At 39.4% G+C, this 144,179-nt stretch overlaps 1 protein-coding gene across 7 annotated transcripts; it reads right to left on the bottom strand.

Moving 5' to 3' along the window:
* Positions 1-31,983: 31,983 nt before the first annotated feature.
* Positions 31,984-102,511, bottom strand: ATP10B (ATPase phospholipid transporting 10B (putative)). 7 transcript variants are annotated; one of them, XM_058168605.1, is made up of 22 exons: positions 102,240-102,511; positions 99,661-99,855; positions 84,867-85,071; positions 82,001-82,086; positions 78,714-78,820; positions 72,899-73,030; positions 70,320-70,447; positions 66,344-66,596; positions 64,695-64,924; positions 61,230-61,409; positions 57,183-57,783; positions 55,997-56,100; positions 52,940-53,066; positions 51,371-51,555; positions 48,764-49,079; positions 47,306-47,382; positions 44,548-44,673; positions 40,738-40,938; positions 39,088-39,168; positions 38,813-38,917; positions 36,892-37,079; positions 31,984-34,300 (listed from the first exon to the last, which is right to left on the bottom strand). In XM_058168605.1, the coding sequence occupies exons 1-22, from the start codon at positions 102,509-102,511 to the stop codon at positions 33,886-33,888; spliced, it is 4,314 nt and encodes a 1,437-aa protein (XP_058024588.1). In that variant the 3' UTR covers positions 31,984-33,885. The 7 variants fall into 7 exon arrangements, 5 of the variants coding, with proteins under 5 accessions (XP_058024588.1, XP_058024587.1, XP_058024591.1 ...); XM_058168604.1 differs by lacking the exons at positions 99,661-99,855; positions 102,240-102,511 and adding an exon at positions 98,072-98,682; XM_058168608.1 differs by lacking the exons at positions 40,738-40,938; positions 99,661-99,855; positions 102,240-102,511 and adding an exon at positions 98,072-98,682.
* Between the last annotated feature and the right edge of the window lie 41,668 nt (positions 102,512-144,179).

Below are 144,179 nucleotides of genomic sequence, written 5' to 3'. Positions count from 1 at the left end.
ATGCACCAAGACAAATTCCTTGTGTGTCCAATCACACTGGGCCAATAAAAAAAAAATTCTATTAATGCAACTTTGTAACATTACTATGGATTTTGATCTACCAATGGAATCTGAATGTGAACATTTGTTGCAGAACTGGACTCAATTGACCTCTACACATCTAGTCCAAAATGGAACTTTCTAGAAGTTGCTAATAAAAGTGCATCCTACTTTATCCTGCCCTGTTCTTCCAATAAGTATTTGTATTGTGCAATTGATCCACCTCCATAGAGTTTTACAAGTATGATTATGATGTGAAATTCTGACTCAGGTTTCGCTATTAATTCTTTTTTTTTCTCCTTAATGAAGAATCTCCAACAATACAGTCTATTGTTTTTGCTTCAGTTGAGTTTATTTTGTTGCAAATACTGGTCAACACTGAGATACATTTCTTATGTTCTAAAGCAGAGGTTCCCAATCTTTTTCGGTTTGCGGCTCCCATAACACTTCGGATTTTTTCCGCGGCTCCCTTAATAGGTACATCCGATTTTTTTTTAATTTTAAGGATTTGGAAATCTACTTTTTAGATCGTTAAGGTTAGGTTAATTGAAAAATAAATTAAATACGAGCTTTAAATTCACAATTTATTGAACATCGTTTAATGATTTAAAATTATTAATGGGATGGATGGGCTGCACAACTTCTCAAATCTTGGAGTAAAATTGGAAATAGCGACTCTCATTTCTTGCCCGAGGTTAATTTTTGAGCGATATTTACTTTTTATTACCGCAACTGCCGAAAACCCAGCTTCGCACAAATAGGACGTTGCAAAAGGAATTAATATTCTTAGGGCTTTGCAACTATTATTCAAGTTTAATAAGAATTTGTCCATTTTAGGGTGATCAGAAAAATAGCTTTTGAAAAGTAACTTAACCACCATTAAGCAATGCCCTACTGGGGAATGACCACCTCCAAAACTTTTCGAAGCCGCGCCCTCATGAGTAAGCCGCCGTCTGCATGACAGTAAACGCAGGCAATAACAGAGGAGGGTCTGCCCGTCTGGATTTGCTGATGGACGCGCCATCTCCTTTGATGGGAGCGGCCTCTGCGGAACTTTCCCAGGCGTGGGGGTCTCTGCTTCGGTCTCGGAGTTTGGCCTCTCGCGATCCCCTTGTTCCCTCAGGTCTCCGCCTTGTGGAGGAGGTGGCTGTTCTCGCCTCCAGCCTGGCTCACCTGGGAGGAACCAACGGGGTGGTTTTGCTATTTTCTGCGCAGCCCCTCTTTCCCGATGCCGTCGAGCGTGGTGGCCGCGGCCGTGTTGGGCAGCGTGTCGGGTGGTCTGGGAGGCCAGTGGCGTCGCGGGCAGACTGGAGGGGAGGTGCGCCGTTGCTTCGTCAGGCGGCGGGTCTGGGCGGGTGCTGTGGTTCAGGCGGGCGGGCGGGGCCGGAGCTCGCGCTTCTCCTTTGGTCCGTCGTCGGCGTCTGCCATCTTCCTGCCTGCTGTGGCCTGCCCCGCTGTGCGTGCGCTGCGGGGTCCCTTGGCTTTTGGAGTTGTCCCGAGTTGCGGTGTGCGAGTCCCGGTCGCTGCGGCCGTGTCCGGCTTTGTGTGTCTGGGATCTCGCGGCACCGCGTGTGGAGCGGACGCTGCTTCTTCGCGGCGCCCTTGTGGCGGTGGCGCGGCTCCCTGGGGAGCCGCGGCTCACACTTTGGGAATCACTGTTCTAAAGCAATGTTTCCTAACCTTGGCAAGTTGAAGATATGTGGACTTTATCTCCCAGAATTCCCTGCCTAGCATGAAGTCATTTTGACTACTAGCACTAGGAACTGTCCAGCTGAGAATATTGCTGAAGCTCATGTTTCTACATGGAAAACTTTAGATATAAGAAATAAACTATAAATTTCATCTTTTATGTCTTCAGTATTGTAATATGGTAAGCTCAATCGCCACAGCATCTTTTGTCAGGTTGCTTGTTTGTTAGCCCAGCAATCTGTTTCCTTTGGATGATCATAGTAGCTCTTTGCTTCCCTCCTGGTACCTGCAAGTTGAAAAGCCATTGCTTCTAAATATGGAGATGCTAAGGGCTATTGGCTGTGTTCTTGATTCATCCCTTTGGTTGGAGCACAGTGTAACCTGCATAATACAATCTATTGCTTTTGCTGCCCTAGAAATATCCTGCTGCTTACATCAGAGAAAACTGAATTACATTGGTTGTGTTTCTAAAAGAGAATATATGTTGAATGATATTCGGCATTCTTTGCCTACTAGACTACTCTGTGAAAGGCAATCAAAATTATCTCTTGAAAGTGAAAGGCTAACATTAGAAGGTTTTTTTATTAGGTAAAAAGTCATGGACAACTAATTGGCGGCAATTAGCAAATTAGAAATTACAGTTGAAGTTACAACCCTGCACTAATGCAAATAGAACAATGGATTCAGAAATAATTCAACCCATCTTACAATGCAATTATGCATGTACATCAGTTCAATTTACCATCCTCAAGATTATAAGAGCTCATAATTATGATATAGCAATTGAATTCGCTTCTTAGTAGAAATATTCCACTTTCCTCTTCTAGCTTCTCCTTACAAGGTACCTACCGTTTCATGGCTAAACCAAGCAGCAGAGGTCCCCGTCTTCTTTGTTTCCAGTACAACAGCGAAAACTGTGGTTTATATGTCTTCCCTGTGCAAAAGTTCACAAATTAAAAGTGGCTATCTAGGTTATCCATTCTGTATATGCAAGATAAAAGCTCACAGTCCTTTAGAATTTAGATTTGAAATCTCATGGCAGATATGTATGCATGATTGCTTTTTTCACTGGAACCTTGGAAATAGGAGGGATAAATTACCTGTGTATCTTGCTTGCCATGCTTTTGGAAACTTGACTATAATTAAAAAAAGAACACTGTTTGATTTTAATAGGAGTTTAGGAGTTTAAGACTTAGGTATTCAGGTCAAGCACACATTCTATAGATTTCATTTCTCACTCTAAATGCTTCCCCCCCCAAAAAAATCTAATGCATTTGTTTGGGAAGAACCCTTACCACTATCAAAAGGTCACTGAAATCCACAGAGCAATTTTTTACAAAAAACTTAGAATTCTTATTTTTAGATTCTAAGAAGCACAGGATCACATTTATGTAGAATTACATTGGGTGAAGGCATTTCCTCAAAACATTCTATGATAACTGTGATATCCATGAAAGCTGGGACTTTATAGACTATTTTTAAAATCACTCTCTTGAAAACAAAACAAGTCCCATCAAATAGGCTTTTCTAAGGGAATACTTGGAACAGAAGTAGTTTTCAAAGACCAGTTGCATTTCAAAGTAGACCAGTTGCATTTGAAATGATCTGATCAAGTGGTTCTAATAATATCTGTTTCACGTGAGGTTGGGTCACAGCAGGAGGAATCCTGGGAGGTGCATTTATATAACTATTCTGCTCACAACAGAATACCTTATGCCACCAGACTTGAAATTTTGGGTTTAGACAACTTAGAACTATGCTGCCTTCAGTCTGACCTAAGCGTAGTACATAAAGTTATCCACTACAATGTCCTCCCTGTCAATGGCTACTTCAGCTTCAACCACAACAATACACGAGCACACAATAGATACAAACTTAAGGTAAACCGTACCAAACTTGATTGCAGGAAATATGACTTCAGCAACAGAGTGGTCAATGCTTGGAATGCACTACTTGACTCTGTAGTTTTCCCCCCCCATAACTTTAATCTTAGACTATCTACTGTTACCTCACCCCATTCCTAAGAAGTCTGTAAGGGACGTGCATAAGTGCACCAACATGCTTACTGTCCCTGTCCTAATGTCACCGTTTATTTGTATCCATTTCATGTATTAATAACCATGTTTATACCTATGTCTGTTATCTAATACATACTTGATAAAACAAATAAAATAAAAATAAAAATAAAATATTTGGACTCAGGAAAAAATGCCTAATATGATGTTCGTAAGGATTAGCACCATTACTCATACACAGAACATTGGGAATATATTTCCTGCCTATCCAAGATACCACATCCAAGATACCACAGAAGATATTCCCTACTTAAAGGAACATCTAGTACTAGAAGATGATGTTAGATTAGCACTCTGGTCATTACCAAGTTGGAAGGCTACAGGAAGTGATGGAATACCTACTGAAATATGGCAAGCAACAGAAAAAGAATCAATAAAGGTTTTAATGCCAGCAAATCTGGAAAAACAGCATAGTGGCCAACAGATTGAAGACAATGCAGAATACAGAACAATTGGAGTTGGAAGGGACCTTGGAAGTCTTCTAACCCAACTTCCTGCTCAAACAGGAGACCCTATGCCATATGCCTTCTTCTTTCCTCCTTCCCCCTCTCTCCGGTAATGGAGCCCCTACAACTTCTGGAGGCAAGCTGTCCCAAAGGTTAATTGTTCTTACTGTCAGAAAATGTCTCCTTAGTTCTACGTTGGATCTCTCCTTGATAAGTTTTCATCTGTTATGTCTTATCCTATCCTCAGGGTCTTTAAAGAATAGGTTGACTCTCTTCAATATTTGGAAGACCTACTTGTCACCGTATTAGTAAAGCGTATTAGTAAAGCAGCCACAAAATTTTCCAGACCTACAAAAAGAGTATGACTTAATAAGAAGCTGACGGAACATACAAAGATCCATGTCTATAGAACATTCTGAGCACACACTCTTGTACTGCAGTGAGTCTTGGACCCTTTACGTACAGCAGGAGAGAAAGTTGAACACCTTTCATATGTGTTGTCTCTGACGTATTCTTGGCATCACCTGGCATGACAAAGACAATAGCACAGTCTTGGAATGTGCTAGAATTTCTAGCATGTATACACTATTGAAAAACGATGTCTATGCTGGCTTGGGCATGTCGTGAGAATGGCTGATGGTTGGATTCCAAAAGATCTCCTGTATGGAGAATTAGTGCAGGGAAAGCGCCTCAGAGGGAGACTGCAGCTGTAATATAAGGATATCTGCAAGAGGGATCTAAAGGCTTTGGGAATGGACATTGACAACTGGGAAACCTTGACTCTGATCGTTCAGCTTGGAGGCTAAAGACGCAGCATGGCCTTCTCCAATTCGAAGAGACACTTGTTCGGCAGGCTGAGGCAAAGAGGCAGTCCTGGAACCAGCGAAATCTGGGGGCTGGGCAGGGGATAGAATGTATCTGCCCTCAGTCTGGAAGGGATTGCCACTCTCGAATTGGCCTTTTTAGTCACAGTAGATGTTGTTTTAGGACCTCTTTCCAGAGCACGATACCATAGTCTTTTGAGACTGAAGGATGCCAATGGACTTGTCACCCCTACTCCTTCTCTTAATGAAATTAGACATACCCAGTTCCTGCAATTGTTCACGGTATGTATTAGCCTTAAGCCCCTTAATCATCTTTGCTGCTTTTATCTCACCCTTTCAACATCTTTTTTGTATTTGTAGTGACCAATACTAAGGGCCCAATATTCCAAGTGTGGAATTACTAAGCAGTATAAGGTGGTACTAAAAACTCCACATGATCTTGATAGTATCCTTCAGTTGATGCAGTCTAGGATTGCATTGGTGTTTTTGGCAACTGCAGCATACTGCTGGTTCATATTTAAGTGGTTGTCCACTAGGACTTCTAGATCCTTTTCACAGTTACTCTACTGCTGTTGAGCCACATACCACCTACATTTCAATACCAAAAAAAGGAGGTTTGCAGACTGTGTAAATTATTGTAAATTATCCTTAATTTCACATGCTAGAAAAATAATTTTATATGGAAAAATGTCAGAGATGTCAGATGTTCAAGTTGGTTTTTAGATAAAGTTGAGGAACATGACACATGAGACATTGGATAATTCGAGAAGGCCAAAGAATACTAAAAAAAAAGTCAGTATGTGCTTCATTGATTATAGAAAAGCTTTTGATTGTATGGATCACACCAATCTTTGGAATATGCTCAAAAAATTTCAGAACATCCTTGCCCTCATAAGAAACTTATATACAGAATGGACAGAACATGACGAAACAGACAGGCTCAAGGTTGGCAAAGGAATGTGACAAGATCATATAATCTGCCCTTGTTCATTAAACTTATGTGCTGAATATACAATATATTAAGACAAGTTGGGCAGAAAGAAGTTGAGTGTGGTTTTAAAATTGGATGAAGAAATATCAGTAACCTGTGCTATGTGGATGACAACACCCTGATAGCCAAAAATGAAAATGACCTATAACTCTGAATAATAAAAATAAAAGAATACAGTGAAAAAAATGGGGCTACAATTAAAAATAAAGAAGACCAGACTAACAATAACAAGTACAACAACCAGCCTTAGACTTGGCAATGAAGATATCGAAGTGATAAATAGCTTCTGCCTTTTAGGATCAACCACTAACAGGAAAGGAACAAGCTATTAAGAAATATACTGCAAGCTAGCATTGGTAGAACAGCCATGATGGCCTTAGAAAAGATATTCAGATGCCAAAATGTGTCTACACCTACAAAGATCAGAATCATGCAAATATGATATTCCCTGTAACACTTTATGGAAATGGAAGTTGGACTTTGAAGAAGCAAGACAGGAAGAGGATTAATGATTTTGAACTTTGGGGTTGACTCCTGAGAATATTATGGCAAGCCAAGAAAACTAAAAAAATGGATCCTCAAACACATCAACCCAGAGTTACCACTTGAGGCCCAAATGACCAGGCTCAAATTATCCTATTCTGGATGCAGAAGACCTTGCTCTTTTCTAATGTTGGGAAAGGGAGAAGTAAAGAAAAGAAGAGAACAAACCACAACAAGGTGGATAGATCCAGTTACAGTGGCAATAAGTGCACCGTTAAAAGACCTGAAATGCCAGATTAAGGACAGATCATTATGGGGAAAAAAATACTTTCTGTATGGTCACTAACAGTCAACAATGAGTTGATGACACTTAAGATTAATTTTATTAAACAAAAAGGTTTGAGGAGATGTCTATAAAAGGTTATGACTCCTATTCTTACTAGAATAGCCGTTTGTCTAAAGGAAGAAGAGACTTTGCCATTATAAAGATGAAATGGTGAACAAATGTAATGCTTGAAAGAATATCCATTAATTAAAATTAATGAAGTCGATTCAAATTAAAAACATTGTTTTTGGTTAGTTGAGTCAAAAAGGGATGGGGACAACTAAGGATTAAAATTACATCATCAGAACATTTCAGAATAGTTCTTTAATCATTCTTATGGTGAAATGTGTCCCATTAGAAGCTGGAGGTTTTCCTTTCAAATAACTTTGTGTATAATTAGAGTGTCTGCATATTTATTCCATTACCTGGAGTGAACTGCTGGCTAATGCAGAGTGGCAACTAAATCATATTGGCGCATCTCAGTTAAAATATTATTTATGTATTTCTTTATGGATCACCTGAAGTTTCTTGTCCGTTGTCTGAGAGAGACATATGCACTGTACATTCCAAAAAAAGTAGAAGAACACGTATTCAGGAAAGAGTCATCCAGTGAAACTGGTAGTAGATTATGTAAATATAAAAGGGCATATTTCTCAAAATATAAAACTAATTTCTAGGAGTTGAGTGTGGTATTAACCACTGTTTTACAAAAGAAGACAAGAAATTAATGGAGAAATATTTGGAGTAAGTCAGAGGAACATAGAAGATCATTATGATATACAAGAATCAGTGGTGAGAGACTACATCAAGCGGTAGGAGATGAAAGGAAAATGAAACGAATAAAAGAAAGTGTCCTATTCATAAATTGGCAGACTGTACCATAGAGAAGAACTGAAACATCCCAAACAGATGCACTTAGAGCTAAATTGGTAATATGCAAATAATGCAATCGCACACTTTCCCCTACTTTATAGTCTGAAATGGCTATGTGAGAAATCAAATCAGAGTCACATTTCTTTTGCCAATTGCCACATAAACTTCAAGTTAAACTCTTAATTGCAAAGACAATGGGACTGTGTTTAGTGCCAGAAATCTAATGTCCCTCTTGGGCAGAGAGAAAAAGAAGTCTACTTGGAAATAGCAATTTTCTCTATTGCTTTTTACCTCAGTGTTGTCTTAATGCTTCATTTGTCTTATTCTTCAGTCTTAATACATGCAGAGCAAACATTGACACACTTTTAAATTTTTTATTAGGCAATTAATGTGTAATGAATGGGAAATTTATAATAATAAACATTAAATGTTAAGACAGCCTTAATGCTTTTTAGCTGCCACGAGAATTAACTTGCAACATTCTGTGTCCTTGAGTCTGGTCTTAAGCACATTTATTTGAACATAAGGGCGTACTCAGTCTTAGTATGCCTATATGGTGAAGATGGGTTTGGGGGCCAGTAATTACACCGGTCCCAAAACAAAAACAGAACTGACCATGTTCAGGTGCAGGACCAGATTTCTTTCCATAACGGAACCTAATTTGCTTGAAGGACATGGATTGTACGGTAGATAGAATCTGTACTGACACTCCAAAATTGCTAGCCCTGTTTTACCTCATGGGAAAGCTTCATGTTTGCTACAGGTTGCTGTTGCCATTCTTACCCTAGGCTTGAGACCAGCTATTGTGCACCTGTTCTAGGCACCTGAATAGAGTGCTGGTCAAAACAGAACAGCTCCCACTCTTCTTGTTATGGGTCCCTGGAGGTTAGATGAGGCTAGACTGTGCCTTAAAATGAAACCCTCAGAGACTCTGATGGCTTTCCCAGCACTTGCTGCTGGCTGCCCTTTGACAAGAAAGAAGTTTCTATTAAACCCTCTCCCTTCCTTCTGTCTCCCTCATCAACCTGGATAGATGGGCTGGAGGTGAGCCTCATCTCCCACCATTAGATGGAGGGGGGGAGGAGGGTATCTCAGAGTTTTTTCTGTGAGGCAAGAGAGCTCTAACTTATGCCCCTGCTTATTCCTTCCATGTTATGGCCATATAATTATACAATAGGATTATGACAAGGAAGCCAAGGGACTCTGCAGCCAGAAATTAAAATGTTCCTAGGTATCTGTGTTCTATAAGCAGTATTTATACAGTGGAGTGGGAAATCTCCATTATGTGATACTCTGTTTATTTGTTTTAATTTCCCTGTCTAATGGTGTTGAACATTTGTTTGGTGGTTACTTAAAAGCTTACAAGATGTTCCTTAGTGAAATGCTTCCTTGTGGTGGATACATTTCTTTGTATTAACTTCCTGTTTTCATTTGCCCTTTCAACATACAACCACACTGAAGAATTGGGTGCATTTTAGGACATGGTTTCAATTTAGGTTAGACAAGGCTGTAGGCGACTTGACCTTTTCTACAATATGTACAAAACCCAGTGATTGCTCTAAACAGACTTCCAAGAATTGCTCCACTTCCATTATCCATGATCTTCATCTCCAATTCCAACCAGCATGACAAAAGGTGAAAGATGCTATGAATTGGATCTGTTGGCTGATGTGGGAAAGGACCTTAAAGTTACGAAAATTCAAAAGCCATGATATGCTGTAATCTAGTGTTAGATTCTGAATGTTGTTCAAAATTGACTGAATGTTTGGTAAGTTGAACAAAACAATAACTTCCCTTCCTCTATCTTTGCTTTTTTTCAATGTTCCTGAGTTGGGAGGAGAGGCGAATTGCATCCCCAATACTGTATTCCCATTTCCCTCTTCCCAGGTCCTGCCGATCATCTTGTGACAAATGTATTACAACAATGTGTATTTTTAACAAGGGTATAAAATCATTGGACATATTGGGCAGAAATTTCTGGCCCTGAGGTATAGTGCTATGAGACGTTTCACCCTTTAAAGCCTTGGGTTTCATGGAGCTGCTAAAATTATTATTATTTATTAGATTTCTATACCGCCCTTCTCCCGAAGGACTCAGCTGCCTAAAACCAGTTGTTAATGGATTTGTGTCACCTGAAGGGAGAAGGGAGAATTTTTGTTCTTTCTTTTGGATGGGTTAAGAAAGGGAGTGTTAGTGAGTTGCAATTAAGTTGGAGGGACTGGAGGCTAAAACATATGAAGAACGGTTGCAGATTGGGTTTGTCTAATCTAGTGAAAAGAAGGACCGGGGTGACATGGTAGCAGTGTTTTAATATTTGAAGGGCTGCCACAAAGAAGAGTGGGTCAACTTATTTTCTAAAGCACCAGAAGGCAAAACAAGAAGCAATGGATGGAAACTAACCAAGGAGAGAAGCAATATATAAATAAGGAGAAATTTCCTAGCAATGAGAACAATCAACCAGTGCAATGGCTTGTCTTCAGGGGTTGTGGGTGCTCCATCACTGGAGACTTATAAGAAGAAACTGGATATCCATTTGTTTGAAATGGTATAGGGTCTCCTGCTTGAGCAGGGGGTTGGACTAAAAGATCTCCAAGGTACCTTCCAACTACGATGATGATGATCTCATGCTAATGTAATATTCTTTTTTATTTCTAAAAAATAAAATTTTTATTTATTTTGAACATATAATTTTCATGCTGGCTGGCTGCACACAGTCAATGAGATGCTGCTTAAATGTGACTTGTTTGGTAAACCAAATAGGAACCATAATGAGATGATCTAATTCTACTTTGTTGTAAAGCTACATTGGCAGAATCTTGCAAGTCTGCAAGTACAATCCTCACCTCCTTATCTTCTTTACAGTGTGAGAAGCTAGGAAGGATCTTGTATCACCTTATATCCAGTTGTAGGCTCTGCTATCTCATATTTAACCATCCCTTCGTGGCATCCCTTGGCCAAGTCTCTCAAGGTTTTTCTTACATACAATTACATCCAACCATTTTATTTGGCAGGGCATGCTTGACAGTTTAATATTCTGTGTGAACCGAACCAGTAGAACATAATTTGCACAGGAGAACTATTTGCACAGTTTTGATTTCTGCAGAATCCTTACTAAAGAGCACCTGTCGCTATATTTGTCAATCATTAGGAAGTGACTGTGCAAAAAAATACAAAAAAAGGTTAATGATCTTTTGATTATGTCTTGTCATAGTCTTGAGAGACCAATAGATGGCCCTCTTGGACTATACATGTTAGCAACAGTGGCTGCACAATACTGAATTATCCTGCTTTCCTTGTTATTTTCCTAATAATAGAGTGAAAACATATACAGAGAAAATTAGCCAAGGGGAAAAAGAAGAGTCCTCTTGGTGGAATTGTGGGCTTAATTTATTCCTGAGCACAGTGTACCTGAGGAATGATAAGAAACAACTTTGATTTCCTTCTAAATAAATAAATAAAAATTATGTAACCTAATCTCTTTGGTTCTTGGCTTAGGTTTATCCAGCTGCCATTTAACTATTGCTGTAGTCATAGAACATAGAGTCATGGGAGCAAATAAAAGCTATTTTGATTGATATATATTCCTCAAGGACAAGATGAAATATAAAAAGCAAGCTTGCAATAGCTGCTCACCTGTGCTTTGAGCTTTCCTTTTTCTACTCATTCCAACTGTGCAATGGAAACAAAATACAAGCCAATGATGGAAATTGTTTCTTCTTTCACTTAGTCCCTCCCTCCATGCTTCATGCAGGTCCCTGTGTACTTGAACAATGTGGAATTTAGATAGAAAAACAGTTTTGATGGTAAGGGGTAGAGAAAAATCCACAGGTTTTGGTAGGGCCTAAGAGCACACTTAAAAGACAGACTTCAATAAAAGGAATCCAGCTCCCCCACACCCCCCCAATGTGATCCCATTTAAAATATGACACAACTGGTGAAAAACAGTGCTTTTATAGTTCTATTCAGAATTATTAGGAAGGTGGGTTTAGCCTCCAACTAATTTCTGATTTGTTGCCTACACAATACAAATGGATTGTATTGTCCTACCACCCAAATTGGACAGGATAAATAATATGTTAGAAGACAGAAATGAAATGAAAAATGCTTTGATAAATTACTGGTGTGGGATGATTAAAAAAAAGCACAACAGATTTTAACAGAGATGAATGCTATGTTATTTAAGAGCACAGGTACTGGGTAGGTGGGGAGCTGGCTTAGAAATACTAAATGTGGAAAAAAACAACAACCCCTGGCATTGTGATTGAACATGGTCTGAATATAAGTTAGCAGTGTTATGGCTCTAAAAAAAAAAAGGCAAACACAATGTTGAGTTACAGAAGAACAAATGCTCTTTCCAAATTATTGGAAACAATATTTTGCATAGGTCAGACATCAACTCAGGACAGGTTGATTCCAGTCTGGATACCATGTTTTCAGGAAGATTCCCCAAAAAGTTGAATAAATGCAGAGAAAGATTAGGAGGATGATCAGAAATCTAGGAAGAAAAACTGGAAGGAACCGGGGGAAGTTGAGAAGAGAAAATTGAGCAGGATATGAATGCACTTTCCCCATACCTGAAAGGATGTCATGCAGAAGAAATGGAAACTTGTTATTTTTTTTTATCCCAGAATGTAGGGCAAAGAATAACGATCTCAAATTGCAGGAAAGCAGATGCCAGTTTAATGTGAGGAGAACTTCCTAATGGTAAATAATGTTTCAGTAGATGTGTTCAAGCAAAGGCTGACCAGCTATCTGTTGTGAATTCCTGCACTGATCAGAGACTTAGATTTGGTGACCTGAATGCCCCCTGTACTTTATGATCAGATAATAAAACAGCAATAAGCCAGGCTCTTTCTCATGGCTGAGTTAATATGCTGTTCTCAGTCCCTGAGCTGGCCGAAAAAGAATAAAGTGGCAAAGTGGCATAAACTGCTGTGCCAAATGTGGTTGCAGTGAGGGGTTCACTGATTTAAAATGGGGGTGTGGAGCATGACTGGGCCCCACCCCCTTTACATATTGTATAATGTGTGTGATGTATATTAAAAAAGGTGGAGCCTTGATTGACTGTCTGTGTCCACTATTTTAAAGCCAGTGATTGCTGAAAATCTGTAGAGAATCTCAGTCATCCAGGTCATGGTTGTCCCAAAGATGCCTTTTTAGGAGGCAACTGAACTTTCTTGTTTTTAAGACATTTCACTTCTCATCCAAGAAGCTTCTTCAGCTCTGACAGGAGAGTGGGGAATGGAAGGATTTGGGGAATGGAAGGATTTATAAATTTATAATAAATAAATTTATAAATCCTTCCATTCCCCACTATCCTCTTAGAGCGGAAAAAGCTCCTTGGATAAAAAGTGAAACATCTTCAAAACAAAAAACAAGGAAATCCAGTTGCCTCCTGAAAAAGCACCCTTGGGACCAGTGATTGCTGCTGCAGCTATCCTGATGCTGCCACCTTTTTCCTAGCCTGTTGTTATTATTTCTCTTTTACATGTCAAGCTAAGAAAGAATATTGCCATTTGCCATTTGCCTTTTGCCTTTTTCCTCCCAACAAACACCACTTGCAAAACCACCAGTGTTCATACTCCTTAACATGAGGTGAGTTTAGCAGAGACTTAGAATCATGAGTTCAGTCACCAACCCAGTTGCCTGATTATGAGATGGTGTTCTTTACTTTTTTCAAAAGCATGAAAGAAATGCTCAGAAGTAGCCTGGAAAGAGCTGGTCAGGCATTACGGAGTCAAATGTCTCAGCAGAAGCCAGCAATCTGATCTCTCCTACAGCCCAAGTCAGAAGGACCACACTTGGCCACCCCCAAGGATTGGAGGAAGGGGTGCCTTCAGCAGCCTAAAGTGGCCTGGTCAATAATACAAGGGTGTCCATGGAAGGGGCGATCATAAAACTGAAGCTGTGTCTCTTTTTATGTGTGTCTCATTACAACCAATGAAAAGGGCACCAGATCATATCAAATTGAATCCACAGCAGAAACTGTGCCAGGATAAAAGGAGAAACACTACATCTGAAGTAGTTAGGAATGACTGATCCATGTTACGAATGGTCTCGGAAAGACTTTCCAGGAAAAATTAAGTCAACATTTGCAGCTAGGGATAGGGAGCTGTTAAGTAGATTGTCTCTATTGACTCTATCAGGATAAAGAGAGGATGGGGGAACACCCAACAACTGTATGTTGTGCTCCACCAACTGTTTCTCATGAGGAGAAACCAGCCCAGGAATTTAAGGAATTTGCCATACAACAACAAAGTACAAACATATGAGCAACAAGCTTATCAAAGGACACTAAGTTAGCACTTCCCTTGCTGACCACTTTTGGAAATTACATATTAATTTGCTTTAAAGAAGTTAAATATCTTCAAATGACAGGGCTGGAAAGACTGGGTGAGTGCTTTCATTTCCTAACGTAAGAAAGTGAAGATGCATCTTTATAACTTTTAAGAATTTAAAATAAACAGCAAAAGCAAGATAAGGGTATAGAAAGTTTTAAACAGATTAAGGGTTCAGGAAATATTGGAATACTGGATTTTTGACGTTAAGACTTTGAAATTAATTTTAAAGAATAAATGCTTTTTTTTTTTGGAGAAAAACATTATTTTTGATATTGAATACATCAAAAACATATAATGGCATTCTTAAGTAGTTTTCAGGAACTGCACTGGGATTTTGCATCAGTAATGCCAGTTATGCTGTGTATTCTTGGGAACAGCCTGTTTACAGAAGAAGATATTACAGAAAAAAGTATGCAACAAAGTATATCTGAAAACAAGAATTTGAAGAAGATTTTGCTATTAGGCTTAAAAAAAACTGGATGAGGCTTTAAAAATTAACAAAATAAAAATGACAGTCTGAGAGAGCAATTGGATTTTTTTTTGTTGGACTTGAATTTGCTTATAGTTAAGAATTGATATATGGAATAGTTATTTGGATGGGATGTGGCGATAATTGAGGCGGTTCACTTTGATTTGCTGATAGGTGGAAAGGAAAAATGATGCTTAGTTGGTTTTATTAAGCTTTTCTCCATACAGTTGTTTTATGGGTTTTGATCTGATAATATTTAATTGTCTTTGTCTTCTTATTTAAAGTATGGGATATTCATAAGCTCATTCTCTTCAAAGGTTATACTGTACCTTTTCGTAATGTTAAATTATAGGTTTTATCCTCACCCTAGGATATTGGACCACTGTATGCCTTTTAAATGCAATTTGTTTATAGCTAAGAGTTGAGAATAGAATAGAATAGAATAGAATAGAATAGAATAGAATAGAATTTTATTGGCCAAGTGTGATTGGACACACAAGGAATTTGTCTTGGTGCATATGCTCTCAGTGTACATAAAAGAAAAGATACGTTCATCAAGGTGAAATGTTCAATTTTATATATGATAATTAAAGTTACCATTTTAAGGCTTTGCATGGACTTTTTGATGACACCTGAATTGAGAAGATATTACTTACTGGATTTGTTTATAGTTAAGAAATGAGTATAGTTAAGAGATGAAGAGTTTTACATCTGTTAATTAAGAGAGGGTGAAGAGATAATGCTTTTTCAGGAGGCAATTGGACTTTCTTGTTTTTTCTTTTGAAGACATTTCGCTTCTCATCCAAGAAGCTTCTTAAGCTCTGACAGGATAGTGGGAATGAAAGGATACAACTGGTAATCTGCATCTTTTTAGAAGGTTGTTGAAGCACTTGGAGGTTTATCTGTGTCCTCGGGGTCACCGGAGTAGTGTTCCTGGTTTCTGTAGTCTGCAATTTTTGGAAATCCATTCCTACTCCCACACCATTCGAAGGGTGTTCATCCCAAATTAAATAGCTAAACATCTGTAGAGTTTCTCAGTTATCCAGGTCATGGTTGAAGAAAGCACCTTTGGGACAATCTGACCTGGATGACTGAGAATTTCTACAGACAGATAGTGAAATTGTTTATACTTATTACGGGGATCATGGGAAGTTGCTTTCTTAGAGATTTTTACTTTTTCATTGTATCTGGTCTGGGAATGAGAAGAAGGCAATGGCATGAGAAATTGCAGGATAATACATACCATGGTTAAGGGCAAGTAACAAATTGCTCATGGTCTTTCTATGTTTCCAAAGAAGAGACACTATTCATTTTCTTTGGTGCTTGACAGTACTGTCAGCTCCTTTATAATATGAAAAAGTGTTTGTGACATCAGAATAAAAAGTATCTAATATGGAGCTGTCTTCTGTCCCCTTGATTAATATGCTTGTTAAAAAAATAGAAAGGTAGAAATTTATTAGCAAATTTTAGTTCTTTTTAAATGTTAGGATGTAAAGGTTCATCTCTCTTCTTTCCTTTACCTTCAATGCAGGGGTGAAATCTAAAAATTTTCTGGTTCTGTGGGCGTGGTTTAATTGGTGGGCGTGGCTTGGTGGTCAGATGACTGGGTGGGCATGGCCAATAACAATAAATAATAAAAATAATAAACAAAGTATAAAAAACAATAGGTATCAAAAACCAACTTTCACACTTTACACACACACAACACAACACAACACAACTGACTCACACACAATGTAGAAGCAGCTGCACTTCACACTTCACACTGCCACAAAAAGCTCAAAAACCAACTTTTACACTTTACACACACAACTCACACACACACACACACAAAAAATGCCACATACAGCTTTCTGAGATTTTGTATGTTTGTGTAGTTAGAGTGAAACACTACAGAAATACACCAAATCTCAGAAAGCTGCACAAATATTTTATTTTATTATTTTATTTTATTGTGGACTTCAAATCCCAGATTCCTCAGCCAGCAAAGCAGAAAGTCAAAGCAAGCTTTTTTTTTCTTCAGTAGCTGGAGAAAACATGCCATTGCCAGCCCAAAAGAGCAGTAATTATAGGTAAGTAAGGAGGGGGAATTGGCTGGGCATGGGTGGGGACTCTTGTAAGTGGGGGCTGTTAAAAAGTGAGTTTAAAAGCCTGTGAAGATCAGGAAACTCCTCTGGGATTGCCAGAGGAGGCTTTTAAAACCTGGTTTTTTTTCCCCCCTTCAGCTGAAGAGGGTTTTTTTAAAAAAAACTTTTAAAGAGTTTTGATGCTCTCTGCTCAGCCCCAGAAGGTTTTTTTTTTTACTTTTAAAGGCATGTTTCAGCTGAAGAAAAACTTTTAAAAGTAAAAAAAACCCCTCTGCTGATGGTGCGGCTCAGCAGAGGCGGGGGGGGGGCAGGGATTTTTGCTACCGGTCCTCCGAACCAGAAGCCGCCATCGCTATCTAATCGGGAGAGCCAGTGCGAACCGGGAGCATTTCACCCGTGCGGCACCAGCCCTGTGGAACGAGCTCCCTCCAGGATTACGACAACTACCCGACCTCCGGACCTTCAGACGGGAACTGAAGACTTTATTGTTTCAGCGTGCAGGACTAGCCTAAGATAAAAGGTTTTAGCATATTTTAATGGGGTTTTTATAGGTTTTTTATTTTTTAGTGATCAGGCCATGATATTATCTAGTTTTAATTGGGTTTTAATGTTTATTTATTGTACTGTTTTAATATGCCTGTGAACCGCCCTGAGTCCTACGGGAGATGGTGCGGTATATAAGTTCGATTAATAAAATAAATAAAATAAATTGTAATGCCAAACTAAAAGCAAAATCTTCCTCCAGCAAGTAGCTGGAATTCATATACATTTTGTTAAATTAAAACTTATTGAGTTAAATTATAATGAGTTGGTTTCCATAAACTTATTTTACATCCACAAGTGGTTGGATTCATATAACTTGTAAAAACAAAATAAATCATGACTTGTGATCTTTGACTTCACATATTGCTTTAATTCACAGTTTCCTTATTCATTGTTTATCAAATTAATGGCAAAGAAGTAGTATGTGGTTCAATGTTAGGAAATGCTACGTAATGCTATTCAACATGGTTTAAAATTCAATTTCCTTATTTTCAAGGAAGGGACAAAAATTAAATGAAAAGATGAATTATTTATTCACTTACGAAGTGTTACAGCTAGTTTGGACATGGGTGATCTTAGATATATATTTCATATCCCATTAATTTGAATACAGGATTAGTAGCATAGAGGGATTATGAATTATCATAAGGCACCCAACATTCCTATAAAGAATTATAGATTAAACACTGGGATTTGCAACACCAATAAACATGTGGAGGATATTAGAAAGCTGGTTTAAAGAAATGGTAGAGATGGCACAGGATATATAATGCAAGACATGAAGCCAAAGTCACATAGGAACTTTCTTGTGATCCGGTATTTATTCCCATTATTATGTTGGTTTAGCTAGCTAGAAGTTCTTTAGAGGACCTTTAGAGGACCTTTTTGTCAATTTACAACTCTTTTGACCTGAGTAGCTGGTTTATCATGAACTCCAAATGAAAGAAGATGTTTGTATATACTTCCTTAGATTGTTGTCTTTTGTTGCTTTTCTTTCTTTTGCATTTTGTATTTTTTATTTAAACAGAATTTAAACAATAATCATTTTGGAAAATACATTTGTCTTGTTTTGTTTACAGTATAGTTTTATGATTCTAAGAAATTAAGATTATTATAATGACACTGAAAGACAACCTTTCTTTGTATGCACACTTGCAAACACAGTATAGCTGTAGCAAAGTCAGGATCACTTTATGAAGAGACAGGCACCCATGGAGCAGGCTTATTTGCATAGTTCATTAGGGCGGGGAATGGTGCCCTTTATATTCTAAATGGTGAGTAATTTGCTGAAATAACTACTCAGATTCACAAGAAATTGGAAATAATTAGTTTAAGCAGCTTTTCTCTTAAAACATTTTTCACTGATATGGGAGAAACAATAAATTAACAATTTATAGAAATATATAGTTTGATTAATATATCCTTCCTATTCCCGGTGTCAGGTTCCAAATTGCATAGTTCTGAGTTATAGAAAGGAGGGAACAAAATTCTATTTGTCATACCAGTAAAAAGAGGGGAGTAGGAGAAAGCAGAAATGGTGAATTGTGGAAAGTGAAATGTGGAGAGGTAAAAAGAAAGAAGATGAAACAAAGCATTAGCAGTTAACATCAAACAAAAGCATTAAACAAAGTCGATCCTGATTAATTGGAAATCTAGACCATATGAAGGTTACTCCCAGCTTCTCAACTTTTAGAAGTGAGGCTAACCTCTTTAAGTAATGGTAGGCATACCATTATGTACTATGTATCTATTGCATTTATAATTCATATTTTCTTGGTAGTTTAAGGGCATATTGCCATAAGTGTCTATTGCTACAGCAACAACTGCATGAGATGGATGGGGCTAAAAGACCAACTGGGGCCGTGGTAGCTCAGGCTGTAAAGAAGCCTGTTATTAGAACACAGCAGCCTGCAATTACTGCAGGTTCAAGCCCGGCCCAAGGTTGACTCAGCCTTCCATCCTTTATAAGGTAGGTAAAATGAGGACCCAGATTGTTGGGGGGGCAATAAGTTGACTTTGTAAATATACAAATAGAATGAGACTATTGCCTTATACACTGTAAGCCGCCCTGAGTCTTCGGAGAAGGGTGGGATATAAATGTAAAAAACCCCCCAAAAACTGGCATTGCTGAGATGCGGTGGGATGGAACTCATGACTGAATGTAGTACTGGAAGATATAGTTTGTTCAAAATAAACAGACCCAGTAAAAGGGGAGGTGGGGTTGCATTATAGATGAAGAACAATTACGTCTGCAGGGAAATTCATCACACACCCCACCCCACCCCACCTGTAGTGGGTGTGGACTACAGACCACCTAACCAGATTAATGATAGAGATGAAATCTTCACGAATCAAATGGCTGAGGTACAGGGGTGAAATCCAGCAGGTTCTGACAGGTTCTGGAGAACCGGTAGCGGAAATTTTGAGTAATTCAAAGAACCAGCAAATACTGCCTTTGGCTGGCCCCAGAGTGGGGAGGGAAAGGGGATTTTGCAGTATCCTTTTCCTGCCCCTCCCACTCCCAATAAGCCATGCCCACCAAGCCACACAACGCCCACCAAGCCACACCCACAGAATCGGTAGTTAAAAAAAACTGGATTTCACCACTGTGAGGTATCCAGGAAAATCACCACTGTGGTAGCTACCCCAATATGAAATAGGAATCAAACTTTGCAGCAAGTGAGAGACCCAATATTTTTTTGGAGGTGCCTTGCAAACAGCTTCATTGTTCAAAGGTGGGGAAGGGATCTTGAAGATCAAACGTAATAAATTTAGCACTCATTAAGAAGAAATTCCATAGTCTACACATTCTGGCTGCTGGATTCCAAAAGAATCTCCCAGGAAGAAGCAGCAGCACATGTACTGAAAATAAAAACAATGGTTAATGCTGTATTCTGTGATGCCACATGAAATAAATAAATAAAAGAGAAAAGCAAGAAGCATTTCTTGCTTCCTGAAATCCTGAAGGGAAAACTTCTGTGAAATTGTGAAAAATGAAGTAATTAAGGCCCAAACACAAGCCAAAACAGAAAGAAAAGGAGGAGACAGTTGATGTTTGCATAAAGAGCACTCTGATCAATTGAGAAGTAAAAGCATAATTTTAAACAATGGAAAGAGGTGTATATAGCAGAAGAAATCCATATATCTTAAAGTTGCCAAGGTTGAAATACATGGCTCCAACTAACTGAATACCCCCCCTTTTTTTTGCAGCCTCCAATTGTTCAGCTGGAGGAAACACTGATGGCAGATGGTGACCTTTGCTTGTTATCAAAGTTTTGAGTTTGGCAGAAGTGAAAAATGAAGATAATTGCAGGTTAGCTTGAAAACAGGGATTTGAGTGGGACTTCCGGCTGATGTCGTGGTGGTATCGGATGTGAGGAGAGAATCTCTGCGCTCCCAAGCTAACTTGTCCCTGTTGAAGGGCTCCAAAAGGAGATAAAACCACCCTGTAGGGGTGGTGAAGAAAAGAGGAGCAGCAACTCTCCTGCTGGACTCAGGGCTTCTTCCGTCTCCCTTGACAAAGAGAAGAGGCAGCCATCATGGCTGCCACGAAATTGGGATAACCGAGGCAACTAAGAAACAGAGCGGTGCAGGTGGACAGTATCTGGAGCTGGATGAGAAGATTCCTTTTTATTTCTTTCCTTCTTCCTGGAAAGAAGATCCAGGAAAAGAGACTCCTACAACTATTTTTTAAAGCATTGAACTACCATAGAGAGAAAAATCCTAGACCCAAAAGAAAGGAACTAAGGGAAGAAAAGCTAAAGACCTTCTAAAACATAGAAAATTGGACTTTTAAATTGGGCAGGCATTTGGAAAGGCATTAAAAAATGCTGGTGTATCTACTTGAATTTACTTGAACAGTAGATTTTGCCTCCATAAACTGTAAAATTTGGATCGATTTAGTCTATAAGACCTGAAACAACACTGAAAACTAAGCTGAGGTAATCTACTGGTGAATGGAATATATCAGACCCCTACAAGCTTAGAAAAACTTTTTGATGAGAGAATAAATAACATTCAGCTGGAGGATTGTGGTGACACTTACTGTCCTATAATTAGTTACTTTATGATTACTAGAGACTCTAGTATGCAAATAAAGAAGACTGTTAAGTAAAGTAAAGTGACTTTTGACCTGTGGAAACTTCCTGGACTACTTAAATGGAATTGATTAATAATTCTGAGATGTAAAGGATTATGATTACTGAACTTTCTGAGTAGTAACATTGGACTGGAATATATTGCTTTTGGACTTGCGTAAGAGCAGGACTTATTAAATTAAGACAAGATGCTCCATCGGGGGAAAGGATTGAGATTTCAAGAGAAATGGCACTGATGTTTCAAAGCATTAGGGGTACTATGGAAAAGAATCACAGAGAGATAAAGTACCTAATGCAAGTCATATATTGGACAATACAAAATATGCTACAATTGACGATGATTGAAGATCAAAGAATCCAGGAAAGAGAGGAGATAGCAGAAAGAATGGAAGAAGAGACAGAATGGACAAACCAGCAAACAAAGCAAGAAGATGGGAAGAAGAACCCAAGTCTTGCACAATTATTGTTGATTTCATAATGATAACTTTGGCAGTCTGTTAATTGCATTCTGAAACAATAATAATAATAATAACAGAGTTGGAAGGGACCTTAGAGGTCTTCTAGTCCAACCCCCTTCCCAGGCAGGAAACCCTACACCATTTCAGACAAATGGCTATCCAACATTTTCTTAAAATTTTCCAGTGTTGGAGCATTACAACTTCTGCAGGCAAGTTGTTCCACTGATTAATTGTTCTAACTGTCAGGAAATTTCTCCTTAGTTCTAAGTTGCATCTCTCCTTGATTAGTTTCCACCCACTGCTTCTTGTTCTACCCTCAGGTGCTTTGGAGAATAGTTTGACTCCCTCTTCTTTGTGGCAACCTCTGAGATATTGGAACACTGCTATCATGTCTCCCCTAGTCCTTCTTTTCATTAAACTAGGCATACTGAGTTCTTGCAACCGTTCTTCATATGTTTTAGCCTCCAGTCCCCTAATCATCTTTGTTGCTCTTCTCTGCACTCTTTCTAGAGTCTCAACATCTTTTTTACGTCATGGCGACCAAAACTGAATGCAATATTCCAAGTGTGGCCTTACCAAGGCATTATAAAGTGGTATTAACACTTCACGTGATCTTGATTCTATTCCTCTGTTTATGCAGCCCAGAACTGTGTTGGCTTTTTTAGCAGCTGCTGCACACTGCTGGCTCATATCTAAATGGCTGTCCACTAGGACTCCAAGATCCCTCTCACAGTTACTACTATTGAGCAAGGTACTACATATCCAGTACCTGTGCATTTTGTTTTTTTGGCCTAAATGTAGAAACTTACTTTTTTCACTGTTGAATTTCATTTTGTTAGATAGTGCCCCATGTTCTTGTCTATAAGATCTTTCTGTATCTTGAGCCTATCTTCTGGAGTGTTGGCTATTCCTGCCAGCTTGGTGTCATCTGCAAATTTGATGAGTTCCGCATCTATCCCCTTATCCAAGTCATTGATGAAGATGTTGAAGATTACTGGGCCTAAAACAGAGCCTTGGGGTACTCCACTGCATACTTCCCTCCATGTGGATGTAGTTCCATTGAGGACTACATGTTGAGTGCGGTTGGTCAGCCAGTTACGAATCCATCTGGTGGTGGTGCTGTCTAACTCACATTTTTCTACTTTATCTAGTAATAGGTTATGTCTATTTTATCAAATGCTTTACTGAAGTCCAAGTAAATTATATCGACAGCATTCCTCTGGTCCACTAATTTTGTCACTTTGTCAAAGAATGCAATAAGATTAGTCTGGCATGATCTGTTTTTGACAAACCCATGTTGGCTTTTGGTTATTACTTTGTTTGCTTCTAGGTAATTCATTGCTTGATTATCTTTTCCAAAATCTTCCTTGGTATTGAGGTTAGGCTGATAGATCTGTAGTTTCCTGGATCTTTTTTTTTTCCCCTTTTTTGAAGATGGGAACTACATCAGCTCTTTTCCAGTCCTCTGGCAGTTCCCCTGTGCTCCAAGATCTTTGAAAGATATAGTTCAGTGGTTTTGAGATCACGTCTGCCAGTTCCTTCAAAACCCTGGGGTGTAATCCATCTGGTCCTGGTGATTTGAACTCGTCTAGGGTAGACAGATGTTCACTTACCATTCCCCCCCCTTTTTAACTTGTGTTCCTAATCTGTTTTTTGTGGTGCTGTTTTTGATAGGTTGGATTGTTTTTTTCCTTTTGTGTAAAGACAGATGCAAAAAATGAGTTAAGTAGATCTGCTTTCTCCCTGTTGCTTGTCATCTTCTTGCCACTTTCTCCCAGCAATGGGACAATTGTTTCCTTGACTTTTTTCTTGTTTTTAACATGTTGGAAGAAGCTTTTTTTGTTATTTTTTTACTTTTGTCGCTAGCTTTTGTTCATTGTGAGCCTTAGCTTTCCTCACTTCATCTTTACAGGTTCGGGCTATTTGCTGATATTCTGCCTTAGTTATTTGTCCCTCTTGTTCTATAGTTCTCAACTTACTATTCATTTAGTGATTGTTTGAAGTGATGACAGCTGTGAAAAAGTAACTTACAACTGGTCTTCACACAGTGAGGTCCATCACATAATCAAAATTCAGGTGCTTGACAACTGGCATATATTTAACAATAATTGTAGCATCCCAGGCTCCTTTGCAATCTCCCAGAGGGCTTCTGACAAGCAGTAAATGGGGGAAGCTGAATTTGCTTCATGACTGTGGCAAAAACAATTGTAAAATTGGGCACAATTCACTTAGTGTCCAAATTGCTTAATTATAGAAGTACTGGTCCTGATTGTGGTTGTAACTTGAAGCCTATCTGTATCTTTTATCTGCTTTAAATCAGTAATACAGTTTTAAAATTCATACACAGTGAAAGAAGTGTGTTAATGATTTAATTTCACTTCACATTTGGAGAACCTCTTCTTAGTCTTCAATCTTTCAGAGTAATAACAGAGATGAAAAAAGAGCATATGCTCTAACTCTTGGGGGAAATCTTCATGTACTCTCTTGATTCCCCTGATTTTTGTCATTAGTTAAATATATTCATATTAAATCTTGCCCACACCTTTTTTCAATCTTGTACTTTAGCATATAATTTTCCAAACAACATCAAACACAGAAATCAAATAGTATAAGTGCATGAGAAAACAAATGATTGAAATGCATATTTTTCTTCCCTCCGCCATTCCAGAACCTCTCAAAATAGATTCAGAGAATGAACTGAAAATAACAGAATTCTGTTCCTTTTTCATAAAAAACAAAAATAACTCCCCCCCCTTCCATTGCCAGTCTAAATTAGCAGTGTAGGAATCTGGGTAGAGGCATATTCTGACAAAGGAGAATATTTGTAGCTCAGAATTGAAATGAGGGCTCCTTGGTGATCTCTGAGCTTGGTTGTTTTCTTGCAGACATTTCATTACTCAAACTAGGTACTATCACCAATGCTTACCGTGTTTCCCCAAAAATAAGACCCTGTCTTATATTTTTTTGAACCCTGAAATAAGCACTTGGCCTTATTGCCGTGCACTCAAAAGCCCGATTGGGTTTATTATCAGGGGATGTCTTATTTTGGGGGAAACAGGGTTTTCATTTGTGAGTAACATAGACAAAAAAAAAAAGTGTGGTAAGCTTCGTAAGTTTTGTGTTTAAGAAAGAAGGAGAAGAAAAATCTGAAGCCATTCAGGGTTGGGAAGATATTTTGTATTCCCCCTAGAAAATAAAAACTATGTTTTCCGTGTTTTTAGATTTAGCAAGAAGAGGTTCAATTTTTTTTAAAGCAGCACCTTTTATGATACTAAATTTGGATTTTGTATATCACCAAGCGTATCCATGGTAACAGATAAATGCGAGAAATTAATTAAATAAATCATAATTTCACGTTTTTTGAATAACAGTTTATTCGAAGCCAGAAAAAATTGTATTCCACTGTAGTGCCCATAGCAAGGCTGTTTAAATATCGAGATCATTTGAAGTATCTGACTGATGCTTACTGACTACTTGCTTGGGCTTTAAATATTTATAAAACGTTATCACAAGCATGCAATATTGCAGGGAACCGAAGACAGGAAGATTCATAGTGGAGATCAGTAGCGATTTCATGCTTGTTGAAAATGCAGAGTTTGTAAACCTTACAACAGGCATAACAGAGCATTTCCTGAGGCTAATAGCTTTTAAAATAAATGTTTTGGTAAGAGAGTGCCCTATAGAGGAGCAGAGGAGCATCTCAACTTTAAATGAAACTTAGATCTATTTTAAACAGACAGAATATTTAGGCTTCTAGTGTAACAGATGCTGTAATCCATGACTTCAAAATAATCTCCTTTCATTTGACAAGTAATCTGTTTTTAGCCATTGCCTTCCTCAGTTTTGAAAACATCAATAAGTGATTGAAGGAAGAAATGTGTCATTCCTTTCTTTAGCTCAGGTGGTCATCAGGAACTTTGTTTAGAAATTGGTTATCTGAGATCAAGATGCCTGAAATATGAGAAAATTTAGTCTGGCATATGGTTTTGTGAACTGAGTTTTACCAATCAAATCCATGGAGTGTATCCTGGGATTTAAAAAAAAAAGAGAATCACTCTTGATTGGCTGGAGCAAGAATTATAAATAATGAATCTAAAAAGAAATGAAATGCAGAAGATATAAACATTCATGAATATTACTGGTTTGATAAAGATATTTTTGCTCGGGTAAAATGATTAAGACTATAGTGAATATTTTTTTTAATAAGGATTTTTTTTTCAATCTATGGATTATTTTATTTGGTTTCTGAAAACAGAGCCTGCCTTTGCTGGAAAATGACAGCATATATCTCTGGATATGTTGTTGATGGCATGATGGCATCTTGGGTTGGTTAGCGCCTTAAAGGAGTGGAAACTCATGAAAACATTTGTGAACATACTTAGGCAGTAACAATTCCAGAGTAAATTTTTGAACAGAAAATCTAACAGCAAATCCATTCTTTACTATATGACCTGTATTTATTGGCAACAAGAAAGAAACAGTTAATATGCAGAGGACAGAAAGAATTTCTATTCTGAATGCTAAGTAGCATGAGCTTTGGATCTTTGGGTGATATATGATATTGTCCAAAGGAGTGGAAAGATCATCAGAAGATAGGATATGGTTCAGGGGTGGGTTCCACTTACATTTACCACTGGTTTGCAACGGGAGCGCGGGCGCTTGCTTTGCTCGTGTGCATGCATGCACTTCTGTGCATGCACAGAAGCTTCTGCGCAGGCACAGATCACCCATGATGACATCAAGGCAGGTGGGCAGAGCCTCCCACCAGTTTTACTACCAGTTCTATAGAACCGGACTGAACCAGGAGCAACCCACCACTGATATGGCTCACAAAACTTTGCTGTGATATCAGCAATTGATTGTTAGTCTCCATTAGGGTATACCCATGGTCAATTTTGTGATACATTTTGAGTTAATAGTTTTAGTTACAGATGCCAGTTTCTAAATACAGAAGAGAACAATAGATCTGTGGTATTGCTAGTAGGAACCCAACTGTGTTCTTCCACATAATTTATTTAACCATTATCCCAGACAAATCTTCTGAGCAGTGAGTGTGGCATTACACATTCACTCTAGTTGGGTAAAAAACTCAGCATTTGGGCAATATAGAGTCCCTGTTTATTTATTTATTTATTTAATTTATTTATTTGTCAAGAACGTATTTGGTAATTTATATAATTATAAGCATGAATTGAATACATAAAATAGATACAAGAAGAGTAAATGTTAGGACAGGGACAGTAGGCGTGCTGGTGCTCTTATGCACGCCTCTTACAGACCTCTTAGGAATGGGGTGACGTCAACAGTAGACAGTCTAAGGTTAAAGTTTTGGGGGTTTTGGAATGAAACCAAAGAGTCAGGTAGTGTATTTATTGTGACTCCAGCCCCCGAACCTGGCCCCATGCCTGAAAGTGACTCAGAAAGTGAGGGGGAAGGGCCAGTAAGGCTTACCTTGGGAGCACCGATTCCTTTGGCTCGGCTCCAGGAGTCAGAACCAGACAGTCGGAGGACGTAATGAGGCCATCATCCCGATTCTTCCCTTCCCCAGGCTACGCCTTCAGACCCAGCTGATAATAATAATCAAGCTTGGCTTGACCCGCGCTTCAGAAGATTAGAGAGGCGACATCATCAAAAGGAAGGGTGGGGCCGGAGCCCCACCCCACAGGATATATAAGGAGCTTTGGGACTGCTCTCACTCCACAGGAAGCAAAAGTTTAGCTGAACTGTTTCAAAAAGAGCTGAAAGTCTTGCTACATGAGTCATTTGTTTGAACTTTGGCAGGCAGCTGCGATTTCTCTGCCAGGACTGATAAGAGCCATGAATCCACTGTCTGAAGGCCAGCTCGTGGGTCTGAAGTGGGGAAGGAGACAGAACAGTATTCCAGGCATTGACCACTCTGTTGCTGAAGTCATATTTTCTGTGGTTCACTTTAAGTTTGTATCTATTGTGTGTTCGTTTATTGTTGTGGTTGAAGCTGAAGTAGTCATTGACAGGTAGGACATTGTAGCAGATAATTTTATGAGCTACGCTTAGGTCATACCGAAGATGGTGTAGTTATAAGTTTTCTAGGCCCAGAATTTCAAGTCTGGTGGTATAAGGTGTTTTGTTGCAAGCAGAGGAGAGGAGGACTCTTCTTGTGAAATATTTCTGGACATGTTCGATTGTATTAATGTCTGATATACAGTGCGGGTTCCAGACAGGTGAGCTGTATTTGAGAATTGGTCTAGCAAATTTTTTGTATGCTCTGGTTAGTAGTGTGATATTACCGGAGAAGAAACTACGCAAGATTAGGTTTACAACTCTTAATGCCTTTCTGGGCATTAAGTGGGCTTAATGTAGACTTTGGCACTTAGATAATTTGATATGAGTATTCCAAGGTTCTTGACAGAGTGAGGGTCATCTACAAGGACAGCTTGTATTTTGTGTTCTGCTTCTTTTTGCCAATGTGTAAGATAGAGCATTTGTTGGTTGCCAATTGTTGGTTGAGATTTGGAGTTGCCAATTGTTTGACCATTCTGACACAAAGTTAAGTTCTTTTTGAAGGGTAGCAGCATTGTCAGTGGTGTTAAATATTTTGACATCATCAGCGAAGAGAACGCAGTTGTTTATAATATGATCGCAAAGGTCGTTTACATATAGTATGAAGAGTGTTGGTCCTTGAACCCTTGGGGGACACTGCTATTTACAGGTGCAGTATTTGATAGGGTGCTCCCTATTTTGACCACTTGTTGTCTATTTGACAGGAACGCAGCTATCCAATTATGTAGGGGTCCGGAGATGCCATAGGATTTTTGTTTTAGAAGTAATTTTTCATATACCACTGAATTAAAGGCTTTACAGAAGTCTTTGTAAATGGCATTTATTGCTTTGTCCAGGAAAGGCCCAGCATGCCTCAAGTCTTTGTACAGAGGAATATTGTTAAACAGTAATTACATCATTCGCCCTTTCTCTATTGGTACTAGAAATGAAAGTACTGTATAGTAATGGGAATAGAAGGTCATACAACTATTGAAGGCAAAAGTGGTTTCTTTGGAGCTGTGGGTGCAGGACCCCTTCGGTTCCCCTTAATTTCTTTTATAACAGGCCTCCAGTTTTTCAAATGAGCAAGCACAGAAACCTGGTTGCACAAGCCCCTGATAGTACTGTTGTAGAGGAGTAGCACTGAAGGAAGGGAAAACAAGGGGAGAAAGGATTGTTGCTATACCACTAAGGCTGCCATATCTGGGTTATTATATCCAGATGAGCAGCAAAGTTAAAAGAAAAAAGATAACAAAAAATAGAAGATAATATATGTTGAGGCTGGGTGTGACAAGGAATGACTGGGAGGGGAGGGGCCAGGTGAGGCACCCCTTGACGTGAGTGACATTGAGTTGGCCACACCTACCTAATCACATGACCATCAAGCCACACCCACTGTCACATGACCATCAAGCCATGCCCACAAAATAAGCCACGCCCACAGAACCGGTAGTAAAAATATTTAGAACTCACCCCTGCTCTGGGCCTGGCTTCTTGAGGAGTGGGTTGAACAGAGCTCTTTCAAAGCTTTGGGAACTGCCCTTTCCCCCCAAAAAAGCATTAACCAGCCAGGTGGGATACAGGGTCTAGTACTGTGATGGTGAACCTATTGCACGCATGTCACATGGAGTCATAACTTCAGGCACACGAGCCGCTGATTTTTGGCTGGCCCCGCCATGCCTCTCCTCCCAGGAATCTCCACGTGGCCCACTTTGGATGCCAGATAAGTAAAGGGCTTGCACGGAGGCTCTGGGAAGGCATGTTTGGCCTCCGGAGGGCTTCCGGGGGGGGGGGGGGGCTGGGGAGGCCATTTTTGCCGTCTGCAGCCTCCAGGAAAGCTTTTGGAGCCTGGGGAGGGTGAAAAATGGGCCTACCAGGCCCACGGGAAGTCAGGAAATAGGCTGTTTCTGGCCTCCGGGGAGCCTCCAGGGGGGTGGGGGAGGCCATTTTCGCCCTCCGGAGGCTTCAGGTAGGCCTGCTAGGCCCAAAATGGGGCACGGGAGAGGGGTCACACATGCATGTGCGGCAGGAGTGAAATCTAAAATTTTTCCCTACCGGTTCTGTGGGCGTGGCTTAATTGGTGGGCGTGGCTTGATGGTCAGATGATTGGGTGGGTGTGGCCAATAACAATAAATAATAAAAATAATAAACAAAGTATAAAAAACAATAAGAGGTATCAAAAACCAACTTTTACACTTTACATACGCACAACACAATACAACTGACTCACACAAAATGTAAAAGCAGCTGCACTTCACACTTCACACAGCCACAAAAAGCTCAAAAACCAACTTTCACACTTTACACACACACAACACAACACAACACAACTGACTCACACACACACACACATACACGCAAAATACCACATACAGCTTTCTGAGATTTTGTATGTTTGTGTAGTTAGAGTGAAACATTACAGAAACACACCAAATCTCAGAAAGTTGCACAAATATTTTATTTTATTATTTTATTTTATTTATATTTTTTAGTAACTTTAAGGTTTGTGGACTTCAATTCCCAGAGTTCCTCAGCCAGCAAAGCCAGACAGCATTAGTTGCTCAGTGATGAAATAGATTAGCTAAGCAACTGATTCTGTCTTGTGCTGAAAGTGAAATGGGGGCTTTCAGGCTGGGGAAAAAGCCATGCGTTTGATCAGTAATCAGGTAAGTGTCTTAGAATCTCTTAAAAGGAGGTTTTCTACATGTTTTCTACAGAAAACATGTTTTTTAAGGTTCTGTTGATGAGGAACTCAGGTGAGATGCCCAGAGGAGCCTTTAAAAATTTTTTTTAAAGTTTAAAGGCTCTGCCAATCTCAGCTGAGGGGCGGGATCCTCAAAGGCTTTTTTTTACTTTTAAAGGCATGTTTCGGCTGAAGAAAAACCTGGTTTAAAAAGTAAAAAAAAACTCTCTGCTGATGGTGTGGCTCAGCAGAGGCGGGGGGGGCGGGGCCAGGGATTTTTGTTACCGGTCCTCCAAACCAGCAGCCGCCATCGCTACTGGATCGCGCAAGCTGGTCCGAACTGGAAGCATTTCACCCCTGATGTGCGGGCTGGCCAGGGGCATTGAATTATGGATGTGGACACATGCACCCGTGACCACCCCCTGCACTCCCCACGCTTTTGGCACGTGATGGCAAATAGGTTAGCCATCACTGGTCTAGTACAAAACTGGCAGTACTAAGATAATAGAGAATTCCATTCACCTCGAGTTCTAAAGGCTCAAAAAGCATCCTGGGTACATTGCAAAACACCATCTCTGTCATATCAATAGATTTTGTCCATCTAGCATTCAATCTGGAGCAAATGCAAGCATTTCTAGCCATTAAATCCTTGGCCAAATTATTATAGTTACACTAATTAAATGTTCAGATCTGTCCATCCCTAGCAAGATCCAAGATCCAAGATCCAAGATCCAGCCAACAGTGGGGCTGGCTGACACTCCATACACGCAATAAAAAAGAAGTGAGGCTCCATTTTGAGCTCAGACCCATATCCAGGCATACTTGCTTCTCATGATCTGCCACTATTGCTCCAGCCATCACTTCATGTACTTCGTTTCCTGAACTACTTCAGAGAACCAAGGGCCTATACTGGATCAGTGGACAGGGAGCAGCTGCTTTGAGGCAGTCCAGGTTAATGCCCTGATCAGTCTGTATTTCAGAGGCTAACATAGTGCTCCCAATTTTTTTTTTTGAGGGGGGAAATTCCCAGAAACTATCTGAAAATCTTTTTTGGATCTATATTGAACTTGGGGTGAGCCAGCTGATCCTCTCTGCAAAGATTATTGGCTCCAACGAATCCTATCTAAGGAAGCTTTCTATCCATGACAAGATACTGATCAAAATCTACAGAACCAGATCTATAGTGTAAAAATTACAATATTGGAAGAGATCTGTAGTGAAGTGGATTGAGTCTGTAAGGTTTAAGACTGAAGGCCTCAGATATCTTTTCTTATAAACAGTCTGGAGCTTCACCCTGACGCCATCTTCTAATCTGCCTAGAGACTTGGTAGTTCCCATTGCCACCATGCATCTTTCAAGGTGGCACCTCCCCTGGCATGCTCCTTTCAACTTTTTGTGTGAGAAAAAAAAAAGGGTTCCCATATTTTGTAGCTTTTCTGGCAAATAAAAAGGTAAATAACTGCTGAAGTGTTGCCTGCTGGTTACATAATGCTGAGGTATATGAAAGATGTTTCAGCCCTTTCTTGGGAGACATACCAGAGATAAACAAAAAGCAAAGTTTATTTTAAAAAAATGATAATAACTGTAATTTCTTTTTAAATGTTAACATTTTGAAAGAGGTAAAGTCACAAATTCTCAAATTATTGGACAGCAATAACTTTAAAAGGGAATTACAGCAATGTATTACTATATTATAAACTCACCAGGCTCTGAGTTTTTACCAAGCTCAGAGAATTTTTCAGCAAGGGAAAAATTTGATCTTAACACAACTTGCTGAATTTGTGAACTTGGGCAGATATATAAATAATATTCGACTTAGACAGACACAGACAGAATAAATTAACAATCAATACAGTTTTTGCTTAAATGTTTTCTTTTTTGCTTAGGGGTATTCAGAATCCCAAAGTAAAGTGCTCTGTTTTTATCTGGACTTTCTCTAGCCTGGGAATTCCAACCTTTTATCAGAACTCTTGCAGCAGCTTTCTCCATTTTCCTATTATTATTATTTTAAAAAACAGGCTTTTTCTTAAGAAGGAGAAGAAGAGGCTGGGGCACATGTTTTTTCTTTATGTGACAGAAGTCATGCCTCTGGTACTGATCCTGCTTGAGATGACAGTATGAGTATTCCCAGTCTGAGAAGTCAGCTGTCATTCTTATGAATCCAGACAATAGGGTTGTTTGGAATATGTAACCTAACCTTTATTCAGTGTGGGGAATGAAAGCATGTCCTGCTTTGACACGTTTAGAGTAAGGATGTATCTCTTCTTCCCCTCCCCACATTGAAAAGCTCTTACTGTTAGGAATTCTTTTTCTTGTAACATTCAACCAAAATTGCCTTCTCACAGATTAAATTCATAATTCCAGGTGATAGAGAACAGGTCTGGACTTCCTTTGGTGCAATGATGGGTTGCTACAGGTTCGCCCTGGATCGGGGCAAACTGGTAGTGGCAGTGGGGGAGGCTCCGCGCAGAAGCGGTGCGCACGCACATAAGTGCATGCACGCCCATGAGCAAACCGGTAGCGACAGGTTTTGAAACCCGTCCCTGCTTGGTGTAACTTTCTTTTAGCTGTTCAAACAGTGCTATTATGTCCCTTTCAGTCTTCTCAAGGCTGAACCGGCTTGGTTCCTTCCTTCAGTCTCTCTTCATAAGATTTACCTTTCCTTGGTTCCTTCCTTCACAACTCTCTTCCTAGGAATTCTCTTTGCTTCCTAGACCCCTGATCGACAGTCCATCTACCTTCCTCAGCATCCCATTCAAAGAAGAGGTAAAGCTCTTAAAATATATATCTTGGATGAGAATTCCTCAGAAATCAACAAGCATTACTTCCAAATATGGAATAAGGTTGCTAGTTACCTAAAAGAACTAAACAACTGTTTGACCAATGAAGAACAACTTGGCATGTGCAGTCTTTCACATACACATATATGCAACATATATTACACATGTACATACAGTATATTTCAGATTTCTTTACAAACCCTTCCCTCAAAACAGTTTGGATTCCCACTTAAAATATCCAGATTAATGGCTTATTTCTTTATATCTTTAAACATGACCACTTTACTCTAAGATGTTGAAGTTTTAACTCGTATTCATCAGTAAGGCAGAAATGTAGCATGATTCTGAAATTTCATTGGTAAAAAGAAACAGCCCTTCCCCACAAATATTGTCTATTTTCAAGTCCCCACAAAGGAAATCTTGTGCAATTGTCCTCCAAGCTATTTGAACCCTTTCCCCCCCACAAGAAATATATAGCCATATGCATCCAAGATGTCTTGCACTGTACAGTCAAAACACAGTTTCTCGGTATAGTGATGAAGTTTTATTTTAGTCTTCCATCGGGACATTGCTGCTATGTAACAAAAAAGGAATTCTATTTTTCCTTCCATTGCCTTTATTCATGGAGAGTTTTTACTTTTCCCCTTTGAAAGCTGTGCCTTCTTCACAAAGTCACTGCACTCACGGACCTCCGATGGCTTCGCTCAGCAGAACTTTCACTGTTCTGGGGGATTTGGCCAGTAAATGGTTCCACAGCTGTAAGTTGTCCAGTCTCTTCCTGGATGCATCTTTTGGCATTGTCCTTGGCTTCCTCATTCAAAGTCTTTTCTTCAAGCATTTCTTTCTGCAGAGGCCCGAGGCCCTGAAGAACACTGGTCTCAGGAAGCCCAAGTGTTGCATGATCACAAATATTTCCACTGAGTTGACTAGGATCATTACTGTGGATTGCTGGGCCTTCTTTTATCAGCTTCCATTTCTGTATTTCCCAGTCCTGTTGTTCTTTTGGCAACTTCTCTAGTTGTTGTGCTTTCAGGATGCAAGATATCTTGAATGTCCCTTGCAAAGCCAATATAAGATATCTAGGGAAAGCAAAGAAAAACACAGTTATTTTTCCAATAATAAACTATCACTCTCACTCATTTTGTAGGTGGTAGATGGCATAATGTGAATTATGTTTTTAGTTAGTCATTCATATAAAGATTCCATTTACTACAGAGAACAGTTCCAAAATAGTACACATACAGTATGGATTCCAAAGGCACATTTTGCAAAGTACACACAAAGGTACAAAAAGGGAACAAAAGCTAGAACAAGGAAACTCATAATTTTATAAAAGTTAGTGTCACAAAAGATGGGTCAAAAAGGTAGTTTCCACCTGCCAAGGTGGTGCCATGGCTAAAGATGCATAGTAATTTGGTACTATCTGAACAAATAAGGCATAACTGACATCAGTTCAGACATACAAAGATAATTATTTTGGAAATACAATCCAGACTGTATAGAGCCGTGATGGTGAACCTATGACATGTGTGGCCAAAGTGGCACATGAAGCCATGTCGCCTGGCACGCACGGCCTTGACTGTTTCTGTTCTGGGTTCTAGCGCGCATGCAAGCATGATGATCAGCTGTCCTCCGTGCATGCAGCAATGCTGAAAACTGGTATGCGCATATGTGCCAGGCAGCTAATTGTTGGCTGTGCATGTGCGCCAGAACGCGGAAGATCAGCTTTTCCACATCACGATCCCCTCGCATGCACAGCAGTGCCAAAAACCAGCCTGCTCATGCATACCGGCCAGCTGATCATCAGCACACATACAGACTAGAACCTGGAAGTTCTTCTTTTCTGGAGTGCGGCCCCTCCGTGTGACCTTTTTGGCACGCGGTGCTGAAAAGGTTCTCCATCACTGGTATAGAGTATTTCAGCTTGCCTGTTCTTGGGCTAGGGTTTTGTTTGGTGGTTATGGACAGCTATAAACTGCCATTCAACTGTGTTAGGGCCAGCTGCTGTGTTTCAGGAAAAAAATGGTTTAGTAATGCCAATCTGTGGATCATAGCCCATGTTAAGTTTATTTCTCTATAGCTGCCTGAAATAAACAGATATCACGGTTTTCCCTTTCCAGCAATCTTAGTGTGGTTGAGAGTGCAGGGAAGGGTATGTTAAACTGTCACAGCTTCTACCAAGTCCTCCATCACTCTTTTGTCCTTTCTGCGCTTGATCAGCCCATCCTCACTTCTTTTTATGGCTCAACTCGAGAGATCTGTGACTTCTGAGGATTTTTTAAATCCCCATTTCTCCCTGCAAGATAGCAAACCACATGCAACTGATCCCAAAGAAGTGCAGAAGGTTCCTCCTGGTTTTGGCATGAAGAAGCTGCAGAAGAAGCAGTAATGGCAGCCTACATTCTATACAACATTAGTGGGAACAGCTGGAAGGTGACAAATGCAGGGACTCATGGGAAATGTTGCCGCAAGTGCAGTGACAGAATAGCAGTAAATCAGCAGCAATAGCAAGATGAGAAATTGTCAATTGCCCCAAATGTCTCCAAGAGTCATATGTACATGAGGCCTACTCTGTTTTTTTGAAACAGGGCAGCTTCATAAACATTTTGAAGTGGTCTTATTTCAAACACGACACATAGTATTATCCATACTTTCTTCTGAATTTGGATATCAGTGATCTGTTATGAAAAGAAGAGGAAACTTCTGCTCTTCTTACAGTTATATCAGGAAAGAAGAAGAAAAAGGTGAATAACTCTGAAATTTATCCAGGCTTGCTTGTGTTAATGTTGCTAAAAAGCAACATTTATAAATACATTTGGATGCATTCGTTCAAGCTTCCTTCTGTTATTGCAGCTACTCTCTGTGGCACCTCACTCTGAATATTAGTTTTACAATAAGCAAAAAACTTTCTCCTTTTACAGAAAATTCATAGGAATGCAATGCTATGGAAACAAGCTAAAATGTTCTGCCCTCAAATCAATGTGTGTTTTGTAGTAAGAGATTAAAGTGGGACGCATGAAGAATATGGCTTCCAGAGGGAATTCTTTTCATAACCCTTAGACCTTCAGTGTTAAGAGGGAGAAGCAGATAGTTGATCTTTGTGCTATTTCTAAGGATCATATGACAGCTGGAGAAGTCTGAGCTGTGACACGAGCTATAACATGGAAACATATTTTTTTCTTTGAAGTACTCAAGGGTCGCCTCTCAAAAGAGAGAGAGAAAAAGAAAGGCATCACACAACACAACAAAGCTTTTATGTCCTAGCAAGGCATGTCAACTCAATTTTCCCAAACTGTACAGAGAAAGTTGTACTGCATTAAAGGATGTGGGCTGTCAAGGGTTTTTAAGCTTCCTTTCCATAAAATGACAGCTATACCAAGGAACTGGCTCTTGGCTGGCAGGTTTTTGTGGAGAATGGGGAAAAAAAACCAGACTAGTAAGGGTCCATCTGCTGGGGCCTTTCTCTGGAAATCAGACTTTACATGGTACCGGTTGCCTTATCTGCAACATCCGATTAAGACCTTGCTTAAATAGCACCATACTGCAGAGATAAAGCTTTCTGTTTCCTGGGACAACATTTAATCAAATTTTGTAATCCTCGGACTGGTAATCTAGTTTTTGAGTGGTACCTCATACAAGAACAAGTAAGAAAAGAAAACATTGGTCAAACCTTGGGAGAAGTGCTACGACTGGTGTAATAATGATTGTGAAATAAAAGCTTGGCTCTGAAAATTCCATCTCCATAATCCAGTAGGGATTTGTGGGATGGTTACAAAGGACACAGGTTGCATTGTAGATGGATGAGAAAATGAAGTACAGCAAAATGCTCCCAATTATTGCAATCCCATGGAACAGGGTCTGTGAACAGAAGAAAAGAAAAGCAGTTAGAGAAATAAACCTTTTAGCTGTGATTCCTGTCTAGGAATGTGATGGTGATGCAGGAATGTGATGCAGAACATCAGGAGAATATAAAGAGCAAATGCCATAGTAACAATCTCATTCCGAGGCAGTGTAATTTCTATGCAAACAAAAGGCATCTGAATATAAAAATTGCAGCAATGATGAATCTGCATTGAAGAATGTCAAATTTTGGAATTAACTCTGATGCTTTTTGTCAGGTCTTTCCAAGACAAGTGCTGGCCTGGTGGGAAAGAGCAGTATCTTTTCTGCTGCATATAAGAAGTCATGCTTTTTAGTTGGCTTTGTGTGAATATCGGTTTCCAAGATATGGTGTCCATTTATTGCATTTTTGTAGGTCTGTACCTTTGAGTCAGTGTTACCTGGTTAGTCTCTGCAGTTTACTTGGAAAGAATTTTCAGAAATGGCTTTGCTAAAGCTGAGAGTGACAGGCCCAAGATCACTCAGCAGGCTTTGTGCCCAAGCTGGGACTAGAACTTTAACTCTCTTCCATTTTCAGCAAAAATATTATCTGCAGTCTTGTCTAACTGCAATGAGCAATACTATTTGTAATTGGTATGTAAATTTTTACTGAAATATATAAATATTTCTGATAGAAATGAGGGAAATGATACTTTTACGCAGAGAAATATTGAAAAGGTGTGAAGGTATATAAGTCTGGTCAAAAGCATGAACAATTAATTCAAGGTATAAATTAAATTGTGATTGCCTAGAATTATTTAATTTGGAACATAGAACATAGAATAATAGAGTTGGAAGGAATCAACCCCTGCTTGTGCAGGACACCCTATACCATTTCAGACAAATGGTTGTCCAATCTCTTTTGCAAGCCTCCAGTGATGGAGTACCCAAACTTCTGAAAGCAAGCTGTTCCATTGGCTGATTGCTCCTATCTTTAGGAAATTTATCCTTAGTTCTAGTTGCTTCTCTTCTTGATTCATTTCCATCTATTGTTTCTTGTCTTGCCTTTTGGTGTTTTGTAAAGTAGTTTGACCCTCTCATCTTTGTTAGACCCCTTCAAATATTAGAACACTGCTATCACATCTCCCTTAGTACTTCTATTCATTAGACGAGACATACCCAATTCCTTTAGCTGTTCTTTGTATGTTTTAGCTTTTAGCCATCTAATCATCTTTGTTGCTCTTCTCTGCAATATTTCCAGGATCCCAATATCTTTATTATATTGTGGTGACCAGAACTAGATGTGGTATCTTGAGTATGGTCTCTTACTAAGGCTTTATAAAGCGACAGTAGAACTTCATGTGATCTTGATTTTATCCCTCTATTAATGCAGCCTAGGATTGCATTGGTATTTTTTGGTGGATATTGCACAGTATTAGCTCATATTTAAGCGATTGTCCACTAGGACTCCAAGATAACTCACAGTTATACTGTTTCTGAATCTGTGTATTACACCATCTACAAATGTTGGCATTTCAGTACTTTTTCATTATTCAATAAATCCTTTGAAATCCAAGGTGGAAGGGACTCATACGCAGACACTCAAATGTAATATCAAAAAGCTCATGACTGTCACCTTAACAGCCAGGTCAGTTTCCATCCATCCATCCATCCATCCATCCATCCATCCATCCATCCATCCGCAAGCAAGCAAGCAAGCAAGCAAGCAACAAGCATGCAAACTGGGATAGTTATTGAAGCTATATACATACCCAGTTCTGAATTTCTAAAGCTTGATGAAAAAGAATAGTAAGAAGGGCACCAGTGTTAACTACTGTTCCAAAAGCGAAAATATCAGTATCAGAATCCTGGTATACCTGAAAAATTAGGTAAAAAAATATTGACCTATCAAAATACGAAACATAAATGTTGAGTTTTATGAACCAGCCTTCTCAAGTCTGATATGCTTCAAATATGAGCTTAATAGCAACAGGCTAGGAAAGGCTGGTTTACAGGAAGTTGAATAGTTTGAGATTTGAACACTTACTAGATAAGGGATGAAGAAGCAAATAAGACTCTGGTAGAAGGCATCCAAGATAGCAAGGCAAAACGTTAGAGGTTTGTAAATCTGTAGCAAACAGAACACAGAAGGAATAGAGAATTTTCAAAACACGTACATTTTCTTGATATATCACTTATAACTCAGTGGCCACTGGGGAAGCCACCAATCAGTGGTAAATGATAGGATTTGCATCAGTTTCATTCTCTGTCATTGCCTTCAAAACCAAAATCTGTGGAGACGTGTGGTAAGCCTGAAAACTTGAAAAAGTTTTATTTAAATTGTTACTGATAATCCTATTTATTCTTATGTCTTTATCCAAACAGCACTGGAGGGGGTACATAGAAGAAGAAGGTATGAAGCTTGGGTTATTCATGGACTTGTCTCTATCATAAGAAGTCCAAACAAGCCTCTGTGGGCAAGAATATATATCTCCAATGTAATTGTTTTTGGTTAAATTGTTGTATACCTTTTCCACAGAGCTCAAGGGGCTTCCATGGAGATCTCCCTGCCTTTTATCTCCAGATCAGCCACCTTGTAATACAGGATGGACCTATAAGGTAAGAATGGATGACTTCAAGTTGGGTCTCTCTGGATCTAGTTTGGGCCTACTCTCACACTTTAAACATCATAACACATTACAGTTTTGGTTACCATGATAGGTGTAACTTTTTCAAGGTAGAGATTAGCCATAGCTGTCCCAGCACTGAAATATTGTAATGTATTTTATCTGGAGACTGGACTTTTGTAACATGTTTCTGCTCTTGAGGGTGATTCATAAACCACACTTAGATTAGAATGAGGAACTGGGTTACTAGGGTCCTTTTCAATTAATGTTAGTATTATAGGGTCTGCATTGTCTGCCGTTTAGTTACCAAACTACGTTCCAGATTTCATTTTGATTGACAAGCACAAACCCAAGTCATATGAACAATCATTTTCCACAGATCTTTACTTGGTTTTTAGAGCCAGGGAAGAATGTCCTCATGACCATGCTGTAGCTTGCTGGCATTCTTCGTAAAGAATTGTGGCTTTTTTAGTGTGGGATAATATTCTCTGTGAACATATGTGGGTTCTTAATTTGGAGGTTTTTTTTGCTATCAGTTAAAAGACACAGATTTGCCCACGTCTCTCCTGGATTTCCCTATTTTAGTCATAACTACCCTAACAATTGTTGAACCAGCACCTTAACTTGTTAACACATTTTATTGTACTTATTGTATCAACCTGTATCTGTGGCTATTTTATGCTTTGGAAATTTTTGATCCAATGAGAATCAATGTATTTAATAGTGTAATGAGTTGCATTTCTTTTCTTAGTGCAAGATCGGACTTCGCATAATAGCTCGAATCGATGAAAAATGGTACAAGAAAGCACTGAACGCTCCTCTATAAAAATTATTTTCTTTAACATATTTTTTTTCATCCATTCACGGGAAAATGTTTTTAAAAGGTGCTTTTTAACCAATGGAATACAGTTGTTTAAGGAGGAAATTGCTGAGCTGAAAATTGACTATATTCCACAAATCATGGCTTAATGCAGTGGTTGAACCCAACCAACATCTACTTTAGAAAGGATATTTATCTTGCTATACTGTGAAACCTGTTATATTATTGGACATTCTTGAAAAAGTGTTACCTCTGAATTTTGTCCACTTTTATAAAGCGCAGGAATGTTCAATAGGGTTTCTGCAGAAATGTCTTTATCCAGAATTCCAGAAATTAATGGTGGTATAGATGTAAAAAACAAGTTGAAAAATATCATTTGCCAGTAGTCTATCATAGAAGCCCCAGAGAAAGCACAGAAGAACTGGTACCAGAAGAGAAGGTTGACATAGGTCTGGTGAGAACATATGAAAAAAATAAATATTTTAAATATCTGTAGAAACATCATCTAGCCTTTGCTATCCAAGGGTGTTTGGTCAGTCATAATACCTAGCCCCTGCAGAATATGATAAACCCTTAGACTCTGATTAAGGACTGCAGCATTAGTCCAAATCAGTAGTGCGTTTTTGAGCATGCGCAAAGTGTTTTTGATGAAGTCTGGGTGGGTGGGTGGAGCCTCCCACCACCATTACCCGAACTGGGGCGAACCAGTAGCAACCCACCACTGGTCCAAATAAACTCAATATGCTATTTGATTTTAATTAATTTTTTGATTAAGTTGAGAGATTGTATAAAGTTACATGTACAACTGAACTCTGTTTCTTTTTTAAAGCGTTGGGAGTGAGAAAGTTTAACTATTGGGATAAGGAGAGAAGCACATTTATATTTTTCTCTACCTGCTATTTACCCATGCTAATTTACTTTTTGTTGTGTTTCCTTTCTCAAGTTTTTAAATGTACCTGAGTTAGTTTTTGGAACCCATAATGTGATATGATTAGGAAAGCAGCAGACGGACAAAAGGATTGATAATTGTTTTCTTGGCTACTTCCCTACTTTTAAAATATTTCTTTTAAGGCTGCTTTTCATCTAAAAATAAATTTATCAAATTTAAGCTAAGGAGGCATGGTGGTGCAACGTTTAGAATAGAATATTGCAGGCCAACTCTACACAGTGCCGGCAGTTCGATTCTTACTGGCTCAAGGTTGACTCAGCCTTCCATCCTTCCGAGGTTGGTAAAATGAGAACCCAGATATTTGGGGGCAATATCCTGACATTTGTAAAATCACTCAGAGAGTGCAGTAAAGCATTACAGAGCAGTATATAAGTTTAATTGCTATTGCTAAGAGTAGCAACAGACCCACTGAAATAATCAGAACTTAATTATGACTAAAATATATCTACTTGTTTTTAGTAAAACTACTTTAAGCACAAATAAGTCTAAACTCAGTCCATTATTAGGTCTTAGTGACAAACATTTGAATGAAATATATAGTTAGCCTTGGGTGTATGTAAATGGATTGTAGTCATCTACTTGAAATTCACAGTCAGAGCTTGCTTTCATGAATATAAATAGCTTTTGTATTTCTTGCAGCTATGTGATTGTCACTCAGAATCAAATATCAACTTTGTATGCTGTAAAGGTAACATATTCATAAAATGTCACTTCTATTTATTTATTTTTTTACGAAAAAGTGAAATAGTAAAATTAAATAATTGGCAGAAAATTCCCTCGTATTCTACTATTTTCTAGCTGCTTTTATAGCAAACAATGTTATGGACCTTGATGGTAATGTCAGAAAAACAAAACCTAAACAACATTTGATATAATGAAATTCACCAGAAATAGGAAAAGTAGAAAAAGTTCAATCAAATAATGGGAGTTAAATGTCTACATACTGTATATGCAAGTGGATAAATAGGTACCACTTTGGTGGGAAGGACACAGCGTTCTGTGTGTCTTGGTGTATAAGTCACGCTTGCCAAACGACCAAATGAAGACCCTTCAGACAATGCTGGCTCCCTTGGCTAGGAAACGGATATGAGCACTGGCCCTCTAGAGTTGGATATGACTGGACAGGGAAAACCCTTACCTCTTTTATTTATAGCAATGTATGTAAGGGAATCCATCATTCTTTAGTAATGGGAATCATACGTTTTCCAGCATTAGACCTAATATTTAAACCCCCCACTCCTAAAAAAGGGTTATTAGTGACAAAGAAAAATTAAATACCATTTTAGAAAATCTCTATGGTTTTTGACAGTGGGATGGGATATTGGGAAATGAAATAATAGAGGAACAATTTATGATATTTATTAAGGTGATTCAACATAGGCATCCCAAAAGAGATTTGATTTTCCCTAAGTCCTTATAATATTGTAGTTTTGGACACCAATGCCCACAGTGGGAGTCAAAAGAGTCAAAATGGTACTTGTAGCAATGCAATGGAAGATTATTCCCCCCCTCCATCTCCATCTCCATTTCATCTATATCTAAAGCATCTATATGTATATCTATATTTATATTCCATCTATATCTAAATCTATATCTATATTTCATCTACATCTACATCTATATCTAATCTATCTGTATCTATATTTATATCCATATCATCCATATATCTATATCATCTATATCTATATTTCATTTATATCTATATATAATCTATATCTATATCTAATCTATATCTACCTATATCTAATCTCTCTCTCTCTCTCATCTATAATTTTGCATATAGAATACATTGTAATAGACATATAAAGGAACTCTTGCTTTTATTATGTTGCCATGATGTGGCAGCATTTTGTGTGATTATGCTACCATGTTGTATTTTTTTATGCCCTGCCCCCTTTGGAGATGCTACCATGTTTTCCTGAAAATAAGATCCTGTCTTATATTTTTTGAACCCTGAAATAAGCACTTGCCCTTATTTTCAGGGAGGTTTTATTTTGGAGTGAGTGGAGCAAGAATGGGCTCCTCTTGTTGTCTTACCTGATTTCCAGCTCTGTCTCCCTAACCTTAACCAGAGGAAATGGCAGGGACTGGCTGCGCATGTGTTTAAATATTTTCACTGAGGGCTTATTTTGGGGGGAGGGTTTATTTTAGTGCATGCGCTCAAAAGCCCGATTGGGCTTATTATCAGGGGACGTCTTATTTTTGGGAAAGCACAGTAGTGGCTCCAGGTCCCACGAGATGCATTTTAATTGCATGATTGAAATGTCTACCCAGAGAATATAGAAGCCCAATTGAATTTTCTACAATGTAGCTGAAGTTGACTAGTATGGTCATCTATTGGTAGCATAGGTTTCCCATCAAATTAGGTCAGCCTGTAGAGTCCAAGTCAAGACCAACTTCTACTTGGCATGATTACAATCAGCCATTTTATGTACAGCAGTAGAGCCACAATTCTGTTAAGGATTGTCTGGATAACATTTTTAAAAATAGGAAATTAGGTAATGAAACCTATTTTATAGAAGCTAAGTGAAAATAAATACACTTATGAATCAACCCATTTACCAAAAATATTTTTATGGAATGTTTATGGAACTTTATGGAATGTTTCCTTATATTTTTTTGGAACTTGTAAACTATTGACACAGGGACAAGGTGGCTCAGGGGCTAAGACAGCTGAGCTTGTTGATCGAAAGGTTGGCAGTTCGGCGGCTCGAATCCCTAGTGCTGCCGTGTAACGGGGTGAGCTTCCGTTACTAATCCCAGCTTCTGCCAACCTAGCAGTTTCAAAAGCACATAAAAATGCAAGTAGAAAAAATAGGGACCACCTTTGGTGGGAAGGTAACAGCGTTCCATGCACCTTTGGCGTTGAGTCATGCCGGCCACATAACCACGGAGACGTCTTCGGACAGCGCTGGCTCTTCGGCTTTGAAACGGAGATGAGCCCCCTAGAGTCAGCAACGACTAGCACATATGTGCAAGGGGAACCTTTACCTTTACTTTAAACTGTTGACACAGGGCTACAGTCAAATAACCTATAAACAATACTTGTCCCAATTGTTACAAGCAATAATGGATGTCATGCAGAATGAAATAAAAAATTAAAACACTTACCACATTTTTATAGAAAAAGTATAGCACCATCTTTCCCAAGCGAGAATAGCACCAGTGTCCATGGACTAGAAGTAACTTCTTGAGGTGTTTAAACTGAGATACTGAAAAATCACTGGCCATGACAGCCTGAAATGAAGAACATATATAAATTGACACAATTTATATATTCAAGTTTTATTGATCCAATATAAATCAGGACTGCAGGCAAAAGTCAAAATAATAAAAACCAAGAATGGGAAATATAATGTGTCTCTGATTTAATGTTAGACTATTCAATGGCAGCTTTTCCAAAGCTTTTATTCTTTCTTTCTTTATTTTTTTTATAAAAAAATTATTTTATAAACAAACAAACATTTAATACATCAGTCATCCTTCCGTGTAACATCTCGGTGTTTTCTTCATGGCTCCATCTTTTTGTTGTTTCTTCTTTCTTCATTTCAATTTAATCTATTTATATTTTTTCACAAGTACAATATTCTAAATATAACATTTTCTTACATAACTATCAATTCTTATATGTTAATATAATATAATATAACAACAGAGTTGGAAGGGACCTTGAAGGCCTTCTAGTCCAACCCCCTGCCCAGGCAGGAAACCCTACACCATCTCAGTCAGATGGCTATCCAACATTTTCTTAAAAATTTCCAGTGTTGGAGCATTCACAACTTCTGCAGGCAAGTCGTTCCACTTATTAATTGTTCTAACTGTCAGGAAATTTCTCCTTAGTTCTAAGGAGGAAAGAAGTTGCTTCTTTCCTTGATCAGTTTCCACCCATTGCTTCTTGTTCTACCCCTCAGGTGCTTTGGAGAACAGCCCGACTCCCTCTTCTTTGTGGCTCCCTCTTCTTTGTGGCAACCCCTGAGATATTGGAACACTGCTCTCATGTCTCCCCTAGTCCTTCTTTTCATTAAACTAGACATACCCAGTTCTTGCAACCTTTTTTTGCTTATCTATATCTTTTTTCTAACCAATGGTAAAACTGATCCCATATCTTAAAATATTCTGAATCCTCTCTTTCTTTGATCATCAAAGTTAATCTATTCATTTCTGCACAGTCTAAGATTTTTTTGTTAACTTCTCCTTCCAGGGGTATTTTCTCTGTTTTCCAGTTTTGTGCAAAAACAATTCTTGCTGTTGTTATTATGTGTATAATCAAATAAATATTTTCTTTACTGATTTTCTCTGGAAGGATTCCCAATAAGAACAAATCAATGTGTTGTTGGATCATTTCTTCTAACCATATCTTTATTTTATTCCAATAATTTTTAGCTTCTGGGCATGTCCACCACATATGATAATAAGACCCTGGTAACATTTCCAACATTTAACTGATTTATCTTTAAACATTTTTGTCAGTTTTTCAGAAGGCATATGCCATCTATAAAACATTTTATACTGACTTTCTTTATATTCAGTGGACATTGTTAATTTGTAGTTCCTCTCCCATAACTGTTGCCATTTATCTAGATCTATTGAGTATCTGGAATTTTTGGCCCATGCTATCATTGTTTCCTTTACTTGTTCATCTTCTAACTCAATACCCAGCAAAAAATTATAGATTTTTAAAATTAATTTATTCTCTGTTCCCGTGAGTAGCCTATCCAGCTCTGTCTAAAGAGAGTCTAAACAAAGCTTGTATTCTTTAGATGTGTTTAACTATTATTTCTGGAATTCCCAAAGAAGTGTCACCAAAGCTAACTGGGAATTCTGAAGTTACAAACTAATATAACTGGAAGATAAGTTACAAATGAATGTGCTAGAGTTTCATTATGAAACTGCATCTCTTTCCATTTCCAAACCCAGTGTGACAATTTAATTCACAAGAAACTGATCTTATGACAGTTAGACTTAGGCTAAGCAATTTTGGGTAGTTGGAGGCTTCACATCACTCTAAAATAACGAGGGAAAGAGGGTGGGAATATATCATTCATTTGGATGGAACTACAATTCTCCACTTCTCCTTAATTTTTGTGTGAAAGTTTGGGATCCTTTGTTTTTTAAAGCCATCTTGCTTATTTTAATGCAGTACTGTTTGTGCATGTTTCTCTTCTCCAAATGTCCAGCAGCAGAGGAACAGAGAGCAACAAACAAGCACTTGGAGAACCCCTTGTAGTGGTGGAGCCACAAATTGCCTATCCCACTCTAAAATAATAAGAACAACCTTGGATGAAACAACCCAAAGCATTGAATACTTCTTGAGGAGAACGTCCTCAAGTACTGCTTGTAATCCAGTAAAATTCCACATCACATGTAGTCCTGCACAGAGAAAATGGACTTAGTGGTAGAGGCTGGACAATCCAGCTATGTTTTTACTGGATTACAACAGAGTTGTGATTCAGCCTGAGTTCATAAGTGTCAACCAACAAGAAAGCCTATTCTTATGCTTCCAGTGATGCTTCTATCAAACAATTAACCCCCCCTTGGAAAGATGGAGGAGGGGGAGGAGAAAGAGTTTCTTATTGTTAATCAACCTTCCTTATTTTTTTCTGCTGCACAATGTGTTTGGTCAGAAGCATTATAGCCTTGAACATTTGCATGGGAGAAGTTCATATGCCTAAATAATAATCAAGGTAAGCATACAAATGATTTGGTTCATTATAAATGCAAATCATTTCATTCTGATCTTTCAAGGATATTGCTTACCTTGTTATAACAGAGAGCAGAAGATACTTATGCAGTCGCCTAAAAATTCTGAATATGTACCTTAGCAATTGCTGCCAAGGGCAAGAGGGTATTCTTCCATTATTATGCATACCTGCATACCTTCTTGTCCAGAAATGCCAATTCCAATATCAGCTGCCTGGAGCATACCTACATCATTTGCGCCATCACCTAGAAAAGAGTGAAATATATATTTGAGAGGAATATAGGACTGAGAAGTAGGCTGAACAGATGGTATGTAAGGCAAGGGAAATATTTGTTCAGCATATTTCTCATTCTGCAATATATGGTTTATGTCAGAGGTCATCTTTGTGTAATTAGATATAAAATGAAAATATATTTCTTCTTGTTTGCCTTGAAACTTGCAATTGCTTGAGCCTAAATTTGAGTTGTATGAACAAGAGAAATAAACTTCTTCCCATTCACTTTGTTCCAAGTCACTGTGGACTTTATTATAAATCATTGACAGTGAAAACAATTATTTCATTTTCCTTTATAAGTTTCCTCAGCAACTTTGCCTTTTTCTCAGCCGAAACATGCAATTTTTTAATGATATGTTATGTTTGACATATCAAAAACAGTACTAAGACCCCATTCTTATACTTGAACTTAGCCTGAAACCTAGGAAACAATCCAGATTCAATTTCCAAACTTGTCACATTACTTGAATGTGAAGTTGGAATTTTTTTCCATTCTACAATTGCTCATTTTGTGTCATATTATTTAATTTAATGTCTATTCACCAGTTTGGTAGGACCCTTTGGGCCGTACACAATCCATAAATAATTTGGACATAAAACCAAACATAGTACGGTAAGACAGTTTTGCTTCATTCCTTGACAATAGTAAACATCTAGTTTTCACATTTCAAGCTAAGTAGCAGCAGTTAATAATTGAATAGCTCATCTTTGTATATTCCCATCCACCATCTTAGATCACACTGCTACGAAATAGTAGATTTGGGAAGGATTCTTTATTTTATTTTATTTTTAAAATCAACCCTATTCATTCCAATGTTATCACTGAAATACTACTTATAGCCCACTGAAGATAGATAATAGTTAGCTTGGATAGATGGATGGTTAGGTGGATGGATGGATGACAGCCCATGTGGTTAAGTCATCAGACTAGAAAGAAGTTGTGAATTGTTGACCCTCCTGAGGTACAAAGCCAGCTGGGTGACCTTAGGCCTCAGCCCTAGGATGTGTGAACAGGTTCTTGGGAGAAATGTGCAAAGAATGCTGGGAGTGTTTGCCAAGAATATACATTCTCAGCAAGGTCATTCAAGAACATCCTAGAGCAACCAGACACCTATACTGAGCAGCAGCAATATAGGAAGATTGATCAGGTTAGTAACAATGACAAAGATAAAAGCATCATGTTATACTGTATAGGAGAAGGCGATAGTAAACTATTCCTATATTTTACCAAGACAACCAGATGGGTAGACAATGTGAAAAGATAGGCAAGGTTGGAGACAGAGTATTCTGGAGAAAATGTATCTATGTAGTTGTTAAGCCCTGACAGTGACTTGATGGCACATGATGCTTACCTACTGCAAGGGTCAACACTTTCAGCTGATTCCGTACAAGTTTGACCACCATGCTTTTCTGCAAGGGAGTGCATCGGCAGCACAAAACTGAGTGGCTGTATTTTGTAAGCTGAAGAAACTTATGCTCAAGTTTTCCTTGGAAAATAGTATTCAGAGCTCTTCCATCAACTACTAGTCCAATAATTGGATTTGGAAGTCCTGTGGCTGACCAAGAAAATGGCAGCTTAAAGCCAAAAATACTCCATATTTTTCTAGGAATTACTCGACCCTTCTGCACCTCTTCCAACATGATATCCAGCAGTGATTCACAAGTTTCCTATGGAAAAAATAGTTGAATAAGTTATGAAGCTACATGGTGCTGCAAACAAGAATTCTTCTGTTACTAAACAGTATATGCTAAGCTTTTAATTACTTATAATCATTCATTCCATTGGACTACCACATAAATTGAAGAACATAAGTGCTGACTTAGAGAAGTCATTCAACAAGTTACTTGATCAAATATTTAGTAACAATTCAAAATTGGAGAATGTGGTGTATTATCCAAGCTAATTTTAACCCACCTCATAATGTATAGGTAAATGTTGTACCTTGATGAATGTATCTTTTCTTTTATGTACGCTGAGAGCATATGCACCAGGACAAATTCCTTGTGTGTCCAATCACACTTGGCCAATAAAAATTCTATTCTATTCTATTCTATTCTATTCTATTCTATTCTATTCTATTCTATTCTATTCTATTCTATTCTATTGTTAATTTGTTCTTTGCTAATTCTTAGCTTGTATATTCATGTTTTACAATATAAATCATGACTTTTGGATTACAATTTACATCATCCATATGGGTGACCTGAGCTACAGATCTGAGTCCATGGATTGGTATGATTGGGATTATAAATAAAGATATCTAGAGGACACCAAGTTAAAAAACGATGCTATAGAATATTTGCTATCATTAGTATATATTCAGAAGAAATTGCAATGTGTTCACTGCTGATGCATTGAGATAAACCCTACTGCATAGATAGTACACGACTAAATGTACTGTTTTATTGCATATTGCAGATGAATTAAATAGCCTTTATCACTGGTAAATGAAATATTATCTGGCAAGTAGGTTTACCCCGTTTGTGATTTCAGAGAAGAATTACTTAGTTTAGTATTTCTAAATAAGAATCAATTTCCTTAAATAAGGAACAGATGGCAAGCCTATGATTAAGTATCAAGCAAAACCTCAACAGCATGTGGAGACAAGTCCTTTTGCAAACTGCCTAAGGCACATGATGATATTAAAATCTTAAAGTTTGTTGCTAGCATTCACAAGACCTCCCTGGGTTCTGAAGTGGGTCACATGGAATCCAATGGTACAGCACATAAGCAGGTATTGATTCATATAATGAGAATTCTCCGCACCTCTCCCCACCGCTTCCCACATCTTCAAAATCTACTATGAAGCTGGAACAGATTTTGAATACATATGGGATGGAAACTTTCTGGTGAGAACAAATGGGTTCTTTGACCCATGGGAATACACCATTGGATTCAGTTCTTTTTTCCCCTCCACAATTTAACCCTGTTCTGAAGAACGTTTGCATGAGAAATTATTTACCTATCATGGCATATTCTCCAAGGGTGGGCTTCAAAAATTTTAGCAAGGGTGTTGTGTCTCGTCCGATCTCACCACAGCCGGGGCCTTCTTATCTGCTTCCGAACACGGAGGAATGTCCTAGTATGCCTCCCGGCCCCAGCCCTGGCTCCATGCCCAGACAGGCTGAAGAGGAGGAAGTATCTCCAGCCCCCAGCTCTGGCTCCATGCCCAGGCAAACAGAGCAACTAGACCCCTCCCCCTCCTCCACAGCATGTGAGCCTGAGGGAGGTCAATTGCCAACAGCTGCAGACTGGAGTGACCCTCGCGTCAGAAGACTTGATAGACGGAGGCAACAGAAGGAAGGGAGGGGCAGGCCTGGATAAGTGCTGAGTCATAGAGCCACACCCCATGGCCTATATAAAGGACCTGCTTTCTGGCATTCTCTGAGTCAGGCAAAGTCTAAACATATCTTGCTGAAGTCACTTTCTGGTCTCCTGCCTGCCCTGAGGACTTTGCTAGGACTTTGGCAGAGCTGCAGAGGCACGCCTGATTCGGATTTCCCTGACCCGGCCGTCAGCGGAGGAGTGGGACACGACAAAGGGGTTCTCTGCCTGGTTGCTGGGTGGGTGTGGCCATGGCCTAGTCAGCCTCCTGCACCACGGTGGGGGGGAGTTTTTGCCCTCCCTGGGCTCTGGAGGCTTTTCTCGAGCCTCCAGGAGGGTGAAAATAGCCAGACTCCAGAGGCCCTCTGGAGGTTGGAAATGGACCCATTTCTGGCCTTCCTGAACTTCCAGTAGGCCTGTTTTTCACCCTTCCCAAGTTCTGCACTTATCTGCATCCAAAACGGGCCACGAGGGGACTCCTGGGAGGGGCGGGCCAGAGTGGGCGGGGCCAGCCAGAAATGGGATTTGGGGGTTCTCCGAACTGCACAAAATCTTAGCTAGAGGTTCTTCCAAACCCCTGCGAACCTTCAGCAGCCCACCCCTGATATTCTCCCTGCTGGCCATTAGGACCTACCTTACTTTCTGTATTAATGGTAAAGACAGTGTCTCTTTGGTCTAGAAGTTTGCAAGAATAGGCAATGTTGACCGCTGTTTCCTGCTTATCTCCGGTTAATACCCATGTTTGGATTCCAGCTTCTTTGAAGGCAGCAATGGTATCAGGCACTCCTTCTTGCAATCGGTCTTCAATCCCTGTTGCTCCTTATGAAAAGGAAATAATCAGCGTTATTGATTGCTGCCACAGAGAAGGCACACTTATGGGGGTCTAGATAAATGGCAGTATTTAATCGATGGAAACCAGAGCACGCCAGGCAGTTATGATGGGAGACAGGTAGTCCCTCAAGTAACCAGGCTCTATGCCCTTAATTAGGAATAATTAGGAAACAGTTGCTATATGATAAAGTGACCCATATCCCACATTTAACTTCTGTTATATTTCACAATAATTGCTCTGCAAAACAGTTGTGATCAAGAGATTCTTCTTTAGGACTTTAGAATATAAACCATCTTTTTTATTCCTACAATTGGCTTGTGCAAAATGGTTTGTATGCCAAGAGTTTGTTCTGTATGCACTATGGGGTTCGGATACATTCATTATACACATAACGTGCGCCACTGCTGGAGCAATGAGGCATAGGATTGCACAAGAACATTTATTTTAGCTTTTCATTATCTTCTGGATGATGAGCTTAAAAGGTCAAAACTTACACAAGAATAAAAGAGAAACTAATGGAAAGCTGACCTGTTTAACTGAAAAAAACATTTACTAAACAGTTATCTATTGTTTCAATACAAAACTTAGAAAATCATATTCCCTGGTTTGAGATGTTCCAGAATTAAAATAACTCAACTAAATTAACATTGAAAATAATTACTGAAAGAGTAATAACATCTTTCCTACTGGGATCAATATAACGTTATTGAAAATTTTAAGTATTATATATTGAATACAAACTATTGCATAAAACCTGGATAGCTAAGCTGTGACTGACAGTTTATAGGATTCCAGATTGGTGCAAAGAAGTCTTCATAGGACACAAGAATAGAACATAATGAAGCAAAATTGTCTACATCAGTGCTCAGAAGACATGACATATAAGACATATGTGCTGTAGTGTGCACCTGAATGATGTCATTTCATGCTTTGGGTTTCTGAGGTGCAACTGGCAGGTTACAGATTACAGATTAACAGAGTTGGAAGGGACCTTGTAGGTCATGTAGTCCAACTCCTGCCCAAGCAGGTGGTACATTGGCTATCCTTGACTCAGAACCAGGTAACACTAATTTCAAACCTGTACTGAGATACTGATTTCCATTTCCGTAGATAGGATGACAGAATGATCGCAAAGTCTATTTCATGCGTGGCCCAACTACTGAATATGACTATACTAATATTGGAGATTATGCTTTGCAAATGCATAGCATGGATAAATGGCAATAATCCTTTCTTTACAAATCATACAGGTAAGAATTGTTTTAAATAATGAGTCATTTCCAATTAATTTTAGGGCCAGATATAAGTAAGTTATTAGTAATCACAACTATCAGGTTAATTAGTCTAGAACGAATAAATACTTCAAGATACCTAATAAGGTGAGTTTACTTTCCAGATGTTGTGCTGCTTCCATCAAAAGTTCATCTCTGTTGTCAATAGCTATTTCTGCCTCATGATGAAAGTTGAGCCATTTTCGAAATTCCTCTTCACTTAAAATCTGTCATGGTATAAAGTCAACATGTAAGTGAAAATATTAAATGGCTGTCATTAGGCTGGTGGAGATTAACATCTCTAGTCTGATTCAGTCATTAGAACATTTGCCGTTACCAACTGCAGTTATAATACATTATCACTAACTATGATGGGTTATAAAAGTTAGGGTAGTGTTACTTCACAATTACAAATAGAGTCAGGTAGCAATTAATAGTATTTTGCCAACTGAGCACAAAGTATGCAAAATTACAAACAAACAGCCTGAAGCAATAGATTTGATGAAGTATTATGACCTAAAAATTGAGTTAATTTTGAAGAAAATACAGCTATGTTTTATTTTAATAAGAATTCTGGGAATACAAGGAAATTCTAGTGAAGGAAAATAAAGCATTTTCAGTAGGAGAAACTGTGATTTAAGAGATGAGCTATGGCTTGTGAATGCCAATATCTGAGCTGACAGAGAAGAATTTGAAGTTTTATTCTGTCCTCAGAGGCATTATACGAGATGACATCCAAGGATTCTCAGTGGATAAAGCATAGATGAAGTCCTGTACTGTGAATCATCATCAAAGCAAGCCTAAGAGTGTGCTGTCTGAAATAAAACCATGGACATGGTTACAAAGTCCATGAATGAGACTAGAAACGGAATTATTACAGCATTGATAATGGAATAGCATCCTTGATTGAGTCTAAGGGGCACCCAACTCATAAATGGCATCCAAGTTAGGTGATATAGTATAGGGTATTTTTCAAAGCTATTGTGAGCCGTGATGGCACTGTGCTTAAAAAGAATGCAGTACTGCAGGCTACATTTGCTGATTGCTGGCTACCAGCAGTTTGGCAGTTTGAATCTCACGGGCTCAAGGTTGACTCAGCCTTCCATCCTTCTGAGGTCAGTAAAATGAGGACCCAGATTGTTGGGGGTAATATGCTGATTCTGTAAACTGCTTAGAAAGAAAGAACTGAAAAGCACTGTGAAGAGTTATATAAGTCTAAGTGCTATTGCTATTATAATATATAAGTTATATTGCTATAATTATTGCTCATAATGTGACCTGTTTAATAACAAAGTCAGTCCTAAAGTGCAGGAGTTCTGCCTTTTGGTATTTATTTTCCACAGCAATGAGATAGTATCAGTTGAGCAAGAAAACCATAATATGTTCATCTGGAATAATAATAAAAAGTCTCATATCTTAATTACATTACTGCAAATGTTATCGACAGAGTTTGGTATCACTCTGGCAAATGATATGTACCAAAGATCAGACAGTGGAAATGCCTCTTTTTTTTTGCTGGAATGCTAAATGATTTTAATACTAGTGATACTAATATTACAGCATTTAATATTTATTATTAAGAGGTTCTTCCAGAGTTTCTTTCTGGTATAGGATGGGACTTGGAGAACTGGTGTATGGTGATACAGAACTATCTAGAAGATGTTATTGGAAGGTGATATTAGTTTTCCTCAGAATTTCATTTTCTCCATCACTCTATTTAAACTGCTCCTAAAATTTCTGGGAGGCTTATTCACATTCTTGACATCTGATGCTGCCAAATCCTGATGAGATGTAATTCTGTATGTCTTTTCCACCTAAATCCAAGAAGGCTATTTAATACCTACTACTGTCAATAACGGATTACATGAGGGAACAACAAATAGAAGCTTAATCCAAATAAATTGGAAATGTTCCTGTCTAAGACAGATTGGGGATCAGGGATTCCATCTGTGTTGGAAAGAACTGTGATTCTTTTTTACCCACATTTTGGCCGTGAGTGCATTTGCACAGCTACAGCTAGTGTGCCAACTGCACCTCTTCCTGGAGATGTTATATGATGATACATGTCTTCATTATATCATATAGGAGCAGCCATTAACTCAATCGCAACGAACTAACCTTTGAAAATGATTCAGAAACTTTGATTGGCATAAAATGCTGCAGGCAGGCAATTGACCTTCAGTTTTAGTGGGCACATCTCCCTTACTGCAAGAGCATTATTGATTTCCAAGCTGTTTCTGGCCACAGTTCAAAGTGCTAGTTATCCCCTATAAAGCTTTCCACAATGTGGGATCAGGCTGTTTAAAAGAAAAAAAGAAGTCTCCCATATGACCTTACTCAGGCTTTAAGATCGTCTGGGGAAATTCTCCTTTCAGTTCTGTTATTATCAGAAGGAAGAATGCAAAATATCTCTCTTCCAAAACTTCTGGCATACCCAGCATTGTCCCTTCTTTAACATCTTTTTTTTTTGCATTATTTTGCATTCCACCTTGTGCATACTGTAAAGAGGCAAGATGGATTTGTTAAAGGCAGGTGACTTTTGCCAATCAGCTGCTGCATGTCTTCAGGTCATGATGTTGGGCTTTCTGCTGTTTCTTTCTCCTATCAGGTAAGGGTTCCAAAATGAAAATATTTATTTTCCTAATATTTCAAGCTAGCACTCAGTGCTACTGACAACAACAACTTCCAAACACATTTCCCGTTTTTCCAAGACTGTAATTCACATATCATTTTCTCTGGAGCAATCCAGAAATGTTTATGCAGGCTTTGATGCTTCTTCTAAACTAAAGTGGGATAAAAACTGCAGGTTGTAATTTACACTATGATTAACTAGCTTAGCTGGAGTACCAAATGTTTCAACAAACAACAGAGAAGCTCTATTTGATTGCAAATGTTTCTGATATTCAGAAGTTAGTAATAGGAAGAACAGATGTCAAAAGACTGGATTAGAGTATTGCTTTCCTTTAGCTTCATTTTAAGATGATTCAGATGAGGGGGCAGTAAGAACCGTAAGAAATTAATCTAGGTAACAAAGCATTTGCCATCGGGGTTGGGGGTGGGGTGGGGGAAACTGGCTCAAAGTGCCAAAACAAGTCATTTACTGAAATGGTTGTCATTATTATTGCTATTATTACCATTAAAAAAAGAAAAGAAATACCTTCTTTGCTATGCAGAGAGTTCTCAGACCGTCACGTGCGTACCAATCTAAATGTTTTTGTGTTTGTGTTCTCACTCTTATCCTTTTTCCCATGGCCACACTAGCTGTGAAACACAAAGGAAATCTCACCACAGATTTAAGAAATGCTTAAGTACCCTCTTAAGTACCCTTCTGCAGCCAAAAATGAAGACATTTTTTGAGGCACAAAAAAAAATCCCTGTGGGCATTTTTCTTTCTTTCCTGTCAAGATTTAAACATTACCTACACGTGGTGCTTGATTCTGCTTTATACATGCACGGAGGCAAGTTGCTCCTTATTAATTACATCTAACCAGGGGTGGGCTTCAAAATTTTTAGCAAGGTGTTCTCTGCCTGGTTACTGGGTGGGCGTGGACATGGTGGGTGTGGCTTACTCAGCCTCCTGCACCATGGTGTGAGGGCGTTTTTGTCCTCCCTGGGCTCCAGAGGCTTTTCTCAAGCCTCCGGGTGGGGGAAAATAGCCTCCCCAGGCTCCAGAGGCCCTCGAACTTCCCCAGGCTCCAGAGGCCCATTTTTCACCTTCCCTTAGCCTCCACGGTGTCCTGCACTTACCTGCATTCAAAACGGGCTGCATGGGGACTCCTGGGAGGGGCGGGGAGGGGTGGGTGGGGCCAGTCAGGAGTGGGATCTGGGGGTTCTCCGAACTGCACAGAATCTTAGCTAGAGGGTCTCCCGAACCCCTGCAAACCCCCAGCTGCCCACCCCTGCATCTAACCCAGGCTTTTAACTAAAGGCTTTTAAGATGCTGTTGAAGCATTTTTCACCATTGGGCATTTTAGCTAGGCTGCTGAAGTAGTAGCCACAAAGCTGCCCATGTCATGGGGTTCCTTACCCTTGCCCTACAATGTGATTACTATTATTAAGAGCTTACTGTAAATTACCAGTTTGAGTATCTTCTCCTATTAGAGAATCACTATGCTAGTTTCTTACCATTTTAATACAGTGCTCATAAAAACAAATTAATGTAGGCTTTCTTAATTAGTCTGTTCAATATCCTTTCTAATTATGTAAATCAACACCCTTGCTCTCATTTTCACTACTAAGGTTTCTAAGTCTATTGTTTCTGCTGCAAACTGAAACCTGTAAATCTTGAAGATATTATTCAACAATCCAAGCCATGCCTTCCTCCTAGTTCATTAATTCTGTACCTTTGGTAGGGTTTTCCAATACATCCATTATGGCGGAGTCTGCCCCTTTGGTATAGACTATGATTTCTTTGGTGAGGGGATGCCTTACTACCACCGACATCCTCTTCCTGCTGGAATCAAATCCCAAGGTGAACAAGAGGTCAAAGGTCAGAAGAGTCCCTTCCGGCAGCCTTATAGTCACCTGTTCAGGAGTTCTGGAGACTAAGGTAAACTGGTAGGCATGGGCTGCGTGGACTAGAGCTGCTTCATCTGGACTTTCCGCCTCATAACAAAATTCTCCCTGCAAAGGCCCATGGTCTCTGCTTGCAAAGTTCATCTCATTTGGAGAGGGATCTGAAACCCCACAGAGGTCATTCTCACTGAAGGACTCCCTTCTAAGACTCTCATCATCCGTTAAGCTGGAACAGCTTTGAGTAGGACATTCGTCTTTCATTTTTGATCCCGCAGAGGCAGTGCTGCTCTCTGTGTTAATACTCTCTCCTAAGTCTGAACTCGATTGAACTGATGTCTGGCTGAGGCTTGCCAATTTCAGCCACTGGAACAGCTGGTGAATTTTCTCCAGGGAGAGTCCTGACTGCTTCATCAGTGATGGAGTCGTAACCTTAAGAGAAAAGAGGGAATTGGGATTAATTAAAGCAAACATTCCGCAGCACAGCTAATATAAATTTGGACCATTTCACATTAACAGAGGAAACATGGAAAAGGTGCCAAGTAATGCCATTACTCAAACCGAGGGGCTCATTAATTGGACATCTCGATTAGGGGGATTTTTGTTGGCTTCCTTATGTAGATAAAAATCAAAGCTTTACACAAACAGTTTAGGAACTGTGATACTTATAAACCCATTACACAATGTTTCGTAGGATATATAGCACCCTTTTAAATGATTGAGACAGAATGGATGCAACTGAAATTTCTGGGTACTCTTTCAGTGTTTTAAGCTCTGTAAATGGTTTAAGGGGAAAAGTGACTGCCTTAAGACTCAGAAAACACCCCAACTCTTAAATGATTGTGCCTTTTTTCTGGTCTATGGTGGTTAAGTGATTAACAGTTTTCCTTAATTGTCTGCTTGGTTTATTTACAATACGAATTTTGCCTCTTAACCCACTTCCCACTTTATGCATGCAGACACCAAGGGGGAGTCTTGGTCTTGCTTGCTATGATGCAGTAACAACATTCTTATTAGATCTTAGTTTGGGCAAGAAATCACACTGTGGTTCTAGGCTGAAAAATGGCCTATTCATTCTGCATTAAGATGATGTTTTTTCCTACTGTTGTGTAGAAAGACAGATTTTTTAAAAATGAAGTTCCTATTCACTGTAAATGGCAGAATTAATTAAAGATAGAGATGTATGAGTCAACCTATTTTACTGCATTTCAGCTTCATGTTGTTCATTTGTGTATTCTACCCAGTTTCTATGTACATTTATGGAGAAGATTATTTTTTAAAAAACTCTGCAAGAAAAAGCGTGCATATACAATATGATTAAGTGGACCAAACAACATTCCCAGGCTTATCTTATCCAGGGGTAGCATCTTGCAAATACTGTAGAGTTTCTTAATGATTTTCTAGAATTCCTTTTATTGGGTTACACTGAGTTGAACGCTTAGCAGGTAGGGGAGGTGGAGGAAAAAAGCTGAACATTATATTTCTTTGCTCAACCATAAGGGCTTTTATGAGTGCATAAAATAATAGTTCTGCAAAACAAGTGAGTTTCAAGATAGGATGCACAGAAAAACTGCAATTATTTATTTATTTATTTATTTATTAAATTTTTATACCGCCCTTCTCCCAAGGGACTCAATAAGAAAATGAAGGAACTTTTAGAAAAATTTAAAGATAAATTGGAAGTGTTTCAAATGGAGGGCTCAGATGAGAGCAGAGGTGATATTCAGCAGATTCTGACCAGTTCTGGAGAACCGGTAGTGGAAATTTTGAGTAGTTCGGAGAACTGGTAAATACCACCTCTGACTGGCCCCTTCTATTCTCTGCCTTCTGAGTTCCAGCTGATTGGGAGGAAATGGAGATTTTGCAATAACCTTCCCCTGGAGTGGAGAGGGAATGGGGATTTTACAATATCCTTTCCCTGCCACGCCCACCAAGCCACGCCCAGCAATCCATGCCACACCTACCAAGCCACGCCCACAGAACCGGTAGTAAAATTTTTTGAATCCCACCACTGGATGAGAGTGCACAAAACCTTCAGGAGGTACAATAAGAAACTGAAAGGGATTATACTAAACTATGTACTATACATATTGATTCTTCTAAATTTTGGGGTTGATTATGGATTACAAATGTTTAATGTAGAATATAAATGGAGCAACTATTTCTCAAAAGAGAAAAGATCATTTGAAAAACAAGATATAATTTTCCCACAAGCCACACAGAAAAAAAGTGATAAAACCTGTCTGAAGAATTTATTTCAGCAGAAACTAAAAAAAAAGAAATGGAGTTGTTTTTTATAAATTTTTTTAGTTATTTATATATATTTCATATTTCTCAACTGCTCATCTCCCTCAGCGAGGGGCTCTAAATCACTTGGTTAAATCCTCACCTGAAACCAGAACTTGTATTGACTGAAGACCATAATAGATTTGTTGGGGTGAAAGTTATTTGTAAGGGTTTAAGAGGAATTTATGCCCCAAATGAGGATAAAGTAGTATGCTATAAAGATCTTATGGAGAGCGTAATAAAAATTTATCTTGCTTTTTAAAAATCTTCTAATAAAATTTAAAAACTTGCAATATGACCTAAATTTTGACCACGTCAATTAATAAATTAATATTTCTGTTATAATGAAGAAATACAATATATCCTAAGGTTATTATTCAGTTTAGCTAAATATATTAATTTCTCTTTAAGAACAAAGTCTCTCCAGCGGTAAAGGATTTCTTTTTTTCACAGAAGAAAAGATCCTCATTAACATTGGCTGTTCTTTCTCAGAGTAAGCTTGCTAGAGATTTTTAATTGGCATATTTTAACTGATAAGCACAGGTAGCTTAAATGTATTATTTAAAATAAACCTATTTCTTTGACTTTATTCTTCATAATTTAGTAGAGAAAAAATACTTAGGCATTGGGGAGCCTTTTTTTATGAAGAAACTTTTAGAGAATCTGTGAGTTCATTTTTAAACATGAGAATATAAATCATAAAAAAGTAATGAAAGAAACTGATGCTCTTTTAAAATGTAAATTTAATTAGTTTCACCTTTTTCTTCTTAAAACGGATGTACTTTGGATTTGATCCAGGTTTTTTGATATTCTCATTTTTTTCCCAAAGATTTAGAGAACAAAATAAATAGAATTGGTTCATTCATCTCAAAAGGTGTTTCTTTTGTTGTAGATTCCAACAATATATTCTGCTGAATGTCAGTCTTCTCTTTTCTTAATTGTGGATTTTTTTAATATGAATAAAATTACATAACGTATTTATATCAGAAGTGGGTTTCAGCAGGTTCTGACCAGTTCTGGAGAACCGGTAGTGGAAATTTTGAGTAGTTTGGAGAACCGGTAGTAAAAATTCTGACTGGTTCCTCCCCATCTATTCTCTGACTCCCAAGTCCCAGCTGATTGGGAGGAAATGGAGATTTTGCAATCACCTTCCCTTGGATTGGGGTGGAAATGGAGATTTTACAGTATACTACTCCTGCCTCTCCCACCAAGCCACGCCCACCAAGCCACACCCACAGAAACGGTAGTAAAATTTTTTGAAACCCACCACTGATTTATATGTTATTATTTTGTATTGTCCTTGATAAAGGAATTGCTTGAAACTTGTTTCTGTATGGTGAATTATTTTTTTACTTGCCCTTTCCTCCCCTTTTGGTCAGATATAGATTAAATTCACACAAAAAGGTAGGGAATTCTGGACATTAACTAGAATTACTGAAGGCCAACTTTAGGGAAACATTCTCCCTTATCATAAAGTAAGATTTCTTTCTAGCCTGCTTGAGAGTGGTTGCCATATGCTTTCAACTATTACATTGAATAAATTAATAGAACATTCTTCCTCGACTAGCAAGGCAGTCAAAGTGAAAGATTACCCTTTGCCTTGGTTCAGTTGCTGTAGAGACCACTACCGTGTTGCAGAGGGTCAGAGCAAGAAAGAAGTCTGTGATGAAAGATGTGGTTTCTCCAGCGGTAAAGGATTTCAAAGATTCAGGTGGGCATGAGAGGTTCTTCATTTTCATCAGCAGCTTGTTGTCAGGGGTCACATCTTTCTCCTGAAATGCATATTATTCAGTTAAAACAAACATTTGCAGGATTAGGATTGTGTGAAAAATAACACCTTATGCTGGGTGTTATAAAGTTTTCAAGAATACTGTATTTGTACCGAACGATACCAATCTAAGCACCAAGGCAACAGAGCAACTTACTTCTGTTGCTGAATATATACACTAACACATATATAACCTTGGCCCCAGTGGTGAAATTAAATTTTTTTTACTGCTGGTTCTGTGGCATGGCTTGGTGGGCGTGGCAGGGGAAGGATACTGCAAAATCCCCATTCCCACCCCACTCTGGGGCCAGCTGGAGGTGGTATTTGCGGGCTCTCCGAACTACTCAAAATTTCATTACTGGTTCTCCAGAACCTGTCAGAACCTGCTGGATTTCACCCCTACATTGTCCAATATAATACTAATACTAATACTAATACTAATACTAATACTAATACTAATACTAATACTAATAATAATAATTTAATTTTTATACCGCCCTTCTCCCGAAGGACTCAGGGCGGTTAACAGCCAGATAAAATACAGTACAATACAATACAATAAAATCAATTTAAAAAACTTATTCTATATGGCCAATAATTTAAATTATAAAATACATAATATAAAACCCCATTTAAAATCCAATTTAAAATCCGTTTTATGCCAGTCCTGCTTGGAAGAATAAATACGTCTTCAGCTCGCGGCGAAAGGCCTGGAGCTCCGGAAGTTGACGAAGTCCAGGAGGAAGCTCATTCCAGGGGGTAGGTGCCCCCACAGAGAAAGCTCTCCCCCTGGGGGTCGCCAGCCGACATTGTTTGGCTGATGGCACCCTGAGGAGACCCTCTCTATGGGCGTGCACTGGTCGGTGGGAGGCAAATGGTAACAGAAGGCGGTCCCGGAGATCACAGTTTGTGTGTCAGTTTCAACAGGGGTCAATAACACATAGGTTTCTTTTCTTCGGAGGTCATTAAAATGAGGACCCAGATTGTTGGGTACGATATGCTGACTCTGCAAACCACGTAGAGAGGACTGCAAAGTCTTATTGCTATTGCTACAACATGTGGCCCTCTAATTTTCTTAAGATTGTGCTCCTAATTTCAGTGGTGAACTGCCTGAACTGTGATTCTTCTCTTTGCTTTTTGGGGGCGCATGAAAGGAAATAGATGCACAAAACTTCAGACAGGATTAGCTTATTATCAATAACTGCCAAGTTTTCTAAAATGTGAAAAACATACCCTCAAAATACTGCTCCAGCCTTTTATGGGAAAGACATCAGGTCCTGCCATGCCTGTTTCTGCCCAAGAAGCCCAAGAAATGGTTTTTTTCCCAAAGTATGATCTACTGTTAAAAATTATTACCTGCATCTGCATTATAGGTCATCTAGAGGAGAATATTCAGGGTTGAACTATGGAGTCCCTGAGCTAGGTTGTTTTCTTTCAAATGTTTCATTACCAAACCTGATGATGTTACCTAGTTTGGTATACATCTGCAAGAAAAACAAACAACCTCAGAGAGCACCAAGGACTCCATAGTTTAACTTCTTTGCATCTTGCTTTTGGAAGAATTGGATATCATTTTCTGGATGGCAGAGACATTTTGCTAAATACTGCTGGCTCCAAGCTGGGAAGGAATGGGGGCTGGTTATAAATGTATGGGTTTCCTTCAAGTGTAAATGCAGGGAATCTTAACTAACAACAGTCAGCAGAGATAGTTGTTGGTGCTTGCTCTCACTGCTCCATATTTATATTTAATTCTCTTCTCATAACCGAAAAAGCACATTTGCATCAGGAGAACAATAAACTGCTTAGACTGATACCAATTGATGTACATGGTTCTTCTCATTTGCATTTGCCTCTCTGGAATATTTGCCTGATTTTTGCCTAATATTTTAAAAACATGCTCACATACAATTTTGCCAAGTAATGTAGCTACTCGCCTGATTTCTTGTCAATGGTCTTAAGAGACAGATATTTGAAGGTGTCATTATACTAACCTTTAACTCCTGTGCCTTCTCGGCATGCTAAATTATTACTTATTCTTTTTACCTCCTTATTATTCCTGACTGATTATTATTCCTGATACTGATCTTTAAAACAGAAATTGTCTACTATTGACCTCACCCCATTCCTAAGAGGTCTGTAAGGGGTGTGCATAAGAGCACAAGCGTGCCTACTGTTCCTGACCTATTGTTTCCTTTCATTATATCCAATTAATATAGTTATTACATACTCATACTTATATATATGTTTATATATTGTATAGTTATTTCGTGCTTATGCTTATATATACTGTGTGACAAAATACATAAATAAATAAATAAATAAATAAATAAATAAATAAATAAATAAAATTGCTGCTATACCGCGAAGAATTTTAGACTAGATTTGTCTTGTTTGTAAAGCCGAAATTTACTTTGTATTATTGCTCACTAGGACTCAATGTACTGTAGGAATGTGCTTTGGTCTGAAGTCTCAAGTTCAACTATAATCTCTTATTAACAGAGGGGGAAATACAACAGAAAAAAATGCATTTTTAAATTTCAGCCACTTTTTATATGTAGTTTTTCTATGTGTTTACATTGTAACTATCTTTGGGTCCTGTTCTGTTTTACTTTTTCTGCTATTTTTTTTTTAAAAAAGCAATAAAAATTAATTTTAAAAAGTCAGTGGGGAGAAAACATGACCCCCTCAAATAAGGCAAAACATATCCCGCACCTAGCATATTAATAATCTCAAAAGGTTTACTTCACATATGTATACATAATCATAGGATCTCAGACAGGGGTGAAATCTGAATCGGTTTGCTACTGGCTTGCTGGCTGCGCATGTGCGCTGTATGCCAAGTGCGCGCTGCATGCACGTATGCGCTTCAAAGGCATGCTGCGTGCGCATACATCGTGTGCACCAAACATGCATGGTGTGCACATGCACAATGTGCACGAAACAGAGTAGAACAGTGAGGGGGGAGGGATCAGCTGTGGCACGTAGTTTAGCTTCGCTAGAAAGCAGGAAATCCTTTTTTTTACTACCGGTTAGTAAAATAGCTTTTTTTTTTTACCACCGGTTCACCCAAACTAGTAGTTTTTATCGCTATCGGTTCGCCCAAACTGGAGCGAACCAGTAGCATTTCACTCCTGATCTCAGAGCAAATTCTGCCTGGTGACTGGCACCTATTGAACACCTGAATATTATCCTTTGTTTCTTACAGTTACAGCTGAGACTTTTTTTCCTTCCCTAAACCAGCTGTAGGAACAAGGTTTTATAATTTAAAGAAGTGAAAGGTCATACTTACAAGGGTGCTACTAAATGCCACCTGAGATGGAGCAATTCCCCAGAGACCCTGATATTTCTTTCTTGCATGTCCCTGAAAATGGGGCCGAGCACTATGACATCTTTGCAAAGACCTCGCATTGTTTCTCTGTGTTACTGCGGTTGTTTCTCCAACTTTGGAAGGGAGGCTCAAATGTTTTTTCCAGTTTTCATTCTCTGAATCAATTTCCTTGTATGAATCCAACCGTTTAGCTATGAGAGATAGAAAGAACCAAGAAAGTGTAATGGTTAAAATGTTGAATTTGAGCTCTGAAGACCCAGCATCAAGTCCTCACACATTGCAAGGCTCACTAGTTGACTTTAAGCCAGTTATACTCATCAATCGACTCCACATGAGTCTTAGTAGGATAAAAGAGATCACTGTGTTTTCCCCTTTAAAGTCCTGAGAAAGGTGCCCCTTCTATTAGTTCTGGTGGGGCAGACCGAAACAATGGGGGAGAGGCAGTCCTGCAAGTCACCTGTGTGGCAGGAATTAAGCCTTAAGGGGAATGGGAGTCAGGCACAAAAGTTTACACATGAAGGTCTAATTAAACTGATTAATTGCTACTCATGCCTATGCACAGGAATAGGCTCAACTAATGATTAGCACTGCTAGGAATTCAGGTTCCTTGCACACAATCTAGGAATTAGATAAGGATGAATGGGATTCAAGAGGGGTTCAACTTAGCTTGCTTGTGGCTATGTAGAGATCCTAGGCTTTTAATTCCATCCTCAGGTTCAGCCACTCCTTTCTTTACAATGGGGTGTTTGAGGGCATTCCCATACAACAAGTGACTTTATTTTTCACAAAACTTGCTGCACTTCTGCACTGCTTTATGAATGTCTTCACTGCTGTTCCTTGAGATGGGGGTGAAGTTGAGGTAGTCAATGGTTTCTCTTTCAGGGAATAGTAGTGAAGCAAAAAATTGGGTAATCCCCAGAGCTGAGATGAGGTTCTCTCACATTTCCAAAATAAATGCTGGCTGGATATATTATATTTGTTTAAAGCTGAAGCTGATCTATGTTCAGCTTCTCCTCATATAAGCTCCTTGTTTTCACAGAGGTGCAAATAGTCAGCATCTATCTCAAAATAACCTTCTGACCCCTTCTATGTATAAGGGACTGGAATCACAAAGGGTTTATCTTGTGAGAAACTCCTCTATAGATAAATGCACTTATACTACAGTTGTGTCTCCTTTATTTGCACACAACGTATCCTGTAGTCCAGGGATCTCCAACCTTGGCAACTTTAACACTTGTGGACTTCAACTCCCAGCTTTGCTGGCTGAGGAACTCTGGGAGTTGAAATCCACAAGTCTTAAAGTTGCCAAGATTGGAGACCCCTGCTGTAGTCTATCTCCTTCTCAACTTCCAGGAAAGGACTAAGCTGCAGGACATTTGTATTTCATATTTGAAGCAAATTTTTCTTCCAGCAGTTTTCACATTCACAAATGAGGACCCAGATTGTTGGGGGCAATAAGTTGACTTTGTATATAAATATACAAATAGGATGAAGACTATTGCTAACATACTGTAAGCCGCCCTGAGTCTTCGGAGAAGGGCGGGATATAAATGCAAAAAAAAAAATAATCAGATTAATTTAGCACTTAAGAGCAAGCACACAAACCTTACCATTTTCCTGATGTGAAAATTCTTTCCCATTGATTGTACATCTTCGAAATACCATCTTGTTCTCCGTCAGTGTCCCTGTTTTGTCAGAGAAGACATACTGAACTTGTCCCAGGTCTTCAGTGATATTGAGTGCTCGGCACTGAATGGGCGAATCTTGCTCTTCATTATACAAGTCAATATCATTATGAATTAAGAAAACTTGGCCCAACTTCACTAGTTCAATCGATATATAGAGGGAGATAGGAATTAAGATCTGAAAGAAAACATTTCTCAGCATGTTAGAAATTCTTCTGCTGGATAATTTTCTGTTTCTTTTCTTGACATTAACAATGACTGCTACAAGAAGTCTTCACAGAGATTTCCATAATGTCTCCCATGTCTTACTCTAAAGTCTTTATCACCCTTCAGAGTTGGGGCAAATCTACAGAATACCCATCATTCCAGTGCCTCCTTCTCAGCCATCCTGGAACTCTACAGAGATCAGGAAAAATAATGGCATTTATTTCTCATGGCTGGTAAACTTTACTGTAATATTTATAGCTGTTTTAGCACTTGGTTTTTATTCTCTGCTTGATATTGTTTTTAAATTGAACTTTCAGATTTAACAGTACATTGTAATTATATTACTGTTTTTACAGTTGCTGTTTTTAACTCTTCTGCTAGCCCCTACAAGAACCTTTTTAAAAGAGTGACGTGCAAGTATAATAAATGAATTTATCATGACACTATATAGTTATAGTAAGAATATATAATAATAGATTACAATGGGATTCTTCTGGAAAGTTGTAATGTATGATAATATGGATTTATATTGGATTAAGTCTACTATTTTTATTCTAAAATTGGAGCACTTTGTAAATATATTTCTGCTCAGAATTTTCCAATGAAGTCATTCTCTCCCCATTTCTTTGCAATCATGGCACTTTTCATAAATATTCTGGAGGTTCCCCCAACCTTTTAGAACATTTACAAGAATGAATATTATGGCTGTTTTAATATTCATATTAAACTTTTTGCTTTAACTTTTAATCCTGAGCCAGGATCAGTTTTCGTTCCTAGTCTTTAGAGTAACTTCCTTCTGCATGACAGAAAGCAGGAATGACATTGTCCATAAATAATAAAACAATTGTATATGTATTTACATGTACAATTTGATTTGTTTTGATTTGATGCTGCCTGACTCTAAATGATTCTTAATTATAAAAGCTTGGGCTTTTTTCTTTTTGTTGTTCTATTTCCTCTCCCACATATCAGGATGACAATACAGAAATGCTAAAAATCGGTGGTGCAATTTCTCACACAGTTTTCAGTAAAAAATAATAATAAAGAAATAGTCTTTTAGTTGGGACTATATATATATATATGTATGTAGATCTTTGGTTATTCGGGTTTTCTCCCGCGTAAAATTGGAAGTGTCTTGGCGACGTTTCGACGAAGTCTCATTCGTCATCTTCAGGCTTCAGCTTCGTGCTTCTGGGAGCAATGTGTGACTGCAGCTGTTTCTTCCTCTTTAACTGCTAGTGGGGGTTTGAACTGATTGGGTGGGAGCTTGGCTGTGCTCTGATTGGATGGGGTTTTTTTGGTGCTCTGATTGGCTGGGGGTGTGTCCATTTTGGGTGGGGGCTTGGTTGTGCTCAGATTAGTCTGAGCTGCAGGGGGATTTGAGCTGGTGAGCTGCATAGCTGTTGTTTGGCTTCGTGTTCGTGGTCGTGCTACATCTTCATAGTGTGTGTCAGTCTGCTGCATGTATGGATTGGAGGGGTTTGAAATGGTTAATGTTGCAGCTGCGGTCTGGCTTCTGGTCCTTGGTCGTGCTTCATGATCAGTGTGGGTTTGGGTCTGCTTTCTGGGTGGATGTGTGGTGGTGACATCCTGTGTGGACCTCGTGAGTGTGGGTCTGGTGTCATTCCTCTTGTTAGGGACACGTTTGTCAATAAGGGCAGGTTTCCAAATGGCTGGTAGGTGGGAGGTATCATCTCGTTTGTTCATGCTGTGTGGGCGTTTTTCTATCTCGATGGCTTCTCTGATTATTCTGTTGTTAAAGAATAGAATAGAATAGAATTTTATTGGCCAAGTGTGATTGGACACACAAGGAATTTGTCTTGGTGCATATGCTCTCAGTGTACATAAAAGAAAAGATACGTTCATCAAGGTACAACATTTACAACACAATTGATGATCAATATATCAATATAAATCATAAGGATTGCCAGCAACAAGTTATAGTCATACAGTCATAAGTGGAAAGAGATTGGTGATGGGAACTATGAAACGATTAATAGTAGTGCAGATTCAGTAAATAGTCTGACAGTGTTGAGGGAATTATTTGTTTAGCAGAGTGATGGCCTTCGGGAAAAAACTGTTCTTGTGTCTAGTTGTTCTGGTGTGCAGTGCTCTATAGCGTTGTTTTGAGGGTAGGAGTTGAAACAGTTTATGTCCAGGATGCGAGGGATCTGCAAATATTTTCACGGCCCTCTTCATGATTCGTGCAGTATACAGGTCCTCAATGGAAGGCAAGTTGGTAGCAATTATTTTTTCTGCAGTTCTAATTATCCTCTGAAGTCTGTGTTTTTCTTGTTGGGTTGCAGAACCGAACCAGACAGTTATAGAGGTGCAAATGACAGACTCAATAATTCCTCTGTAGAATTGGATCAGCAGCTCCTTGGGCAGTTTGAGCTTACTGAGTTGGCGCAGAAAGAACATTCTTTGTTGTCCTTTTTTAATGATGTTTTTGATGTTAGCTGTCCATTTGAGATCTTGCGATATGATAGAACCCAGAAATTTGAAGGTTTGAAAGAAATTTGAAAGTGTTCAGTTTTGGCGATAGTTCTGGTCTTTTTAAAGTCAATATCGTGTCCTGTGGCTTTAAGGTGTTGGACCAGGGAAGAAGTTGGTTCCTCTTTTTTTTGACTGAGTTCTTGTGTTCTTCAATGCATGCACTTATTCTTCTGTTGGTTTGTCCAATGTATGTGGTGGGGCAGGCGGTGCATGGGATTTCATATACTCCTTGATTTTCTAACTCAATTTTTTCTTTGGGGTTTCTTAAGATGGTGGATATTTTTTGGTTTGTGCAGAATGTTGTCTTGATGTTGTGTTTGTGGAGGATCTTGCTGATTCTGTCTGTGGTGCCTTTTATATATGGGAGGAGGGCTGTGCCGTTTTCTTGTTCTCTGTCTTGGATAGTAGGGGGTTCTTTTTGGATTAGTTTGGTAATCTTATTTCTCTGGAATCCATTGGATGTTAGTACGTTAGTGAGAGTGTGTAGTTCGGTTTTTAGGTGTTGTTCGTCAGCTAAGCGTTTTGTTCTGGAGATGAGTGTCTTGGCTACGGAGTTGATCAGTGCTGGGTGGTGGTGTGAGAGTATATATAAACAATAGGAAACTGAAACATAATCCTCATAAATTTTAAGCCCTGCTCTATCTCCTGCAGCCATTGGCTATCAGAAAAAAATACTTTAAGAAAGTGTGGTCCAAGCAAAGCTACAAAATATTCTTCATTCCACATCTAAAAATCACATTGAAAGATTACCACTAAAACAATGAGATGCTGTTCGAAGTTTCAGTATCAATACTGAGACATTTCTCTCAACTCTTCATTGGTTCCCAACTAAAAGAATGATGCAGCCTTTTTTTTACAGCTCTTTCATATATTATAAAATGGATTCCAGGAACGGCTATGTCATCCTTATCAACCAAACAAGATAGATCAGTAATTTATTTTCCAGCATTGCACCAGAATGGCTAAACTGAAGCTGCGATACTGAAAAGGAGACACTTGTCCAAGGGTGTCTCTTGAGTTCGAGGCTGAGATAGGATGTGAATTGGGGTTCACACCTAGCTCATCATTAAGCTGTTTGCCTTCTGTTTCTGTGTTTCCTTGGAAGAAAGACCCTGTAAAGTAACTGAGATGTAATCCTGGGTCAACACATAACCTTAAACCTCCTTTTCTCATTCATACAATAATAATTTCCCCCCACCTGTAAAAGGATGATCATTGTCAGGAATGTGTAGAAACCTGCAAGAGCTGGAGCAAGATAGTTGCCATTTATGTCTGGGATGATAAATAAGGGATGGGTGAGAAAACTTCCATTCCAAATACTTTGACCTGCATTCAAATAAAAAAATATTTGAGACAATCAACTCAGCAGAGCATATGCAGGGAGTTGTGAAGAGGGAGGCAAGCACATTAAAATAAAATATAACAGGATTTTATTCAACTATGTTGTTACAAGAAGGAACAACATTTGGTAGCTGGTATGAATTTCCCTCCTTCTCTTTTTCCTGTCCCTCCTCATTAACCTTCCCCCACCCACACACAAATTCAGACCAGGACCTTCTGGAGGAAAGTTCTAATGAGATGCACAGAAGAGAGAAGAAATATCCTTTTGCACGAACAGAAATTCGCTGGTGTAATGTGGTATGTAATCGACAAGGAATTGGTTCATTACTCTGTAATAATTCAATGTGGAAAGATCCCCCCTCCCTTGTTTTGTTGCACCCAACTTGGGCTATTTGCTCCACAACTAACAGCTAATTCCACTTCAAGCATTTGAATGTGGCACTTGTTTATAAGCCATTATTTAAAGAACAGTTAAAAAACAAACTGTGTTGTTCTTAAGTATACAAAATTGGATTTTGTATGAAACGAAACAGGAGATTATTAATAGATATCAGCATCTAACTTTTTCATTAGAACGAGTTTCCATTTAAATGAAATACAATCAGAATGTATTTAAGTGCAACATTAACACCTCAGGGAAAGAACACTGAGAAGCAAAAAAATAAAAAAAATAAAAATCATTTTCTACCCATCTCCTTATAATGAAACGTATGTCAAAAAGAAATACTTGCAGGGCACTCCCGGGAAGTATGAAGAAATAGATCAGGACACGTTCCCCAGTATTAAGGCTTACAAAGATTAAGACTAAACTTGTTTGCAATTCGCTTTTCCATCTTTGATCTATTTTTTTTTCTCCTTGAAAAAGGAAGACATACTGCAATCCCATTCTATAAAACTGATCCAGTTGTGATCCCAGATTAAACCAAAACTATAACCTGAAGCTCCAAATTTGTTAAAAATGAAATGAAAAGAAAAAGAAAATTGAACTGCTGCTTAGTTAGGGTTCTTCATTTCTAGATATACTGTAGTAGTTCAGCTCTTTTTGTCTGGCTAATTCAACAGATTACAGGCATGTCATGCCACTTTCCTCAAAGGCTCTCGCTACACAAAAGAAATTAAATGCTGAATCTTCCAGTGGAGCGTTTTGCAACTCACTTGCAGACTGACACTTAGAAATCAGGACACAATTATAGGAACATTTGCTTCTTCTGCCAAATATTTATTTGTAGAGTCTTGGTGGACTTGTTTTCATTAGAATTTGACATCCTTGCAAATCCTGGTCACATTAGGACACAATCTCTGCAATTGCTAAGAGAGCAATCTTTTCTTTTGCTTCTTATTGAAAGTGATTGGTACCCTCTAGGGAATTTACAGCAATGAATTATTAATTTTAGCAGTGAACTTTTTCTCTACATCCAAATTTCTATCCATATTGAATGGGCTTTAGTGCTGCTGTTTTCAAAGTGTTTCTCATAAGCTTATTATGGGCTCCAGAGTGAAAAGACTAGCAATAACAGACAAAAAAATTCTTCAAGGCCATTATGACTCTTTCCTCGTAATTTGCAGTCAGAGTCCTACTCTCAGTGCACAATAGAAAGAAAAAGAAGTAGACTAGGTTTTTACCACTTTTCCAGGGGTGAAATGCTCCCGATTCGGACCGGATCGCCTGATCCAGTAGCAATGGTAGTGGGTGGTTTGGAGAACTGGTAGCAAAAATCCCTCACCTCCCACAATGCCTAGCTGAGCTGCGCAATCATCAGAGGTTTATTTTTTTACTTTTAAAAGCATTTTTTTCGGTTGAAGAAAAAATGCTTTTAAAAGTAAAAAAATAAACCTCTCATGATCATACAGCTCAGCTGGCTGCTCGCCAAAAAACCGGGTGTGGGGGGAGTCCATTTTTCCTCCCAGCAGGCTCTGCTAGCCAAACCAAAAAACGTGTGTGTGTGTGTGTCCGTTTTTCCTGCCAGCAGGCTTCCCTGAAGCTTCCCTGAAGCTGGGAGGAAGAACGGACTCCCCCCCCACCATTTTTTGGTTTGGGTATCAGGGAAGCCTGCTGGGAGGAAAAATGGTGTGTGTGTGTTCGTTTTTGAAAGAGAGAGAGAGAGAGAGAGAGAGAGAGAGAGAGAGAAAGAAAGAGAGAGAGGAGGCAGGGAAGGAAGGAAGGAAGGAAGAAAGAAAGAAAGGAAGGAAGGAGTATAAACCTGGCACTAGACGCAGCTTCAGAGGATAATTCAGGGCAGGAAGGGACCTGGAGGTCATCTAGTCCAACTCTGCTCCAGCAGGACATTGCTAGTGAGTTTCTGTCTTTTGATCCCCCAGTCACATAGCCATGCCCACCCACTCACATGCCCACCCCCACCAAGCCACCCCCACTAAGCCACCCCCACAGAACTGGTAGCAAAAAAAATTAGATTTCACCCCTGCACTGTTCCATACCTAATGCTCCAATGAGACACATGACGAAGAGCAGTCCCACACAGAAAAATATATCCATGTTCATCTGTTGTTCTATCTTGCTGCGTTTATAACGAGGACCTCTGTTATTCAACATAGCTTTAGTTTCGTGGCCTTCCAGGTGTGCACATGCATAAAGATAAAATTATTTTATGACTATAAAGAACTCCGGGATTACAAGAAACCAAACTTTAGATATCTCTAGCCATGCAACATACATTTTCATGGTATTTTTGGAAATACATGTTTAACGGATCGGCATGTGCCAGAACATGATTTCCAGAGATGTTGAGTGTCTCGCAATTTCAAAGGTTTTGGAAAGAATTGTATCTCACAGAGAAACTATTAATATCTTCTCTGGAGAAGGTTCAGAGAAGCAAAGAAAAGTCTCTAAAACAAAAATTCCTGCTCAAATTAAAACATAAATCCTGGAGAAAAAAAAATGAAGTCTGCAGCTGTGGTGCTGCAAAGGACATACTTTGAAGTCAAAAGAACCTTGACTCAGCCTGTGGGCATATAATTCTTGGGCACATCAAAGGAAGAAATCTTAAAGAAAGTGAGGGATGGATAGATTCAGAGAAATGGTCCAAAGAAGGAGAGAAGAATGTTCACATTGTGCTATGCATGACTGAAGGCCAAAATTGATTTAAAAAAAATACCAACGTCACAAAGAATAACAGGTTCGTGGAAGAGATTACAGATGGATTATACAGAAAAGATTACCAAATCCACAAATCCAAAAATGAGCATACTTATCTTTTTAGGTTGGATTCAAGCATTTCCTATTTGGAATGATAAGGCTTGGATTGGTACAAACCAGTGGTGGGTTTCAAATTTTTTTACTACCGGTTCTGTGGGCGTGGCTTGGTAGGCGTGGCAGGGGAAGGATACTGCAAAATCCTCATTTCTTTCCTATCAGCTGGGAATTGGGAGGCAGAGAATAGATGGGGATGGGGCCAGTCAGAATTTTTACTACTGGTTCTCTGAACTACTCAAAATTTCTGCTACCGGTTCTCCAGAATTATATATCCCAAATTATATATACATCAATATATCCTGAATTCCTAAAAATCTTGGATTTACTGGAAATAAATAATGGTAAAATTGGGAAAGTTTTTTAATCTGCAACTGAGAGGAACAGCTGCCAGACAGCACAGATAATTAGATGAAGTTGTAGTTTGATAGGGCTATTATGTTCTTATTGCTGCTCATCAATCTGGATTTAGAAAGCTGAAAGGCTTTTTAAAAATATCCTGAAAATAAGTACATAAATAGTTTGGATTTTTCCCACAGGATGGGACTTTATAAAATTGTCCACAACGTGGAGAGAATGAATAGAGAATTATTTTAAACTGAACTTTAATAATCTATTGTAGATTATTTAATAATTACATATTTAAGGAAAGTTAAACATTAATTTCTTTGAGGTTCTTAATAGAACAGATGGCTGTAATGGATGTATTGTTTACTTCTGCTGAATGTTATTTATTATTTTAAGGCAGATATGTGTTAATAAATGGCCAGTTTCTAAATTTGATTAATAAAATAAATGTCTTCTAAATCTTCTGAATAAATAAAGCCTCTCCCAAATATAAGAAGCAAATGCTAGCTAATAATTGCTATACGATTTTACAATGGTCACACCTCACATAATTTTTAACAAGACTGGAACAGAGCTCAACAATACATTCAAGGTTCTATCATGGAATCTCAGATAAGAAGACCGGAGCCAAGAAATCAAAACAATACTTTTAAAAATGTCTCTCCTTTCATAAAACTATAATCTGTGGTGATCTCCCTCCCAAGAGCTTTTCCGTGTAGTACTGAAATCCTTACGTTCCAGATGATTATTTTTTTCTGAGCTTGTGCAAGAATGTAAAAAAATAAATAAATCTGTGAGATTCTGGCCATTAAAAAAATGTATATACAACTTTTATTTTTTTAAAAAAGCTTTGGATTCTGCAGTTGCCATCTGGGGATGCTGTTTCTTGGTGCTTTAGGGGCTATGCTGACAAATCGTGGGTTAGTTCACTATGTATTGGACAGCAATATTAATGGGAATTAACCATAAGCATTCAAATGAGTTTTCATTCTGAAATAATTGGCTTAATAGAAATTGGCAATTGCTGCTCTATCATGTTCTGCTTGTGACTTTCTCAGCACCATCTGGCTGGCTACAATGGAAATCAGAGCGATTAGTTTAATGGATTTTTGATTTGATCCACCAATCAATTCATCAGTTCTGTCTCTGAACCCAATCCAGAGGCAACATACATTATAGTCAACGGAGATGACTTCCTGAAACGAGAGTTCCTATAGAGCTCCCTGAAGTGTGATAATCAGAGAAATGTATTTGATGTCTAGGTTAATTCATGGACTATTACAGGAATGGAAACAGGACTGATGATGACTGCTGTAATTATTTATTGTTGCACATTTTATTTTGTGAAAGCTCTGGTACAGTATATTGAGACCACATTATACGCTGCGTCTCACTTCCATGAAGTCAACAAAGTTTTATTTTAGTGTCTTAAAAGAGTGGAGGGATGTGGGGTGCTTCTAGATACTATTTTCTTCTGCCTTTTGGGATGATTGGATCTCAATCCATTGTTCAATGCTTTCTGCAAACCAGCTCTGGGGCACATCATCAGACCTGTATTCCTTGTCCCATTTGGAAAGTTCATTTGCATTTTCTGTTCCTTGTTTCAGAAACATATGGGACCTGATTTCCAGAGATTCATTCTGTGTTTGTTAGCATGTGTTTCCCCTTTGGTTTCCATGTCCCCAAGCTTTCGATTCCTTGCTAGCGTTTTATTTAGCCTAGCGAGGAGAAAAGCGCTCAAGTGCAATTTTGTTTGCATGTGGTTCTCATGGGAGTTTGTTGCCTTGCACCACTCAGGATTTGCTGAGATAAAACACTTCACGCGTTATGCAAAAATGCCACTTTTGCAAGATTTATAATGATTCACAGGCTCTGCCATGGTGATTTGATTCCATGTGAACAAGAGCTATTTGAAGCTTCTCTGCATTAATAGTTTCAATAGTCAGTCTTTCCTTGCAACGGCTTTAATAGCAGGCAATTGGAAAGAAAAATCTCGCAATACAGTCAGTGGATGTACAGAAATATAGGCGAACAAGTGCGTGAGCAGTGTGCCAGCATCTATCTGCGTGTGTGTGAAGAATATTAAGAATGCCATTGTTCCTCTTTTTATGCAGGTAGAGCAACCTAATGGAGTTTTGGGGACAATGCATCCAGAAACTGGCTAGTTTTTTAAAAATGAGTACGTGGCCAGCAGTCTTTGTGCACAGCTGTCTACAACTGAAAAGCTACAGTTGTACAGGCAACGTCATACTGAATGCGCTTGAGATTACTGATAATGAGAACAATGTGGAGAAATCATAGATTAGGTTTAAAGTCTGTTGGGGATTATTTGCAAATGGAAAGGCTGGTGGCTAGAGAAGTCTTTATTCACAATGAATATCAACCGGAGCCAAAAAATGCAGAGTACTTTAATGCCTTAAAACCTAATTAGATGGCCGACTGATTTCTAAGTAAGTTTGACTGTTTCACAGCTGCCAGAGTGACTTAATGAGAATCTACTAGTGCGTGTTCTGGGTGAACATAAAGAAAGTCCAATAAGTTAGATCCAGCAGTGAATAATTTTAATGCTGTTTAGTTCTTCCCAAAGTGAATCTGAAGTACCAACAAAACAGCAGGCCAGAAAGAAACACAGAGTAAATTGGAATCTAATGGTTCCCATTTCAGGAGAAGTTGTAACCAAGGAATTTCATTACATAGGGCCTGATTATTTAAAGGATCATGCATTTTCTGTGGTTTTTGTCTGGCCTGCACAACTAGGCATATTCAATGTCCTAAGGAGCTCCACTGATGGGATCCAGGAGGCATGCCTTTTCTGTTGCAACCCTTGCCATCTGGAGCACCATCCAAGATGCATTTTTCCCCCATCTGAGCTCTTTCCCCAGGACTTGGGTTAGAGTGCAGGTGACGAGTCCTATATATTTGAATATTATTTGGAGATTTGGTGGTGCAGTGGTTAGAATAGAGTATTGCAAGTAATTCTGCTGACAGCCAGGAGTTTAATTCAGATTAGCTCAAAGTTGATTTACCTTCCCATCCTCCCTAGATTGGTAAAATGAGGACCTAAATTGTTGGGGGCAATATGCTGACTTTGTAAACTGCTCATAGAGCACTACAAAGCACTATGGAGCAGTATATAAGTGCTATTGCTAAATGCTATTTAATGGTTATTTTTATTCTGGCACTTGGGTTTTTAATGGTATTTTTAATGTTTTTTTTACTGTAATCTGCTCAGGGTTATTGTAGAGTTGGGTGGCCTTACACATTTCTAATAAATGCAATATGAAAACAAAACCAGTATTATCATTGTGATATGAGATTTCCACTTTTCCTTGCTCATGAACAATTGGTATTGTGTGAACACCTCTGGCATCAAAGAAAAGAAATTTTGAAAAGCGATTTACTAGGAAAATAAAAGTATTCCCAAGAGGTACTGCTCGGTTTAGGCCTCTGTTCTTAAAGTCAAGAGCTGCTACAGCATTTAAAGTGACAAGATAAGGATGGAAATTAGGTCCAAATGTCTCTTTCCTGAGTGATAGTTTTACTGTTATCAGCACAGCAATTGCAACATTTTTATGCAAACTAAAAAAAGTGCATGCTGACATCTCAGTCAGAAGCCAAGTTATTCAGAGCAAACTGGAATGAAATTTAGGCAGTTCTTGAGGACTTGGGATGGGGATTTTATATTCACAATACAAGGTGAAGACAACTCTTCAGATTGGTTAAGATTGCAACTTCCCTTTTTCCCACTCTAAGAATTTGAAGAGTTCCAGAACCCATTATTTTAAAAATCATTCTTGACAATGCATTCGTCTCTCTGTGTAGTATAACCATTCACCTATATTCAGTCACTAATGAAACACACCATAACCTTTCTTCCCTTTCCATTTTACACATCTTGATTAAGTGCTGCTTTTATAGTGATCTTCAACAAGCATTTCTAAGGTAGTTTACAAAAACAGCACAATCCTCCTGCTTACAACCCTGTGAAGAATGCCACCAAAGGCTACAGTTTCTTGTATGTACTGTATAAAGCAGCATTTCTTCTTCTCCCAAACCATAAAGCTGCCCTTCAAGAAGCAAGATATAATTAACCAAAGTGATGCAGTAAGAATATATTTCTCAGACCAAACTACGAATGGTAACACAGGCAGTTTTTGACTTCTAAAAACTCTATTACTTAAAAATTATCCAAAATAATGAAGAGTGGGAGCTGGTATAAAAAAATTAGTAGGAGTAGATTCAAGGCTGCTATTCAGCAGGTTCTGATAGGTTCTGGAGAACCGGTAGCAGAAATTTTGAGTAGTCCGGAGAACCGACAAATTCCACCTCTGGCTGGCTCCAAAAATGGAGATTTTGGAATATCCTTCCCCCAGGAGTGGGGAGGGAATGGAGATTTTGCAATATCCTTTCCCCAGGAGTGGGGAGGGAATGGAGATTTTGCAGTAGCCTTCCCTGCCATGCCCACCAAACCACACCCACCAAGCAACACCACGCCAAGCCAAGCCACACCCCCAAAACCGGTAGTAAAAAAAAGTTGAATTCCACCACTGGGTAGATTCCTCAATTCTGCATATTACAGAGAAAGTGCTAGAGGCAAAACTAATTTTACATTGCACAAAAAGTGCTGTGGGAAAAGAACTTTTTGTGACCCCGATATCAATCTGTAGCTGTATGAAAAACAAATCCAGTGATTACCTGCGTAGATAACAATTCCTATCGCAACCTCTGTATTCCTTATTATGCAACCACGAAGAAGAAGGCTTTCATTGTCAAGTCCAATTCGTGTGCAATCAGGCTGTTCCCTGCAAAGAAGAAAGATGAGCATTGTTTTCTTCAAATCTTTCTTCTTGTTTTCTCAGTACTAAATAATACACTACTAATGTCGTGACTGTGGGCGATTATGTTTTGAGGCTCACTGATGGTATAAAGTACTGCAGGGGATCACTGCCATGCTGAGGTTTCAAATCAGTGTTAAAAGGCTGAGAATTTACATTACAGAAAAGATGATTTCTCTGATGTCTTGCGCCCTGGGCTTCTACAGCTCACCATATAATGTTTTGACACCACACATTTTTTTTTAATTTCACACAATACATTGTGTTAATGTAAGTGTTCAAAGATCTCAGAGGCTATTCCTACCTTCTGTTGTACCAAAGTGTCAGCAGTGGAAATTCAATACAATGGGTATATTTGCCAGCAGCATTTAAGAAAGGATGTCCTTGCCACTGCAGATAAATCTATGTACATGGTGAAATGCTCGCAGGCACTTGATTGGATTCTTCATACTTAATGCTCAAAGGCTGTTTTAAAGCAACCATCTGTCTTTTGTCTGAAAAAAGCCTCAAATGCTTCAGTTTTTTTCTATGACCCATCTTTCAAGCCTACTTTTGGAAGATTCTGAATGGAATGTTTATCACAAATTCTCCTGCCTTATGGTGGAATCTAAGGCGAGAGAAAGACTTTGGAAGGCCACACAGAACATCGCCCCATTTCTAATAAATACTACCTGTTGAAACTATCAGAACCCCGATACTCAGAAAAATTGACATTTCTAGCAAATTAATAGTCAGGATTGAAGTAAATGAGGTTTAACAGCAAGAAGGAATGCCATTTTGCTATTATTTTTGTTGTCTTCTTCTCACAGAGGAGAGGGGGATGATGCCATATAAGTGGGTTGATCTGATTTCTCTGTGGGGGAAGCCTTTCCTTTCCTTTCCTTTCCTTTCCTTTCCTTTCCTTTCCTTTCCTTTCCTTTCCTTTCCTTTCCTTTCCTTTCCTTTCCTTTCCTTTCCTTTCCTGTCCTGTCCTGTCCTGTCCTGTCCTGTCCTGTCCTGTCCTATCCTGTCCAAGTCAATACTTTGTTTCTTTTACTTTACATCAGAAATTAGTAGAAAACTTCTTTACCAGTGTTTGACCATTGAATTTGGATGCTACAAACCAGTAGTGGGTTCCATTTACCTTAACTACCGGTTTGGAACTGTGAGCATGTGCGCGTGTGCTTGCTTTGCTTATGTGCGGCGCTTCTGCGCATGCACAGAACCTTCTGCACATGTGCAGAGCATCCGTGATGACATCCTGTCATCAGTGGAGCCTGCCACCGCCGCCACTACTGGTTCTCCCAAACCGGAGTGAACAGGTAGAAACCCACCACTGCTACAAACGACAGTTTGGGAGAGTTTGTGTAAACTACAGGTTGCTTCATCTCTTATGCCAGCCTTTCTGTTAACTGGTATCTGTACATACTTGCAAAATAATTATTGGAAAGGTTAGGGAATGGGTGATTGGATTTTCAGTTCTCTGCATTGAATATATGCTTTTAACGTAGGAAATCTCCCACTAAAAAAGGAACAGATAAAGGATCAGCCTCAGACCTAAAGAAAGCCCTCGTCAATAATAACATTCAATGAGGCTTGGGCCTTTCCAAATTTTAAAATACTTGGCTACAATATAAAATGAAGACCCATAGAAACAAACTAATTACAGCCCATCTTCAGATGATCCTGATAGTGGCATGCCGTAAGACAGTTTCTAGAAACAGCAATCACTCAGCAGTGTTGATTTACATTTACCTTTGCTGGGAATTGACATTTGTTTGTATATGTAAATATCCTGGGCTCGGTAGTACTAGTTTCATATCACATGGGTTGTATAAACCCAATGACTCTTCATGAGTCAGAATAATTAACTACAGATACCTAGCAACAAGAATATGTTCTGGATAACTTGCAATGCTTAGATGGGGAACTATAGAAGAAGGCTGTATTAGTTCACTTTTAGAATATAAAAACATTCAGTGTGCTATGGAATAATTTATTGGTACACTTCCCACTAGTTTATAGATCATGTTGGGAGTTGGATGGATTAACTTGATTGGTGAACATATTTTTGGAAAGCTCATGGGCCTTCTTTAGTAATTCACCCATTGTAAACACAAAGAGCAGACAAGGTTAAATACCCAAGCCTCAGTTATCTTTTCCTGATATTGCTGTCAGGAAACAGCCAGAGTGGCACAGATAAAGGACTGCATCCTTTGGAATGAAAATGATAGACTCCTGAATCTATGGAAGACTAATATGGTTACAGCTCTTAAGCTATTTCTCATTTTTAAAGGAAATTGAGGATGGAAATGGTTGAGGTAAATATTTCATTAATTTCCCCCCACATTTGCATTTTTGGAAAGCCTAAAAAGGAACTAAGAGGACTTTAAGCTGAAGAAAGCAGAACTTGCAGAAATGTGGTTGACTTGCTTATATAGTGCACCTGTTTGAAATGAAGTCAACAAAACAGTCTTCTGGTGCAATCTCTGAATCCCTAATTCAGGCATAGGATGTACTGCAGAGCTCCTGAGCTCATTCAAATTCTTTCTGATGATGTCAGGTCCTCATCCTATAAGAATCACAAAAATCCATCTAATTCCATACTTAAACAATGACAATTGCTCCCACTTTATAAGGTTACTTTGGTAGAGGATAAAAGAAATTTTATTCTTAAGGTGCTAAAGCCAAACACAAAGTTTCTGCAGAAGGACATCAGCAGTACTAACAGTCTATTCAGTCTTAATCCTCATGAAAGAAGAATTAATATAGCAAAATATTGCTGAATATATTTATTTCTGGGCTATTTGCATACTTGGGAAGAGTACAATAATAGTTATATAAATTGTTTACAAAACATTTTGATTAGAATACAATCATAACATATAACATAACATAACATAACATAACATAACATAACATAACATAACATAACATAACATAACATAACATAACATAACATAACATAACATAACATAACATAACATAACATAACATAACATAACATAATGTTACGTTGTTACGGCATCCTTTACAAACTGCAGCAATGAAAAATAATAAAATGTGCTGTGAAATCATGACACATACACATTTTATTACTTTCCCCTTTTCTCTACTGGCTCTGATAATAATGATTGAATGGTAAAAGTAAAAACTGCAGTAACTTACATATAGCCTGTAAATCTATTGAGATCGTTGTTAGGTTTTTCACAAATAATGATATTTTGGAATAATTCTGGATCAAATTCTGTATTCTGTAAAGAAACAAACAAAACAAAATTAATGATTTGTAGTAGCAAATGGTTGTGCTTTGCTTCGGGGGGCTGGGTCAGCGTGGCCAGGTGGGCAGGGCCAGGGTGGGTATGGCCAGTTCAAAATCACTTGTGTTGGGGGTGCCAACAGGGGCTTCCTGCAGTGCTCTGCCAGTGAAAATGTAGCTTGGGAGTGCTGCACACGGTCCTCTCGAGCTGTTTTCGTTGGCAGAGGCACCACAGGCTGGTCCTTCACTGTTTCCAGGGCGGCCCCATGGGCCAAATCTAAGCACCCTGTGGGCCGTATCCAACCTGTGGGCCTTGAGTTTGACACTCCTGGTCTAGCTGATGCTGACTTTATTTTTTTGTGTTTAACCAGGACCTGTCATTAATGTGTTTGAGAAATCACTCTATAATTTAAATAATATAATTCTTCCAAAATTAAAAAATTCACAAATAGATTTATATATAAAATGGATAAAAAGAAATATTCTTTATACTGCTTCTGAAAAAATATTAATGTGGGAACAGGGATATTAAAATACCTATTATTTCTGGCCAATCAGCCTTAAATTTGAAGTAAGACTAACATTTATTATCAATTTTCATATCCCACTGGATTTTGCATCCCAAAATGCACATGTATATTAACATTTCCAGTGGGTGGATGAAACTTTGGTTTTCTCCTGAAGTAAGTGATTTTAAATTGGATTTAGTTCACCTAAATCCTTTCAATACATTTGAATAAAAACACAATACCATATATGCCTATATATAGTAGTAAAGGGTTACTAAGTTTATTTCTATGTGATGAGGTTGGAAGTCACTTCTTTCTATATTTCTTTTTTCTTTATTATATTCTTACTTTTCTTTTTCTTTCTTTTTTCTGATTTTTCTTTTCCTTTGCAATTTTCATCTCTCTCTCTCTCTCGCTATTATAAATAAAATAGTTATTTTTAAAAAAAGATTCTGAAGAAAACTGAGTGAAGGTGCAAAGAAATGTTACATATTGGTAAAAAGTCACTGCTTGCCTGCTGAATTTTTTAAACTGGTGGTCACAACATTCTCTTTAAGATATATTTCTGGACCCATTAATGGCTTGCTTGAAATTAATGACTGTGTCTTGGTTAGGGGTAAACTTAAAACCTCATTCCCAGGCTGTACACACTGATATAACCAATCAATCGATCTGCACAGGGTAGATGACCACCTGACAGTGCAGCCTGCAAGCTGGCTCATCATTTTGGAGCACAATAAATCAACTATTTTTTCATCCCCTCCCTCAACTGTAGCCTTGTCAAGCATCTGACAGTCTACACAAAAGTGCTGACAGACTGAGAGTTTCTGTGCAGGCCTGGAGTCGAGCATGCCCTTTCCTGTGCTGACAAAACTTTGAGACCCATGTTTCAAAACTGAGCTTTTATGTAAGATTAATGTAACATTTCAACAGCTGGTATGTTATAAAGATTACTTTTGTCCTCTCTTCTGCTCTATTCTACTAATAATTACAACTTGGAATAAGAACCTGAGGCTGTTTCACAAGACCGCCATATCACGTTTCCGTAGAAGAGTCCTGAGGAACCTTGAATCCACTACCTGAAATGGTCCCATCTTCATGCAGTTTGCAAACAAAGGCGGATATAAATTATTCTCTAAGTGTCCCTTATACTCTTATCTTGCTGCACTTTCAGGGGTGAAATTCAGCAAGTTCTGACAGGTTCTGGAGAACCAGTACCGGAAATTTTGAGTAGTTCGGAGAACTGGCAAATACCACCTTTGGCTGGCCCCAGAGTGGGGTGGGAATGGAGATTTTGCAGTATACTTCCCCCAGGAGTGGGGAAGGAATGGGGATTTTGCAGTATCCTTCCCCTGGAATGAGGTGGAAATGGAGATTTTGCAGTATCCTTCCCCTGCCACACACCCCCAAGCCACGGCCCCAAGCCACACCACGCCCCCCCAAGCCACAGCCCCAGAACCAGTAATAAAAAAATTTGAATTTCACCACTCTTGGAAAACTGTTCCAAGAGACATTTAAAATGCAGGGGGGGTGGGGGGAAGGTGGGGAGGGTTATATTTAATTATTTAATTTTCTAGCCTTGACTGAAAATAACCAATGGTTTCAAATTTTGAAACATACTGAAACTGTCTCTTTCCATATCTGGGACAATTGCGCCCTTCCTTCCCTAAAGGAGGTGGTGATCCTATTTTTTATTTATTTTTATTTATTTATTTATTTTGTCGAGTACATATTAGATAATATATATAAATATAAGCATGAATTGAATAAATAAAATGAGTACAATTAAAGGGAACATTAGGACAGGGATGGTAGGCACACTGGTGCTCTTATGCATGCCCCTTACAGACCTCTTAGGAATGTGGTGAGGTCAACAGTAGACAGTCTTAGGTTAAAGTTTTGGGGGTTTTGGGATGAGACCACAGAGTCTTGTAGTGCATTCCAGGCATTAACAACTCTGTTACTGAAGTCATATTTACTGCAATTGAGTTTGGAGTGGTTCACTTTACGTTTGTATCTATTGTGTGCTCGTGTATTGTTGTGGTCGAAACTGAAGTAGTCATTGACAGGTAGGACATTGTAGCACATGATTTTATGAGCTATGCTCAGGTCATACCCAAGGCAGCATAGTTTTAAATTTTCTAAACCCAGAATTTCAAGTCTGGTAGCATACAGTATTTTGTTGCGAGCAGAGGAGTGGAGGACTGTTCTTGTGTTCTTCTTCCTGTTCTTTTCTACCAAAAAAAGAGAGAGGAAAGTTGCTTACCTGATGGGAGAAGCCTTTCACAACTTGTCTTTGTTTAAGGTTGGTCTCGCCGTCCAGATTTGCTGTCTCCAAATAACAGGTCCTGTTCTGATCAGAGGAATAGAGCAGCAGAATATCAGCAGGAATGACCTCATTGCACTGCAGCTGCACAAAGTCTCCCACTTGAACATCTTTCCAGCACTTCTCAATGTAGGTGTTTTGGCTCCTGTAAGGAGAAGATGCACCATCAGTTAACAATCTGTGACTGCCCTATCAATGCATGGAGCACCTCTTTTCTTTAGGGCCCAGGAAAGCATTTTGTTTAAAGACATTTTTTAAATGGATTTATGGGGAAAGCAGATCCATCCATCCCATCCCATCCCATCCCATCCCATCCCATCCCATCCCATCCCATCCCTCCCTCCCTCCCTCCATCCATTCATCCATCCATCCAATGTGTATGGCCATCTATTTCAACAAGTGACTCTGGGTGGAAAAAGAAACTTAAAATATATTAAAAAACAATTGCTAAGATAAATAGAGTAAGTGAATCATATCAACTTTCACAAGCAACCAGATGTGGTTTGAAAGTTGATATTATATCATTGATATCTCTACTCAGGGGGATTCCCCTAAGTTCATATTTTTAAGTTCAGGAGGATCAATAAGTTATCAAATAGTTTTTAAGGAGACGGACAAATCTACAAAAAATGTTTCATTAATCTATGTTGTCATATAATGGTAAAACTGGATTAAAATTTCAGGTGTATCTTTTTCCTTAGGTCAATAGGGTAGTAATATTTTAGAACAGATTACTGCTAATAAAGATTTTTTTAAAAAACATTTGAGTTATTACAAAAAATGTTTTGGGTTGCCTTAAACTGTAAGACTGGCAGTGTATAAAATTAAATATCTTTTGTTTTCACAAATGCAGTCAAAACACATTAGCATCATCTAACACTCTTAAATTATTGTCAACACTGAAAAGTGTTCCCACGTTACTTATTTAGATTTGTTATAGCTGCCCACTTCAGTCCTCTCTCTATATGTATTATAAAATATTTATCTTTAGTTTTTGCAGCAATCATTCGCTTATATGGAGTTTTCCTTATCCACTGGCTTTTTTCATGTCACTTTTCCATCACAGATTTTCCATCCCACTGCCATAATTCCATGATAATGTGTAACAGATTATTCTTTTTTTTTTTTTTTATTCAAAAAGTTTTTATTAGTCAAAAAAAAGGTTTATACAAATACATATCAGGTATGGTAAATTTTCATTTTTCTTATCTAAAATAAGAATTTTACTCAAATTTTTTAACACATACAACAGCCATATGGCAAGCAGGTGACACGAAGTAGCTAAGTTTACAAATTTTAAATACGTAATAAAGAAGGGTCAAGAATAAACAGAATATCGTACAAAAGAGAATAAGGAAAACCAACACAATCCCAAATATCTTTATCACTTCCTAGTTTTGGATCTCAGAACTCTGGGTTCAGCCTGACCCAACTCCAGGGCCGCAACAGCGGCAGGCCCTTCCGCCCCATGATCTATAACCTCCCCTTCTTCAATTCCTGGGTCATCTGATTCCAGGAGGGCTTTGTGTTCCTCCACATAGGCCGTAGCCTCCGCAATTGTACTGATTTTTTTCGTAATGCCCTCCCGGAAAATCATCAATCCCTCTGGCATCAGCCATCTGAAGCCCACTCCCTTCTGGTACAATTTGCTTGACAAAAAATAATATTTCTTTCTTTTTTCACGTACCTGTCTGGGAATCTGCCTCAGAATGGCTATCTCCCTGCCCCTGTAAATCAGTGCCCCACTCCTATGTTTTCTAAGAATTTCATCTCTCGTCTCTCTTCTCACAAATTTGACATGAACCTCTCTGGGAACTGCATGCGTGCGTGCATATTGCAATTAACTCTATAAACTCGATCCACATCCCAATTCATGAAATCAACACCTCTCCCAAGAAATTCTCCCAACAATTTAGTCACAACATCTCTCAAGTCTTCTTGGTCCACTTCTTCCAAATTTTGAAACCTAAGGAAATAAGACATTTTATCCATCTGTAGTCCAAGCACAGCATTGCCTGTCGTCTCCTCTCCTCTCTGCACTGCCCGCATCTCACCCTCCAAACCTTCCACTTTCTGCTTGTTTTCTGCTGAAACTTGTTGAGTATCCTTTAAATCCTTTTGGATAGTCACAATTTCTGCTCTTATTTCATCCAATTTCTTGTCCATATTAGATAACTTTTCCAAAATTCTCCATCTCTCCAGCAGTTGGTCTCTGACCTTTGCCATTAAGGAAAAAAAAAAAATACAAAATCCTCAGGCAGGCACAGTATCCTTGTAATTTCCTCCGGATCCACCAGGGGGCACTCACAGGAGCAACGAGTCCAGAGTACAGTTAGTCAACCAGGAAGCCGAAGGGAAGTGATGTCATCAAAATTCTCATAGTGAAGGCGGAAGCTGGACGCCACCACTGTTCCCCAGAAGGAGGGGGGGCCTCAAACCTTCCCTCCTAAATTTCTCCATCTCCTCTTCTCCAGAGCTCCACAAAACCGTAATCTTCTTATTTTAAGTTCTCCTCTCTCCAGAATAACTCGTGCTCCTTCCAACCGCAGGGGAGAAAACCCCCGCACCGGAGCACTCCACCACGCCACCGATATTCCCTTCCCTTCTCCTCCTCAATTCTTCTCCGTTCCCTGTTCACCACCAGGCTGCTGCAGTTATAAATCCAATGCCCCGATGTCACCGGGCACAGCGGCCCAGGCGGCGACCAAAATAATGGCCGCGGCCTGTGGCCTCCAAACCCCGCCAAGCCTAGGACGCGCCAGCATCGGTCCCCACAGTCCTGTATGTCGGCTGGGAGACCCCTGGCGAGCCGTCCGTACGGCAGGTGTCCTTTTCGGAACACCTGGCCCCTGAGGGCCTCGGCGGCGGCCGGATTCGGGCGCTGGAGGCAGGAGAAGCCTTCCAGACGTCCGTTGCCACTGGACACCGGAAGTCGTCTTCCGTGTAACAGATTATTCTTCACTCTGTTTCAAATGACTCCCATAGCTTTTTCTTTATATCTGCTGACCCTTTATTCAATTTATTTACTAATGCTTTTTCAACAGAACTCACACATCCTCTTCTTGTACCAATTATATTTTTTGTTTCTTTCTCTTTTTCCCTCCACTTCCATATAACCCATGTTTCTAGTTGTCCACCAAATTCTGTTTTTCCAGCTTTGGATTTTTATTATTATTATGTTTACATTTATATCCCGCCCTTCTCCGAAGACTCAGGGCGGCTTACAGTGTATAAGGCAATAGTCTCATTCTATTTGTATATTTTTACAAAGTCAACTTATTGCCCCCCCAACAATCTGGGTCCTCATTTTACCTACCTTATAAAGGATGGAAGGCTGAGTCAACCTTGGGCCGGGCTTGAACCTGCAGTAATTGCAGGCTACTGTGTTCTAATAACAGGCTCTAACAGCCTGAGCTATTCCGGCCCTTTTTCTTTTTTCTGCATTGGTCCACCAGCAGCAAGATTCCTAGCTACATCATAATCCAACACTATATCGTCTTTACCGTATCTTGTTATTTTTTTTAATTTCTTTTTGTCACAACAGACGACGAAACGTTCAGCAAGGCCGTTCGTCGCAGGGTGGAAAGGCGCTGAGAGGGCATGTCGGATGCCCTCTTCTGCTAAGTACCCCTCAAAAAGTGTCGCGGTGAACTGTGGCCCATTGTCTGACACGAGAGTGTCCGGCAGCCCGTGCGTAGCGAAAAGGTGCCTTAGTGCTGAAATGACAGCTTCAGCGGTTGTGGATTTCATTAGGATGATCTCCAGCCATTTGGAGAATGCATCCACCACTATTAGAAACGTTTGGCCATGGAAAGGGCCAGCGAAGTCTATGTGTATACGGGACCAAGGGCCTTGGGGTTTCTCCCACTCCCGGACTGGGGCCGTTGGTGGTAGTGGTCTGGACTCCTGGCACCTTTGGCATTTGCCAACCTTGTCGCTAATCTCCTTGTCCATTAGGGGCCACCACACATAGCTTCTAGCTAAACCCTTCATTCTCACGATCCCAGGGTGACCTTCGTGCAGAAGTTCCAGAACTTTTTCCCGCAATTTCTCTGGAACTACCACCCTATCCCCCCAGAGCAGGCACCCCCCTTGCACCGATAATTCCCCGCTTTTCTTGACAAATTCTTTGTAACGCCGCGCAGCGGGCCACCCTCTTTGGACCCAACCAATTACAGTTCTCAAAGTAATGTCCCGGTATGACGCCCGAGCCACCTCCTTAGACGTGACTGGGCCAGAGTCCAGAGAGTCAATTAGTAGTATGGGCGTCCCCGGAGTGGGGTCCTCGATCGCCCCTGGCAGTGGGCATCTGCTTAACGCGTCCGCATGCCCCAACTCCTTTCCTGGCCGATGCCGCAGTTTATAGGAGTAGGCGGCTAAAAAGATAGTCCATCGGGTCAATCGGGGCGAGAGTGCCACAGGCGTTGGGCGGTCGCCAGCCAGTAACCCTAACAGAGGTCTGTGGTCTGTAACAATTTCAAAGTCTCTACCAAAAACGTATTCGTGAAACTTTTTTACCCCTGAAACTATAGCTAGGGCTTCCCTATCCAACTGACTATAGTTCCTCTCTGCCAAGGACATTGTTCTGGAGTAGAAGGCTATTGGGGCTTCCGTGCCATTTGGAAGCCTGTGGCTGAGCACAGCACCCACCCGTGAGGGAAGCATCGCAAACTAATACCAATGGCATTGTGCTATGATACTGGATCAGTAAACTATCGCCGAGAGTAGGTTTTTACTGCCTCGAAAGCCCTAGCTTCCGTCTTTCCCCAAGACCAAACAGTATTCTTTCCCAGTAACTTATGTAGCGGCTCGCAACGGTTGCCTTATTTTTCAAAAGACCGCGTAAAGTTCACTAGACCCAGGAATGCCTGTAGCTCTGTTTTGTTTTGGGCGCTGGAGCCTTTCTTATTGCCTTGACCTTGCTCTCAGTGGGGTGGATTCCTTCCTTGTCTATTCTGTAGCCCAAGAACTCTACGGATTCTACCCTGTTTGGCATTTGTTCACTTTAACTTTAGACCGCTGACCGGAAAATGCCCAAAACTTTTCTCAAACGCTCCCCAATTCTTCTAAATTTTCGCTGATACCAATACATCATCAAAATAGGGACTACCCCGGGAGCCCTTGCAGAAGTCGCCCATTAAATTTTGAAATAGACCAGGTGCCACACTCACCCCAAACTGTAAACGGGTACACTTGAAAGCACCTCTGTGAGTCACAATTGTCTGGGCTTCGGCTGTGTTGGCGTCTACGGGCAGTTGTTGATAGGCTTGGGGCAAATCTAATTTGTAAAAGCGTTGCCTTGCCCCAGCGAGTGCAGCAAGTGTTGCACCACTGGGACCGGTAAGCGCTTTTTTGCAAGACTTTGTTTAAAGTTGCCTTGTAGTCAGCGCAGATTCTTACTGACCCATCTGGTTTCACTGGGGTGACGATTGGCGTCTCCCACTTTGCATGATCGACTGGCACTAGTATCCCCTGACTGACTAGTTTGTCTATCTCCTGTCAATCTTGGGTTTAAGGGCAAAGGACCCTCCTTGCTTTAACCGTATGGGGCTACCTGGGGTCTAAATTGAAAGAAATAGGGGTCCCCTTGTACTTGCCCAGGCAGTCCTTGAAAACATCTTGAATTCGTCCATGAGTGTGTCCTTTAGGTTAAAGTCATTTCTGTAGATGCCAGTCACTCCCATGCCCAATGCTCGAACCAGTCTAGTCCCAACAAGCTTGGCAGGGTCCCTTGACTATCGTGATGGGCAGGGTTTTCTTGTGTGGTCCGTACTCGACGCGGACGGATGTTGTCCTCGAACAGGGATGCGATTCCCTTGGTAGTCTTGAACTTTTAGCCGCTGTGTTTGCAGTTTGCGTTTGGCGATTTCGCAAAGCTTTCATAAAAGTGTCCCAGGACATGATTGTGATCGCTGACCCTGTGTCCACCTCCAGCCGGCACGGCACTCCTTCAATTTTTGGTTTTGTGAATATTTTCTTCTCTAGGCGGGTCGCCGCGACCCACTATTACGGTCGTTCGTTTGACCGCGCCCTTTTTTTTGACCAATCACGGGTCGCCTTGCCAATCCCGCGCTCTGATTGGTTGGTTTGAATTTGGGAGGTTGAGGTGCTCGACAAACTTGAGCCAGGTGCCCCTCTTCTTGCACCGCCGACATGTAGCGTCCTTGAACTTGCATTGATGACGCTGGTGTTGCCCTCCGCAACTTCCGCATTCATCGGTCTTCTTTTCTCGGTCTCGGTGAAAACTCCTTCCTCATCCTCGCCGTCTGATTCGGTCTGGATTTCTTCGTTGTGGACGGAGTTGATTTCGCTCGCCGTTGGTGTGGCGGCTTTGTAGGGTTTCCGCCGCTTGGGTGGACATCTCATGAGCTCTGGCCGTCCAGAGCGTTTGCCAGCGTTAGGTTGCTTTTGGATAGCAGCCGCCTCCAAAACGAATGTCTCTGACCCCACGGATGAGTTGCTCCAACAGTTCCTCATCCAAATCTCGGTACCCACAATATTTGAGGCTTTCCTCAGGGCGGCCATGTAATCGCTGATGGACTCGCCCTCTTGCTGTCTCGCTCTCCAAATTCAAAACGCTGCACATATTTGGACGGTGTTGGCGCGAAATGGTTCTTCAATAGGTTCTGCAGAGTTTGCCACGATACCGATTGTACGCGTTGGCTCTGCCAGGGCTTCTGCGATGTCGATGACCTCGGGACCGCAGTGGCTCAGGAAATCGCCCTTTTCTGTTGTCTGGAACTCCTTGCAGTTCGTTCGCCTCGAGGAAACTCTCGAAACGGGTCATGTATGTCCCCCATTTCTCCTTGGATGGGTCAAATGGCGCGGGCGGTGTGTAGCTGGCCATCGCTGCGTTCCGCCCTGAATTTTGCTGGGTTCGGTCCTCGTAGTGCGTTCAGCTCTTTCCTGGTGCTTTTAGCCTCGGGATCCCACCTTCGTCGCCAGTGTTAAGTTTGGGCAATAACGAGGCAGGAGACCAGGGTAGTGACAACAGCTCTTTAATATACAGTGAACCCAGCAACTAGTACTGAGGAAAACCTCTCTTTATATACATTTCAGCCGGTGGCTTCAACCAATCAGCAACGTGCTAATTCCCGCCAAAACTCCCGCCAAAACTTTTAAAGATACATTACAGATAATTTTGTGTGTTAAACACAGGTCATGTCGAAGTCGATGGAGTTGTAAGTTTTCTAATCCCAGGTTTTCAAGTCTGTTGGTATAAGGTATTTTGTTGTTTTCGAAGGAGTGAAGAACTCTTCTAGTAAAATATTTCTGGACTCGTTCTATTGTGTTTATGTCAGAGATGTGGTATGGGTTCCAGACAGATGAGCTGTATTCAAGAATAGGTCTGGCAAATGTTTTGTATGCTCTAGTTAGTAGTGTAGAGTTTTTAGAAAAGAAGCTGCGTAAAATTAGGTTTACAACTCTTAGGGCCTTTTTTGCTATGTTATCTATCCAATTTTTAAAAATAAAATATGAAAGTTGTTTGTTCTTGCCTTTGCTATTACCATTCAAATAACCATCCAATTCCAGTAAATATTATTGTTGTCTGATAGGGATGCTTGGTTGTTTTAGTAGGCTGTTGGGTTGATCTTCTTTACTTGGTTGACTCTACCTGGAGAATACGCTGGCATACACGCCCAGTACTTTTTGCTCATCCCTCTCAGGAACGCTCCATTCTCCCAACCACAATGACTCAGGATAGCAGGACTTAAGGGCCTCATTGTGCTCACATACTTTATTCATTCTCTCAGTCTTTGGAAATGATCAAATCGGTCATGCTTTTAGATTTATATTTATTCTTTTGACATGCATATGTATAAATCGTTTTATACTTAAAACAGGCATTTTTTTTTAAAAAAAGAAGATAACCTTAGATCCCCATTCTCATTCTCTCTTGGGTTTCTGAAAGGCCCAGTCATGTGATTTGCATTCCCATTCCTACCAGCTATGCATGTCGCCTAACAGAATAATGTTTTTATCCAGATAACATTCATTCAGAACGCTGCATTATTTCTCCCAAGATGGTTCTTTGGTTCTTCTATAATCACCATGCATTGGAGTTTAATTTGCAACTGTATGGATCCCTGTTTTTATATGCAATCTCCAACAATTAATATATTTTTGCACTTTCATTCCTAATTAAGCCTGCTCTTGCCCCCATTCATGTATAAATCAACACCACTTCAATAAAAATTATTCAATTTTTATTTGGATCTATTATATGCTTCCCTTTCCTTTTAGTTTCACACTGTATACACGTGTTATTCTTTCATTTCATTTGTTAATGCATACATTTTGATGTTCAGCCATCTTGCAGTCCAAGTCACAAACTTTTATATGCCATGATCTACATCACATGTGACATCTACATAACTATTCATAGTTATTCGCCTTTGCTGGTTATCATGGCCTTGGTTACCTGAGACTTTCAAATGATGCTATTTAATAAGAGAAGGAAAGAGTAATTTGACATAGTCATGCTTGGCCACATACAGCATTTCATGCCGATTAAAAGGACAGTAGTGATTAGTATACTCTGCTCAAGAATGTTTATGCTATCCTATGCAAGTGAGGGCACCTTATCATATTATGGTTAGTTTGATGTATGAAGCTTCCATAAAACTCTCTACATGCTGTTTTAGTAGTGGTTACTATTATGCTACATCTAACAATAATACTGATTCCCTTTAAAGCCACAAAATCCTAGCAAATTATTTTGAGTTTTGATGGAAATAGGGGTAGATAGTATAGGGAACTACATCATGGTTTTCATTTTATAACTATTTTATTTTAGGGCATGTACTTTTTCTATCCGGCTTCTTTAATTTTGCTTCTTGTGTTTTCAAGCAATTCACAGTGTCTCACAGCTAGAAATGTTTAATAGGAAATGAAAATGGTGATTGCCTATAGAGTAGTTCTCATACTGGAGTGAGTGGATCCCATATATTTTATATCCATAATTTGATTGTTCCCAATCTGGATTTATGAAAAAGGGTTGAATCGAGTTCTGATTCAATGCATTTCCCCCCAAGTCCTGTCAGGTCCAAATGAATAATCTTTCTTCTTCTCAAAAAGAAGTGATCTTTTAGAACTGTGCTTTTAGAAAGCACAGATCATATTAAGCTAATATTCTTTATATTCCTTGCTTTAGTTAGGACATATGGCAAAAGATTGCCTGTCAGTGCTACATTTTCTCCTTCTCCCAGTGTGACTGAAAAGCACAACTGGTAGGAATTTGTGAAGACAATTGAAATCCAGTCTAACAGTACCAACACTGTGAAGAATTACTGCAAGGGTGTTGCTAGCATTCCCTTTTTCTGTGTAATGAGCAAAATCAATGTTCAAAATGAGTGTGATGTCTTCAGGAACAGTTTGATCATGTGCTAAGATGTGGAAGAAATCTCCTATGGATATGTACATTCAAACATTCATTGTTTATTGGGAGAACACTCTTTCTCGAAAACGTGCATTATACAAAGCACTGGAACCAAAAGTTGTGGCACAGGCAATGATTGAAGAGGCACCTGGCTTTTCCAATAATGGAATTGCATGTAAATTGAAGTTTTGGCAAGAAGAAGTAAGAGCCTGTCTCCCTGATAAATATTGTACCTCCATTAATTCATTGCCTGGAGTTATTTCAGTGTTGCAGCATGTTTATTAATAACATTATGCAAATCAATTCCATTTAAGATGAAGCCTTGGTTAGCCTTTTGCAAGGTAAAATTTCAAGATCAGCTGAAGACGAACATGGTATTAGGACATCAACAAGCTTTTTAAAGAGAAATCTTACAACAGCCTGTGAAGATTTGTCTTAAATAATTAGAAGCTCTGGTTTAGGAACTATCTGCAACTGTGTAAAATAAGCCCAAGTATTTCACAGTGTTAGATATAAATAGTGAGAAACTGGTCACTTTACAAGAGAAATGGGCAGCATAAAAAATTAATACATAAAATAATAAAATAAAATAAAACACTTCCTCATTTGGTGCCGTGATGTTAGGCCTCGGGTTTTTTCTTATAAGAAAGAATGACTAGGAGCAAAAATAAAATAATCTTTCTTTTTTATAAAAGCAATGATGAAATGATCTTAAAAAGATTATAGAAGAATTTTCATTAGCAGCATCTGCCAGGAATACTTCAAAATAAGAAATCATATGTAAGATGAATCCAACTGGCATTCTATGAATCCCGATTCATAATATTGTAGCAGTGTGTGAAAAATTCTTGTATTCCAAACAGATCCAGGATATGTGAACATGTATGTAAAATAGTCAAGCAATGGGAAGCACAGTTTAAATATGTTATCAATATCTTTAAACTTAACCTGATAGAAAATGTGATAAAAGAGTACTGCTAAAAACAATTATAAAGGATCTCATCCATTTTACAAACTTTTTATCACAAGTTTTCCTTGAAGTCAATATAATTAACTTTTAAGAAAAATAATGATTTGATGTATGCCTTTGTCTCCTGAAATTGAAAAAAAAAATCTAAATTCAAGGTGTTCTGATACATCAAGGCAATTAAGAGTTCTGATGCACCCATCACGTATCTCCATGGAAATGTTGAAGGATAACAGTATGGAAAACTCCAAGTGACTACCAGCTGGAGGTATGGAAAATTCTAAGTAGCATCGGAAGGTAAATTAAGTGCCAATGTCCAACTAGACAAAATTCATCACTTGCCTTAGGGAAAGCAGTTCCCATGTACTAGTTCAGCTTCCTCTAATTTTGAGTTTAGGTCAGAGACCTGAGGCAATCTGAGTAAGGGGAATCATCAAAATTTGTTGCCACTGAAGAAAATATTTGTTTTATTCTTCTCTTATGTGGCAAGGAAGCAGAGATCTTGTCTAATAGTATGATATTCAAATATACACCTGTACACTATCATTTCCTAGACTTTTATCTGAAATTAAGTTCCATACTGGTGCCAACTTGCTGTTTGGATGACAAATAGTAACAAAGAATGTTCCACCCATAGCTGGACATCACGACAGGCCACAGTTTGGATATTCTAACCTTAAAAAGAAATAAAGCCTTTATGGTAAATGCCTATGGAAATGCTTTCCCATCCTTACTAAAATATATCAGAAATTGGCCTATTAGCCAAAAAGAGAATCCTGTGGCATATTTATGCTACAGAGACTGGGAGGCCTTGGAAAAGATTTGGAATTTAGTAAATTTAAAGCAGGGTATAGAGGCGAAGATAGAGATATGTGGCAAAATTCAGATTAACACTTCTCCATTCTTTAGAAACTCAGGAATAAAGTACAGATAGAATTAAAATTCTCTTTTCCTATTACTAAGAGCACTAATAGGGACAATAATATGGATCTGTGCCATAAAGGTAAAGGTAAAGGTTCCCCTTGCAGATATGTGTCAGTCGTTCCCAACTCTAGGGGGAGGTGCTAATCTCCGTTTCAAAGCCGAAGAGCCAGCACTGTCAGAAGACATCTCCATGGTCATGTGGCCAGCATGACTAAATTCCAAAGGCGCACAGAACGCTGTTACCTTCCTACCATAGTGGTCCCTATTTTTCTACTTGCATTTTTTATGTGCTTTCGAACTGCTAGGTTGGCAAAAACTGGGACAAGTAATGGGAGCTCACCCTGTTACATGGCACTAGGGATTCGAACTGCTGAACTGCCGACCTTTTGATCAACAAGCTCAGCATCTTAGCCATTGAGCCACCGTGTCCCCTGTGCCACTAAAATGACTTAATTCAGATGTCATAACTTCAGGATCCATACCTAAAGATGGAATGTTTCTCATATGGTTCAGTGGTTCATGCACACAAATTCAATTCCAACTTTTCTTCTTGATTCTTCATAGTTTACAGGTAAAATAGGTAAATTTCAACCAACTTGAGGAAAAAAAAATCTCAATTGCTGTCTGTAAGGCCTCATAGGAAACTCAGTTCAAACTTTTGGGTTTGATTTCTGGTATGTATGTACAGTACAGTTGTGTGACTCATCATTGGCCTTATTTTGTGTGGATGACAAAGTATGGTGACCGAGGAAATGAGAGAAGGAATTGTAATACCAGAAGGATGAAGGAAGGAGGAGAAGGAAACTGTGAGGCCTTAGGGATATTTTTGGTGGTTGGTTTGTGGTTTGATTGTGGTGTCTGAACTGGGCCAGTGTTCCCATGCAAATTTTTAGCTTCCTCAATAGTTCTCCTTTAGACCAAGAAATTAGGATCAGAAATATAATAATCAAATAAATACTAACAATAATTATATGTTAAATTTTACCTTTGCAATGGTTGTAAGAAAAGAAACATGATTAACAATATCATATTATACAACAACAACAACAACAGCAACAGCAACAACAACAGAGTTGGAAGGGACCTTGGAGGTCTTCTAGTCCAACCCCCTGCCCAGGCAGGAAACCCTACACCATTTCAGACAAATGGCTATCCAACATTTTCTTAAAAATTTCCAGTGTTGGAGCATTTACAACTTCTGCAGGCAAGTCGTTCCACTGATTAATTGTTCTAACTGTCAGGAAATTTCTCCTTAGTTCTAGGTTGCTTCTCTCCTTGATCAGTTTCCACCCATTGCTTCTTGTTCTACCTTCAGGTGCTTTGGAGAATAGTTTGACTCCCTCTTCTTTGTGGCAACCCCTGAGATATTGGAACACTGCTATCATGTCTCCCTTAGTCCTTCTTTTTATTAAACTAGACATACCCAGTTCCTGCAACCGTTCTTCATATATTTTAGCCTCCAGTCCCCTAATCCTCTTTGTTGCTCTTCTCTGCACTCTTTCTAGAGTCTCAACATCTTTTTTACATCATGGCGATCAAAACTGAATGCAATATTCCAAGTGTGGCCTTACCAAGGCATTATAAAGTGGTATTAACACTTCACGTAATCTTGATTCTATCCCTCTGTTTATGCACATATGATACATCACATAAGTTTAGTTTGGAACAGGGAAAGAAGGAGAAGAAAGCAACTTGGGTGGGGTTACTAGAGAAAATTTCATTCTCTTCCGCAATACTAAAATATTTGTTTTCATGGATTTAGCTAGATTATTTAAGCCAAAGTAGCATTAGTAGTAAATAATATTGGATAATATTTGAAGGATCATTAAAGTTGCTTCTGAAACCTCCCCAAACTGTATCCCAGAAGGTATTTACCTGCTGTATACCAAGCAGTCCATGCCATTGATCTCCTTGTCCAGCTTGTATCTCCGGAAGTCTTCCCAAGCATCTTTAAGAGCAGTGATGGCCATTATAACACAGACGGGCAACACAGATATTCCTGGCTCAAAAACATTGACTACCGGCACAAAATTAAGAACAACGATGGCCACAAAATATATGTTGGCAAAGCGGTGAAACTGCTCAAAAACATTTTTAGGGATAAAAGACAAGAATGTGTATCTGGTGGTCTTGATTTTGTTGCCTGCATAATGTCTGTTTGGATTTTCTTTCCACCTGGTTTCGAAGGGCAAGTTCGACAGCACGATTCGTTTAGTTTCTTCATTCTTTTCCCCTTTCCTCCTTGTCACAGATTCCACGCTCTCAGGCTCTGAGATAACCCTCTGGCAGCACGGTCTTCTGAACCAATGTATCTCCCGCAGGAAAGTTACTGAGCACATTTCCTTGACATCTTCCTGCCCCTTTAAAGCTACACTTAAAGAATTAAAACACAAACTATTCCAGCTGGTTTCTTCCAGGAAGAAGTGTCAGGCTGAATTTAATTGAGCCAACTGCTTTTGCTTGCTTAGTCAACACCTGTTGAAACACAGAGGTGTCATCCTTCTGCAAACCAGTTTAGCTGCCATCAAAAAGAGCGATCCTGGGTCCTAGTGCCTGTTTTGCTGCTGATCTGGATATTTTTTTTTCTTGGGTGTACAATGACACCGAAACTTTCTGAACAGTATTAAATAGAAGATAGAAATTCACTGGCCTCTTACTTGAATCTCAGATACGTATGGATTATATGGCCTTTATAATTTTAAATACTTGAAATTTAAAACAACAACTCCAAGCAATCACATTTCTTTGCATGGAAATTACATGCAGAGAAACTTGTCTGTACACAGTTTTCTATAATTTGTATGCCATTCCCCAAAATGCTTGCATCTCCAGCTGTCTGCGCTGTCAAAAAAAAATATTCAATTAAAGAGTGGATAAATATTTTAAGTGATGCAAAGAGGAGTATCTGTAGAATGGGTTCACACTAAACCCATGATGGCATGTGTAGTGATATCAGTGGGCACTCAAGCTCAGCTCTGGCGTGCATGCGTGCGCTGGCCAGCTGATTTTTGGGCCTTTTGGGCCCACCAGAAGTAGGGAAACAGGTTGTTTCCTGCCTCCGGAGGGCCTGGGGGGTGGTTGGGAAGGCCTGTTTTTCTCTCTCACCTGGCTCCAGAGCCTCTCTATGAGTCTGGGGAGGGTGAAAACGGCCTTCCCCACCTCCCCAGGTCCTCCGGAGGCCAGAAATGGCTTGTTTCCCAACTTCTGGTTGGACAGAAAGTGACTTTTTTGCTGTCCCCAGCCTCCAGAGCCTCCCTAGGAGTCAGAATTGACGTTTGAGACACAATTTTTAACAGGAAATTAAAACAGGAATGCACCAACAGAATTGCAGCAATACCAGTATTATAAAGATAAAATTATCTTGTGCCACAAATTGTATTCTGATAGTTTATTGCTTACATCAATATGGGCAATGGGTTAGGGATATCAGGAATAATAATGTGATGGCATATTTATAGACTTACTTATTGTATGCCTTCGTTTTAGAAGAATTAATCTGCTGATCCAGTTTGTATTTCTTATAATCTTCAGTGCCATCCTTAACTGCTATAGCTAAAAGCACAGCAACTAAAGGTACCATTGTGATGTCCCTCTGAAAAACTTCCAGTTGTGGGAACCAGTTAATGATCACCAAGAGGAGGAAGTAAATGTTGGCCAACCTAAAAGGAAAGAAACATTAATGGAGTTGTTATGTTTATCATCTTTCTTATTGTTCTGGTGAGGCAATGATTTCTGGGTTTAATCAAACCAGCCAACCAACCAACCAACCAACCAACCAACCCACCCTTATTTGTTCATTCGCTTTAATGGCTAAACTTAACTCTGTCCAAAAACTGTGTTTATGCAATGCCTTTACCATGGTTTAACCAAATTAATTTTTTGTTTTCTATCATGCATTGAACCAAACTAACCCTGCGGGGTGATTTTGCATAAAATGTTAGACTAAATTGTGATGAGTTAGTTTGTGGCATGGTGGCAAGTCAGAGCTGTAGATTATCTCATGGCTTCAACTCCAATTTCCTAAGCAGGTCTTGGGATGGTTTTAAATTGTTCTGGATGATCTACTCCACCAGAGAAAATGTATAGCTGCTTTGTCATGACCCAGTTGCTATGACTGGCCTATAATTTCTCAGGTCAGATGAATTTAATTAAAGCTTCTTCTGAAGGGTGCTTAGAATAGCTTACTGAGGATCTGGACCATCTCATTACTTAAAAAAGTTTATTTATAGCTGCCAATGAATCACCAAGCCGCTCCCAACACACTGGAATTAGGCAACATCTGATACACGTCACAATCTATTGTCTAAATTGTCCGAGAAAGGATTGTATAGTATCTCATGTCATACTAAATGAGCTACTCTTTAAAAAGCTATTGGACTGTCCCTTATTATTCATTTTATAAATCATCACCCATATCAAAATATGGAATTCAATGTTGCTTGTATGACTTCCTGTTGCACAATGAGACTTTGATCCAATCCTTCCCTTCCCTTCTGTAGTCTTCCCCATGAGATATGGCGATCCTTATGACTTTCTTCGAAGTTTAGAGTGTGTGTGTTTATGGAGGGAAGAGGGGATGAATTTCACTCGCACATCCACAGATGGTGCCAAAGAGGAGTATTAGATTCCACTCTAATACACTAAACAGATGAGAATAACAGAGTTGGAAGAAACATTAGAGCTCTTCTAGTCCAATCCCATGATCAACCAGGAAGCCCTATACCAGGGGTGTCAAACTCGCAGCCCACGGGTCAGATGCATCACGTGCTGGCCCCACCCCTGCCCGGTTTAGCGAAGGGGAAAAAAGTCCCGATATGTCACATGATACGTTGCTGCTGTAATGACATGAGTTTGACACCCCTGCCCTATACCATGTCAGACAAATGGTTGTCCCTTCTCTTCTTAAAAACCTCCAATCATGGACAATCCACAACTTCTGGAGGCAACTCATTCTATTGATTAATTGTTCTAACTGTCAGGAACTTTCTCCTTTGACCTAGGTTGGTTTTTTACTTGATAGGTTTCCATCCATCACTTCTTGTCTTGCCTTCAGGTGCTTTGGAAAACAGATTGATCCCCTCTTCCTTGTGGCAGCCCCTCAAATATTGGAACACTGCTATTATGTCTCCCCTAGTCCTTTTCATTAGACTAGACACACCCAATTCCTGCAACCATTCTTTATATCTTTTAGCCTCCATTTACCTAATCATCTTTGTTGCTCTTCTTTGCACTCTTTCTGATATACACTGTATAAATCATTTTCACTTTTAATTTAGAGTTCGTTGAATATCTGATGTCAATCAGATTCATAATATAGATACTATGAATAGGTCAAAATCTACCTTAAATCTTCCAAGGTTTTGGCATTGCCATTTAAAATCTCATAGCATTTTGGTCATTTTAAACAATTTTATTCTATTGTAATTTTGGTGTTATATAGGAAGATCATATACACCAGTGTTTCTTTATCCGGCATGCTGACAGAGGAATACCGGGAATTGAAGTCCACATGTCTTAAACTTGTCAAGATTGTGAAACACTGGTGTATAACGTTGTGTGTAAATGCTGTGTTGCCTGTTTCAGCCTTATGTAATGGAAAACCTTTGATGACAATCTAAAGGAGGAGTTTGAAATCTGCAACAATATTTGATTCTTACCTCTCTAAAGTGTGTGTTTTGTATGATTTTTTTTGAATACTTTTCTTCCATTTACTGAAAACAGATATAAAAACAGGGGTGAAATCTTCCTTACCAGTTTGGAAGTGCACGCGCTGCGCACTTCATATGCACACTTCACATGCACACACAGACTTACTGTGCATGCGCAGAAGGTAATGAACACATTACTTCCCGGTTAAAACCAGGAAGTAACAACACCCAGGTGGGTGGCAGAGCTTTGCTCCACCATCGCTACAGGATTGCTGAACTAGCAGTCAAGATCCCTACCGGATCACCTGATCCAGTATGAACTGGGAGGATTTCACCCCTGTATAAAAATAACCATATTGTGGTTTTCTTTTGGTGGTAGTGGTGCATTTTCATACCTGTGAAATTGTTCAAAGAGGTTTTGGGGTAAAAAGGTCAGCAAAGTGTATCTTGTGGTTCGTATCCCATTTTTGCAGTACATTTTCAGGACTCTTTCCAACTCCTTTTGAAATCTAGCATTACTAGGAAAGACAACCCTGCATCTGTCCCAGTTGAATTTCTGGTTCTGCCTTGGTTTGTCAGAGGATAAGAGAGGTGTTGATTCCAACGGTGAACTTTCTTCTTTTGGCCATTGCCAACGGTACATGGCCGAGTCAACTGTTAAAGTCATAGTCACAGATAAGGGATGTCTGAAACACAAACGCAGAACAGGAATGAAAAACAATTCCAGCCTGGAAGTGAATGCACCTCTTACTAGTGTCTGAGTTCACATGTTGCCTGCTGCACGAAAGGCTACCCAGTACAAGAAAAATGCTTCCCCAAAAAACAAAAGAGGAACACATGGTTAAAACTATTTGCAGGAAATGATGAAATGCACACAGAATGACTTGCAATCTTCATAACTAAATGATTTATAGAGCAAACAAACACAGTGAACTGTGTCATAGCAGATGCTGACATTTGACAACCTAAGGGGAAATCCCATCCGGCTTGCTGTGTGCAATGAACATGTAAGGACATTTCTGTCTGACTGAAGCTCTGCTCTCTTTGCATCTTTGTTGCTGGAAGAAAGGAGCCAGTATTGGTGGTGGGGCAGAGGATATGGAAAAAAGTAAAAACAGGGGAAATATAATCTGATATTTATCTTTGTCCTTATTGTGGGAAAAGCTGTTTGTGATAAGCAAGGGTTAAACTGTTGCTTATAAGATCATTTCCCTGGAGGGGAAAAATTAAAAGGAAGGATAATTACAACTTACGACACACACCTGGGCCTTGTAAGCAGCAAATACATCCAATAGTCACACAGAGTGTGTTCATCTACTATTTTAAATCCAACCCACTCCTGAATAAGTCTCTCAGATTTCAGTTTCAACTCTCTACAACAGGTGAAAAAATAGGCAGTGGAAACCTCTAGCCAAAGCCTTAATGATAACTCAGCAGCTTTCTTATTAATTTTTAAACCCTGATGCAATCAGGACACATTGCAGACATTTGGAATTTGGAAGCCTGGAAACATAATCTCTGAATTGTGGCATAACAACATTTTACCACTAAAGCCAGCATTTTAGGCAGCCCCTGACTCTTTCACTTTTTTACAAAATCCATCTCTCAGTTGAAGTTGATACTGTCCTGGAAACCTATAGTTTGTAGAGATCTTTATATTTTCGTTCAAACACCAGCTGTTTCTCTCATCCCGTGTCTATTTAACTAGTATAAGAACTGAGTCTTGGATACAAAAAGACTAACAAAGATTGCTATGAGTTGGAGAAGGTTTTTTTCACCTCTTTAAATGTACTTCGTTTTTTTTATTAAAAAGCATTCGAAAAAGCAAATTCAGACAACACACAATTTAAAATATAGTGTGCATTTAACACCAGGATAAAGAGAACAAAATGAAATGTAGATAACGGAAACTTTTATAATATTAATTAGAAGGGTGATACGTCTGGTGCAATGGTTAAGGCATCAGGCTAGAAATGCAATCTGTGAGGGAATCTAGTCCTGATTTAGGCAAAAAGCCACCTGGGGATCTTGAGCCAGTCACATACACTCAGCCCCATGAAGAAGGCAATGGCAACTGCTTTCAAAAAACTTTACCAATATGACTTCAGGGGACGCAGTGGCTCAGGGGCTAGGATGTTGAGCTTGTCGATCGAAAGATTGGCAGCTTGGTGGTTCGAATCCCTAGTGCTGCCGTGTAATGGGGTGAGTTCCTGTTACTTGTCCCAGCTTCTGCCAACCTAGCAATTTCGAAAGTATGTAAAAATGCAAGTAGAAAAAATAGGGACCACCTTTGGTGGGAAAGTAACGGCGTTCCATGCACCTTTGGTGTTGAGTCATGCCGGCCACATGACCACGGAGATGTCTTTGGATAGCGCTGGCTCTTCGGCTTTGAAACGGAGATGAGCACCACCCCCTAGAGTCGGGAACGACTAGCACGTATGTGCGAGAGAAACCTTTACCTTTTTAATTTTTTTTAAATTTCATTTTGTCACAACAGTATACACAAACATTGTCATAAATAAAACAACATATCATGAAGAAAATATATATATATATGTAAGTAAAAAAAATATGCATCAGCTATATTAATTTGATATAATGAAGGGAACAATAGGACAGGAATGGTAGGCACTTTTGTGCTCTTATGCACGCCCCTTATAGTCCTCTTAGGAATGGGGGGAGGTCAATAGTAGACAATTTTTGGTTGACGATTTTGGGATTTTGAGTAGAGACTATGGAGTCAGGTGATGAGTTCCAAGTATTAACAACTCTGTTACAGAAGTCATATTTTCTGCAATCAAGTTTGAAGCGGTTGACATTAAGCTTAAATCTATTTTTTGCTCTTGTAATATTGCGATTGAATTATTAGTAGTCAACACTGAGTTGAAAGCATCCCTTCCTCCTGTAAAGTTTTCAGCATTGCCTTAAAACAGGGATCTGACACTAGAAAAATTTCTTGGGTTAAGAATTCTATAAATGTTGCAGAGGCCACTAAAAAGCCTCAGGTGGTTGTTGTTGGTTTTTTGCATGTGTAGGAGATTCCTGCAAGAACAGATAGCCTTTTAGCTATCAAGATGCAGAATTCCTTTTAATTTGAACTCAGTGATTCTGATTTTTCTATCCCAGGTAACAGACAGTGTCAATTCTTCATTGTCTTCTTCAAGATAAATGTATTCAATTCCTTTGTGTCACTTGGTCTCCCAATGTCTTATCAACTTTGTCAATCTCATACTGCATTTTTTTATAGAGAATCCTTAAATGATGGTTGAAAGAATAGTTCAGGTGACAGTTGAACAAAGCAAGTAAAAGGATACTATTGCTACTTGCAATCTGGATAGAATACTTTTCCTGCCAGAATTACATGCTTCAATCCTTAATAGCAGCCTATAACCAAGTAAATGAGACTCAGGCATAGAGTCTCATTAATCAGACTTAATGCCAAATAAAAGAAAATTACAGACTATTAGGAATTAAATTAGATATACTCCAGCCTTCAGAATAACAATAACAGAGTTGGAAGGGACCTTGGAGGTCTTCTAGTCCAACCCCCTGATCAGACAGGAAACCCTATACTACTTCAGACAAATGGTTGTCCAATATCTTCTTATAAACTTCCAGTGTTGAAGCACCTACAACTTCATTTATTAGTGAGTACATTGACGTATGGATCTCTGTAGGTTATTCATCCCTTTTCTCATAAAGTCCCTAATAGATGGAAGAGACTTAAGAGAAAAGGCTAAAATGCCCATTGATTTCTCATGTTTTAGATTTTGAAAAACTCTTTTTTCTAAACTCAGAACCTCCTCATGCTAGAATTGTGTTTTGCCCATTTTTGCAACTTTTATTTATTTATAAAACACATTGCTATCTTGACATAACCAGAACGACTCTTGGCAGCTTACAGAGAATTTAATTGTCATCCCATTTCTAACTCATGGTTTGCTTATGGTCTGTGAAGACACTTAGTGGCTTTTTACATATACAGCCGTAAAGCCAGGAATCCACTAATCCTATAATTGTGCATCTGCTTTTCCTACCTAAATGCAGAATCCTAGCTATTTAGGATGAAATTTATTTTGTTAATTGGACGCTACAAACAAATAATAAAAAAAGATGGCTATCTCTATTATGCTATGCTTCTGAGCATTTTGCACAAAACAATTGTGTTTTTTAAAAAATGCAATAACAGATTAAAGTAGAAATGAGAAAAACAGATTTCTCCTGTTGCTTGTCCTAACTATTTAGTATTCAGAGGCATGCTGATTCAAAATATTAAGATTCATTTTAATAGTCAGAAAAGTCAATTGATATTTTTGATGGTATCAAGATCAGAGATATCTAGAAATTGCTTCTCAGAATAAATTCCTGGATAAAATTGACTCTTGGTTTCATCCATCAGGCAATTCTGCTTTTGCACTACAGTATTTTAAAATTCTTGTTTGCTTCTATTTCTTCCTCCATGCCTTGGTGAATAATCAAAATGCGGGAATGATGAAAGCTGAAAAAAAATTCTTATTATAAAATTTATTCCTCTAAGAAAGATGGGTGAACATTTAGATGACTTTTTTTCCCTCTTGGGAAGGTATAATAAGTACGTCTGTTTGTAACACTGGGAACAGCTGCTTAAATCAAAGTTGCTAGAGCATTTAATGATATATTAGATATTAAGTAGATGGTGTCCAGGGGAACACAATTTCAGTATATTTTAGAGTTACTATATTTGATATTTCTAAAAAGATATATTCTGGAGAGTAAAAATTTAAATTAAAAAGCTATGTATTTTATGCTGGGCAAAGTGCTGGGCAAAATTTGTTTGTTTATTGAATTTAGGCTTCTTTCTTTCATTAAATACAGGGAAGGTCCTACTTGCATGTGGAAGTCAATGTGGGAGAGGACCCTGTAGCCAAAATTCAGCCAGTTGGAAGAAATACTAGAATTAACATCTATCATGGTAAATGTTTGCTCACCAAAGGACATCAGGACATCAAAGGATATTTAATCTTAGCTTATGTCAAGATTGACAAATGCTACACAAAGTTCAGAAAAAAGAATCTGTTCACAAACAAACTTGCAGAAATAATCAGCCATTGATGCACAGCACACATTTTGAATGACTCTGCTTGGCAAAAGATTTGATACTGAGATTATTTTTATTTTATATTTATATTTTTATAAAAATAAGTAAAAGCCGTGGTGGCGCAGTGGTTAGAATGCAGTACTGCAGGCTAACTGCTGACCGCTAGGAATTTGATTTTGACTGGCTCAAGGTTGACTCAGCCTTCCATCCTTCTGAGGATGGTAAAATGAGGACCCAGATTTCTGGGGGCAATATGCTGATTTTGTAAACTGCTCAGAGAGTGCTGTAAAGCACTAAGGACCCCTATATAAGCCTAAGTGCTATTGCTATTATTTATTTGTATGCCACTGTTATTATTTTTACAAATAACTCAAGGCCGTGAACCTATCCAACACACTTTCTTTTTCCTATTTTCCCCCTTGTGAGGTGGGTTGGGTTGAGAGAGAAAGTGACTGGCCCATAGTCACGCAGCTGGCTTTCCTGACTAAAGCGGCATTTGAACTCACAGTCTCCTTTCTAGCCTGGTGCCTTGAACACTAGACCATTTGTTACTACTTTCATGCATACAGTTTTTGAACTGAAAAGTGCTGTGAATTTATTGATATCGGATTCTTGGTTTCTCATAGCAAGACCTGATGGCTATTGTAGTTTCCTGGCATTATCATGATGTTTCTTACCATAGCTGAGGGGACCTCAAAGTTTTATAAATTACTATTTACTTCTTATGTTTCTGTGATTCCTTTTTCCTTTCCACTTGAGGGAAACAAAATCCACATGGTGGGTCTATTTCAAGTATGGAAATGCTCTAAGTGGCTTTAAAAAGAGATTCAAAGTATAAAATGTTTCAGAAATCACTCAATCTTTATTTAAAATGTTTCTGTGATATTAAAATGTGACCCAGAAACCACAGACAGATACAAAGAAAAAACAAAACACCAAAGCAAGGTACAAGTAGTCCTTGACTTACAACTATTTGTTTAACAACTGTTCAAAGTCAGTGGCTGAAAAGTGTGGCTTATGACTGTTAAGTTCGGGAAGTAACGAGGCTGGAGACCAGGGTAGTGACAACAGCTCTTTAATATAGGGTGAACCCAGCAACAGGCTGGGGCAAAAACCTCTCCTTTTATACAGTTCTGCTGGAGGCTTCGTCCAATCAGCAACGTGCTGATTTCCCGCTCAAATATTTAAAGGCACAACTGTTAATACATAACACTCCTCCCCTCCCAGAAAACACTTGGTCTTATTTACATATTTATTCACATGTTATTTTTCGACGTAGTCACGCAAATAACCTGGGCGTCTCCTAGTTCTTTCTGACCTGCGCGGTTCAGTTCTGGGTGGTGTTTTGAGCTGGGCGGGGGGGGTGGTTTCTCCTCCCCGCTCTTTCTCTGGGCCATCGGGGTCTGGGTTATTGGCCGACTCTTTTTCTTGGCCATCCGGCCTTGGATTAATTTTGGAATTTTCCTTGCTGTTTCCCTCGGGGACCTGATGGCGTCGCTGGAACTCTGGAACCTCAGCTAAGTCTTGCGCCTCCCCCGGGTCATTGTCAGCTGTGGATTCAAAGTGGTATTGGTCATTACCTGTCTCTGTTGGTTTGGTTTGGTCAGTTATTCGTTTCCTTAACTGATCTATGTGGCGCCGCCACACTCGGTTGTCTGGTAGCTCTACCACGTACGATTTTGGCCCTGTTACTTTTGTTACTTGTCCGGCGACCCAACTCGGGCCGTCCCCATAGTTTCGGGCCCACACCCGGTCGCCTATGCTCATTTCCCTTGTTTTTTCTAGCTCCCCCTTGTAACCCTCGGGTGTGTAATGGGGGTTCAAACGGTCAAGTGGGCACCGGAGGTTTCGTCCCATTAGCAATTCGGCTGGGCTTTTCCGTGGCTGTGCTTGGGGTTCTGTGCTGGACGGCTAGGAAAAAGTCTATTTTTGTTTGCCAGTCACCTGGCTTGAGCCTGGACAATGCCTCCTTAGCGCTCCGGACGGAACGCTCTGCAAGGCCATTCGACGCAGGGTGGAAAGGTGCAGAGAGGGCATGTCGGATGCCTTCCTCTGCCAGGTACTCTTCAAACTGGGCTGCCGTGAATTGGGGCCCATTGTCGGACACCAGAGTGTCCGGCAACCCGTGAGTTGCGAATAGGTGGCGCAGGGTTGCGATTACTGCTTGGGCTGTGGTGGACTTCATAAGTATGATCTCTAACCATTTGGAAAATGCGTCCACCACCACTAGGAACGTTTGGCCGTGAAAGGGGCCAGCAAAGTCAATGTGGATTCTTGACCAAGGCCCTTGGGGCTTTTCCCATTCTCTGACTGGGGCTGTTGGGGTAGCGGTCTGGACTCTTGGCAAGCTTGGCATTTCCCTACCCTCTCAGCAATCTCTGCGTCCATGAGTGGCCACCATACATAGCTTCTAGCTAACCCTTCATCCTTACGATGCCTGGGTGACCCTCGTGGAGGAGGTCCAATACCTTGCCCTTAACTTAACAGGAATTATTACACGATCACCCCATAACAGGCACCCCTTGAGCCGAGAGCTCATCACGTTTCTTAACAAATTCTTTGAACCGTTCGCCCGGCGCAGCGGCCACCTCTCTGTACCCAACCGAGTACAGTCCTTAACACAATGTCCCGGTATGATGCCGAGCCACTTCCTTTGATGTGACTGGGCCAGAGTCCAACGAGTCAATAAGGAGGATGGGTGTCCCGGAGTGGGGTCTTGATCGCCCCTGGCAGTGGGCATCGGCTCAATGCGTCTGCATGCCCCACTTCTTTCCCGGTCGATGCTGCAGCTTGTATGAGTAAGCGGCTAAAATATAGTCCATCGAGTCAAGCGTGGCGAAAGTGCCACAGGCGTTGGCGATCGCCAGCCAGTAATCCCAGTAACGGTCTGTGGTCAGTCACGATTTCAAAATTCCGCCCAAAGACATACTCATGGAATTTTTTGACCCCTGATACAATGGCTAATGCTTCTTTGTCTAATTGGCTGTAGTTCCTCTCTGGGGAGGACATCGTTCTAGAGTAGAACGCTATAGGGGCTTCTGTGCCGTTTGGAAGTCTATGGCTGAGTACAGCCCCACCCCATAAGGGGACGATCGCAAACCAGCACTAGGGGTAGTGAGTCGTGATATTGGATGAGCAGGCTATCACTTGAGAGCAGGTTCTTTACTGCTTCAAAAGCCCTATTTTCTGACTTTCCCAAGACCAAACAGTATTTTTCCCTAAGAGCCTATGCAGCGGTTCCATAGCGGTTGCTTTGTTCTTCAAAAGACCGCGTAAAATTAACCAATCCCAGGAATGCCTGCAGCTCTGCTTTGTTTTTGGGCGCTGGAGCCTTCCTAATTGCCTTAACTTTGCTCTCAGTAGGGTGAATTCCTTTCTTGTCTATCCGGTAGCCCAAGAAATCGACCGATTCGACCCTATCTGACATTTATTTGTCTTGACTTTTAATCCGCTGTCCGGAAAATGCTCAAGACCTTTCTTAACCGCTCCCCAATTCCTCCATGTTTTCCCTGAAATTAGGACATCATCAGTAGGGAACTACCCTGGGAGCCCTTGCAGTAGTCGTTCCATCAGGTTTTGGAACAGCCCTGGTGCCACACTAACCCCAAATTGCAATCGGGTGCACTTGAATGCCCCCTGTGCGTCACAATCGTTTGGGCTTCGCTGTGCGGGCGTCTACTGGCAGTTGTTGGTAGGCTTGGGCCAAGTCTAACTTTGCAAAGACTTGCCCTTGCCCCAAAGAGTGCAATAAATGTTGCACTACGGAACCGGGTACGCTTTTCTGTAAGGCTTTGTTAAGCGTCGCCTTGTAGTCAGCGCAAATTCTAATTGACCCGTCCGATTTGATGGGGTGACGATTGGCGTCTCCCACTTTGCGTGATCGACTGGCACCAAAACCCCTGATTTATGAGCTTGTCCAGCTCCTTATCAATTTTGGTTTTAGGGCAAAGGACTCTCCTCGCCTTAAGCCTAATGGGGGCTACCTGGGGTCTAAGTTGAAGGAAATAGGGGTCCCCTTGTACTTGCCCAGGCAGTCCTTGAAGACATCTTGAACTCGTTAAAGAGAATGTCTTTCAAATTGCAGTCACTTCTGTAGATGCCAGTCACTCCCATGCCCAGGGCACGAAACCAGTCTAGTCCCAACAGACTGGGCAGAGTTCCTTCGACGATCGTGATGGGCAGGGTCTTTTGTGAGGGCCGTACTCGACTCGGACGGAGGTGGTCCCTCGAACAGGGATGCGATTCCCCTGGTAGTCGTGCACTCGTAGCCGCTGTGCTTGCAGATGGCGCCATGACGGACGGCAGCGACTTCGCCAGGGTGTCCCAGGACATGATGGTGATCGCTGATCCCGTGTCCACTTCAAGCCTGCACCGTACTCCCTCGATCTTGGGCTTTGTGAAAATCTTCTTTCCACTTTGGTTGAGGCGCGCCTATAATGACAGTCGCTTGGTTAGACTTGCGCCTTTCTTGTTTGAACCAATCGCGGGCCGCCTTTCCGGTTCCGCTTTGATTGGCCGATTTGAATTTTCGGCGGAAGGTTGGGCCGCCTGCAAACCTGAGCTAAGTGTCCTTTCTTCCCACACCGCCGGCATGTTGCGTCTTTAAACCTGCAGCGTTGGCGCTGATGCTGCCCTCCGCAGCTTCCGTGACTCGCCACGGTCCTCAGTGTCGCGTTTCTCGGTCCGGCAGACCCTTCCTCATCCTCGCCTCACCTTCGGATTCGGACTGAATCTCCTCCTGGTGTACTGGCGTTGGCTTTGCGCCGCCTTGGATTGAAGAGGCTTGTGCAGAGTCTCTGCTGCTTTAGTAGACATTTCGTGTGCTCTGGCCTCGTCCAGAGCGGTGGCTAGTGTCAGGTTGCTCCTGGCTAGCAGTCGTCGCCGTAGGCGGATGTCCTTGGCCCCTCGGATGAGGTGCTCGAGTAGCACTTCGTCTAAGTCTCGGTATCCGCAGTCCTTGGACGCCTTTCTTTAAGGGGGCATGTAGTCACCGATGGACTCGCCTCCATCTGTCTCGTTCTCCGAATTCAACCCGCTGCACGTATTTGGACGGCGTCGGTGCGAAATGGTTCTTCAGCAAAGTCTGCAGAGTCGGCCATGATACCGATTGTATCGGCGTTGGCTCTGCCAGGGCTTCCGCAATCTCGATTACCTCCGGCCCGCAATGGCTTAGGAAGTAAGCCCGCTTGCGGTTATCAGGGATCCCCTGTAGTTCGGTGGCTTCTAGAAAGCTTTCAAACGGGTCATATATGTCCCCCATTTCTCCTTGCCCGGGTTGTACGGTGCGGGTGGCGTGTTTGCCATTTCCGCGTTTCTGCCCTGAGTTTGCTGGGTTCGGGACTAGCGTGCTTCAGCTCGGTTCTGGTTTTCCTTAGCCTCGAGATCCCACCTTCGTCGCCAATGTTAAGTTCGGGAAGTAACGAGGCTGGAGACCAGGGTAGTGACAACAGCTCTTTAATATAGGGTGAACCCAGCAACAGGCTGGGGCAAAAACCTCTCCTTTTATACAGTTCTGCTGGAGGCTTCGTCCAATCAGCAACGTGCTGATTTCCCGCTCAAATATTTAAAGGCACAACTGTTAATACATAACAATGACCATCATAGTATCCCTGCAGTCACGTGATCAAAATTCAGGTGCTTGGCAATCAGCATGTATTTACAATGGTTGCAGCATCCAGGGATCAGATGATTGTAATTTACAACCTTCCCAGGGGAGGTTCCAACAAGCAATATCAATGGGGGAAACTGGATTCACTTAATGAACATGTGATTTGCTTAATGATTGCAGTGATTCACTTACTGACTGCAGCAAAAACGGTGGTAAAATCAAGCATTGGATTTCACTCAGAATTGCTAAATAATGCACTTTTCTTTGTATTCTCATGATAAAAATGTAGAATTACCTTTCTCTCTAGTGGCAAAGCATGAGGGCTAGAAAGGGATGACTTACCTGCTTAGTTATCCAAAAGCATTTTATTTATACAGTACAATTTCAGTTCTACTTTTTACACATTTTCTTTTCTTTTTTGAAGATAAGTCGCTCTGAGAAGCATGTGTGCATGGACACAACTGAAGAAAGAAGACAAGACAGAGCGGTGAAAATAAATGATTATATGATTATATCAAGATACAATTTTGAAACAGTTCTTTAGCCTCCTTTATTTTTGTTCCATTGTTTTTTTTTGTATGCCATTCCTGATTTGGGTTTAGGCATAAAATAAAATATTTCTTTTGCACCAGTTATCTCTCACTCCATTATTTGCGGCTGAGGTATCTAGTGTGGTAGTAGTAATAGTAGTATTTTTTTTTTTTTGCAAATATTATATTATATCTTGGTTTGGGCCTGTTGAAAGAAAATCTATTTTTAATAAACCTGTGCTTGTGGAATGAAATCAAATCTCTCTTCCATAAACTATTTTGGTAATCATTCAATCAACTACCAATCTGCCTTCCATTGAGGACCTGTATACTGCACGAGTCAAAAGGAGGGTGTGAAAATATTTACAAACCCCTCGCATCCTGGACATAAACTGTTCAACTCCTACCCTCAAAATGACGCTAGAGAGCACTGCACACCAGAACAACTAGACACAAGAACAGTTTTTCCCCCAACGCCATCACTCTGCTAAACAAATAATTCCCTCAACACTGTCAAACTATTTACTGTGTGCACTACTATTAATCTTCTCATCGTTCCCATCACCCATCTCCTTCCACTTATGAGAGTATGACTGTAACTTTGTTGCTTCTATCCTTATGATTTATATTGATATTGTTTCCTGATTGCTTATTTGTACCCTATGAATATCATTAAGTGTTGTAACTTATGATTCTTGATGAAGATATCTTTTTTTATGTACACTGAGAGCATATGCACCAAGACAAATTCCTTGTGTGTCCAATCAAAATTGGCCAATAAAAAATTCTATTCTATTCTATTTTATAAACCAATGTTTGTAAAATGAAATCAGTCTCACTTTGATAAATCAACATTTGTTGAATTAAATGAAATCTGATATTTTTATTCAAAAAAATAGTAAATAAATGAAATCAATTTCTCTTTTAACCAGTTTGTTCAAGTCATTACAGCAGCTCTAATTAACATCAAAATCCAGAAATTGCAGTGTGCTGCCTCCATTCTTTCTAACTCATGTGATATGTGTCTTTTTTTTTTATTGTCAGAAGAATACGTCCATCTTATCCAAAATATCACCAAATTTCTGGCATTGATTTATTTTCTTTAAAGTTGGGAGGCAGGTACAGCTTCCATCATGCCTTAATGAAGGGTCTTGGGGCCCAGAGAGGAGGCATGCGTCTAAGAAGAATCTTTGGGGGTTTTTAAATAAGTTTTTAATTAAGGGTTTTTTAAAGGGGGGAGGGTAAGGATGGGTGGGTGGGGAAACCCATCGGGGAGGGTGCCAGGTCCAGTGTGTGTTTGCGGCGTTAAGGTAACAGGTCCGAAGGTGATGGGGGAGGGTTCTGTTCCAGTCTATCAGGGTTGTTCTATCAATATGGTAAGTGGGAGGGCAAATATGGCGGAAGGGGGGGCATTTCAGGTTTCGGGGGTACGCCCTCGCTATTTGAGAGGGATTGCATGCTCCGGCCCCCCAGATTTTTCCCGTTCCCCGAGTGGCCAGAGTACTCAGGACTTGGGCCTCCGGCTGATGTTATGCAATGCAAGGTCTGTGGTTAACAAAGCCCCCCTGATTTCAGATCTAATTCAGGAGGGGACCGCAGACGTTATGGGCATTACGGAGACCTGGTTGGGCACGGAAGGGGGGGTCCCCCTAGTGGAGATGTGCCCACCAGGTTTCCGAGCATTCCATCAGCCAAGGGCCCAAGGTAGGAGTGGGGCGGTGGCGGTCATTATCAAGGAAAGCCTGGAACCGAGGGAGACCACTGTGCCTCAGATAGCTGGTTGTGAATCCCTCTATGTGAAGTGGGGTCGTAGGACTCAGGTGGGCTTGTTGATCACATACCTGGCTCCTTGCTGCGTGACAACAGCCCTGCACAAGCTGTTGGAGTTGCTGGCTGGGTTGGCAGTTGAAACCCCTAGATTGTTGGTCATGGGGGATTTCAATTTGCCATCAACTGGCGTGGCATCCTCGATGGCCCGGGAGTTCATGGCTTCCATGACGGCCATGGATCTGACTCAATTAGTGGACGGCCCTACCCACATCGGGGGAGGCACTCTAGACTTGATTTTTATCTTTGGCCAGTGGTCGAATGATCTGATTTTAAATGATTTAGTTGTCGAGCCTTTGTCATGGTCGGATCATTCTCTTCTTCGTCTGGACTTTCGGACTGCTACTCAACACCGCAGGAGATGGAACCAATGCGTTGGTTCCATCCCAGGCACCTGATGGACCCGGAGAGGTTCCTGAGGGAGCTTGGGCCATTTCCTGAGAATCTGGCCCGCGGCACAGCTCAAGAACTAGTCGCGGCCTGGGAACAGGCCGCTGCTGGGGCTTTGGACCGTGTCATGCCTTTGTGGCCTCTGACCCGGCGTAGGTCTCAACCAGCTCCCTGGTTTTCCGAGGAGCTGAGGGAGATGAAACACCGGAGAAGACACCTAGAGAGTACTTGGAGATCCAGCCGTTCGGAGGCTGACCGGACACTAGTTAGGTCATATAGTAGGACCTACCTAGTGGCATTGAGGGAAGCGAAGCGTTTCTATGTTTCCTCCCTCATTGCGTCGGCAGATAACCGCCCGGCCGCCCTGTTTCGGGTGACCCACTCTCTCCTACAACAGGAGGTGCAGGATGACCCATTACAAGGGCGTGCCGAGGAATTTATTGGTTATCTATACGATAAAATCGTTCAGCTTCGGGATGGATTGGATCAAAATTGGGTAGATCCAGGCAAGAGTTTCGAGACTCGTCTTGTTGAGACGGTTTGGGATAATTTTGATCCTGTGACTCCCGAGGACATGGACAGGTTGCTGGGGAGATTGAATGCCACCACATGTTTACTGGACCCGTGCCCCTCCTGGTTGGTGCTGGCCACGCAGGAGGTGACACGAGGCTGGCTCCAGGGGGTTACAAATGCTTCTTTGTTGGAGAGGGCTTTTCCTACTGCCTTGAAAGAGGCGGTGGTGAGACCCCTCCTCCAAGCCTTCCCTGGACCCAGCTGTGTTAGGAAATTATCGTCCGGTCTCCAACCTTCGCTTTATGGTGAAGGTTGTAGAGAGTGCGGTGGCATGTCAATTACCCCAGTACCTGGATGAAGCTGTCTATCTAGACCTGTTCCAGTCCGGCTTTCGACCCGGATACAGTACGGAGATGGCTTTGGTCACGTTGGTTGATGATCTCTGGAGGGCCAGGGACAAGGGTTACTCCTCTGCCCTGGTCCTATTAGACCTCTCAGCGGCTTTCGATACCATTGACCATGGTATCTTGCTGCGCCGGCTGGGGAGTTTGGGAGTGGGAGGCACCGTTTATTGGTGGTTCTCCTCCTATCTCTCTGACCGGTCGCAGACGGTGTTGGCAGGGGGGCAGAGATCGACCCTGAGGCGCCTCATGTGTGGGGTGCCACAGGGGTCGATTCTCTCGCCTTTCCTGTTCAACATCTATATGAAGCCACTGGGTGAGATCATCAGTGGTTTTGGGGTAAGGTACCAACTGTTCGCTGATGATACGCAGCTGTACTTTTCCACCCCAGGCCACCCCAACGAAGCTATCGAAGTACTGTCTCGGTGTCTGGAAGCCGTATGGGTCTGGATGGGGAGGAACAGGCTCAAGCTTAATCCCTCCAAGACGGAGTGGCTGTGGATGCTGGCACCCCGGTACAGTCAGCTGCAGCCGCGGCTGACTGTTTGGGGCAAGTCATTGGCCCTGATGGAAAGGTTGCGCAACTTGGGCGTTCTCCTGTATGGGCGGTTGTCGTTTGAAGATCACTTGACGACCGTCTCCAGGAGAGCTTTTTATCAGGTTCGCCTGATTTGCCAGTTGCGCCCCTTCCTGGACCGGGATGCCCTATGCATGGTCACTCATGCTCTTGTTACCTCTTGCTTGGATTACTGCAATGCTCTCTACATGGGGCTCCCCTTGAAGAGCATTCGGAGGCTCCAGTTAGTCCAGAATGCAGCTTCGCGGGTGATAGAGGGAGCGGTTCGGAGCCCCCATGTAACACCCATCCTGCGCAGACTGCACTGGCTGCCTGTTGTCTTCTGGGTGCGCTTCAAGGTATTGGTTACCACCTTTAAAGCGCTCCATGGCTTAGGACCGGGATATTTACGGGACCGCCTTCTGCCATCTTGTATCTCCCATCGACCGGTACGCTCTCACAGAGAGGGACTCCTTAGGGTGCCGTCAGCCAAGCAATGTCGACTGCCGGCCCCCAGGGGAAGAGCCTTCTCTTTGGGAGCTCCTACCCTGTGGAACGAGCTTCCCCCTGGACTCTGACAAATACCTGACCTCCGGACCTTTCGCCGCGAACTTAAGACTTATTTATTTCATCTTGCTGGACTGGCTTGAATTTTAATTTTAATTTTTTAGCCGATTTTATGGGGTTTTAATTTTTACTAATTTTTAGGGTTACTTGTATTTTAATAGTGGGCCAAATTTAATAAGTTTTTTAATGTTTGTTTTTAGTATTGTATTTGTTGCTGTATTTTATTTTGGCTGCAAACCGCCCTGAGTCCTTCGGGAGAAGGGCGGTATACAAATTAAATAATAATAATAATAATAATAATAATAATAATAATAATAATAATAATAATAATAATAATAATAAATAATTGCATTATTATCAATGCAATAATCGTATTATTATAGGAATCAGAAACAATTGGGCAGTGCATTGTATTCCCCCACTGCAATTTTTTTATCCAAAATGTCTGAGCTTAATTTTGATGTTTTCAGAGACCTGTCTGGTTTTACTTCATGTGGTGTACTGAATTATTTGTTCTTGTGGTCTGAGGCATTTTCAACATTTCCCCCCAGTGCTACAAATCAAACATTTCTCTGAGTTTATCCTTTCTGATGATTCGTTTTCTTAGCCAGACAGGATGTTATAACTGAGAAAAATCATAGGTTTAACAATGTCAGTATGATGTTTCTGTACTTTAATAGTCTTCAAATATCTGAATTCTAAGATTGTAACATTTTAATTAGCTGGATTGACCATGTTAAACTGGCCAATAATCAGCTAAGTTGCTGGTTTCTTAACTTCATACAAATTAATCAGCTGGAAATTTGGAATAGGGTCTCTAAGATCCAAAAGCAATTTCAATTATATATAATTTTGCTAAGAGCCTCAACCTTGTTCCAAATTTGTTTTTAGCAAATGTTTATTTTGCCAAAAGAACTCCAAAGTATCCATTAGAAGGCATCTTTTACACATAGCTGTTACTACAAGTTTTTCAATGAATATAATACAAAGACAAATAAATTCTGCTCTTAGATCATAACACAGTTACAGTATGTAAGGTAGAGAAGGAAACTGAAATTAGATGGTGCCATGCCGGGCATTTTTGGATGAATTAGGAATTTATCCTGGGAAGACTAGGCAAGTCTAATATTATCAAATATGAGTTAAAAATGAGGATATGGAAGGATGAATTCAGACTGAATACAGGTGGAAAAATAAAAGGAGTTACAATGGGATTAGTGAAAGCAATTCATCCTGAATGAAAAACTTTTAATAGATTTAAATATTTATGTCTTGTTTTAATTGACTTGTACAATTATAGAACATTTATACTGGGATTTTTTTGTGAATTACCGTATATACTCGAATATAAGCCGATCCGAGTATAAGCCGAGGTCCCCAATTTTACCCCAAAAAACTGGGGTAAACTGGGGACTCGAGTATAAGCCGAGGGAGGGAAATGAGGCAGCTACCGGTCAGGGAAAGCCTCCCTCCCTCAGCCGAGAAAGCTGGCGGCTCCCCCGCCCCGCCCTCTCACTGCACCGGCAGGGCTTCCCCGCGCTAATGCAAAAGCCCGCCAAGTTTGCACCATCCGGTATAATGTGAAAAAAAGAAAGAAAAAAAAAAACTCGAGTATAAGCCGTATATACTCGAGTATAAGCCGAGGGGACGTTTTTCAGCACAAAAAACCTGCTGAAAAACTCGGCTTATACTCGAGTATATACGGTAGTTTTATATCCTATAGCAGTGCATTGAATTTCTTTTGTATGTGAACATCTTCACCGCCAAAAACGTCTCAAATTGAGGATTTATTTGATTCTATCCACAGATCTTTTTATCTGATTCCATTCAGGTGATATATCAAATGGAAATAATAACAGTCTTAGAGTTACCACCTAAAATACCAGCAGGCTGCAGTGGTGACATATAATTATTCTTCCTTGTCCAGGGATGTGAGATACTTTACATGGCATCATCACAACAGAACCACCTCAGTTGCCTGAGTAATGTGGTAATGTCATTATCTATGTGAAGGCCTCCAACCTTTTAAGGCTGTAGTTATAAACAAGTGATGCGCTTCAGAGGTGGGTATTCAGCAGGTTCTGACCAGTTCTGGATAACCGGTAGCGGAAATTTTGAGTAGTTCGGAGAACCGGTAAATACCAGCTCTGACTGGCCTCATCCCCATCTATTCTCTGCCTCCTGAGTCCCAGCTGATCGGGAGGAAATGGGGATTTTGCAGTAACCTTCCCCTGGAGTGGAGAGGGAATGGGGATTTTGCAGTAATCTTCCCCTGGAGTGGAGAGGGAATGGGGATTTTACAGTATCCTTCCCCTGCCACACCGACCAAGCCATGCCCACAGAACCGGTAGTAACCACCACTGATGCATTTACCTCACAAAATGACCACTATAAATATGCTTATTCACATAACAACTGCTGAGAAGGATCCAGTTATTCAGGGAAAATAAAATTCAAAGAAAGACTAATTGCGAGGCAAAAACCCAAATAACTTTTCTAAGATCCTAAACATGTACTAGAGTAGAACGGAATACCAAAACACAATTCTCTGAACTCTATTCCTTTGATACAAGACCAGATTCAAAACTGAATTTTTCTATACTTCACATCTTAGCATAGTTTATTCATTCAATCAATCAAACACATACACAGAGAGCATAACAATGCAAACAATTGTATTCTTTGTGATGCTTTAGAATAGAATAGAGTAGAATTCTTTATTGGCCAGGTGTAATTGGACACACAAGGAATCTGTCTTGGTGCATATGTTCTCAGTGTACATAAAAGAAAAGATACGTTCATCAAGAATTCTAAGGTACAACACTTAATAATAGTCATGGGGTACAAATAAGCAATCAGGAAACAATCAATATCAACATAAATCATAAGGATACAAGCAACAAAGTTACAGTCATATAGGCATAAATGGACGGAGATGGGTGATGGGAATGATGAGAAGATTAATAGTAGTGCAGATTTAGTAAATAGTTTGACAGTATTGAGGGAATCAAACTATATAGAATAGAATAGAATAGAATAGAATAGAATTATGGAAGTGAAGGTTGGACTTTGACGAAGCAGGTTAAGAAGAATATTGACACTTTTGATCTTTGGTGATGGAGAAGATTCCTGAGAATATCATGGACAGCCAATAAAACACAAGAATCATTTAAACAAATCAAACCAGAGTTCTCATTCAAAGTACAGATGACCAGGCTCCTATTATCCTACTTCAAACACATTTTGTGAAGATTTAGCTTTTTGGGGAAGGTTTTAATAATGGGAAAGGTGGAAAAAAGGAGAACAGGAGAACCAGCAGCAAGGGAGATGGGTTTAGTTACGGTGGTGATGGAACATTGTTTGCAGACTTGAAAAATCAGTTTTGGGACAGATTGACATGGAGAAATTTACATGACAGATTGACATGGATGAAATCAATGTCATTAAATATCAACACTGACATGATTGCAATACATCTATATATCAGTGGTGGGTTGCTACCGGTTCGCCGATCGGGCGAAAAGGTAGTGACAGTGATGGGAGGGTCCACCCACCTGCCCGGACGCTTCTGCGCGCACCCACAAGCAAACTGGTAGCGATGGGTTTTGAAACCTGCCCCGGCTATATATGTATAGGTATATATGAATATATCTATATCATCTACAGCTATATTATCTATAGCTGACTTTTAGAAGCACATTTTAAAAATGTAACCATATATCTGAAATTTATATCCTATAGCAGTGCATTGAATTTCTTTTGTATGTGAACATCTTCACCGCCAAAAACGTCTCAAATTGAGGATTTATTTGATTCTATCCACAGATCTTTTTATCTGATTCCATTCAGGTGATATATCAAATGGAAATAATAACAGTCTTAGAGTTACCACCTAAAATACCAGCAGGCTGCAGTGGTGACATATAATTATTCTTCCTTGTCCAGGGATGTGAGATACTTTACATGGCATCATCACAACAGAACCACCTCAGTTGCCTGAGTAATGTGGTAATGTCATTATCTATGTGAAGGCCTCCAACCTTTTAAGGCTGTAGTTATAAACAAGTGATGCGCTTCAGAGGTGGGTATTCAGCAGGTTCTGACCAGTTCTGGATAACCGGTAGCGGAAATTTTGAGTAGTTCGGAGAACCGGTAAATACCAGCTCTGACTGGCCTCATCCCCATCTATTCTCTTCCTCCTGAGTCCCAGCTGATCGGGAGGAAATGGGGATTTTGCAGTAACCTTCCCCTGGAGTGGAGAGGGAATGGGGATTTTGCAGTAATCTTCCCCTGGAGTGGAGAGGGAATGGGGATTTTACAGTATCCTTCCCCTGCCACACCGACCAAGCCATGCCCACAGAACCGGTAGTAACCACCACTGATGCATTTACCTCACAAAATGACCACTATAAATATGCTTATTCACATAACAACTGCTGAGGAGGATCCAGTTATTCAGGGAAAATAAAATTCAAAGAAAGACTAATTGCGAGGCAAAAACCCAAATAACTTTTCTAAGATCCTAAACATGTACTAGAGTAGAACGGAATACCAAAACACAATTCTCTGAACTCTATTCCTTTGATACAAGACCAGATTCAAAACTGAATTTTTCTATACTTCACATCTTAGCATAGTTTATTCATTCAATCAATCAAACACATACACAGAGAGCATAACAATGCAAACAATTGTATTCTTTGTGATGCTTTAGAATAGAATAGAGTAGAATTCTTTATTGGCCAGGTGTAATTGGACACACAAGGAATCTGTCTTGGTGCATATGTTCTCAGTGTACATAAAAGAAAAGATACGTTCATCAAGAATTCTAAGGTACAACACTTAATAATAGTCATGGGGTACAAATAAGCAATCAGGAAACAATCAATATCAACATAAATCATAAGGATACAAGCAACAAAGTTACAGTCATATAGGCATAAATGGACGGAGATGGGTGATGGGAATGATGAGAAGATTAATAGTAGTGCAGATTTAGTAAATAGTTTGACAGTATTGAGGGAATCAAACTATATAGAATAGAATAGAATAGAATAGAATAGAATTATGGAAGTGAAGGTTGGACTTTGACGAAGCAGGTTAAGAAGAATATTGACACTTTTGATCTTTGGTGATGGAGAAGATTCCTGAGAATATCATGGACAGCCAATAAAACACAAGAATCATTTAAACAAATCAAACCAGGGGTACTCATTCAAAGTACAGATGACCAGGCTCCTATTATCCTACTTCAAACACATTTTGTGAAGATTTAGCTTTTTGGGGAAGATTTTAATAATGGGAAAGGTGGAAAAAAGGAGAACAGGAGAACCAGCAGCAAGGGAGATGGGTTTAGTTACGGTGGTGATGGAACATTGTTTGCAGACTTGAAAAATCAGTTTTGGGACAGATTGACATGGAGAAATTTACATGACAGATTGACATGGATGAAATCAATGTCATTAAATATCAACACTGACATGATTGCAATACATCTATATATCAGTGGTGGGTTGCTACCGTTTCACCGATCGGGCGAAAAGGTAGTGACAGTGATGGGAGGGTCCGCCCACCCGCCCGGACGCTTCTGCGCGCGCCCACAAGCAAACTGGTAGCGATGGGTTTTGAAACCTGCCCCGGCTATATATGTATAGGTATATATGAATATATCTATATCATCTACAGCTATATTATCTATAGCTGACTTTTAGAAGCACATTTTAAAAATGTAACCATATATCTGAAATAAGATGTCATATGTCAAGGTTTTTTTTGGTTTTCAGCCATCAGCTATTACACTAGGATAATGAGAAATAAACAATAAATGCTTTCTATATGACATTTGGCTATGAATTATCTAAATAAAAGAAAGCATGTTCCTTAAATATGAAATCATAAAATGCTACAGTTTTTAGTCAATTGTCCCTTCTACAGCAGTAATTTCTTCTTGGCAGTTTTTCCCACCAGGTGCTGTCCTGTTATGCTTGAACTTCAGCTTCCAGAATTCCCAGCCTCCCTAGTTACATGACTCAAACTGACTTATCTGTTGAGCAATTCATTATAGCCTGCATACAGAGCAATTAATTGAGATTTATTGCACCCACTTATTAAATGGATTATTTTTAGGCCCCAGTGTTTGCAAACACTAGTTTAATGATCTGTGATTTCCTTGGTATTGTCTTGCTCCTGTAAAGACAATACCAAGATTTCAGTACTCTACATTGCTCTGTCTCACTTCTGGTAAAATCATGTCAAGTAAATGAAATTATGAAATTATGTTAAGCTGCACAAGTTGCAACTTTTTCCCCCACCTTCCTGCAAGATATTTGATCAGTATCTTTTCCCCTGACTTTAAAATGTCTGAAAAGATTTAGTTGTTCCTTTTAACCTTGGGAGCAGGGCTGCTGTGACTGTTTTCTGGCTGATGAGTTATCTTTTTTTGTTTCAAATATTTAGATTCCTGATTTATGCATGATGTATTATAATTTATAGTTTTTAGCTTTGATTATGTTTGTTTGTTCTTACCCCCCTCTCCCCAAGTTACTGTACATATTTGCATATGCTATGCAGAATCAGTTTGATTGGACTGGCTTATAAGCCTTGTAAATAAATAAATGGAGGGGAAGCATGGAATTCCACTGGAATTAACTGGGGAAGGAAGGTTGGGGAAGGATGTAATCTATATAAACAATTTATTTTTCTTTCTCCATAAGTAGCCCTGACTATTTGGATCAGTTTGTAATTATTATGTTAATGTCAATAAAATTAGGAAAGAAACATGCATTGAAGAAAGAGCATCAACTTAGCTGAATCAAAAAATATATAGTACCTATAATTTTGACTGATAAATGAGGAGTACAGGTTGTCCTCTGTTAACAACTATTTTTGGTCCTATTTCAAAGTTATGATGGTGCTTCATGTGTTGTACTTAGAACTGGTCCAGGCATCCCATCATCCACCCAATCACATGATCACAATCTGGATGCTTGGCAACTGGCTCGCAATTATGATAGTTGCAGCATCCTGCAGTCCTGCAGTTACCATTTACAATCATCCCTGTCAATTTCCCACCAGCAAAATCAATGGGGAAGCCAGCAGGGAAGGTCACAAGTCACTCTGGAAGTCTCATCCACCTGACAGCAGCCATTCCCAGCATAGCTGTACCTGCACCCTATCTCTCCAGCCACTTGCCTACCCTCCCAAACTTGCAGCAACTCCCTACTGGTCCATTAGCCTGCTTGAGAGCGGCCTGGGATTTGCAACTTTCTGCAAGTTTTCCCACTGACTTTGCTTATGGGAGGCCAGCAGGAAGATGTGAGAAGGTCCTCATTTAACATGGGCAACAGAGACTTCCAGGATTGCTATTATTAAATGATGTGATCATGTGATCTCACCTTTTATGATCACATCATTTAGCAATGGAAATTCTGGTCCCAATTGCTGTTGTTAAGCGAGGAATATCTTTAAGCTGTTGTACAGTAATTATAAATTATGAACAGTGAGAAATTTATTTTACAATTAAAATATTCCACTTTCTACTTCCACCAATTAGATGTTGTGCTTTCTTGTCTATACAAACAGCCCTCTTGAAAGCAATTACATTTATGAACAGTGCGTGCTGATCACACACAATCACTGTCACCAAGGGAAAAAAAATTGACGGTGAAGAGAAATGGATCTCCAGCAGTGCTTAAATAAATAAATAAAGAAAGAAAGAACCATAAAACAAAGGCTGCAATAATGACTTTCAAGTTTTGTTTCTAAATATGTAACTTCTCTGGTTTTATTTGATAACAAGATAACAACACCAAACAAGAAGAGGATCTTCTGCGCACAAATTCCAATTGTGCCTTTTATAATTTTGTGAACAATAAGCTTAAAGACTCTAGATCCATCCCACCACTAAAAGATTCCAACGGCAAAGAATGCATTGACGAAACAACTAAAGCAAACATCTTTAAAAGATTCTTTGGCTCAGTTTTTGTAATCAGTGATGACACATATCTGACATTCCCAAATCATACAAGCAATGACTATGACAACTTAACACATATAGATTTCATAGAAGATAACGTTGGTAAAGCTCTTCGCAACTTGAAACCATCTCTATCCATTGGACCTGATGGTCTTTGCACTTACTTCTTAAAAAAACTTTCTACTAATTTAGCAGAACCCCTAAGTATAATCTTCAATAAAGCTTTCACAACCAGTTCCCTTCCCAATCTTTGGTCTCTAACTACAGTCATTCCAATCTTTAAAAAAGGCAACCCCAGTTTAGTTGAAAATTACAGACCAATCTCTCTATGCTGCGTCACCTGCAAAGTAATGGAATCCATCATTAACCAATCTAACCTTCCACTTAGAAATACACAACTTACTCTCAAATAAACAATTTGGCTTCAGAAAACAATTATCATGCAACATACAACTTCTCCACTGTAAAAACCTATGGACTACAAATCTTGATATAGGCAAAAAAATTGATATAATCTACATAGACTTCTGCAAAGCTTTTGACTCAGTAGTACATGATAAACTTCTCCTAAAATTAAAATCCTATGGCATTTCTGGACCCCTACACAATTGGATTTCTGCTTTTTTGTCTAACAGACAACAAGTGGTTAAAATTGGTAATGCTCTATCAAATCCTGTTCCTGTCAAGAGTGGCGTTCCTCAAGGTAGTGTCCTTGGATCAACTCTCTTTATAATATACATAAATGACCTTTGTGACCATATCTCTAGTAACTGTGTTCTCTTTGCTGATGATGTCAAACTGTTTAACACCACTGAAAATACATCTACCATTCAAAAAGACCTTGACCATCTAACCGCTTGGTCTAAAATTTGGCAACTATGGGTCTCAACCAGCAAATGCTCGGTCTTGCATATTGGTATAAAGAACCCAATCACCAAGTACATGCTTGATGGTCACTACCTTACAGACGACCCCTAAGACCTTGGAATTCTCATATCTAGTGATCTAAGTGCCAAAGCCCACTGCAACTACATAGCAAAAAAGGCTCTAAGAGTTGTTAACCTAATCCTGCGTAGTTTCTTTTCCAAGAACACCACACTGCTGACCAGAGCATATAAAACATTTGCTAGGCCAATTCTTGATTACAGCTCGCCTGTTTGGAATCCATACCATATTTCTGACATCAATACAGTTGAGCATGTCCAGAGGTATTTTACGAGAAGAGTTCTCCACTCCTCCTCAACCAACAAAATACCTTATTCCACCAGACTTGAAATCCTGGGGTTAGAAAGCTTGGAACTCCGTCGCCTTCGACAGGACCTGGTTTTAGCTCATAGAATCATCCGTTGTAATGTCCTTCCTGCCAATGACTACTTCAGTTTCAACTACAATAACACAAGAGCTACCAATAGATTTAAACTTAATGTCAACCACTCCAGTCTGGATTGCAGAAAATATGATTTCTGTAACAGAATTATCTGTGCTTGGAATGCATTACCTGACTCTGTGGTCTCTTCTCATAACCCCAAAAGCTTTAAACAAAATCTATCCACTGTTGACCTCACCACATTCCTAAGAGGACTCTAAGGGGCTTGCATAAGAGCACAAACGTGCCTACTGTTCCTGTCCTTTTTTTTCTTTCCCTATAGATATAGATATATATATGCTTATACTTCCTTGTTTCTCCTCATATATTTGTTTATACATTATATAATCTTTTAGTGTTATGCTTGTATATATTGTTTTGACAAAATTAAATAAAAAATAAAATAATAATAATAATAAAAATAAAATAAAAAAACAAAAATATAACAGGAACCATGAGGCATCTTCAGAGAGACTATGATACAACCAGATTCTACGCTAGCATATTTTTTTTAACTTAACCTCTCTGGTTAATATTAACTTTTTCAGTTGGAACAACAAACAAACATCAATTTAGCTATAATAGAATAACAGAATAACAGAGGAACCTTGGAGGTCTTCTAGTCCAACTTTCTGCTCAAACAGGAGATCCTGTAATATTTCAGACAAATAGCTGTCCAATCTCTTCTTAAAAACTTCCAGCGTTGGGACATTTACAACTTCTAGAGACAACTTGTTCTATTGATTAATTGTTCTGACTGTCACAAAATTCCTCCTTAGTTCTAGCTTGCTTCTCTCCTTGATTAGTTTCAATACATTGCTTCTTGTCCTGCCTTCAGGTACTTTGGAGAATATCATCTGTTTGAAATACTTAAGAAAATAACAAGCCAAACTCGATATTTTCTTTCTTCTTACATTATACATCCAAGCTCACTAAAGTGCATGTAGCAGCCAAATCTTGTGTGATTCTAATAAATCATGCCAGTTTGGCCACTGTTGCCAGTAACTGTTTTGCTTGACTTGGCCCATGCTAACTCTTCTAGCTTATGAATTGGACTTTAATCAATGCTTATCCCATAATGAATTTGTTAGTCTCAGTGGTGCCACAAGACACTTTTTTGTTTTTAAAATCTTGGGATGGAGTAAAGCATAAACCCAGCTGGAAATATTTCAGTTGACAGAAAATAACAAACTGCAGTAGTTTCCATTTATTTGTGCAGCAAGTATCTCAGCAACAATCTTCAAAATGCACACCCAGCCTTGACCAATTACAGAATCTATTTCATTTTTGTTTGGTCCCATTAATATATATCCTTTTTACATGTGGCATGGGGATTTGATTGTATGGCTGCAGCCACCATCTTGATTTTCTTTCTGCTAGATGCCCCAGATGTTCACAATCTATGAAGCGAACCTTACTGAGCGAACCTTACTGAGAAAAGCTTCTTAAACAACAGACACCCTTCTTTCAAATGTAATATACATATGAAATAAATTTTAAATGTCCTCATTTAGCAACCACAACTGGGATTTGCAACTTGGTCATTCAGCGAACCAGTTGTTAAATGAAACCATGATTATGTTTATGATTTATTTTAGCTTTCATTTGCTTTACAGACATGCAAAGGTGTAAGGATGGGTCACAAAGTTACTTTTTCATAATTGCAAAAGTTACTATTTCATAACTGCAAATAGTAGCTGTATAAGGCAGTAGATAAACATGGCTGATCTTGAACTCATTATTCAAAACATTTCCCCATAGTACAGCCTAACCTTGTACTAAGTTCTTCTTTGTTTATGCAGCCCAACATCTAAAGTAAAATGTGTGACTCTAAGGAAAGTAGCAATTAAATATAAAAATGTGCAAGAATCAAAGAACAAAAAGCCCAGTGGAATCATACTAGGGAGCTCACATGGATTTTGGTATGGATTATATTTCCTTATGCTCTGAATCCTTGATTGTTTATTTTTCTGAGGAAAATAATAAAGAAATTTACTCAATGAAGAGAAAATAAACTATTTATACTATATCATTTATTTATTAATGGGACAAAATTAAGCTCTCTTGAATCTTTTATTATTCAGTGCTCTTCTACACTCAGTGGCTCCAATTCATTCAAATAAGCAGCCACAGCTACAAGAAAATCATGAGAATGAAAACGAAGGGGAATCTAACTGGATTTGAAAATCTTATAATTCATAGTAATGATCATGATTAGATATAATTTATGCTCTGTTAGGAAATAGAATTCAGAACCTGAACAAGTCAGTAAATGTATTAGTAAATGACTGCAACATTTTAATAGAGTATTAGACACAAGACAGTGAGAATTTCAGTGAAAAAAAAATACTACATTCGCCTCAAATATACATTTGGATTTTTGTTCCCTATAAGATGGTGATGTTGCAAAGATCACCATTACCAAAAATTCATTACAGAAATGGAAGAAATATTGAAAACCATAATCCCATTTCAATTTGAAGTAGTTTTTAATTAAATTTCACCAATATCATATCAAAAATAAATCTGAAATAAATCTGGCATATAATTTAATTATATTTGGAAACCACTTCTGGACTACAGCGTATACATGAAATTATGCCCTACCCCAAATTTGAGTTCTGCACATCAGACATATGGTCTATACATTATTTACACTATTCTAATTTTTTTTTTACTATTTATAGTTTTTGTTTCTTCTATTTATTTTAATTGTGTAACCAGATAGCTTTTCAATTCCAAAGAGATATCTCTGAGCCAGAAGTTGAGAATAAAACATCTTACAATACATTAAGTTGTTATTGGTGTACTAGAATACATTATCAATGTGATATCTTCAAGCTGCTGGTTCTCCACAATTGCCTGATATCCATCTCTATTCTATTGCTTATGCTGTTTTTTCTTTCTTTATTTTCTATATCTGTTTAATTCTATTGTATTAGTTTTATTCTTTTTCATTCTGTTTTGAAATTATAATTATAATAATCTATTTTTAAAAAAAAAAAATGAGAGTGGTCAATTTTTTTTTAGTTGTAAAAAAGATTTATTTAATTCCAGAGATTATGCTTTTTGGGTAATGGGACCACTTTTTTAATCTTCCCAGATTCCACGCATAAATTACTTCAAGCTTGTCTGGTTTTTATTAGTATTTTTTTTTTCTAATTATAAGCTTGTTTATTTTGAAATGAAGAGAGGCACAGAAATAATAGTCTCAAAGCAGCAGAAACATCAAAGCACAAAACCCTCTCATTTGTCCTTAGCCCATGTTGAAAGAGAAAAAAACCCACAATTTTTTAAAATAAGGAAGAAGAAAGAGGAATCAACTGTCAGAAAAAAGGAAGTACAGTAGAAACAGCGAACATCTGCAGTGGTCCAGAAATCTGAAGAAAATCTACATGTTTCAAAGTGATGTCATATTGTGACAGTGACTAACTAAGGTGCCTTCTCAAAGAGAGTAATTTATTCCATTACCATCCATGGTGATTTTGCTGTTATTTTTATTCCTTTTGACCAAGGAGTTGTGGACCTAAATAGTACACAAAGGAACACCTCCTTGGTAGAGTCATAGAAGTAGAAGAAGTACTAGAGCATGAGGTTAGGAAACTGACAGAATGGGAGTTTCATCAAAAAAGAAATATAGTATACGTTTCTTCCTTGAACATTCACTTGATACCAATCCCACTTGTTTTTCCTTGATAGTAGCTTTTGGCCTGGGAAAACATGCATTATTTGAGGCTCATAGTTTGGATTCTGGAATTCCAAGCATGATTACAGAGGACTGGATTTGGGCATAAATGATCAATCTGAATACATTTACTCTTTGTCCTTTGTTCATATTCCTTTGGTGGGTGTATCCTCAGGCTACCATTATGTACACCAGCTCACCTTGGCTTCAGTGTGTGTTGGAGCCACTAAACACAGTCATCCTTTAAAGTCTTGCTTTTATTTCTGATATAATAGGTGTTAACATAACTAACATAACCATAAGGGGCGTGCATAAGAGCACAAAAGTGCCTACCGTTCCTGTCCTATTGTTCCCTTCATTATATCAAATTGATATAGTTGATGCATATTTTTTACATATAAGACCTATATATATATATATATATATATATATATATATATATATATATATATATATATATATATATATATATTCCTCAAAATATGTTGTTTTATCTATGACAATTGTTTGTGTATATGACAAAAAGAAATAAAAAAAACAAAAAAAACATAAAGGACAAATCAATAAGGATATAACTCTGGATTATTCTCCCCAATAAGAAGGCAGACTCTCCATATTCAGTGGCAATGTATTTCTGAATATTCAACATTGTAGAGAGACAATAGCAGACTGCTATCATGGTCTTTGTTTTGGTGTTTTCTGAGGTTTTATTTATTTATCACTAAAGAATTTTATAACTTCTCACCAAAAAAGGCTCTGGGTGGCATACAATGATTGAATAAAACAATAAATATAAAAACAACAGTTATAAAACTATGAGACTCCACATTGAAATATATTTATTTATAAATAAAATTTATATGGCTGCCCATCTCACAAAAACTGAGTTGTATACATTGTACAACCCCCCCCAAGCACACACTATATAACCATATTTTCCTATGAGCTACTTCAACCTTAGACAATCAGATGCTTCCAGAAAATGCAGAAACAGAGACTACAGATTTTATACAACAGATTTTAACAAGTACACAGTGCGGTTGAAATGAAATGTTCAATCCTGAAGAAATCTGTGCACATTCTTAAGCATGTTCCAGATACTAGAACTACTTGATTTCTTTTTCTTTTTTTAAAAAAAGTCAAAGACAAAACTTTATGTGCAAGCTGTTCTTTAGCACATTCCACTTAACAAATAATTACGCCAATAAGTTCACTTTCAGCTTTTCCTCTCTGTGTACATATCTTTTAGTAAGATGACCCTAGAGGGATACTTATCCAGCTGTAAGACTACTTTCTCCTTTCATTTCTCATCAGCATTCACATTAGTGCTGTTGGCTAATAGTCAAGCACCAGCTTCCAGATACATAGTTAAAAACGAACAGTTGTGCCAGCTGAAACAAACCTTTCAACTGGAGACACTTGGAACCAGAAGTTTTTCATACATCACAGGCCATCTGAAACCTTCAACTCAAGCTGGTTTTCCCCAGCTATTACATTCTATGCAGTGGTGGGATTCAAGTAATTTAACAACCGGTTCTCTGCCCCAATGATTTCTTCCAAAAACCAGTTTGCCAAACTGTTCAGACAATTAACAACCGGTTCTCCCGAAATGGTGAGAACTGGCTGAATCCCACCACTGATTCTATCTAGACCCGTTCCAGTCTGGCTTCCGACCCGGTTATAGCACGGAGATGGCTTTGGTCGCGTTGGTGGATGACCTCTGGAGGGCCAGGGACAGGGGTTGCTCCTCTGCCTTGGTCCTATTAGACCTCTCAGCGGCTTTTGATACCATCGACCATGGTATCCTGCTGCGCCGGTTGGAGGGACTGGGAGTGGGGGGCACCGTTTATCGGTGGTTCTCCTCCTATCTCTCTGACCGGTCGCAGATGGTGTTGACAGGGGGGCAGAGGTCATCCTCGAGGCGCCTCACTTGTGGGGTGCCTCAGGGGTCGATTCTCTCGCCTACCCTGTTCAACATCTATATGAAGCCGCTGGGTGAGGTCATCAGTGGTTTCGGGGTGAGTTATCATCTGTACGCTGATGATACTCAGCTTTACCTTTCCACTCCGGACCACCCCAACGAAGCGGTCGAAGTGCTGTCCCGGTGTCTGGAAGCTGTACGGGTCTGGATGGGGAGAAACAGACTCAAGCTCAATCCCTCCAAGACGGAGTGGCTGTGGATGCCAGCACCCCGGTACAGTCAGCTGCATCCGCAACTGACTGTTGGGGGCGAGTTAGTGGCCCCAAAGGAGGTGGTTCGCAACTTGGGCGTCCTCCTGGATGGACGGCTGTCCTTTGATGAACATCTGGCGGCCGTCTCCAGGAGGGCCTTTTATCAAGTTCGCTTGGTCCGCCAGTTGCGTCCCTTCCTTGACCGGGATGCCTTATGCACAGTCACTCACGCTCTGGTTACATCTAGATTGGATTACTGCAATGCTCTCTACATGGGGCTGCCCTTGAGGTGCACCCGGAGGCTACAGTTAGTCCAGAATGTGGCTGCGCGAGTGGTAACGGGAGCCGCTCGTGGCTCCCATGTAACACCACTACTCCGTAGCCTGCACTGGCTTCCTGTGGTTTTCCGGGTGCGCTTCAAGATTTTGGTTACCACCTTTAAAGCGCTCCATGGCTTAGGACCCGGGTACTTACGAGACCGCCTGCTGTTACCTTATGCCTCCCACCGACCCGTACGCTCTCACAAAGAGGGTCTCCTCAGGGTGCCGTCCGCCAAACAGTGTCGGCTGGCGGCCCCCAGGAGCAGGGCCTTCTCTGTGGGGACACCGACGCTCTGGAACGAACTTCCCCCTGGCTTACGTCAAGTGCCTGATCTTCGGACCTTCCGTCGTGAGCTCAAAACACACCTATTTATTCAAGCGGAACTGGCATAATAGTGTCAAATTTTAATTTGGGGCTTTATTAATATTTTTAAAATTTTAAAACTAAATTTTAACTGGGTTTTATTATTTATATGTCTATTTTAAATTTTGACCTATTTAATAAGTTTTTTAGATTAATGTTTTACTTTGTATATTTATGTGTTTTTTATATGGCTGTACACCGCCCTGAGTCCCTAGGGAGATAGGGCGGTATAAAAGTATGAATAAATAAATAAATAAATAAATAAATATGTACAGAAATCAAGAGCACTGCCACTAATCTGCAATTGTGGTAAATTGCCACAATTCACCTTGCTAGACTTGTTTACCCAGGCGGCCTTTCATCATATAGCAAATGTATGGGACTACAATTTCCAGAAGCTGTCTGGGAATTGTAATTCTAGTACATTTAGAGAAGGAGTACCAATATATGGTCCTTCAAAAGCTTATTTTGGCATAAAGGATTGTCTGTACAGTATATAGAACATAGAATGGGATTGTTTTTCTAGGTGTGCCTGTTGTAGGAGATTTTGCTGTTATATTTCTTGTTTTGGCCTTATACTTGTATTCACTAGAAATAAGAACTATCTGGGTGTTGGCAACTGAGAATTAGCTAGAAGGTGTGGAATCAGAACTAAAGTTGCTTCATTCATCTTCTGATTTCTTTCTGGGGTGATTTTTGTCACTAGATCTAAAGCAGACAATCTTTTTGCAGTTCAAGAGTCATAATTTTAAAAGAAAAACAGTCTCTGAGAGCTGTCAGGACTGTGGTGTTAATATCAAAACAGAGTAGGCACAGCTGAAATTTTCAGACTCCCCCCCCCACATTTGGGAAAGTTGTGTTTTAGGTATTTACAGATTTAATACACTGACTTTAGGAATCAAATCCATTGAAAAAAAAACCCATGAAAATTTTCTGCCAAATGTGATGGCCCAATCTTGGATTTGCAAAGATAGAGCTGGAATTGCCCACCCAAACTGAAACATTGTGGAATTCAGATAGTTGAGCAGTGAGAAAGACACATGTAATTGGTGTGAGAGAAGCACACTCTACTGAAACTGTGAGAATCATTGAAGGAAATAATATGTTTATGTTTGCAAGATGTTATCAGCCTGGCTGACCTCGACTGATCTTGAAAAAGCTAAACAGGATTAATACTTGGAGAGAAAACCACAGGAAATATCATGCAGGTAGAATGACTATGAAACTGAAAAAACAAATCTTACAGGGAACAGCAAAACATTTCATATTGTTAGCAAAAAACAACCTGAAGGTATCTATGTACTTGGCAGGAAGTGAGTTTTACTTGAAGGAGACGGTACACATATCTGGAACGTTTATCTACAGTCTAAAATATTATTCATTAATGCACCATTGATGAATCTTTCAGTCTTCATTACATTTACCACAATTATAAGCAGAAATACACAAATAAACAAACAAGAAGATAATCAACATGGCATATGAATACTATTTTAAAGAGGTATTTTGAAATTTTTTGGGATCCTGATAATTTTCTCTCTTTTGTCAACTATACTTAACAAAATTAATTTCTATCTGTCAAACTATTCAAATAGATCCAAACTTAAAAATCTCCAACCAAATAAAACAGTTTCACATGTTGGGGCAGGATAAAGACTGGGATGGGGGTGGAGAGGAGAGGAGAGGAGAGGAGGAAGATTTACAAAGTGAATTGCAGAGCCAGGATCTCAAAGGAGGGGAGAAGATATTGTTGCATTAAGAAGCCACCTTCCTTCTCAACTTCTGAACTTAGTGGATATAGTTGCTATTGCTTCTTTGCATGATAGGTCCATTGTATGAAGATATTGCCATTTGAGCTTATATGAAAAGCTTAGGCTTGATTTCCTTTAATGTCAAATATATTATTATTATTATTTTATTATTTATTTAATTTATATACCGCCCTTCTCCCGAAGGACTCAGGGCGGTTTACAGCCATGGTAAAAAGTACAAATCAAAAAGTTAAAAAAGCATTTAAAAACTAATTAAATTAAAGACTGAAAAAATTATAATAAAACTATATTAAAACCCCAATAAAAACTTCATTACCATATGTTTATTGGTCATTCGGTGATATTTCACTCTGGAAGTGGTAAGTGAAAGTTACAGTGCTTATTGTCTACTAGACTGAGATATTAGGTCTAGAGGACCAACAGGGTCTTTTTATTATGAAGTTCCGCAAAATAAAGATATCTGACTTAAATTTTAGGTTCCTACCTTGTTTGTTCTTAGGCAATTTTCTACATGCTCAATACTTTTAACTTACAATTAGTTTTATTTATTTATTTACTTATTTATTCATTTAATTTTTATGCCACTCATCTCCCCTTCAAGGTGGGTGACTTATTGTTATTTAACTTATATCACTTTGTCTTACTTCTATTTCTATTTGCATGTCTTTTTATTTTGTTATCTTTTCTAAATCTTTCTCTTCTATTGTGTTGCCTCCAGTTATTGCCACGTCCAATGTATAGATTTAATATAGTTAATGAATATAAATAACCAACTTCGGCTCCGAGCTTGGCAATTTGGTTGCAAATGTTTGCAACCAAATTGCCAAGCTCGGAGCTCAAACTAACAGTCTATCAACCCAAGCTACTAATATTCAAACACAATTCAATAACCAACTTCCTGTATTTTTAAATATTTGTTATTATTTTTAATAGCTATCCAGATCCATGTACAGCCCTTGGGCGACAGGTTGGACATGCCTTTTTTACATTGTCTTGTCCCCTATACAAATAGCTAATAATTTATGCTATATCCTATACCAATTCCTATAGTTTCTTACTGTACTCTAATTTTCCTTTGCCTTTCCAGGCCAAAACCTATCCCAAAACCAGTTGAATGCAATATGCAGCCCATGGCTTGGACCAGTTGTTAAGAGGGTCACTGGGGATTGTAACAGACTTCTTTCTACCACTGACACTACTCTGGGCCTAGTGCTGTACCCTCAGGGCAGTGTTTTGAAGCTGTTAATGTCCAGAATCTTTACAGGATGGCAGTGGCTGGTGACCTGGGCTTCCTCATCTAAATACCAAGCCATTATTGAATGCCAGTACTCTGGACCATACAGCAATTGCTTGGTTGATGTCTTCTGAGGCATAAACATTGCCCTGTTCATGCCACCTCTGCATCTACTTTTATGTTTTTAGCTATTTTTCTATCTTCCTTTCAGCTAGTGTGACATATTACCATACTTTCAGTTTCACCTTTAAGCTCCTTCAATTTTGAAGGGAGAGGTCCTCAAAGGTAAAAGGGAGAAGGAGAGGCATACAGAAGGTATTTCTAGTGCCATGCATCCTTCCTTCCACATGTCTGAAGAAAAGTATCCTCTTTAGTTCCAGCAAAGAAAGACTTGATTTTTTTTAGCAAATTGTAACAGTTGTGGCTGAATAGGAATAGGAGCAGTGAGTGGTAGGGGAAAATTAATATTTTGTTTCTTTTAGCAATCCAGATAGTGATTTCTAGGGGAGAGGTTTAATACCAAGTGATAAATCAAAGAATTAAGAAATAACAATGGATTCAGGAGCCAATATTATTGGAAACTTGGGAAAAAATTTGGGTTAGAAATGTTAAATTTACACAGGCACAGAATTTAAGGGAAAATTTTTATAAAATGTTTTACAGATGGCATTTAGATCCTAAGAAATTATCGTGTATATATCCAGATATGCAAGCAAAATGTTGGAGATGTAATTGTGATGACGCTACATATTTTCATATTTGGTGGACTTGCAAAAATATTAAGGCTTTTTGGATAAGAATTTGGTGGATTCTACAAAATGTTCTGAAAAAGAAGTTCCTGCTGCAAGGTTTTTTTGCTGGGAATTATCACGGACTGTACAGTAATTGAGACTAAGTTGATTTTAAATTTAATAACAGCGGCAAGATTACTAATAGGACAGTATTGGAAGAAAAAAGAAGTACCTACAATAGGAAAATGGATATTGAAAGTTGCCAATTTGGCTGAGATGGCAAAAATCTCAGCCTTTTTGAAAGACTATACACAAGAAAGATACTTAAATGAATGGAAAAAATGGATTGACTATATTCAAAACAGATATCAGACTAAGGGTTATCAGACTGCCTTTGAATGATTAGGATGTATTATTTTTGATTGTTTTGGGGGAAGTTAGGAATTGATGAGAATTGAAGGATTATAATTTAGTTAGGAAGGAAAATTTTTTAGTATATATTTGCTTTATTTTTACTATACCTTGTGTTTGTTCCGGGAAGTCGGGGAGGGGTTTGGGAAGGAGGGGGAAAGGGGAGGGAGAAAGGGGAAAAATTTTTTGTAAAACTTTTTCAATTAAAAAAAAAAGAAATAACAATGGATTCATGCTTTGGACACAAGCAACTTATAGGGAGTGCCCTATCAAATCTGCTCCTGTTAATAACGGTGTCCTCCAAGGCAGTGTTCTAGGACCAATATTCTTCATATTATACATAAATGACCTCTGTGATCCTATTATAAGTAACTGTGTTCTCTTCGCCGATGATGTTAAACTATTTAACACTACCAACAGTGCTGCTACCCTTCAAAAAGACCTTGACTTTGTGTCGGACTGGTCAAAAATTTGGCAACTCCAAATCTCAACCAACAAATGCTCTGTCTTACACATTGGCAAAAGGAATCAGAACACAAAGTACAAGCTAGGTGGACATGACCTTGTAGATGACCCTCTCTCTGTCAAAGACCTTGCAGTTCTCATATCAAATGATCTAAGTGCCAAATCCCATTGCAACTACATTGCCAAAAAGGCATTAAGAGTTGTAAACCTAATCTTGCATAGCTTCTTCTCTGGTAAGATTACACTACTAACCAGAGCATACAAAACATTTGCTAGACCAATTCTTGATTACAGCTCATCTGTCTGGAACCCACACTGCATATCGGACATTAATACAATTGAGCGATATATTTCACAAGAAGAGTCCTCCACTCCTCTGATCGCAACAAAATACCTTACGCCATGAGACTTGAAATTCTGGGTTTAGAAAATTTAAAACTATGCCGCCATCGATATGACCTGAGCATAGCTCATAAAATCAACTGCTACAATGTCCTTCCTGTCAATGACTACTTCAGCTTCAACTACAACAATCATGAGCACACAATAGATTCAAACTTAAAGTGAACCGCTCCAATCTCGATTGTAGAAAATATGAGTTCAGTAACAGAGTTGTTAATGCCTGGAATGCACTACCAGACTCCATGGTCTCATCCCCAAATCCCCAAATCTTTAACTTAAAACTGTCTACTGTTGTCCTCACCCCATTCCTAAGAGGTCTGTAAGGGTCTTGCATAAGAGCACCAGCATGCCTATCGTTCCTGTCCTAATGTTCCCTTTAGTTGTATTCATTTTATGTTTTCAATTTATGCTTATATATACTATTTAATATGTATTTGACGAAATAAATAAATAAATAAATAAATAAATAAATAAATAAATAACTGAAGTTAAAATTGCTGGGAAGAGAGGTTTAACCTTCTTCCTCCTTCTCTCAGCAATCTTGACATCAGTTGCTTGTCTCCAAAGCGTGAATCCATTTCTATTTCTTAATTCTTTGAATTGCCACTTGGTATTTTTGCCAAAATCAAGTTCTCTGCTTCGTCTTATCTTCACTTGGCTGGTGCGAAGTTTTGTTTCATTATCCTAGTCATGTATTTCTTCAAAAGATGATTATATTTGCAAAGCTTGAAGCCTCAGCTGCTGGCACAAAATCCCGTAATCTCACTCCTTTATCCAGAACCTGAATCAGGTCAGAGTTAGAATTCTGCTGGCTCTAGTTTCTGTTACATTTTCTTGTTCTTAGCAGCAGCTATGGGAAAGGAAGGAATTCCAGTGGTAGAACAACAGAAGGAAGTTAGAGCTTCTGGTCAGATTGCAGAACCTATTGGCTAACCTTGTCAACCAAAAGAGCCTTAGCAACAACACATGTCAGTGAAGTTAGGCCATATGCTGTTACACAGTAGTTTTGGCAGCTGACACAGTTCCAATTACAATGCATCCCCACGGAGAAATGATTCTGCTAATGATTAATGTCTCTTGATCTCTTAAGCTCTTTCAACAACAATGCTAATGTTTGATAAAGAGCACAGTGCTCGGCTTTCAGAGTTTCTGCAGGTATGTGTTGACCTCCACAGTGAGGTCAGATGAGATGTCCTGACAGTAAGAACAAAGAAGGGTGAGAGAAGGAGGGAGAAAATAGGTGTGAAAGTAGAAATGCAAACTTGATATTACAAAGCATTTTTTTGGATAGGCAAGTAGCAAAGATACTAGGACTGTTCTGCTGAACTGTCTGAATCAATTATTCAAGTCACACTCTTTGTCACTTCCCTGGCAGAAAACTGTTCCCTCCGGGCCCCTGGTAAACGATTACCTGCTAGAGAAAACTATTTTCCAAATCTTCAGTACTCTACTTGCATCCTTCCATGGCATCTCTGCTTTAAATGCATTATTTATGACTGAACTTTGTGAGAGAGGTATTAAGGGAAGTTGCATAAAATGTGCAAAACCTGGCTTGAATTAAGAATAGAGAGCAAGCATCTGTCATGTAATTTTTAGATTTGGGCTATAAGTACCACTGCCACTTTATCAATGCTAGCATGATATTTTAGATTTTTCTTGCTTCTTTACATAATTAAATTTCACCATCAAAAGAAATTACAATAAGTGTTCATTTGCTGGAATGTTCCATAGCTATTCTTTCCTGAACTGCCAAGGATATCAACCCAATGAGGTAGGATAGTCATTTTCACTGTTTTGTAGATTTCGAAAGTTAAGATAGCACCTACCAGCAAGCTTTTCTTCAAATAGACTTTTCTTGCTAAACAAAGAACCATAAGCTTAGGAAAGAGATAAATTTATGTTAAAAAGTAAAAAAAAAACATGGAAAAGTTCCAATGACATTCAGTATAAGGTTGGTTAGTAATATTATATAAAAAATAGTAAATGGCTGAACTAGGATGGAGGGACACTTTCTTCATTGACAGTTCCTGACCAGCTTCTTGATGGATAGGGATAGGACAGGAGTCCCCAGTCCCTGGTCCATGGACCAGACCTGGGCCGCGGCCCATTGGGAACCGGGCCATGCAAATGGTAGGCAAGCTCCATTCGTATGAAACCATCCCCTCTCCTCCCACACCCATGGCTGCCGCTGCTGCTAGTCTGCAGAGTCGAAAAGGTTGATGACCACTGGAGTAGGAAATCCAGCCTTGTAAAGTTGTTCACTGGTTAGTAATACTTTCAGCAACATCAGCAACTAATGTTACCCACAGCTCCAAGCTTTATGTCACCATGGTGCTGGTGAACCTGCCTTTAAATTAATTGTATGGTAGCCATTATCAAGGTTTGGAAAGCATACAAAACGTGGCTTCTGGAATTCATTTTGGATTTTCCCCCCCACCTACTTTACCAGCAATGGTGATAGGAGGTAGCAGTACTTTCTTGTTTATTGGGTGTAATGAAGTAAAGTATTGCATTTGTGTATACTTTTTCTCCTGTACTAATAAGGTTGTATATGTGTGTGAAGCAGGTGTGAAATGCTCCCAGATTGGACCAGATTGTGTGATCCAGTAGCGATTGTGGCCGGTAGTTCAGCGATCCAGTAGTGACAACGGAGTGAAGCTCTGCACATCTGCCTGGAGGATCATTACTTCCTGGTTTTAACTAGGAAGTAATGTGTTTTTTACCTTCTGCGCATGCACAGAAGGTTTTGTGCATGCACATGTCTGCACATGCATGTGATGCACGGCGCATGCACTTCCGAACCGGTAAGGAAGGTAAGTAGATTTCACCCCTGGTGTGAAGGTTTAATCAGAGTGAATGTATATGTGTTGCCTCTGGGTATGTTGTTTTCACAGAGAAGCATAGGTCCCCGATGCTCTGCTCATTGGGAAGCATAGATCAGGCTGCAGATATGTTGGTAACAAGGCCAGGATGGAGGAGGGGAAGTGCTTAGCATGGAGCGATTGACAGCATTCTGAGCTATTGTTCAATATTTTTTTATCATACTGAGATTCAGGAGGAAACTATTTTTGTTTTATTTTTTCTCTTTCTCTATATCCCCAAGTTGGTCTAATTCTGCTCAGTGTTCAGATAGTTATCTTGCAGCTAGATAGCCTGGTAGGTTGATGGACAGAGTTCTGAATCCTTTTCAGTGGAACAACTTCCTTCAGAAGTTGTGAATGCTCTAACACTGGAAGTTTTTAAGAAGATGTTGAATAACCATTTGTCTGAAGTGGTGTGGGCTCTCCTGCCTAAGCAGGGGGTTGGACTAGAAGACTTCCAGGGTCCCTTCCAACTTATTCTATTCTATTCTATTCTATTCTATTCTATTCTATTCTATTCTATTCTATTCTATTCTATTCTATTCTATTCTATTCCATAATTTCCAATCTTTCAAACTCTGCAGAGTAGCAACTGGGGATTACTACTGCTGTTCATTCTTCACTGTGTGGGTTAGGGAACAATTACTCTTTGTGGTGATTAATGCCTAAGGAAAGATAGCTATTGTGGTTTAGCAAGGCTATATCTATTCCAGGGAGAAAATCCATGGCTGCTTAGCAGTGAAGGAATGGTACTTTCCAATTGCTTTTTACTGTGCTTCCTTTCACAAACCCAAATGGTTCTGTTATTAAAAACTGATTAAAGAGTTGCATGAAAGTGAGCATTTGCTGAAATAAATCTCTCTTACTGTGTTTCTCCGAAAATAAGACCCCATCTTATATTTTTTTGAACCCCGGAATAAGCACTTGGCCTTATTTTCGGGGAGGTCTTATTATTTTGTTGCACGTGGAACAGGATGGGGCTCCTCTTGCCATCTTACTTGATTTCCAGCTCTGCATTTAAATATTTTCAGGGAGGGCTTATTTATTTATGCACTCAAAAGCCCGATTATGCTTATTATCAGCGGATGTCTTATTTTCGGGAAAACAGGGTAGATGTAGAGTAAAAACCTAAATGAACAAATGCAGGTAGTCCTCAACTTACAACTGTTTGTTTAGTGCCCATTCAAAGTTACAACTGCACTGAAAAAGTGACTTATGACCGTTTTCAAACGTACAACTTTGGCAGCATCCTCATGGTCACATGATCAAAATTCAAACTCTTGGCAATAATTATGAGGACGGCAGTATCCTGGAATCACTCAATCTCTTTTTGCAACTTTCTGACTAGCAAAGCCAATGGGGAAGCCAGCTTCACTGAACAACCAGGTAACTAATTTAACAGCTGCAGTGATTCACTTACAACTATAACAAGAAAAGTCATAAAAGGGGGCAAAACTCACTTAACAAATGTCTCACTTAGCAACATAAGTTTTGGGCTCAATTGTGGTTGTCAGTCAGGGACTACCAGTACATTGATATCTAACAGAATGGGAACTGAATGGTGAATAGGGCCATTGCAACAGTTCAGAGAATGCAAACCTTTTCCACTCAGTTTGGATGATTCCAAGACTACATATATGCTTAGATAATAAGTAGATTTTATCGCACATAAAAAATCCTTGTCTGCAAGGAGTGATCTGAATAAAACTTAAAAAGAGGGATGTGTTCGATGTACTACTGGTATCTGGAGCCCATTTGTAAATCTCCATGCTCCATATATTTAAGTAAGATTCTATAGCTTGAATACAGTAAGTCCATATGAGCCAATACTATGCTTTTTTTTACAATCATTACTTACTTATAAATAAGTTTAATCCAGTGGTGAAATTCAATTTTTTTTACTGCTGGTTCTGTGGGCGTGGCATGGCTTGGTGGGTGTGGAAGGGAAAAATACTGCAAAATCTTCATTCCCAGCCCACTCCAGGTGAAGGATACTGCAAAACCCACATTTCCACCTGACTCTGGGGCCAGCCAGAGGTGGTATTTGCTGGTTCTCTGGACTACTCAAAATTTCCGCTATCGGTTCTCCAGAACCTGTCAGAACCTGTTGAATTTCATCCCGGTTTAATTTTACAATTAAGTTTACATTACTTACAAGACATGTTTAATCCACATTTAGAATAGAATAGAATAGAATAGAATTCTTTATTGCCAAGTGTCATTGGACATACAAGGAATTTGTCTTGGTGCATACGCTCTCGGAGTACATAAAAGAAAAGATACATCCATCAAGAATCATAAGGTACAACACTTAATGATAGTCATAGGGAAACAGTCAATATAAATCTCAAGGATACCAGCAACAAGGTTACAGTCATAAGTGGAAGGAGATGGGTGATAGGAAGGATGAGAAGATTAATAGTAGTGCAGATTTAGTAAATAGTTTGATAGTGTTGAGGGAATTATTTGTTTAGCAGAGTGATGGCGTTAGGGAAAAAACTGTTTTTGTGTCTGGTTGTTCTGGTGTGCAGTGCTCTATAGCGTCGTTTTGAGGGTAGGAGTTGAAACAGTTTATGTCCAGGATGCGAGGGGTCTGTAAATATTTTCATAGCCCTCTTTTTGATTTGTGCAGTATACAGGTCCTCAATGGAAGGCAGGTTGGTAGCAATTGTTTTTTCTGCAGTTCTAATTATCCTCTGAAGTCTGTGTCTGTCTTGTTGGTGGGTTGCGGAATCAAACCAGACAATTATAGAGGTGCAGATGACAGACTCAATAATTCCTCTTTTAGCATGAATTTTAGCATTAATTTAGCATGAATCTATAACCTGTACAACAGTGGAATATTTTCTATGCTTTAGTATTATTGTTTATGTAAGTGTCATAGAATAAGGGACATGTAGAAAAATTAAATGATTGATTACAAGCCTCCAAGAATATAGATGTCAGTAAAAATTCTATACAATTCACTGGAAATCTATGAGGTTTCCCCTCATGTCTTATAACCCTACGTGATCTTTTGTAATGTCAGTGTTGTGCCAATTTATTTTTATTTTCCTAAGTTAACTCTTCTGTTTCAATAAATCCCAGCAAATTAATAATTTGTGGTTT

Source organism: Ahaetulla prasina, chromosome 2 (assembly GCF_028640845.1).
Source record: "Ahaetulla prasina isolate Xishuangbanna chromosome 2, ASM2864084v1, whole genome shotgun sequence".
In the NCBI taxonomy this organism is placed as follows: Eukaryota; Metazoa; Chordata; class Lepidosauria; order Squamata; family Colubridae; genus Ahaetulla; species Ahaetulla prasina.
The sequence above is the reverse complement of the archived record's forward strand: the minus strand, read 5'-3'. Positions and strand labels throughout refer to the sequence as shown.

Coding starts and splice junctions, on each gene's coding strand:
- ATP10B (XM_058168605.1), bottom strand. CDS start 102,511: ATGACTTTAACAGTTGACTCGGCCATGTACCGTTGGCAATGGCCAAAA. Junction 47,383..48,763: donor AGTGTTGACCCTTGCAGTAG/GTAAGCATCATG, acceptor ACTCTTTTCTAG/GTGATGGCGCAAATGATGTA. Junction 44,674..47,305: donor CTGGACAAGAAGGTATGCAG/GTATGCATAATA, acceptor TCTTCATTTCAG/GCTGTCATGGCCAGTGATTT.